At 44.7% G+C, this 142306-nt stretch overlaps 7 protein-coding genes across 11 annotated transcripts in view; 1 reads left to right on the plus strand and 6 right to left on the minus strand.

Moving 5' to 3' along the window:
* Positions 1–3742: 3742 nt before the first annotated feature.
* brpf3b (bromodomain and PHD finger containing, 3b) lies at positions 3743–24042 on the minus strand. Of its 2 annotated transcripts, none has more exons than XM_088921765.1 (13): positions 23772–24042; positions 17812–19387; positions 16702–16858; positions 15812–15943; positions 15400–15528; positions 14826–15138; positions 13248–13532; positions 11726–12262; positions 10111–10204; positions 8584–8681; positions 8151–8248; positions 7886–8040; positions 3743–5006 (listed from the first exon to the last, which is right to left on the minus strand). In XM_088921765.1, the coding sequence occupies exons 2-13, from the start codon at positions 19365–19367 to the stop codon at positions 4823–4825; spliced, it is 3738 nt and encodes a 1245-aa protein (XP_088777891.1). In that variant the 5' UTR covers positions 19368–19387; positions 23772–24042; the 3' UTR covers positions 3743–4822. The 2 variants fall into 2 exon arrangements, with proteins under 2 accessions (XP_088777891.1, XP_088777890.1); XM_088921764.1 differs by having other exon boundaries at positions 8584–8684.
* Positions 24043–28200: 4158 nt separating this feature from the next.
* mapk13 (mitogen-activated protein kinase 13) lies at positions 28201–46602 on the minus strand. Its single transcript, XM_088921127.1, has 12 exons — positions 46372–46602; positions 42211–42340; positions 41088–41146; positions 40666–40771; positions 40042–40071; positions 36933–36980; positions 35966–36080; positions 34146–34217; positions 33878–33957; positions 32432–32510; positions 30508–30681; positions 28201–30214 (listed from the first exon to the last, which is right to left on the minus strand). The coding sequence occupies exons 1-12, from the start codon at positions 46485–46487 to the stop codon at positions 30129–30131; spliced, it is 1095 nt and encodes a 364-aa protein (XP_088777253.1). The 5' UTR covers positions 46488–46602; the 3' UTR covers positions 28201–30128.
* Positions 46603–47550: 948 nt separating this feature from the next.
* LOC148830908 (zona pellucida sperm-binding protein 3-like) lies at positions 47551–50040 on the minus strand. The gene is made up of 9 exons (XM_088919994.1): positions 49510–50040; positions 49245–49360; positions 49052–49158; positions 48797–48971; positions 48594–48708; positions 48410–48513; positions 48267–48340; positions 47661–47958; positions 47551–47617 (listed from the first exon to the last, which is right to left on the minus strand). Exons 1-9 carry the CDS (start codon positions 50038–50040, stop codon positions 47551–47553), a joined length of 1587 nt encoding a protein of 528 aa, XP_088776120.1.
* A 3858-nt stretch (positions 50041–53898) lies between these two features.
* On the minus strand, positions 53899–91373 carry mapk14b (mitogen-activated protein kinase 14b). 2 transcript variants are annotated; one of them, XM_088920115.1, is made up of 12 exons: positions 90904–91373; positions 77358–77487; positions 74504–74562; positions 68621–68732; positions 67844–67873; positions 67203–67250; positions 66739–66853; positions 66050–66121; positions 61892–61971; positions 60105–60183; positions 58666–58839; positions 53899–57511 (listed from the first exon to the last, which is right to left on the minus strand). In XM_088920115.1, the coding sequence occupies exons 1-12, from the start codon at positions 91020–91022 to the stop codon at positions 57444–57446; spliced, it is 1086 nt and encodes a 361-aa protein (XP_088776241.1). In that variant the 5' UTR covers positions 91023–91373; the 3' UTR covers positions 53899–57443. The 2 variants fall into 2 exon arrangements, with proteins under 2 accessions (XP_088776241.1, XP_088776242.1); XM_088920116.1 differs by lacking the exon at positions 61892–61971 and adding an exon at positions 62586–62665.
* Positions 91374–97003: 5630 nt separating this feature from the next.
* LOC148830910 (colipase-like) lies at positions 97004–99273 on the minus strand. The gene is made up of 3 exons (XM_088921635.1): positions 99155–99273; positions 98791–98913; positions 97004–97327 (listed from the first exon to the last, which is right to left on the minus strand). Exons 1-3 carry the CDS (start codon positions 99239–99241, stop codon positions 97172–97174), a joined length of 366 nt encoding a protein of 121 aa, XP_088777761.1. The 5' UTR covers positions 99242–99273; the 3' UTR covers positions 97004–97171.
* Positions 99274–101401: 2128 nt separating this feature from the next.
* On the plus strand, positions 101402–118460 carry lhfpl5a (LHFPL tetraspan subfamily member 5a). The gene is made up of 4 exons (XM_088919995.1): positions 101402–101813; positions 110945–111181; positions 112511–112561; positions 118387–118460. The coding sequence occupies exons 1-4, from the start codon at positions 101402–101404 to the stop codon at positions 118458–118460; spliced, it is 774 nt and encodes a 257-aa protein (XP_088776121.1).
* The window catches only part of LOC148830912 (SRSF protein kinase 1-like), a 39571-nt gene continuing 14084 nt past the window's right edge, over positions 116820–142306 (minus strand). For all 3 annotated transcript variants that reach the window (XM_088920323.1, XM_088920322.1, XM_088920325.1), the window contains 14 exons: positions 136502–136620; positions 134594–134702; positions 133577–133664; positions 132749–132836; positions 130330–130436; positions 129820–129985; positions 128774–128799; positions 128196–128424; positions 126512–126931; positions 125623–125723; positions 125115–125222; positions 123291–123360; positions 119439–119531; positions 116820–118710 (listed from right to left, as the gene is read on the minus strand). In XM_088920323.1, the coding sequence (XP_088776449.1) occupies positions 118526–118710; positions 119439–119531; positions 123291–123360; positions 125115–125222; positions 125623–125723; positions 126512–126931; positions 128196–128424; positions 128774–128799; positions 129820–129985; positions 130330–130436; positions 132749–132836; positions 133577–133664; positions 134594–134702; positions 136502–136620 (1909 nt within the window). In that variant the 3' untranslated portion in view covers positions 116820–118525. The remainder of the gene's footprint in view (positions 118711–119438; positions 119532–123290; positions 123361–125114; positions 125223–125622; positions 125724–126511; positions 126932–128195; positions 128425–128773; positions 128800–129819; positions 129986–130329; positions 130437–132748; positions 132837–133576; positions 133665–134593; positions 134703–136501; positions 136621–142306) is intronic.

The following is a 142306-nucleotide window of genomic DNA, read 5'->3' on the forward strand; positions in this document are numbered from 1 at the left end:
GTTGCATGGCATCCCTCTGCAGTATGACCTAGGATGCACCACAAATACAGGAGTTCCTTAATCTTCAGTCAGAAAAAAAACAGGCCTAGAGCGCCCCCTGGAGGCTCATTCTCAATGAGAGAGCTAACAGCTCTAACAGAATACCTTCCTTCCCACAGTAATGCGGCAGTGTCATGTCACATTGACGTACCTGGACATTCTTCAGGTCATTTGAGAAACTGGAGAGGTTTACACAAGGACAAGTGTAACGCCGTGTAATTGTTATAGTTATTTTTTTTTTGCACTATGCACTTCTGAGAAAAATGACAAAATTCTATTTTTATATTGCTCCCCTTTTCTGATATGAAAATAAAAGCACATCATCTTTTTAATACCACCCCCATTAGACACTGTCAATTTTTAAATCAACTTGCCTCACCTCCATGACCTTCAGCCCAATGTAACAGGTCTCACAGAAATTGTGACATAACCAAACGTATCTGATCTCTGCTGAGTAAAGCACATCCAGTACAACACTGTGTAAAGAACAGAGTGGATTTCTCTTGTTTGTAAAGCTAATGTTTGCCAATATGTTTCGTGAACTAAAACACTATACTGTACTGCACTGCAATTGTTATCGGAACTTCATTTGCATAGCCTATTGTAAAAAAACACTCCTCCAGCATCTATTTGATTTTGGAGGTCAGTGTGTTTTGTCTTATTTTGTATACGTTTTTGAAATGTTATCTTATTCTACTTTCCATATACTGTATATTGCTATTCTTTAGTATTAAACCTTCATTTAAAAGGCACAGGTAATGGAAGACTCTCCATTCTCATACAGCTGTAGAGAGAAGTATGACACCAAATCTGAGTACTACGTGTGAATTTAATGAACATGCTGGAACACCATAACTACATCGAAAATGCAAAGAGTAAATTCAGTATTCTGTATATTTTAGTATTTGTATCTTCAAATGAAGAAAAGTAGTTCAAACTCAAAAACTGTCAAGCACTGGCAACAGGAGAAATTAAACAATTTGCAGATAATTACATATAACTCCCTGCTGCCATGTTGCAGAAATTTGCAAAGAATTACACGGGCAAAACATTTGACACATTTTTGTCTAATTGCTTTTTGTGCCTTGCTCATACAGCTGGAATAAATGTTTCTGGAACAGCATGTGTTGAGAAATGAGTTCTGCTGTGACCTGTGGGCTTAAGCAGCCCTTTGCCTTTGCCACCAGGCCAATCGAGTAGATCTGTGCATTACTGTGCTGTACTGAACTTTGCTGTGCATTTAACCTTGTAAATCGAAGAGCTCTGTAACTCAAAACATACAGGTTCCCTCAGGCCTCAGCTGTATAGGAGCACAAGATAGGTTATAAACAAGACAGGTTATAAATGAGGAAACAATTTGACCCAACCAGCCCAAGGGCTATGTTAAGAGAAACACTGTATTAACAATGTAAAATGACACAAAAGCTGATTAAATATCATGTACATTGGTTGTGAAAAAAATTCAAACCACTAACTACCAAGAGGGATGGATGGGCAAAATGTTTGCCTTTGTTTCTAACCTTTCTTACATTTCTCGAGTAGTGACATGAAGAGGTTTAAAAAATCTTTAAGGCTCAAAGCTGTGACTTGGTCTCTGCAGTGTACAGCATACTGTAAGTCTGGTTGCTAGGCTAGAGCACGTCTGCGGGTCTCCGGATAGCCGCACAAACGCAAAGTCATCTCTCCTGGCGACGTTCTGCTTTTTGATCGTCCGCGGCAGTACTGCTTGCACTTGAAAGAACTGCCGGTATGTTGCTTTGGACAGACGTGTGAGACAGGCCAGCACACAGCTGGCTGGCAGGATAATTGGTAGCCGAGGGGTTTTATCAATGGTGGCACATCTGGTCTGCCGAGACGGCCTGCGGTCGCCCGCTGACTCGCTCCCCCGCTGAGCACGTCCTCCTGCCACAGTAAATCGGAGCTTAATTTATGGAGAGTCCCTGCCTTTCCTGAGCTGTCATCTCACGGCCCCGACCAGACTGCATCCCTCTGGCATGCCTTCGTCAGGGCCTGTCAGAGGAGCCTGGGAAAACTGGAGGACACAGTATGGGCCAAACTCATAAAACATTAACCACCATGCCAAGATCCACCTGCTTTTCTTTTCTTTGGTGGAGGACAGCTCTCACTGCATCTTCCCTGCTACACTCGCCACCCTGGCTGTTGCCACTCGCAGAGAAAGAAGGGTTACAATTACCAAGCAGTTTTAAAGCACTGTTGCTTTAAAAAGTTTAGTCAACCGCTCAATTTCCTTTTACACTAGTAGAACTGGGTTTGTGAAGGTAAGGCACATAACATAAAGGAGTCCGCTTTTTAAGTAACAAAATGAATCTCGTTGATTGTTCATTGTGTAGATCTGCAACAGGACTCAACAGCTTATACAGATCTAGCATTTCTTGCCTTAAGTGTTGTCAAGCTGACATTCCTTAGGTGTCAGGTGCATAGCACACTCACAAGATTTTCTTAGTCAAATGTAGTGCTACCCAAGCTATAGATTTGAAGTTTTTCTTTCTTAACTCTGTAAGAAGTGATTGATAATAGCAGATGTATAAATATATTGCAGTAACTATCTTCAATTTTTTCTTTCACTCACTTTGTGGTTTTTCTCTATCAAATGGTAAAATATATTGTTCAAGTTGCATGTCCTTACATAAACATTATACACATAAAAATGTACAATTGGCACACTTACTGTATCTATTTTTAACCAGTCGGATATTATGTTCTGCTGTTGCTGCTCAGCAAAAAACTGAAAGTCTTTTAGACGGCTCCAGGGAGATGTGTGAGAAATGCCAGGAACACCTGGGGGCTAAATTTCTGAAAGAAGCAAATTTCACTGCATGCTCCCCCTCCGTGCTCCTTTGGCAGGAAGCTAAATCTTCTGCAAGATCATCTTCCTGCTGCTTTTTTTAATACTACACACAGGCTTATCTTCCAGTCTAGTGTTCATACTGGACAGAAAATCAAATCAAGCAATAACTAAATATTAAACAGCATGTACCTAGTTTGAAGTAATTCAAGAAGGTAGCTGCGTCAGCATGCGTAGGCTGCCAAGGAACAAGTAAAGGTTTATTCCATGCTGAAAAGAGAAGAAAAGAAACATTTCGGCTGTGGGGCCTGCTTCAGGTGTGAAGGTGGGGTTGATTTCTCACCCGAAGAAGGCTCCAAAACATTGGTTCTTTTCTTCTCTGTTCTTATGTACATAGCCGGTACACTGGTTCATTCAGCAGTTGCTGGTTTAATGAAGTGAAAGCCAAAAGAATGTGCAAGGACCTATTACCTTAGGTTAGGGTCTGCACTCTTTGAGATTTTTGTTTATATTATTGTGTTTTTCTTTCAATTGCAAATTTCCACACTGGGGAAGCTTTGGAGTAGTGGTGAGGGGTCTGGGCTTCTAATGGTTTGGGGTTGAGGGTTCAAATCCCAGGTCTATACAGTGGTACCCCTGAATCCTCAAACTGCCCTGTTAAATTACCCAGATGCATAAAGGGCTACAAACAGAATGCTTTGGATTAAATGAATCAGTAATAGCACTGTATTCTGCAGTTGACTGTCGCCCTTCAAGACAGTGTACCGCCTGGAAATACCCAAGCCATTAACCTTTAGCTAGAGTGCCTTGCAAACCGAAAGACCAAAAAAAAAAAACCACAAGAACAACTGAAACCAATCCATCAACCAAGAAATACAGAACAGCAATAAAAATCTATTTAGATTAGAACATTTATTTCTCAAGAGAGAAAATATAGCTTCAGACAATCAGATTATAGTAGGTAAAATCTGCATTATGTACAAGCGTAGAATCTCTCTCATAGCCATCTTATAAACAGATCTAGAAAGCGAATAAAGACTTTCTACAATAAATACAACATTCTGTGCTTAACAGCGGACTTACAGCAACATTTCAGCCCGTTGGCCACAGCTTGAGGAAATTACAAATCATAAAATGTAATAAAAGTGTTTTAAAACTTTGATATTATTACAACGTTATACATAGGTCACAAAGTCCACTGCTTCTTTTAAATTATTTTTCCCCATTTTAAATAACTGAACTATTTACTTTCAATTGTCAACTTTTTTCCTTAAATAAATTATTTTGTGTATTAAAACACAAAGAAAATATATATATATTTATATATAACCATTAACACCACAGAGAAGCTAAATGAACTTTGAAGCCAGCCAATAATTTATAACAGTATCTTACAATTATTTACATCATTTTTCTTCCCCGTAGTGCCCTCGGTTAACTCAATACAAATGCAAAAAATAAAATATAAGGGTATGATATACATTTATATATGTAAGGTGTGCGTATTTAATGTACAAGAAGTGGTTTCATAAAATATTAAAAAGTAAAAAGCTATCGTAAGAAAATGGCAGTGATCCTTTTATTTTTGTAACTTTTTGCCTTTTTTTATAAATATGAAAAAAAAATGAATTTGCCAAAAAAAAACATAGTGAATTTTGTCATCCTCATTAAACAGTTTTCCGTTTTTCTGAAGTTTTGGTTGTCCTTGTTTTAGGACCAGGCTCTTCTGTGCTTTTCCAACAGCACCAAGACTCTGCTGTCTTTCTCCTCTCTCCTCAGCGTACCCTCCTGGCCTTCGTGAGAGTCAAACTATTCCGGCTGATGAGAAAGACAAGGCTGAGCGTCTAACCCCTCTACCCAAACACTCACCCCTTTACTCCCTGTCCAAGCAGCTGGACAAAGCCACGCCCCTCTTCCCTCACCCCCCCTCCCCTTGTCCAGCAGTAGCTGGGTGGATGGCCGCTCTCTCCCCCCATTCTACAGGTAGCTGGAGGTGACAAAGCCGTGGTCGCCCCTGACTCGGCTCAGGTGGATCATGGCCCGGTCGTAGGCCACCTGGACAGACTTGCGGATGCTCGTCTTGCGCCCCTCCATCATGCGCAGCTTGTCCACCGTGTCGTCCACCCCCAGGGGCTGCACCTTGTCCCGCGGAAGCCACTGCCTGCAGCCAACGACAAAACAAAGAGGCTGAGTCAATAGAAGAGCCCGAGCTCGTCCTCGCCCGAGCCCGGCCTACAAGAGTCCAAGCCCGCCCGAGCCTTTGCACACAGGAGCCCGAGCCCACGCTCGCCCAGCACGCACAGGAGCCCGAGCCCGTCCTCGCCCGGCACGCACAGGAGCCCGAGCCCGTCCTCCCCCTGCACACTGGAGCCCGAGCCCAAGCCCAAGCCCGTCCTCCCCCCGCACACTGAAGCCCAAGCCCGTCCTCGCCCGGCACACACAGGAGCCCGAGCCCGTCCTCGCCCGGCACACACAGGAGCCCGAGCCCGTCCTCGCCCGGCACACACAGGAGCCCGAGCCTGTCCTCCCCCGGCACACACAGGAGCCCGAGCCCGTCCTCCCCCCGCACACAGGAGCCCGAGCCCACTGGCTGAAGTAATCAAGTAGTCCAGTGGTTCTCAAATATGGAGTGCCGCCAGGTGGTACGCCATATGACCCTGGAACTTTGTTGTGTGCACTGAAAAACTGGGACAGGTTTTCATATTTTCTATTTTAATAAAATAGAAATTCAAAGCCTACAATACAATACAATACAATACTACAATACAGCGCGTGCTAATACTTGAGTGGACACAAGAGCTACTATGTAATTCTATACCATTGTATAGGAATGCATGCTACGGACGTAAGTGACCAATTGTATTTAAAAAAAACTTATCTCCAGCAAATAGAGAGGTAGGAGAATGTGCGTGATTTTGGAACAATGGCAATGTTGCGAGCACAGGAAACCATAGAAATGTGTACTACGAACACTGGCAATCTTGTGAGCACAGGAAAGCGTGATAGGTAACAGAAAAATATTTAAGAACTGTTCTAGGTTATTTTGAGAAAAATACGCCAAGCATCTGTTTCGCTCCCATGCGCATGAAATAACTTATTTTAACTTCTGAGACGGACTCCTGAAACGGAAACAGAGAAAAATGCAAGCTTGCGGATTGCTAAAGCAGGTAAGCCCCACACTATTTTTGAAGAACTTTGTTTACCGTTGGCAAAAGAGCTGACACGTATTATGTGTGGAGAAAAAGCTGCTAAACAGCTCGACCTGCTGCCCCCTCTGAAAAACACAGTCACTCATAGAATTATTAAAATGGCGGATGATATCAAAAATACGCTGATAGAGCGCGTTAAGATGAGGAGCTGCTTTTCACTGCAATTAGATGAGTCTGTAGATGTTGTTGATTTGGCCCATTTGCTCGTTTACATTAGATACGAGTTTGAGGGTACGTCCCATGAGGACTTTCTGTTCTGTAAGCCTCTACCAACAGGAACTACAGGAGAGCACATATTTCAGCTTTATCGAAGAGCATGGCATCGACTGGATAAAATGCGTCGGCGTTTGTACAGACGGTGCTAGAACGATGACAAGCCGACACAGCAGTGTAGTTGCACAAATTAGAGGTTGCTCCAGATATGAAGTGGACGCACTGCAGCATCCACCGTGAGGCCGTCAAGAAAATGCCTGAGGATTTAGAATCTGTTAGACTCTGTTGTGAATTGTATCAAGGCACGACCAATGAATTCACATCTGCTTTGCTCGACTAAACAGGCTCACCCCTCTCACTGAAATGGTGCTTTTCCTGTTGTCATTCTGTAAAGCACTTTGAGAAGCCACCTTTAAAGGCGTTATATCAAATAAAGTTTATTCTTATAATATTTATTATATGTGTATGTGAGTGTGTGCGGGCAAGCGCACTCATGTTGGTCATTGAGATTTTCTGGGGTTCCTATGAGAAGATGACTTGTAGGTGGTACTTGGATGCTTTGGTTTGATCAGGGGTGGTACTTGGTCCAAAAAGTTTGAGAACCACTGAAGTTGTCTAAATAAGGTTTCATGCAGCCCTGATAGTAGAAAAAGACTTTGCATGTTGCATACTTTTTCATATGATTCTATTGTATATTCTATGCATTCTATTGTACTTCCAAGCGCCTCGTAAATGTATTTTTGTAATTCTGCAGTTCTTTTAAAGAACTGTGATAAACTATTTCAGTATACGATACTGAAAAGCTTGGAAACTGCTGATATATTTTGCAAAAGAGAAAACACTGTCTGTCAAAGCCAGCTGTGAATCTAACAGCCAGCTAGTTCTTTCAACATCTGTCGAGAAAACAGGCTTCAAAGTGGCTTCATTAGCACAAATGCCTTGCATCGTTAAGAAACGCAAAGACAATTATATTCAAACAGTGTTGGTTTTTCTTGTCGTTCTCCCCCCTCGCTCAGACACACACACAAACACCTCCTCCATATCACAGCTGTTCTAGTGGCGAGAAGGGAGGGTGAGGGTTAGAAACGGCCCTGAGGATGGCTGAAGACCAGAATCCTGGCTCCTCCTGCAAGCTCTTTACAGGGCTCCAGCACAGAACCACATTCTCCTATGCAGAAATCCTCTTAAAAGAATGCTGGATGCTGGAGGTTTGGTGGCTCTGTGGCCTAAGGATCTGCGCCTGCTGCTGGAAGGTTGCCGGTTCGTATCCCGCAGCCGGCAGAGGAATCCTCTGTGCATCTCATAGAGTGCAAGCTGGGGTATGCGAAAAAGCACACGAAAACAGCACACAGGAATACAGAGTCTCACGTCTACCCATTAGTAATGACATTTAAAAAAAACAATTGCCAACTTTTTTGAAATAACAGATTCTCATTACAAATTTGATGCTTTTATCCAAAGTAACTCTTGTTTTCACTGGGTTTCGAACCCTCAACCTTCCAGTGCCCGAGCGCTGTGCCACACTGCTGCCGGATTACAGTCTCATGAGGTCAACCCCTCTCTAGGCAGTGCAGGCTGAACTAACACGCACCCTCGGCCAGCCCCCGCGCACACTCACCAGGTCCTCTTGTTGTCGAAGAAGAGGACGAGGAAGAGCTTCTCCCCGGCCTCCTCCTGCCGCTGTGCTCCCAGCCTCAGCACGTCCAGTGGCGGCACAGGGATGGGCACGCCGTTGTGCAGCAGGCCCTCGCGCGGCATGTCGGGGTCGATGATCTGTGCCAACACACGGACACAGTGGGCAAGAGCACGCGCACACGGACAGGCACGGGGACCCAGACGCACAGATGGCAGCACGTGCACGGCGGGCACTGACGCACACTCACCAGGGCAGGGTAGGAGGGGTATCCCCGGCACTTGGCCCACACCAGGTCCAGGGGTTCCAGCTCCACGCTGCTCTCGAACGGCATCAGCAGACTCCTGCCTGTGGCCGAGACACATGTCATCACTGCCCTGCCTGTTCCATCGGTACAGCACAGCCCCGTTCCTGTGCATCGTGGGAAGCCCTCTCCCACATCACTAACCGACTCCAACACACGAGCCGAGCCTTCCTGGCTACCTTTTCAGGGACCAGCAGCAAGCTTTCAATCTACCAGCTGCTGCATTACAGTTGGCCATCACCCTGACCGTGAATCTTGGGATGTCACGGACATGTCACTGCGTGAAACACAGGAGGGTCCCGGACAGCACGAACGCTGGGATGAGGGGCAGCTCTCATGCTCTTTACGCCCCTCTTGCTGCCCTGCCCCTCGCTCTCACCTGCGCCAGTGTAGTCCGAGTCTCCGTTCACGCCTTCCAGGAAGGGGACCCGGGAGAGAGCAGGTTTCCCTCGGCTGCGTTTGGGCTGGGACACGGCGCTGCTGGGTGGACACAGAGAGGAGAAACACGGGTGGAGACAGTTAGACCAAATTCTCATCCAAACATCTGGGGAGCGGTAACTTCTGTAACTATGTAATTAAAACCGTAGAATTCCAACTTTAAAAGGATACAGTGCGTAACTTAATTTACAGAACACTTTTGGTCATGTTACCAAAAGAAACATATTACTCTGGAATTTGTCTAAAGAACTTTTGAACCTTTTTTAACAGGCAACACAACCAGGGGCCCCCATTCAGTATTGACAATATAGCCCCAGTGGAGTACAGGTCCAACAGTAAAACACAAACCAGAAGGCACAAGGGGGAACCAGGAGGAAGTACATTTAAGCCTTATTTGTGGGAAGGGGGTCGCCCAGGTACCACACTGTCCTCGTTTATACAGGAAAAACTCCAATTTAAAAAACGCCAACTGTAGGCAAGCACCTACAATAAAACACTTAATTTATTCTTTCACATCTGGTACAAAGAAACTCTTCTATTTCTCCAAAACCCTAAGAATATTTTCTGGCCATCATGCACAGGATTAGCATATTTTAAAGATTAAGATGACATTGTGTTGACAAGAGAAGAACTTGCTGCAGTATGAAGTACTTTATTTTACTGTCAGGCATTAATTATGCAAGAAACGATATAGGTTCCAATACTTGTTTGTTGAATTTTTAAATCCCCTCAGTACAGCTATTAGATCGGCTGTGAATTTGTACCTTTTCCTCCTCTGGTCAACTTGTGGTCCCTTCTCTAGATCTACAGTACTCACTAATGAGTTTTGATCTTTTATTTGAAACGTACTTACGAATGTTTATTCAAGGTAAACTTGCCTTTACAGTGCTTCACGCCATTTTTGTCACACGTGCCTTTGGTTTCTCAATGCTTTCCCGTGTCTCAGCCAAGATCACCTAAGCCGAGACAGTGCCTCACTGTTCTGTCATACACTACGCCTTGGACACTAAACAATTCACTGCAGTACATTTCAAAAGGTGGCACGGTGATGCAGGTACTGTTGCCTCACAACACTGGGGCCCCGAATTCAATTCCAGACTGGGGTGCTATCCGCATTCAGTTTGTATGCTCTCCTTGCGTTCATCCGAATTTTCTCCAGGTGCTCTGGTTTCCTCCCACAGTTCTAAAACATACTGGGAGGTTGGGAAAACTGGCCCGCGTGTCAATGTGTGCATGTCTACGTTTGTGTCAGTGTGTCTGTCCTGCAATGGACTGGCGTCCTGTCCAGGGTGTACCCTGCCTTGTGCCGTTGCTTGCTGGGATAGGCTCCGGCTCCCCCACCTCCCTGAATCGGACGAAACAGTTAGAAAATGGATGGATGGATGGCTGGGTGGTTGTTTTAAAGGACGAGACAGCGCTGTCAGGACGGATCCCTCTGTGCTCTGTGCCACCCCAGACGGTCACACACCTCTCTCTGTTGAAGGGCGCGGTGCCAGCCGTCAGGGATCCACACTCCGAGTCGGAGCCGCTCTCACCGTGCTTTCCGAAGCCGTTCGTCAGCCCTGGGGGACACAGTCGGGACAGAAGAATGTCAGAAACACACACACGGGCACAATGCATCGCCCTCTTTGAAAACACAGCTGTGTAACAAGCACCGGTCATGGGCAGCGTCTCTGCTTCTGGACATGTACCCTCCCCTCCGGCACGCCAGGCTGGCTCACGGTATCAAAAGTACACGGTTTTGACACATTTCACTTCTCCCCCTTTTTCAAAAGGGATTGTCTGCCTACTTCTGGAAATATCCAAGATTTTTGAGCACCCTTGGTTTATTTTGGGAGAAAGCGGTTACAGTGAGCTGTAGAGCAGATGAAAGTTGTTGGATCCTGTACTGAAACACAAGACACTCAAGACATCTCTGTTCTCAAATGCTGCCAGTAAACAGACATGCATACAGTGACCTCTAGTGGAGACCTCTAGGATTGCAGACCCAGCAGATCTGTAAATCTATCCACAGGTGTGCAGTGAAAATGCATATTTTGCATATAATGCATACAACATAAAATTCTACATTCAGAGTTGAGCAGAATTTATTAAACTGAGCAGGGCAGTAATTCCACAGTCAAAATCATTTTTGCCGTCTTGCTGAAAATCAGAAGGCTGGCAGCAGTGACATGCAAGTCTGCTGTTCTTCCATTCAGCTAGAGAAATATTAGGACTCCCAACACCATCACAAATACCTGATCTGATGAAGCCTGCACAGTAAGTGGAAATCATTCTAATTACTTAGAAACTATAAGAGCTTTAAGATGTGACAAGGGGGGGATTAAAATGTTCGTTCACATTCCGGAGCTGCAAATTTATTAATATTGCACACAAGCAGTGAGGCTTTTTAATTGCTTTTATCCATTTCGTTTTCCGGATGTGCCAATGAAAATAAATGCTGTTAAAACACTGAAAGCTAATTTTAGACTTATGGTATCAGCTGTAGTTCTTAAACTTATCATTTTATATCCACCATAATATGGATTTACAATTGCATCACACAAGGAGTAAGACCATACGCATTCTAACCCACCCACCCATCAGAGCCATTAATCTTAACCCTCTGTGAGCTCCATAGCACCCAAGCAGAAGTGTGACTGGAAGAGGGGCCCAATATCAGGTAACCCGTCATCCAGGCGGCAGGAGGACATAGTCTGCAGTGAAAAGCACACCGTCTAAGTGACAGTATTTTCTCACACACAGCAAGACAGAGTGCATCAAGTGGAGCACAGACAGCTGTCAATGCTTCGCACCCAGCAGGACACAGCAAGCTAAGATTCCCCTGTCTGGCCAAAGCCTGCAGCACCTGTGCACATGTACGCTGCTAACCAGGGAATCCCTGCAGGTCAGCCAGATCCACAGCCAAGACTGAAACCAAGCAATGTGCCGAGTCCTTAACAGAGAACAATGTTACTGAGGGGCCCACCAAGTGGAATGATCCAGGAAATTAGGACACAGCCCGCACTATACCCTCACGTCTACCAGAGAAGATGTTACAAACACGGTTGTATCCATTAGCAACGTCGAGCTGGGGTCCTTACCTCCCTCGGGGGCGGGCCGCGGCGATTTCTCCCCCTCGCTGTCGGAGCTCCCGCTGAGGCTGCAGGGCCGCCGGCGAGGGGTGCGCTCGGAGGGGCTGAGGGAGGGCGACGGGGCGTCGGAGGCAGGAGTGGGAGTGAGGGGCGTGCTGTGCATCTCCTCCCCACCGTTCTGCAGGGGGCTGTCGGCCCCTTTGGGAATCTTGGCGCCGTTCTTGGCTTTTTTGAAGAGGACGGAGGTGCGGCGGCCGACGCCGGGCGCGGAGGGGCTGGGCAGGTCCGGGGAGACCCCGAGGCTGAGCCCGTTCAGCCCGCTGTCGCTGAGCAGCCGCTGGATGCCCCCGGCGGGGCCGCCCCCCGTCCGCTTGCTGGTTGGCACGTCGCTGTCCGACTTCAGGCGCTTGTGTGGACGGCCCGGGGTCCTGATCTCGCTGCCCACGGGTCGCAGTGTGGGGGGGTCCTGGGGGGCGTCGCTGTCAGTCGGGGAGGGGGCAGGGCCAGTGGGCTCTAGCGTTGGAGGAGGGGTGGATTTCGAGGATTCTATGGGCAGAAATAAAACAGGCTCACCATGGCTGCTAAGTTTCTTTTTCATTCATTTTTAAAATCACTTTGTTTAGGATGTTTATTTTAGATACATTTGGCAGTGCCAACTGAGGCTTTACAGCCCACAGCGGCCGACCCTGCACCCACATGGAAGGAGTGAGGAAGTTCAGGCAGGTCTCTCTGAGCCGCCCACACATCGAGCTATTCCTCTGAACGTGCTGCACACAGGGGGACAGGAGGACCCACGCCGAACGGAGGAGTGGGAACATCACAGGAGGTTGCCATTTCGCTGGGCAAGGAAGACCTGACCAATCGCAAGCCTACATTTACAGACGCCCCCCGGAGTCACAGAGCTCAACCAACAATCAGAGCCAGCAGCTTGCCCTTGTGAGCCACGCAGAAGGCAACTACCTTTTTCCTGAAGATATCACAGCATACTTGACCAGAACACTGGGGAATTAGGAATGCAAGACTCAGGAATTCAAGACATGAGACACCATAAAATTGTAACCACAAGAGTAAAAGGAAATCATAAGCCATCAAAACATCCGAAGAGGACATAACAGGAAATGCTCCACTGTCTACTGCTGCCAGAAAGGAAAAATATCACACTGTACCAATAAACCAGAAAGCATCTGGTCAGGCCAGGCAGTACCTAAACGGCATGTTAATAAACACAAAGGTCTTCAGTTTTTATGATGGTTGATTTTATCTAGCAACTCCTAGTTATGGAAAGTCATGAACAGATGAAGAGTTACCACAGGTACCTGTGGGAAGTATTCCTCCTTTATTATTATTAAACGAATTAATTAATGAATACATTCATTAAAAAAACAAATTTCAATTAAAAAAATGTCCTCTTGCCCCACGTACAGAGTTTTGTCAGGCATGGGATAGTCACAAGATTTAGTTCTCTTTTTTAAAAGCTGACAAGCAATTCCACCAGAACTGGCGCTCCACAGTGGAGCTGGACGGACTGTACCTTTCTCCGGGGTCGGGGGGGGGCTGCCCACGCGCTCGCCCGGCACCGTGCTGTCCTCCCCTTCCTCGGGGGCGGGCTTGGCGTGGTCCCCGTTCAGCAGGAGCCGCTGCTGCTGGCCCAGCTTGTAGCGGATGCTGTTGATCTCGCGGCGCAGCAGGCGGATCCGGCGCGTGCGGGCCCCGCTGGAGCGCATGCTGGTCACCATGTCCAGCTTGTCCAGCAGCTCCTTCAGCTGGTCCTCGGCCGACATGTGCAGGCGGTTCTCTGGAAGCAGGATGTTGTCCACTACAGTGCGGACAGGGAGGTGGAGAAGAGGAAAGTGTGAGAACACTGCAGTCGTGGCAACAAGATACTATTAGTGTGTGGATAACTTTCCTAATACAATTACAGGAAACCCTCGCTTTAATAGACTTCAGATTTAACAGACAAAATCTGGTCAACTGTTCCTTTCAAAAAGGACGTACATGACGAATCGCCATGCACGTGAAACCGTTTCAAATGCACTGGTTTTGGCGATTATGCAAACGTCACAGTATAGTGAATAAAAAGCACATATGGTGAATCTTCAAGTGCTCCCACTGAAGAAATTTATAACATTCCAAGATAAAGGCTCAGATTATCCCAAAGGTACAATGCTGATGAGGCTGGTCTCTTCCGGCATTTTCTCCCAGAAATGGACACAAGCATCCGTGTCTATGCCAGGACGGTAAACCAGCGAGGAAAGGATCTCGGCAGTAATTTGTGCAAATGCTACCGGCTTACACAGATTGACACCCATTGTCAAGTTAATTACAGGGACTGAGGGTCCTCAAGGAAACAACGGACGAGCTTCCAGTATTCCATTACCATTCCAAACAAGCTTGGTTTGACAGGATTTGTTTCTAATATACAAGTGCGATTTGAGCTCGAAATTTCTCATTGCTTATTTAATGGACATACTAGCCACCCCTTTCCCCCCATTAGTCTGGTAAAGTGAGGGTATACTGTATATAACATCCAGCTGAGGAAGGTAAGACGCACTGTGGAATATTACAATTCAACAATGTAAGAACAGTGCAAGACGGAGCAGTTACAGCAAATCTTGCAGAGGCGTCAGAAGGCGTCAGAGAAGGTGCAGTCCTGAGCTCCCAGGCAGCTAATTCTGCCCAGGGTACAACACAAATGGCAGGAGAGCAAAGAGAGGAAACAAACAAGCACGTGGCAAAAGAGGAGAAATGTGGGGGACTGGAGGCAGGAGGGGCAGGTAAAAATCAGGTATGAATATAGATGGACAGCCAGCGAAGAGCATGAAGAAGAGATGCACTGGTTAGGCGAGCCAGATTACAGGTCAGGGGGCTCCAGAAGAGCTGGAGGGGGTGGTTACAGATGCGAGGATCACGCAGTGGGTTAAAACACATAATGTTTGCACGGTTCTCTCCCAGCCCAGCACGGCAAGAGGATTTCGAATTTAAAATATGATTTTTTCAGGAATCACACGCTCCTTATGTACTACAAGATTGTGGACACGATTCAAACACTTCAATAAAAACATCACAGGTGTTAGTGCTCTAAGGTCTATTGTACGGGGACAGAGCTCACCATCCTCCCAGGAGCAGCGGTAGAAGTCCTGCGTCTTGGGTGAGTCGGGCAGGTGCATGCCAGTCTCGGAGTCGAAGCCGATGCTCTGGGCCTGGCGCTGCGTGTGCCGCAGGATGGCGCCCCCCAGGTCGCGCAGGCGCACCGCGGCCCGGTGGAACACGGTGTCTTTGGCGTTATACTTCAGGCAGTTGCTCACCATGAGGTTGAAGTCGCCCTCGAAGTCGGCCAGGCTGCAGTAGCTGTGAGCCTCCACTTTGGAGCGCATGGTGGAGAAGTCCATGGGCTGGGAAATGAACTCCAGATAGTCCGGAACCTGCAGCGCAACGCAGGAAGAGAGGGATGCCGATGAGAGAAGGACAGAAGAAGCACGTGACAGAGGAAGCCTGCCAGAAGGAAAGGCAGGAGACAGGGCAGGCCAGAGGAGAAGGCGAGAGAGAGAGGGAAAGTAAAAAAAGGGGATTAAGGAGAGAAAGACAAGAAAATGGGGAGGTAGAAAGATGGAAATAAATAAAACTTGGGAAGAAAATAAGACCCAGCAGGAGGGGAAGACAGGTGCGGTGTCCACACCTCTTACCTCTTTGAGGTTGACGGGTTCAGCAAAAATCTGTGCGGCGTCCTTCTCCTGCAGCTGGTCCAGTGTGGAGCGCAGGAGAACCAGGAACGGAGTCAGTTGGAGCTCCATTGCAGCCTGGTGCACCTTCACCTGGACAAGCAGGGGGAGGGAGAGGGGTGGGTGAGGGGAGTGGAAATGCCAACACTTTCAGAGCAGAGGACCCAACACCTCACCAACGTCAGAAAATGATAAAATAGTGCCACTTATTGTAACCCACAGAATACCCGTTTGTCTAATGACCCATTTGCTCATTCTTCTTCTACCTCTTTCACCTCATTCGCCGAGCCCCCGGCCCTCTTTCTCCTTCACCAAATTGTCCTCTCACTCCTTTCCCTCTCCGTGCCCCCCGTGCCCTGTGCCCGCCCCCGAGTACCTGCTCCCTCTTCAGCTTCTCCCTCTTGCGGATCAGCTCCACCAGCAGCCTGGCCCTCTCCAGGTCATGTCTCAGTTTCTGCCAGTACTTCAGCTCCTCCTTCACTGCGCTCACCTTCTCGTCCGTCTCCGTCTGAGCAGTGCCGCGACACACACAACACAAGAACACCACCAAATTACTGCGCCTGTCGCATCGAGCTGAGGCCAAAGCTTTGGTTTAGGAGTTGCATGTCACAATTTGCAAACATACAACAAGAAGCTATTAACACTACTTTACAAATGTGCAGGTTTACTGACAAAACACAATATGTTGTTAACTGTTAGTAGAGGTTGCTTACTAATGACAAAGATTCTGAAAATAAGTGTTTTTTGCTAAAATTATATTCTTGTCTTAAGGCTGCTACCACTGCAGGGAAAAAAAAACACCTCAACTGAATTTCAAGGACTTGTCCTGCTGCTTAGTTAGGCTGAAGACGATGCCCCTGTGTGTGTACACATTTCCCTTGAGCCTACACTGGGCCCCCAAACACTCCCCCAAGTCCTGTGACCTCCTGACACCCTGGGCCCTCAACCTCTCAACCCATGAGCCCACACTGGCCCAAAGACCCCCTTAACCCTAGCCTCACTGAAGCCCCAAAGAACCACTTACCCCTCCCCTAACCTTGCTGAAGTCCCTGCCTCAGAGACCCCCTTGCCCCTGCCCTAACCTCACTGAAGCACTTGTCCTAGAAACCCCCTTACCCCTTTAAACTTACTGAAGCCCCAGAGGCCTCTATACCCCTCCCCTAACCTTACCGAAGCCCCACAAGACCCCCCTACAGGACGTGGGCAAGCAGGCAGAGGGAGTGTGACGCCCTTTCCACCCCTCTCAGAGAAGCCACAGAGCCTGACCTGCTCGGCACCCCTCTGGGCTTGCAGGTGCGAGTGCAGTCGGCGGATCAGGGGCACCCCGTTCCTGGACTGGCGCTTCAGCAGCCAGTAATTGTGGAGCCGCTGCATGAACTGGTTCTTCCTCTGGACTGGGACCCCCGTGCAGATCTTATTCAACCTTTGGAGAGAGACAAGAGGCCAGGGTGAACAGAGCAACACCGATAGGCGCCTCAACACGCCATTCTGACCCAACCCCGCCTTAACCCTCAAAATAAAACTGGAGAGAATCTGCGCCGAATTTCAACACAACACAGAACAGGAATCTCACAAGAAAGTTCTGAAAAGTGCTTATTTTAATAAAGGGGTCCAAAGCCAATCACAGAGATCGAAGTATAAAAAAAATTTCCAGCTGGTTTATATCCTTCAGGCAACCTGTAATCACCCCCACCCTCCACACACCCACTGACGCAAAATTCAAAACTGTCAGTACTCAAATCAATTATGGAAGCAATATAAAAATTTGAATATATAATGCAAATTTCAGAGTGGTAGCCAGTGTGTCAAAATGAATTGACGTAAAAAATCATATAAAAAAAACCCCAACTATATTAACATCCTACAGCTGTCAACCACCAAAAAATACCACCGTAAGACCTGCAGATATACAGACATTGACCCCATTAAAGTTTTTAAATATGGCTCCTGGGCAGCATTTCTTACATGACACGGGTATAGAAATGAAAGGTTTCCTAATGAAGGCCAAGAACAGCAGACAGCCCCATTTCATGTTTCTCCAGTCCTGGAAATACTTAGAAATTTGGCTCAGATATTTCAGATTAAAATATTTATATGTGCAAGTGTATGAATAAAGGAAGGTTTAACTCATATTCCGCTGATCATAAAGTCCCTCATCCTGTCTGGTCTGGATCCTTTCTCTGCACTGCGCTTGCTGCTGCTGCTGGTCTGTGAAGACTCAGAGCCAGCATTTTGTTGTGACAAGGGTAGACTGAGCACAACTGGGTCTCCTCATCACTAGTGGTTTGAATGTAGTTCCTGGTGCCTTGGGGACAGGGAGACAGAGCAGTAACAAATTCAAACCAGAGGAAGTGAAAGCGAAGCCGGGGAGCTCACCTGTGGGAGGGGATCTGCGGTACCATCACCATGGGCACGGTGGAGCGCCGAGACACCACCTCCAGACTCTTCCTCACCTTCCTCTTCAGCTTCGAGCCCTTCTTCGCCCCGCGCTTGTGCTGCTGCCCCGGGGTCAAAGAGGAAGCGCGCCCCCGTCCCGCCCCTCGGTCCCGAGCCCTCTCCTCGTCCACCTCCTCCCCCTCCCCGATCTCGCCCAGGTGGGAGTTACAGCCCCCCACCAGCCGGCTGCTCTTCCGGGTGGCGCCCGGCGGCGAGTGGGCCTCGCAGAAGGCCGTCTTCTTCACCGAGAAGGTGGTGCCGTTCACGTTGGTCTCCCGCACGGGGTCAATCTTCATGAAGAGCCCCGCGCGCTGGGCGCAGGTGACGTGGAAGGCCGTGTAGCAGTTGGCCTTGTGGCACTGGATGGAAGCGCCCTGCCCCTTCTGCTTGCAGATGTAGCAGGTCAGCTTCCAGCGGGCCGGGGGGATGTTTTCCACCCCTTCCACGGGCTCCAGGAACACCGTGTTGGCGAAGCAGACCTCTGGGATCCAGATGGCACACACCACATGGGCCCAGCGCCCATCGCTGGTTTGTTTGAAGGCGCCTCCCTTGTTGGGGCACAGAACGCAGTCCACAGGGCGGGAGGGCGACTGCAGGCAGCAGCGGCACAGCCACTGGCCTTCGGGGATGTAGGGCACGCCGTAGCACTCCTGGTGCACGGCCAGGTTGCAGATGTCGCAGAAGAGGATGACGTTGCTGTTGAGGCACTCGTCGTCCAGGCAGACGCAGCAGAAGGCGTCCTCGTCGATGGCCGACTGCGAGGGGCCCTGGCTTCGGCTCTCCAGGAAGGACTCCTTCTCCAGCCGGTCCATCAGCAGCTCGAAGGCGTCGGGCGAGACCGAGGCCTGCCCGTCCGACACCCGCTTCTCGTTGACCATCTCCAGCCAGGCGAAGTCCTCCTCGTCCATGTCGTACTCGGCCTCCGCGTCCAGCTCCTCGGCGGACTTCTCCATGTAGCGGTAGTAGGCGGCCGGGAGGGGCGGGGCCTCGGAGGGTGTGTAGGAGTCCAGGATGCGGAAGGTGGGCTTGGGCAGAGCGTGATGCGGCGTGTGGGAGTTGGGGTGATGGTGGTATGGAGGGTGCTGGTTGTGCTGCCCTCCTCCTACATGTGAGGAGGAGGAGGAGGAGGAATGCTTGGCGGTGTCCTTCTTCTTCCCTTTGGTGGCAGGGGGCTTCCTGCCAGGCTTGGAGCTGGGGAACAGGGGCTGCTCGCTGTTCTCCTTGTTGCTGTTGCACTCGGCGATGTCCTGCGCCGTCATCTCATCCTCGGTGATGACTGTGAGCGGGTCGAAGATGCTGATGCGGTGCAGCCGGCCATCCAGGTCCACCTCCACCATCTTCTGCGCCTGGGCGTAGGTCAGCGTCTCCCGCGCCGGCGACACCTTGAGGCTGTAGGGGGAGGGTGAGCGCGGGCCCAGGCCACCGCCGCCCCCGCCCACTGCTGCTGCCGCCGCCACCCCCCCAGCCTGGCGCCCCCGCCTCCGCGGCTTCCTCATCTGCCCCCCGCACTACCTCCCTGGCGCCGGGGGAGAGATCGAGAGAAAAAGACAGAGAAAACTGGGGGTCAGCTTATATGGCAACAGACTTTCTTTTGAACGATTTGGAAGTGGTGGCTAATTTCCTATCCCAATGTGGCAACTGATCACAATGACTCAACGGGCTCCACAATCACCTGCTGATGAACAAAACTACATCAAAACTCATTACTCTTTACTGCTGGCAGGACACTGCAGAGCTTCCGGGACATGGAGACATGCCATATTAAAACAAGCACTCCCAAATACTCTTGCCAGTGGTTCGTCTTCTGGCTTTTGTGCCAGTCAGATCTTTACAACAGGCTAACTTGTTTTCAGTTTTCTATGTGGGGCATATTTTTTAAATTTGCTCTCACGTCTTCAAATGTCGAATGGAATCTGCATTAGTCCTGTGCCTGCTTCTAAAAATGAAGACCCCCCTCTAGTTTTCCAAGGAAAACGCCTTGAGGGAGTACTTGGCAACTGTCATTCCCACCTTAGTCTGTTCATCATAAATTGATCACCTATTCACAGCTTTATAATCATCAATTAAAGTAACAAGTAATAGGTTCATTCCATGCTGAAAAGAGAAGAGAGAAAACACAATGTTTCGCCTGTGAAGCCTTCTTCGGGTATCAATTAAAGTAAGCAATTAACACTGATTATTTAAAGCTTTTGGAAATCAAGTCAGGTGGGCAAACCTGCAAATTCCCACTTCTCCCAGAACAGTTCACTGGGAAATCTTGAGACTTCTTATCTCAAGGCAAAGCCTCTTCAGCCACCTATAAAAACATTAGCAATGGACACGTTTGTCTGTAGTAGTACGGTGCCTCTGTTCCTGCAACTAGAACTTCACCACAGCTTCAGAAAACTTCTTTAAACATAAAGACAGGCTTTTGATTTAATAAATTCACCTTCGTGTTAGTTGAGCTCTAGTACAGTTTACAGAGGCTGCTCTCGCCTGGTCTTGCTGATGTGCCATATAAGACCTGCTGGTCTGTGGCTCTCCAGTTTGTGGCTCCAGTCATAGGCCACCCCTGTGCTTGGCTTTTTAAAGGCAGAACATCAATTCTGATAAGATGTTATTTCACAAGAAAGGAGTGTTACGTTTGCTGGGTCCTTGCTCCATACTCTTCAGCTGGCCTAGTTTTCTGCTGGAGGGCAGAGGGAAGGCTATGGGATTAATTACCTTTCCAGTGTTAGATGCTTCAGTGCACAAAAACAGTTACAAACGAGAGGAGACACTTTGGCACATTCAGTACTCAATATCAAACCAATCCAAGGAACCTAGAAGCCAAGTTGTTTCTAGGAGGAAGCCAGGGTATCAGCTTCTACAACATAGCCAGGTAGCTTGTTCCACACTGCCAGACTCTTTGCATAAAGAAACAACTTCGAGACTACCTTCAATATATATATATTCAATATAGAAGTATGTATATCACTGTCATTCCCCATATAGTGTTTTCTGGGTCATATCCATGCAAAGAGGATATTCATTATAGATCACTTCTCCTTTGCACTGAAATGCTGCATTTAAGAGGTAAACTGGACCTCTGTAGTTGACGCGCTTGTAGTAAGTTACAGGGAAATATATGCAGCACTGAAGAAGTTTCAAATCACATTGGTCATGTTAAGAGAATACAGCTAACTCCATGCCAAAATCAAATGTGAAAATCAAGTGTGAAAAATTCACCAGTAAAAATCTTTTCACCATTGTTTTTTTATGATGATTATAAATGTGTGAAAAATTGACCCTTAGGGGGCCACAGAGACTTCCAAACAACTCCAACCCAGCAATCAATTCCTTAGGGCAGTCAGAACCACCTTTTTCTCAACAGGTCACACACAGCTGCTGGCTAGAAGAAACCTGTAGAACCTGTGGCACCAGCTCTGCCATCCGTGGCTCTGCTGACCCATCCTCTCCATCAGTCCAGCACTCTCTCAGGAGATATGACAGCTGGCTCCATAACTCACTGCCATTTTACCTACTGCCGTTCACAGCAAAGAGGACCATCTTCAATATAAAAGCACAATTCACAAGGGGAACTTACAACATACTGACACTAGGCAAATCATGTCACAGGCATGTTTGCACAGATACATTCAGCAACTAACACGAACACAGACGTAACATGCTAACTTGCAACATAGAAATATCGCTACACCACGCCCTATGTTATCACTACCTGTGGCTGAAAAAAGCTCTGTAATGCTCTACTAACTGGGGTATCTAAATCTACATTGAACAAACTTCAGTATGTCCAAAATTCAGCAGCCAGAATCCTGACCAGGTCTAGTGCAAGTGTTCACATTACTCCTATCCTGGAGTCCTTGCACTGGTTTCCTGTCAAATTCCGTGTGGAATTTAAAATCCACATGCTCACCTATAATGCTCTGCATGGCTTGGCACCTCAGTACCTGTCTGAACTATTATCGCCCTACTCCCCACCTCACAACCTTAGCTCTTCTAATTCTGGTTTACTAACTGTCCCCCAAGCCCGTCTACATTCTATGGGTGACAGGGCCTTCTCCTGTTATGCCCCTTAGCTCTGGAACTCTCTCCCCAAGGATATCCGAGAGTCACCTTCGCTAAACTCCTACAAATCCAGACTCAAAACCTTCTTCTTTAGAAGAGCCTTTACTTGACTGGTTCCATTCTTTACCCCTTTGCTCCTACTATACTTAGTACCACCATCGACAGTCTCCTCTGTGTATTGTAATTGTGTTTTATCTTGTGTATTATTTTTATTTATTGTTGTTGTCATTCTGTAAGCGCTTTGAGAAGCCACTTTTTAAAGGCTCTATATAAAATAAAGTTTATTATTATTACTTTAGATCAACGGCACATACCAAACTGTAACTGCCTGAAAAATAGGGTCAGGGTCAGCCTATGAAGGTAATAATCAGGAATGTGACTTCATCTATATTTTTATGAGAAATATCAGACTGTTTTGCAGTTATCGGTCGGAACACCTCTGAGTCACAGTGATAGCCGAATCCACTAACGTTTCCTCACGCTTTGCACTCACAACTTTGTCTTTGTTCAGAAAATAATTAAAGCTCTGCGGTGGTACATTATCCTTTCAGGGTCTTGCTTTAAAAAGCACTCCCTGCATTGTCGGCCATTATGTTTCGTAAAAACGTAAACAGACCACAAATACAGCGATTCTGTGTAACCAACCAGACCCAACCCAAAAGACAACCATTCCTCCTTCGATTTAAATGCTCCCGCCTCGCTGCGCAGGCGTCGTGACGTGTGGAGGCGGAAGTGATCTTGCATCGAGCACACACACAGCTGGCTCACACGTGACTTGACGGCGCGGTGTTAGAGCTCCTGTGCTCTTTGCGCATCGGGGGATAAATTCAATACTCCCCCTCCAAATAATCCCGGTCACCTGTTCAGCGAGCTTCTCAATGAGAGCATCACTCCCCTCCTGTGTCCTTATCTAGAAAACCACTCATTTTACTTTATCAAACTATCCCCCACCACCGAGAAGAAAACAAGTCGAGGCTCCCTTTTTCTTGCCTATGGCATTGGAGCGGCGAGTTTAATCATATACGGACAAGAAAGTGAAAAATTCAATTTAAAAGATCAAAACCGGATCAACGGGTAGAGTTTACTGGTCTTAAATTCAGCCTAAACATGCAAACGCCCCTTCAGCTGTGATCGCGGCAAAACTTTTACAAAAATGACATGTTTTTATTTTCGCTTGGTGGGGGCGGGTCTATGCAAATCAAGCTCCTCATCTCTCCACACACCCGCACAGCTCGCAAACTACTGCCACAACACGCGATCTCTCTCTGACAACGCTGCTGAGAGCTGACATAACGGTTTAGGCGCCCATCGCGATATACCCTGCTTTCTTTGCTTGTGTTTTTCGGGGAGATTTTTCTGGAAGGAATCCCCTACACTTAACCACCAAGAACACCCCAGACCCACTTTTCATAAGTGAGCTTCCGCTCGGCCAATCAGAGTCTCCTGCCGCCCTCACAGGGTCTTCAAGAAGCCAATCAGCCATTAGCAGAGGCGGTCCTAACCGCCATAGTTTGGTTGGCTGCGTTTTATTTCCAGAAGGAGAGAAGATGGCAGCCATCTTCCCCGCTAAACTGTAGTGCTGACCGAAATATTTCTCTTTACAACACGACGCTACAACAAGCAGGCCCAAACACAATGTCGGTTAATAAGCGCCTTTCCTCTCCTGACATATCCCCTCAAGATCACATTAAAACTCTCCTTCAGTATTATGTTACTGCCCGTTTTCTTTGACCGGGGGGGCAGTTAAGAATCTCCATTAATTTTCTGAGTAAAAAACCGTCTACACCCCTGCTTAAAAACAACCTCGCCGCAGCGCAAAAAATAAGAAAAATTCGACTTTAAACATTTACCTTGTTTTTCAAAAGGCAACTCGACAGCAAGAGCAGCTAAAAAACAGCCAAGGAGAGCGGAGCCGTCGCTCTGGGTGCTTCGGCCGAAAAAGCCGGCAAATTTCGGTGTGCAAACGTCCTTTTCCCAGCTTTAACCCTCCATCATGGCCACGACTGAACGTTTTCCAGTAGAATTAAGGGAGAACAGGCAAGTGTAGTGCCAAGGTTTATTTGAGAGAAACACGAGAAGGTAGATACCCTGGTCTGGCTACGAAAGGATTTTTTCCCCAGCGATAGCTAAGGGAAAGCGGCGCTTTCAATCAAGATAGCGAGAACACGCCCCTTTAAAAGAAGCGAGCTGCCGAAGCTGGTTGTTTGACAAACATGGAAACCCCGTGGTAGTGTACGATATTACTGTGTCTCCCTCCGACACAAACATCGCCACACACACTCCAGTCCAGTGTGTTGGAGCACAACGCCAACACACACCACCAGTACGTAGACCTTCCCCTTCATACGCGCCATGCCAGTTACTCCGGGCTCATCCCGGGTACAGCGCTGCACAGTGCGTGCGGCGGACTTGTTGGAGCTGCACAGGAAAAGCAGACAAGCCGGGCGCTCTCATTACTATGCGGCAGTAGAAAAATACATGTGCATGGCGTGGTTTCTGTGCAAGCCCACTTCTAGCACCGCGTTCGGCTGAATTCCTTCACCCTGCCTCTCTTTATTGACAAAGTGAGATTGAATGTGCGTATCGCAGTGATGGTCATAATAAAGTACTATTGATTTGATAACCATTAAGCTTTTAGTCCATCTGTAGAAGCTAATGGTAGCCTACTGTATGTCCTTAGGAGTAGGAGCCAGTGTTCACTGGAATGCTACTTCAGTCTCAAGACATTACGGATTCATTGACTGTATTTAAATAAGTACAAGAGGTGTCTTTTCCACTCACTCTAATGAATCCCGGGTCTTTCCCAGTGTCAGTAACGAAAAAAAAGTTTTCCGAGTGAAAAACAAAGACGAGCTAAAATGCAAGAAAAACAGGGTAATGCTATCGTTTTCCATAACCTTGCTCTTGTGGCATTCCCCCCAGAAGCGAAGCACACGTGTACATCGCGTGTTTAAAGTTGCACAGCATTTTTTTTAAGTGAAGACTTCAGCCTTCTTTAAAATTTAAGCAGAGGTTTATACCAATGATTCTAACTCTTGTCGAATGTTTTTTTTACGATCCAGACGATTTCTTAATCATAGAAATGGTCATTGGTTTTCGTTTTCTAAACGGACTTTAAAAAGTTGCTGTCAGCTGTCAAAGTTTATGGAGGGCTTGTAATTTATATCGACTCTGTGCCAGTTCCTGAGTTTCAGAACTGCCCTCATTCAAGTGCGTAAACTACAATAACAAACTGGTTCAATAAAAAAAGGAGCGGCTGCTTGTAAATCTGTATGCAGAAGTTGCTGGAAGCGGTATCTTGAGGTGAGGGTATATTCCCCTCTCAAGAACGAGGTCTTGGGCTTTAGCACTGGGATTTGTATAGCTCAGCTGGAACAAAAACAAATCAGCCGACACAGGGCCCTCCAGTACCATTGTAGGGAACCACTGGTATGATTGATCTTGTGATGGTCTCTTGCTTGTTACAATGTGGTGCTCAGCTCTGCATGTTGTGCTACAGTTCAGTCTCTCAGGGGTGGGTGGAGTTGAAACTACACACCAAACACCCCTTCCCCCATGCGCATATCTAGGTCCCACTTTACCTCCCCCAAGACACACACAGTTACATTAAAAGCTTTCCAAAACATTTTAGAGTGCCATTTAAAATAATACAAAATGAATGAAAAAGGGATACAAAATGAATGTGTGGTAAACTGCCTAGGACTGCGAAATTAACCCTCTGAAAGTTTCTTTCATTTCTTCACAGGGAACAGAAATCCAGGTGTAAGCAGTGTAGTGGCAAATGTTTTTAGGAACGACCCCTCCTCCCCCCCACGAGTGTCCCCAAGTGTTTCAACACCTACACAGCTGCCCACTTCTGTCACCAGCTAGGATGATCCTCCGTTAACCCTCACATCCCTGAGCTACCTTGTAAATTGGCCCTTAGTCTTGCAAATATTTTACGACACTGATTCAATCCATCTATTTTCCAACTACTTTATTATCCAATTCAGGGTCGCAGGGGAGCTGGAGCCCATCGCGGCAAGCATAAGGCACAAGGTAGACCCTAGACAGTGCACCAGTCTGTATCGCAGAGCACACAAACACATTCACACTCACACTACAGCCCAACGTTTATTCACATGAGCCAGGTATCCTACCAGGATGTCTCGGACGAGAACAGTGCTCAGCTACCAGTGCATCCCGCTGGGGCCAGAAGCGACCAGATTGGACCAAGGGACACAGTACTTAAGATCAGATAAGATCACTTTATTGGCTCTATACAATTTCTTGCATTAGGAATTTGTCTTGTCACATACCCCAGCTTGCTCTCCATGAGACACACAGATGGGGGGGGGGGGAGAAAGAGAAGCTTGGGGTCAGCCAATTACAGTATACAGTGCCCCTGGAGCAGTTGGGGTTAAGGGCCTTACTCAGGGGCCCAACGGAGTAGGATTCCTTTGCTGGCCATGGGATTTGAACCGGCAACCTTCCAGCCACAGACACAGATCCTTAGTCACAGTGCCACTGCTCCTTGCTTTAACTACTGGTGTCCCTAATAAAACAAGGACTGTGGAACACGAGGAACACTCTCATCCAGCACAACACAGAGTGGGGAGCGAGGGAGCTGGAGGAGAGGATCCCTGCGAAGGATTTGCAGGAGGATGAAGCAACAAAGTGTTAGGGCCCTGGAGGAACTCTTTTTATTGTGCAAATCCAGCCCCATGAACCACTTGCACAGACTGAAAAAAGGACAATCACCCTTCTTAGAACGTGAGTAGAGTCTTTGTGGTTTGTTAGAATGTACAAATTGCAGGATTGATGTGTATCATGCAATTAAAGTTTATTTTGTTAAAAAAAAGTCTTTGGACTGTGGGAGGAAACCGAAGTACCCAGAGAAAACACATGCCAACAAGTGGAGAACATACAAACATCACCCCAGGAATTGAACCCAGGGCCCCAGTGCTTCAAGGCAGCATTGCTAACCCCTGTACTACTGTTTCCCCCAGCCAAAAAAAATAAATAAAAGCAGCATTACACATTTTCTCTCCAAATCCTTTTGCTTCAGTTCTGCATAATGGGCACTTTCAAGCAGAAAAGTTATCAGCATGTGGGCTTGTGTTGCCCTTCCCTTCCCATTCTGCAACAGCAACAACCCTCATTTATCCTGACAAGGCTTCACTTCGCACTGTGGGCAAGCTGTGTGCCAGCTACTGCAGCCAGAGCCGTTGCAATCGAAGGACAGGCAAATCCCAGTCAGCCCAGGAGGGAAAATCGGGCTCCACATCTCTCATCAGCTGACGCCGTGAGAGATGACCTTTCACAAAACAAAAAGGCGTTGTGAACTCGCAACTCAGAAGACCGACACAGTATTTAAAAAAAAAATATTTCAACATTTTTCCTCCAATGACTGAAGCAGACCTTGCTGTTAATGTCTTAGTGAGTTGTGCTCGACACAGAATTGTTCTGACAAGACAATGCGAAAGTAAATATCAAGGACATTATGAGCAGAAACCGCTCATAGAAGCAGTTCTTTTTATTAATTTACTTTTACTGTGAATCATTTTATTGTTGTTTCCGAGTTTCTGAGCACATTGTACGATTACCACTTTGTGAAGGAAACAAGGGTGCATCCTGAAAACTCCTTAATGGCAAGGGGTATTAAAAATGAAAAAGACTGGCCGATAACAATGATGAGATCTCAGGATACTGGCGAGTTTCATGGATCTTGAAGTAAAGCTCAGGAATTTGAATATTACATTAAGAGTGCATTTATTAAAAATGCTACTGTTCACGAGGAATGACAGCAGCCGAAAGCTTGGGAGAAATTAGAATCGTTTATTGGGATGTGGAGATTTGGCATAACCCGCTTGGCTGAGGGGCAACCACCCGGCCGTTGGACGGGGAGAATAGGACCCCCATGCGACCAATTGGGCAGCTGCAAAGGTGGAGGAGGGATGCAGAAAACGAACGAGGAAGAGGAGAGGGTGACGTTTGATATACATGGAGACCGGTTGCTTACGTCAGAATTAGTGAGAATTGCAGCAGCTGTGTCGAATGAGCTCGGCTGCCTTCATTCCTCCCAAACTTTCATTAAAAAATCCATTAAAAATGTTTTGCTTCTTTTTCCCCAGTCATTGGTGGGAGGATTTTCAAAAGAGGCATTTTATTCAACACATCCTTCCATTATTGTTTCTGTGTGAACTAGGGACCTGTGTAAATCTCGACCTAATCAACAGAATAACTTCGTTTAGGATAATTTATAATAGGACACTGTTGACACAATATATCATCACAGTCTTTTAGTTAAAAATGTTAAATTCAGCTTTTACATTTTAATTAAACGCTTCCACAAACTTGAACCGATTTTGTGTTGGCAAAGATAAGTCACAGGTTGTTACATAAAATATAAACACAGCAAAGTAATAAAACAAAGACAGTAAAGACCAGAGTGTGGCAACATTTCACTTTAAGGACCTTAGTTTGCAAATATTCAATATCTCTTTATTTTACAAGGAGAAGAATAAAAAAAATAACACTTTAAAAAATGTACACAAACACGGGAGACAGTTAATTCAGACACCATTTGAGTCGATGCTGAATAAGCTTTACATAAGGCAATCTCAGCCCTCCATGAGATACAGAAACGCTGTGCTCTACAAAGGATGCTTTTGAGAGTCTGAGGGATGATCTTGGTATTTTTCAACATGCACAGGTTAAAAAGTACTTCTTTTTTACTGTTCAGTGTTGAATTAACCCCTGCTTGTTACTTTGCAGCCTCCACACTGATGCTTCTTCCGACTCTAACCTCCTCAGTACTGTAGGCTCTGGACTGGACTGGTCAACCACTGGTCCTCACACCATTCCTATCAGAGGAGCATGCGGAAGAATAATTCTTATCTCAAGAATAATTCTAAGATCGCCCTTTCTTCTTGTGAGCTGCTCTCTGACTGCACTACTGCGAATGCGTTTAGCTCTGCGGATTAAAATCGGCCAGCCTGGTGAACTGCTCCTGTAAGACTGAGCTTCTGAGTTGACTCAGCATGCCATAACTGTAACGTCTCATGAAACCCTCTAACGTTCTCATCCTTTTTTTTATTGGCTGTTCACCCAGTGTAACACATTCATTTAGATAACTTATCCTGCCCAGCCGGGACTCAACCCATGAAACTCCTGTCCTGGCAATAGATATGCTTTCCATTAGCACAGAGACATTTCTCATAAACATGGGTTTTATTTAGCACCTTTATATGTCTGCTTCGATCTGCCTGAGCACAGTCAGCACTTCCAAAGACACCTTAAGTTTCCCATTGTCTCATAAAATGAGCTAGCTTCAACCACCCTCAAGAGCATCTGCATCAGGCCTCACACTACGTACTATGTGCTTGAAAGGATAAGGGTTTATCCATTATAGTTATACTATATATAAAGTTAATTACAGCTTTATGTTTTTTTTGTTATCCCTTAGACGTTTTCTGGTTGACATTTTTTAACCAAAATAACGAACAATGCTGTACATAAAGGATGTGTTCTCAGATAGTTGAAATAGAAAAGAAGTACATTGCTCACTCAAAAATACAAGCACCTTGTTAAAGTTAAATTAAGATAAAAAACATTTGACTACATATTCAAATGTCCTGTACATTTAAGGATTTTCCAATGTGTTCAAAGGTTTTTGAAAAGTAATTAATAAAAATCCCCTAAAGTAAAAAAGACACTGAAGTACAGTTACAAGATGATCAAAATAAAAGATGTTTTAAGGCTCTCCCCTGAGCTTTCCCCATTGACTGGACTACATCAATAAATGAAGCCTCAAACACGATCACCCGTGCGACTCTGTGTGGCTGGAGTGACAGTAAACAATCCTTTCAGCTAATCTCCACAGAGAACTCTCAGATGTCCCAGAATCTTTCCCTGGGAACATTCAATGAAGACTCAATGAAAACACCCTCAGATCAATATGCTACAAGTAATCAAAATGGAAAAACAGCCTCATCTAGCATCTAACCATCCATCTGTTCTTATGCTGGCTCTACGGCACACTGAGTGTATTCTGCATGACTGTGGTAGGGTGATCATCTCTAAGACCTTCAGTGAAATAAGGCTTAAGAGGCTCTTCTCTCCCCTAGAGCCCCAGCAGGCATGTCTGTGTGTGTTTTTGAGTAGGTGTGTCTGCATAAATGCGTGAGTCCGCATTTCAGTGCAGTGCTCATGTTCTCCCTCCCATGTCAATGTGACATCGTCAGTGTGCTCCGCCTCTTGGAGTCTCGCCGTGGAAACGGGACAAAGCTCTTTACTTCCTTGAAGGACAGCCCTGGGGGAGGAAGGAAGGAGAAGATAAATAATTAGGCAAATCCAGGGTAAAACATCCAGCAGTGTCAGAGCAAACACTAGATTTATCCACCGGGTGGCACTGTACATGAGCAAAATAGCTTAGCAAACTCATATTGGCGACTTCTCAGCAAACATGAAAGATGTAATAGCACTGAATTTATTAACCATAATACTCTGAGTTACTGTAGCCATGACCCTCACCAGGACAAGAGGACTAGACAGACTGATTATTAGAGTAATAATAGAAGGTGGTGAGTCAATGTATTGGCTCACGTTTCCACTCATTGACCGGTAAGGTGGCGTTGTCATGCGTGTCATCGTAAGGCTTGGCCTCAATGTCATCCTCTGGGTCCCGTAAGCTGTCAAAATACGGGTGAGCCAGGGCCTGGGCTGCAGTCAGTCGCCGGTCGCAGTCCAGAACCAGCATCTTTTCCAGCAGGTCCACCGCTGGCAAGAAAGAAAGCCTCAGTCTCAGCACACACACACAGAAACACAAACCTCCAGCTCTGTGTAAGTTGTTAAAAGGGCTGTTTGACTGGTAACACAGGAAGAAATGTAACTGCCCTGTGACCCCTCCCCCCTCTTACCCCCCCATTCCAGTTAGCCACAGTTTCACTTTTTAATTAGCAGCTCAAAGCTGCTGAACACAGCGCACAGAACCTGTTACCATGGAGACCAGCTGCACAAGGACACTGCCTGTAACTGCAGAGACCAGATTCTCACTGCGCTACCCAAGTGGGGAGAGGTGGCGCGTGTGTTGGGGGTGGGGGGGGGGTCTGACCGCTCACTAATAAAAGCACATGAACATACTCACACACACCTATGCACATAACTCACCTACACATGTACAGGGCCATTTTACAGTAGCAAAATGCTTTAATATTACAGAATACTGCTCAGAACCTGTACTGGCAATGTGTATGTTACCTATTGAAATTATTTTGGTATAATGATACTAGCAATGGGTAGTATTATTTCACAGGGAGTATTAACAGCTGTATTAGCTACACCAGTAAGAGCTATTGCAGTACTATCTATACCATTACCACTGGTATCCACTATGGCAGTATAACCTGATGCACTATTAGTTATAGCAATTCTTGCTATGGCTGTATGAATAAAGGTTGCACAGGTGTAGAAAGTAACAGCAGTATCATGACGGGTTTATAAGGTAACAGCAGTATCATGATGGGTGTATAAGGTAACAGCAGTATCAGTGACGGGTGTATAAGGTAACAGCAGTATCATGACGGATGTATAAGGTAACAGCAGTATCATGACGGGTGTATAAGGTAACAGCAGTATCAGTGACGGGTGTATAAGGTAACAGCAGTATCATGACGGGTGTATAAGGTAACAGCAGTATCAGTGACGGGTGTATAAGGTAATGGCAGTATCATGACGGGTGTATAAGGTAACGGCAGTATCGGTGACGGGTGTATAACGTAACAGCAGTATCAGTGACGGGTGTATAAGGTAGCAGCAGTATCATGACGGGTGTATAAGGTAACAGCAGTATCAGTGACGGGTGTATAAGGTAACGGCAGTATCAGTGACGGGTGTATAAGGTAACGGCAGTATCAGTGACGGGTGTATAAGGTAATGGCAGTATCATGACGGGTGTATAAGGTAACAGCAGTATCATGACGGGTGTATAAGGTAACGGCAGTATCAGTGACGGGTGTATAAGGTAACGGCAGTATCGGTGACGGGTGTATAAGGTAACGGCAGTATCGGTGACGGGTGTATAACGTAACAGCAGTATCAGTGACGGGTGTATAAGGTAACAGCAGTATCATGACGGGTGTATAAGGTAACAGCAGTATCAGTGACGGGTGTATAAGGTAATGGCAGTATCGGTGACGGGTGTATAAGGTAACGGCAGTATCGGTGACGGGTGTATAACGTAACAGCAGTATCGGTGACGGGTGTATAAGGTAGCGGCAGTATCGGTGACGGGTGTATAAGGTAACGGCAGTATCATGACGGGTGTCTAAGGTAACGGCAGTATCATGACGGGTGTATAAGGTAACAGCAGTATCGGTGACGGGTGTATAAGGTAACAGCAGTATCGGTGACGGGTGTCTAAGGTAACAGCAGTATCATGACGGGTGTATAAGGTAGCGGCAGTAAATGGAGTTCCAACTGTGGCAAGACTGGAAGTGGATGTATGAGCCCTGGGAGCTCACAGACTCACCAGCTGGACTGGCTCGAGGGAACAGCAGGGAGAAGTCCTTCCTGGGGAAATGTGGGAGAGACCGCACATAGTTCTTCGCCTGGATGTCACCACACAGAGTGAAGAAAGAAAGGAGAAGCAATTGAATGATCTCAGCACACATAACAAGCATAAGAAGCAAGCTATTAACAACAACTTGTCAAATAATAACAAATTTCCAAATTAGAACTATCTTGGATGTTGCTAATGAATATACTGAGGTATTAGTAGGGATTGGTTACTACCACGTTATTATGACACAGTTAACCTATTATGAGCTTTAAAGATTTTACAACCTTTACTTTTAAAGTATTTACTTTAAAGTATTACATTAAAACAGTTAACTACCTTAAAAAACACTATACGAAGCTACTCAAGCTTCATTTAGAAAAGGGTGCATCATCTAAAAATTATAATCTGATTATTTTATTCCCAACCCAATCCCCATTGCTTTAAGACCAGCAGAACCCCCACTGACTCCAAACCAGAGAAACCCCACTGACTCTAGACCAGCAGAACCTCCACTGAGTCCAGACCAGAGAACCCCCACTGACTCCAAACCAGAGAAACCCCACTGACTCCAGACCAGCAGAACCCCCACTGACTCCAGACCAGCAGAACCCCCACTGACTCCAAACCAGAGAAACCCCACTGACTCTAGACCAGCAGAACCCCCACTGAGTCCAGAGCAGAGAACCCCCACCGACTCCAGACCAGCAGAACCCCCACTGAGTCCAGACCAGCAGAACCCCCACTGAGTCCAGACCAGAGAACCCCCACTGACTCCAGACCAGCAGAACCCCCACTGACTCCAGACCAGCAGAACCCCCACTGGGTCCAGACCAGAGAACCCCCACTTCCTCACAATTAGACCAACTGCCTATCAATTAGGCAGCCAATCCACCGGTCAATCATCTAATCGAGCGGGCTATTTAAGGCTGAACTCTCCACTAGATCGGTGCTCTGACACTGAGCTCTTACTGCTGTAAGGCTACTGCTTACGCGCTCCTAATAACACAACTTTCTTCACTATCACTATCGAGCAAGCATCGATCCAGCAGAAACATGCCTCTACCTGGAAAACCTCTCGCCAGCACTCTCTCCATCAACCCTGCTGCCTCCTTTCAGGCAGCTCCTCTCTCGCTGGTCTCCCTGCCCTCTTCTCAATAGACAAGTCCTCATCCTGCTAAACTGCTGGCTTCACTCAATACTTAACCTCAGAATGTCTGCTCATCCCTCTGCTCCCTACTCACTGCCTCACTACCATCTCACCTCTCTGGGATCTCCTGGAAAATCCCCAGAATCTCATGCTTTGTCATCTTGCTGCAGGCCTACGCCAATCTTAGTCATATTATACTAGGTACAGAGATGGAGAATAAATAGAGATCAAAAGGGTGCAGACAGACTGCATATGACAGAGATCTTTACCTCCTGACTTTCCAGTTTCTGAATGAACTCAGGACCTGGCACACCTGTGACCTTCATAATCTGGGTGAGCTGGTCCATGTCTGAAGAATTAGAGGTCAAGGGTGAAAGCGCATAGAGTAGGACAGGGACATGAGAGTAATTCTTAAAGGTTAAATGGACAAAAATAGAAAAATCAAGTAAAATTTACATAAGAAAAGGGGAAAACCAGGTAGTGGGTCTCTTACCACAGCCCCCCCCCGGATCGAACCAACGAAAATAAAAAGGATACAGTCTTTCCCCTTAAAGAGCGTCCTGCCGTTTATCATCTCAGCCATGATGCAGCCCACAGACCAGATATCCACTGCGGGACAGGCGAACAAAGAAAGAACAGTCAGTGGGAAAAAGGATGGCAAATCACTGTGGGGCAAAACTCAAGACCTGCTCCTGGGTCTATACCATCAAGAACACAGAACTCATTCCCCAGCACATTTTTGTCAAGATAGAATTCCTTTCACATGTGTCAAACTTTACACTGAAACATTCCTTCCTTAAAAATGCTATTTTAATCATTTTAATCATTTTTGCTAGTTATAATAATGTTCAGTATGCATGACACCATTATCCTCAGATTGTGACATACAGATGCACAGATGAATGGACACGAGGTACTGTAAACGACCTCAGTTTCGGTGCACACTTGGGCAGTGCTAAACTAAAGCTGAGACATGCAACAGTCTACTACTGGACAACACCTCAGACAGTGGAGGGAGACATCCTTATGGGGCTACAACCTACTGAATATCTTATTGATCCAAAATCAGCAGGTGGATTAGATGGATTTTGGTGATTGACTAAGGGTCTGGCTTAAAGCGAGACTGCAACTCTATTTTTATACAGTATTTCAAGGTTAGAAAGAAACAGCGTTGATGCATGGATTTCAAAACACCATAAAAGTGAATTGGACACAGTAACTTGTAAAAGCACTTAAAAGACAAAATTTCTAGATATGCTCAGCACCATATTGTGCGATTCAGACTTCCAGTGACGTGTTGCAGCCTTATTACAGTTAACATGCAGGCTTGTGAATACATCTCTTTTAATCCAACAGAAATATTTCTTTTGATTTCAAGACAGTTACGCCAACAAATACTACTTACTTGCAGATCACTTTGGAACATTTCTGCGGTCAAATGCCTGCTGCAGAGCCTGTACATCGCATTTCCCGACATTATGGTGACTAGTGAGCAGGAAGGGCTGCATCATGTCACAGTTCCTGGGAACTTGAATGCAAGTTTGCGACAACATGGCGACTGTCACAAACATCACGATTTTGTGCTCAATTCAAAATTTGTAAACTTTTTCTATGACGTCAATTAATTTATTTTGTTGCTGAGATTTAATAACTGCCAGAGAAACTATGTCTGCAGTTCCCCTTCTAACCCATTCTCCTCCTGGGGAAAAACAGCAGAACCCTTTGCCTGAATCTGCCTGCAAGACTGGGCTCAAGGGTTACTCCCCACTTTTCAGTGAGAATTACGGTGCTATAACTGCAGATTGAAAAGACTGCCTCAGTGTTATGGTATTGGGAAGCTGTACTTTTGCACAGTCAGGCTATTCAAAACCAGAAAATGTCTCAATCCAAGTATCATAAGTGTCTGCTTTAAAAGATCACTGCAGTTGTGCATAGGAAACAGATGAAGCCTAAATCAAATGCAAATCCGATTCCTAAAAACACACATCAGGTTTTGTACTGGAACATAACTGAGATCTTATTTCTTACAGGCTGTCCAGTCCTGGGTTTGGGCTGCCCCACTCTAGACATGCTTTAAGGATTCTGATTTTGCAGCCTCTAAACATTGCAGATTCTGACTGGTTAACAGGCTGCATTTTTGTAATCCTTCATTTAAAAGATGTAGTCACTTCAGAACAAAATCTCATTCACAATGAAGACTTGGGTTGTACTTATTTATACAGCAATCGGAACGAAATACCCCACTCAATAATACAACGGTAAAAGAAAGGATTTGAACCCTCAACCCTCAGGGGGGAAGCTCAAAGTCTGAGGCTCTGCTGCTTTGCTGGACTAAGTGAAATAATGTAGTTCCTTGCCAGTCTGAGTGTAGTGCATCCAGTTGAGAATAACCTCGGGTGCCCGGTACCACCGTGTCACCACATAGCCAGTCATCTCAGGCTCCGCATGCCGGGCCAGCCCAAAGTCCAGGATCTTCAGGACAGGAAGATAGAAAGGAGGTGAGGCAAGGGGATCAAACCAATGAAACACACAGAACATGGTGCAATGACACAGAGCAGGACACAGAGAGGGCGACGGTGGGGGAGAATGGAAGAAAGGGATGGGCAAACGAGAGTGGAGAAAAGAGGACACTTCAAAAGAAAAGATAAGGAGAGGGAATAACAAAAGAGAATACTGGGAGAACTGGAAAAGGACTTAATCACAACAAACAGCTTTGAGCAAAGCTGACAGAAATCACAAGGAGACTCAAAGTCAAGGCCTACCCACTTAAGGTATCATGTCAAAAGTTCAATAAACTCACTGAAAGTAGGTTTTTATTACTGGCACGACATAACCCAACAGCAGTCTCAGCATTCTGAGATTTAGCATCAGTTCATCTCTGTGATGGACACTCGCAGCTAATTCCAAAAACCTGAGCCACGATAATAAAAACCAGGAGAGAATGTAACAGCCAGGAGTTGTGTCTCCTCTTCTCTCCCATCTATGTGACATTTTGGCAACTAAAATTACAGTGAACTAGTTTCTTTTGAATTTTATAACTAATGATCATGAATTAAGAGCACACAAAATGAAAACCAGAGCAAAATGATTTTCCAGCCACAGATGTTATTGTAAACCTCACTAAACATACCAGAGCTGTGTGGAGAGTTTTTCAGTGGACTTGATCTCTGCGTTGGTTTGAACAGCAGCATTAGCTAACGGGCCCGCTGTTCTCTAGCTCTTTAATCAAGACCCTACAGGCTGGACCTACTGGACAGTGAACTGTAACCAGGAATCCTTTATGTGATTTACACTATGCACTGCAGCAGCAGAAACACAAACTACCTTCAGTTCACAATCTTGATTAACAGCCAAGTTGCCTGGTTTCAGGTCCTAGGAGAAAAAAAAGAGAGTAAGAGGTTAGGGGATTAGGGTTTAATATTTGGTGCCCATTTCACTGGTCTCGTTCTGGAAAAGCTTCGTCAAAACTGGTACAGCCTCGGCATATCAATAAAGGTATTTCTGAATCTGAGTTTCAAGGACACACAAAGGGAGGGAGAGACCTGTGAAGCAACCTTCACTTGTTGTCCACGAAGGTTTTGTTAAGGAAAACCATCCACAGCCCATGTCCTCGGGTGTCAGCCGATACATAAGTTCTCCAGAATCACTTCCTACTGAGGGTTACAACCCTGAAGACCTAACCACCTCATTGTAACGTACTTCACTAGAACCAGTTCTGGGCTATAGGCTATTTCTATCTGAAAGTACTGCACTGTAACTAGCTGGTAATGTACTGCTCTGTGTGTGGTCTGATTAATGACCGTGCTCCAGAATTTTTTTATTTAGGCAGGCTGGAGAAACTAAGAGTACAGTGACCCAGCTAACCTGTAAACAAAACAAGAAAAAAAAACTGCATGAGTGCGACACCCTGTCGGACTCTGGCATTGAGCAGCGATTATGCAGGGAAGACACGATGGCCTTGCAATGTGCTGCTGGCAAACAAGGACAGAGCCTCCACCCCTACACCCCCCCTCCTCCTCTCCCGGCAGGATTCGAGGTCACTCTGCAACAGCCAGCTCACCAGTGGCTTCTCGCACACTGGGACACCCCCTTCAGCCTTGAAGCCTCCACCCCTACACTTCACACACAGAGCCCTTCCAGACTAGCTTTCATCCTCCCACCCCAGAATCCTCACCACTGGAAGTGAGAGCCACCCCACGTTAGAAACAGGAAATAAGAGCATAAGAAGAAGAGATACTGTTGGGAACAAAGGAACGAGACAGTATCATGGAGAAGATGCAAATGGAATTTGTATTATACAGAGAGAATTCCTGAAGACCACAAAGGTTAATATGCAGTTGGAAAACAAGAAGAACAGCACGTATTTTTTCTGTTTGTATAGATTGAACCATCTAGGGAATTGGATTGTTATTCTTGAATCTCTGTTTAATGTTGTGATTCAGGGTAAGGAGCATGATTTCAGTTGGAATGTAATTTAATTAAGGGGGTGCAGCTCATAACTAAACTGGCTCAGATCCCTCTTCAGTATAACACATTAACAAAAATGTTATGGATAGTTTGCTGTTTATCATGTCTGAGATCTCCTTACACGTAATCTTACTGAACTACAAGTAATCTTACTGAATTGCTTTCATATTTAACTGAACCAACCCAACACTGTCCCGGGACAGCAGTGGTTAAAGATCAAAAGGAAGCAACAAACCGTCCTGGTCTGAAGCCCTCAGTAGCAGGAGAATACATTCTTGGCCTAAAGGAACATGGTCTAAGTAGGGAGACATTCACTCACACCTGTTCTGGGCACACTTTATAGAACGGTCCTCTCCCATCCCCCCCGTCTGCAATTAGGTTTTATTGGGGGGTTGACCCCAAGATACAACCATAAACCCAGTCCCTCCCAACTGAAGGAGACTTAATTTTATATCTAACATCACTTAAGTCATTTTAACATACAGTACAAACCAGAAACTACATCTAACAAGGTGAAATGAACTGAAATCCGAAGGCCTATTACAGGAAAGAATCAGGTGGGACACCTACCTGTCTGTGTTCACAATATATGTCCTGATCTGACTCAACACCACTATTTTAGGGAGATTGACTGGGCTGACTTTTACAACAGTGAAATGAGCGCTGGGACTGACGCAGTCACCTCCCTATAGGCATTCTCATCAGGCAGTTGAGTGCACTGCCTCAGAACAGGAGGCACTTCTGTATATAACGTGTGGAGGTTGTAGCACAAGCAGCATGAAAACTCAGGGTGTGGCTGAATCACTGGGGGTAATTAAACAAGAGTGTTAATGGATTTCTTAACACTAAAACCACCAGAGAAGTGAGATGTGCTGAAAGAGCTTTGTCTCCTTTGTTATCTTTTCTTTTGGATGATCTCACTCTGAGTACACCGCTCACAGCCAGAAACACAGCCAGTAGCGGTAACTGCAAACAGGTTCCAGCAAGTCCTGCCTGAAGCGATGTCTGTCGTACAGGAACATAATAGTCAGGAGTTCACCAAAGCGCTTTTCTTCCACAGCAGAGAGAACCTGTCACCGAAAACCAGACTCTTCTTTAATCCTTCATGCCTGGACACAACCTAGTTATGGAGGAGGGCACAGTGCGATTTCCTCACAGTGTGAGGAAAGTACAGAATGATCTGAATACAGAATAGAAAGCCAAATCTATTCTCACTCAGGAAAATAAAAGGCCAGTTTACAAAATGGCAGACAACCAAAGATTCTATAGGACAGTTCTAGGAGAAATAGCGCAAGACTGTGACAGTCACTGATCTGCCAGCTGATTTATAGCTGCCCTGTAACTTTTAGCAGTCATCTCTGCAGCAAGAATGTCACTTCTCCAACTGTAAAACATCCTTTCTTACACCCCCCAGCCCTAGGGGGCACGTGTAGCAGAGTCAAACACAGGCATCTAGGATTATTATTTAAACACACAAAAAAAGTACGTGGAAATGAAGAATACAATAAGGTTTGCTCCTTTTCAATCTTTCAGTTCTGCATGTGTAGAAATCAGCTTAACAAAATCAGTTCCTCGTGTTGCTCATTTAAACATGCTTATCCAACCATACTTAATTCATATTTTGTTTCCCACTGAACGATAGGAGCACCACCACAGGTAGATTAAGAATTTATTTTTGTTTACCAATGTTATTGTCTTAAAAAGACTACAGAAAACCACCTTTCTCCTGATTTGAATAATGTGAACATACACAGGAGCCGTAGGATTCTGCACATTTAAAATAGAAAAAAACACACAGTAATTTTGTCTCTTCTGACATATTCAACAAATGTAGCCTAATTTCCTTGATTCAATTTCCTACTAGTGATTAGGTTGTCTCTTTCTACCATACTGCAAGTTCTATAACCATTTCAGTGCCTGGATGGTCAGCCTGTTCAGATTATAGAATAAAAAATAATTCACCTACCCTGTGAATAATCCCAGCTGAATGAATGTACTGTGGAAAAAAAGGTAAGAAATAGGATGATTCATTTACAGGAACAAGGTGTAATAAAAAGACGAGAACAATTTCTACATAAGTTGTTTTTACCCAGAATGGTTTTACACAGAAATGTAAGTTATGTCTCATTACTTTTTTTAACAACACAGGGCATGTTTTTTCTTTTTCTTTATTCAAGATGTAAAAACGTTCTAAAAAACATATATTTAACACTGCGGCTCTTTACGCAAAGAGAAAAGAGCTTTTGGCAAAGTGTTGCCAGTGCCTAGAACAGGCTATGAAGCCAAATAGCTCAAGCTGATACCCTTGTTTCCTTAAAAAAACAGCTGGGTGAAATGTCTTAGCTTAACCAACAAATAGAAACATCTCAGACCAGTGTGTGTTGTATTTCATGACCTTAAGTTCTTACAACACAATCAGATTACCTAAAAAAAAAGAACTTTGATTAATACCAGTATCTAGACTATTGGGGGTGAGAGCTTTAATGCCAAGAATGATGTGACTTGGGGCGATCAGTTAAACTTGGCTTCAGGCTGAAATAAAATTGCAGGCTCCTCTTAGAAACCATCTGTTTGAAACTGACTCACCTACCTTTAACCCACTGAGCATCTGGTAGACCAGAAACTGGATCCTGTCCTCAGACAGCAGGCCTTTCACCTTGGACAGGTCAGTGTACATGTATGGCATCACCAAGTAGCTTCAAAGCAAACAAAAACAGCGACAAGAAAAATCAACAAGATTCACATACATCTCCAGCCATCACTGGCAACAAGGTCTTGTGATTCTCTTTCCATACAAACTTTCAAAATGCGTAGTCAATTCATCTCTTTCCCCAGGTCTGAATTGGGCAATGATCTAAACAGACAAGTCCTGATTTGCAACACAAATTTCATATTTCCAACAGACTGTTTTTTTCTAGATAATTTTCATTCACCCAACCACTCGCAGTACTGCAATATTCCTTATACCCCATTCTTATAAGCTTCCAAGAGACAGCGAACAGTAAAACATACAAGTCATGGAAATCTTCCAAAGAGGCGGCAGGAGTGAACACATCTAGGAGTCCGATCACCTGAAACACAGAGGAAAAGGAGGGGCTGTTTAACAAAGAGGCATAGCCTTCATTTTAAACCTTTAAACAGATTTTAAGCAGGATTTGTTCCGTGGGTCTAGGTCAGTCCCCCAGATTGAATCTGACTGACTCTGGCAGTGGACTGCGTTTGAATACAGCACGTTCATCACAAAGGCTTCAGAAAGAAAAAAAGAATCTAAGTCCTAAAGACCAAACAGAGCAATGCCTAGTGTGCGAGACAGAGAAAATGCACATAAGAGAGACTTCGGAGGTGTAGATTTCTGATGCAGTTAATGTGCACGTTTAAAAAATATACAGAGAAATTCCCCCAGCTTGAAACTATCAGCTGGCATTTTATTTTTGTGGTTTCTTTGGCATGTAAACAGGACCCCACCAGCACTACAGCAGGGAAAGGAGGATTCTCCAGGTTTTTCCCCACAGTAGTTCCATGCCTGACATTATACATTTACCGTTCATTTTTTACTTGACATCCTTCCTGAGGACAAAATACAGCATTTTAATATAAAGGGTGCATGTTGCCTTGCTTATCTTAGCATTTTAAACTTCAAGAGCCTAAAAGAAGTGTCTCTCCCACAACAACTAAACTATTCATCCAACACCCAGCAAACACCTATACAGGCATTATCAGTGAAAGCAACCCAGCGCCTATCACAGAAACACATAACAGAGAGCATAATTGGAACCACACCCCAGACTGGACACCAGTCCATCACAGGGTGGACAGGAACAATTTACAGATGCTAATTAACTAAGCAGGTGGGAGGAACCAGGAGCATCCAAAAACATCCATCTGAACACAGGCAAAATACCCGTTCAGGACCAGCGGGGTAATAGCTCCAATCACCATGCCTAAAAAAAGCAATTAGCAATTATCTTTAAAACACTACAGCAGAGGAAGTCTAATTATCATCATTTTGGAAGTCAGTACTAGGCCATTCTACACAATGCTGCAGCTTATGTGTCTGCTCCATTTTGTGCTTGGCATTATGCTCCAGCTTGTAAAGGCAGCTCATGGGTTGGAAATGACAGACAGCCTGACTCACGTTCTCGTGTTTCATGTGTTTGAGCAATCGCAGCTCCCTGTAGGCTCTCTTGGCAAAGATCTCGGACTGGAAGGGCCGATGGAGCTTCTTAATGGCCACCTTCTCCTTGGTTTTCTCATTGATGGCTGAGCTGAGGGCGAGAGGGAAGAGTGTGTCACGGGGCAGCAGGGCAGAACAAATCACGCTGGGCCCTGATGAGGGTCTAAGAGCAAGCAGGAACAAGACAAACCGGACTGCTGGAAGGTACTGCCAGCACAAGCAAGTTCAGACCACAAGCTTATCTTTTTCAAATTGCTCAGAGTGTGGCTGTGAAAGCTATGGACTGTAACAATACAGTGTGGTTTAACACTGCACTATATGGTACAGCGATTCCTCAGCTTTTGTTTAGCTGTTCCAATTGCATATAGGCTATTTCAGAGAACAAAAAAAAAACCCCATCTAATTTAGCTGATGTTGCTTTTCTTTGCAGGCTCACAGGTTTTCAGGAGTAGGGTGTTCAAGCATGCCCTGTAGGAGAATTTTGACCCAAGTAGTTTAACCTCATGTTAAAGACAAGCTCTTGTCAGCTGATACTGACAGTAATGATTCCTCCCAGTGGCTGGTGCAACAGAGACATGTTTTGTAAGCTGTGTGTTTTAAAGAGAAGGAAGATACTACGTTCTACTTTTTAGGTGATTTTTCATCTGTCATCTGGTGCCTGTCTCCGTCTCTGTATGTCCAGGCTTTTGAATTCTTAAGTCATTTATAGGGGTTCTGAAGACGTCCGATCTGGGAAAGTGCTTGTTCAGAGTCCAGGCTGAGTCTTACAGCTCAGCCATCACCGGTGTGACTCTGGGTTCTGCAGTTAGCCAGACGTAGCTGGAAATTCCCCGGATGACTTATGCACAACTTGATGAGCGCAACCAGAGTTGGATGAGCCAGAGATTGCCTTGTCCTGCTGTGCAGAGAGCACCTCTGTGATGTGCTGAGTACCTGTGAGTCTGCAATGCTGTCAGTGAGAGCAGTGTCCCTCCTCTAGCTTGATGCTGACTCTGCTCTGTAAGGCACCCTGGGACTCACAACCGTGAAATGGGGAGATTGCTCTACTGGACTCAAGTTTGGAAGGAAAACACTTGAGATCCCATAGCAGAGAATAGTGGAATTAAAAAAGTAAGGGTGAGAAAGTTTAACAATGTTATTTCTGAAACACTGAATGCCAAAAATTATGTATCTGATACATTTTTCTAATGAGATAAAAACTAGCTGTAGTATGTCTGAAAGGCTGGTTAATAAGAGTGACCTGCACATGCTCCCAGCCTCTGAAACACCACACTGTTACTCCATATCAAAGGATGTTCTTTAAACTTCGGGCACAGCTGGACTCCCAAAAACATTCAGGAATCTCTACCACATGTGGCTCTGAGCTGTTTTTTCTCTCTCGCTGTTTTAGACCGATTTCCTGTGATTCATACTAAACTCAATCAACCCATCGCTTTCAGCTAATGTGGCTGATTTTCCAGTTTTCCAGGACATGGCCTCATAGCAGTTGGATTTCATCTATGCAACAAAATCAAAACAGCACAAGCGCCAAAGAGCTCCAATGTGTTTGCACAATCCTGTTTAGCCAGGGGAAGGATTTAAAGCTAAACACACTAGGCTCCGGTGTTTATGTCTTCTGACAAACAAGAACAGAGAACAGCCTAACTTAAACAGGAGTGCGGTATTTCACACTGAATTCCGAGAGCAGCCGGCACAGTGTTATGTAGTTTATTTTACCTGTTTCAGGCACTACATCAGTTAACTGCACACCCATGCTGGAAGATCCTTAAATATGTTTGTATTAGATCATAAGAAAGGTTGTAAATTAAAGGTGTCCATTCAGTCCATCTAGCTTTTTTGCTAATTAGTAAGTTAATTGATCCAAGGAGCTCATCCAGCTGATTCTTGAAAGAAGGCAGGTACAGTAACATACAGTAGCTGGGTATATTGTTCCAATCTCACACAACACAACACACTCTGGTATTATTTATTCTCATTAGAAAAACAACAAAGACCCTTTTAGGCAATTTCTCATTATGGGCAATGGCCTATAAAATACTGGCAAAACTGAGCACTTTTGTACAGAACTAAACTTCTCTCCTTCACTCACTTGCATCATGCCCTTATGGTCCCAAGTAGAACAGGTCATGAAGGATTCTTACAACATGTCAAAATAAAACAGTGCCTGTGCGAGAGCTCGGAAAGAGCACCAATTCATTCCACCAAATTATACTCATGTCATTTCTTATTCTGCGATACAAACCAGGGGCAGAAAACATTACACACATCAGCATACACTGACATGACATTGGTAGCCCACACCACCAACTGTTCCGTTCACTAAATCAGGCGGCAGTGTAGTTAAACTAAGTTCATTTGAGAGATCATAAGACTTGAGAGTTTACTGCACCCTCACTCATCTGAACAAGAGGACGTGGAGATTGATGATACTCTGTGAACACGTTCTTTTGCAGCTCTACAGAACACACTGTCCAAATCCATTCGAGACTCTCCCACTGTCGCCGTTTTCAAAACCCTTGAACGCTTGATGCTCTTTCTGCCGGCTCTTTTCACGTGCAGTTAAGTCTTCATCTTGACTTTGCCACTTCAGTGTGCTATATATTTTTTTCTTTCAGTTTGTTTTTCCTTTGGTGGTGTCTGGTTTGTGCGGGCCATTCTACAGCACTCTGAGTCTCTCGAAAAGTGGTCACAGATCAAACTGGAAGATTGCTAATAATGAGGTGCTGGAGAGCACTGCTGGAGATGGAGGGGGTCAACACTTCTATACCATAAGACAAACAATGAAGCACCAGACTGCACCACTGTGTTCCTCTCAACACACCATAACAACACTATGGCGTCATATCTGCACAAACATCTAATTAAATATTCCAAAATGAAAGCCTCTCTCATTCAAAAACAAACTCATTTTACAGAACCAGATCATGCCTTGTGTTCTCGAACAGATTTTCCCCCTGGAAAGACTGTTCCTCGTAATATCTTCATTCTTGTCTGGGTTACTTACTTTAAGCAACTGGGTTTCGTTTTGGTTATCATCCCTACCTTAACTACCACGAGCGGCATTAAACTTCTTCGTGTATTCACTCGTGTTTTTAATGCGTGCATTAAATGCAATCTTTTAATTTACCTCGGTGGAGAAGAACGTCTCATTTAAAGCGATGACCCGGAGAGTAACCCTTTCGTACACACTCACCGGAGCAATCCGAGTGAAGACCTCAAAGAAACGTCGAAGCTTTTAATAAAACTCTTCTGAATGCATCTAAAGTATCTTTGAAGTAGATACGTGTATCTGAGGGAATCTTTGGTAATAATACTTTTTTTCTAGGTGCATCTTCTGTGTGAAATTGGACTGTACTGCACTACGTGGTGAGAGGGGCTTCAATGTACAATGCACACAGCTACAAAATGCTAACTACCCGAGTGAAGTACATTTAAAATTGTGTCTGCTAACCGTTAAAAGCAAACAAAGGGGGCGATGGTTTCAGTTCGTGTAATCATACAAAAAATGAATCATACAGTAATTTTACGATACCATTTACATTTACTCAACGAGATTTGTTAAAACAGGGGACTTGGTTTTCATGCAGCTTTTGCAAGCTAACAGACGTAGATTTCTGCATGTTTATGTGCACGTTTCAGCTTGATACGAAGTGCGTGGGATGAATAGTTTGAATTTGACTGAGAAGCAAAGGCACGATCAGAAACTAGGCCCACTATGAGGAGTTGAAAGCTGCCAAGAGCGACTGTGCATCGCTGTACTGTACCACTAACTTCAAACACTGCGACCTTGTAGTCAATTTTAATTAAACAGCTCAGTTCGTGCTTAAATAATAAATGGATTTTTACACAGGAAATGTAAATCGGAGTAAATATTTGTCCAGATCGCAGATCCCTGCCGACTGTGTGGCTACAGCAATAAGATTCGCACACTTCAAGGCAAATCCAAGTTACAGTTCGCTGCACTCTTCACTGCCTTAGAAGTTCCCGATATTGTAATGCTATTTTCTGTTTATGTGGGAAAGTTTAAGGGTACATAACGATAGTATCAATAACGCTAAAATGAGACTATTTAAGCAACTGAAACTTGTACATGAGCTGTAATTAATTTTAAGAGCAACTCACCACACCGTGCCGTACGCGCCCGTCCCAATCTGCTTGAGCGAGACGTATTTCTCAGACACTTCCCAGACCGTTTTGTTTATCTCTTCCCTGCGGAACGCTTCCTTCTTGGAGTTCATAGTCTCCCCCCTAGTTGAATTTGCAAGAGCACAGTTTCCCCCGACACTCGGAGAGAGCCGTGGAGAAGACAGAACCGCTGCAAACACCTCCCCCTCACCAGCCCACAGCTACTCCACCTTCGCTCAAGCACAGCACTACCCCAGCAGAAGCGAAACGGCTGACGTCACCCCCTCCCACTCGCTCCGAATCGCACCTGAGCTGGGATTAAAAAAAACAAACAACAAACCCAACAGCGCCCAGACAAGCTAGCAAGTCGCTCGTTTCCCCCGACGCCTCGCTTAACTTTAAATGAAAGTGGGGATGTATACGATTGACTGCAAGGTGCAAGAGAAGGTTAATAAAAACTGAACACAAGGCTGGTAGGAAATATAAATTCTAAAAAAAAAGCTCCAATTGATAATTCGATGCCTTCCTCTAGTGTTGCCAGAGCATTCAACTTTCCACTAGCAGGCTGCTAGAAGAAAGCGGGGAAGTAAATCCTATTTGCATTATGAAGATGTATTGTCCTACTAGAATGTCAAATACCTATTGCATGGATGTTGAGCAGAGAATTTAGGGAGTGTTTGTGCTGAAGCACTGCATACATTTTACTCCATTTGGTGGTCCCCAGTGCCTGTGTGCCACTTTCCCCTCCCCCCCCCCATTCAATTAAAAGGTGGTTCCCCCATCACAGAGCAGCTCCATCCTGTCTAGATGCAGGGGTGCCTTGGAGTGTTCTCATTAGGCAGGAGTGGAGAAGTGATGCGGAAAGCAAGAATGTGCCATAAAGACTTCTGCTCCAGTTTGTGGTGGTCTACACTAAATGAGGTACTGCTGTGGGGCAGTGTCTTAAAAAGCAAGAGGTCCTTCCACCTAAGCAAGAGGTGAGTGCATGGTCCTATTTAGCCTGCAAGACCATGGCAGTTTGGACAGAAGGATGAAGTAGTAAGTGAGGGTCTGTAGAGAAGAGGCAGAATGCACCTCCACTCATGTCCATTGTTTTAATCCAGGAAGATATCAAGTCTCCATATGCAAGAAGTGTGATCAAACCAGACATCAAGTTATTTTTATTTGCATATCGATTTACAGAATGTTGGCCAACAGGAACCCTTCGGAAGGGTCAGGCTGTAGTAGACTGCTCCTCAAGAAGCTAGAAGGGGGGAGAAGAAAAAAAATCAGATTTAGAGATTTACCTCTTCCTCCCAACCCCCATCCCAAAAAACAAGAACTTGCCCATGTTGTCATCCTTGATTTGATTAAACCCTTCTTCTACGATCAGGCCAGGCCTCTCTTCATCCATGCTCCATGGGTTCTCTCTGGCATCATTCTGTAGTCCCCCATCTTCCCAGACACCAGACTCCTGCTTTGACTCCAGGTGGCCCCACTCCTCTCCCCCAGGCATGGTTAAAGGTGCTGTTGTGGTCAGCCGACCACCTTCATCTCCCCGCAGGTCAAGGGTGAGCACATCACTGGTTACCAGGCTCCTGGGGCCTGAAAGGGAGATGGAGGACTTTAAGAGCAAAGTTGGACTTCAAGAGGCCCCGAGTCCTGCTACCTCACAGGGATCTAGGGAGCTCCACAAGGTGCAGTTTGAATTAAACCAGGCTATGCAGACATGTTGAAGCCAATACCCAGCTGACAAGCCTGTAACACCCATCCCAAGAAGGAAATTCTTGCCAGTACCCAAATCAACAGACCTGAAGCAAGACCAAGTAAGTAGGTTAGATCTGGGTTACCTTAAGTCTGTAGATTGCCTATTACTTTGACAAGCTGAGGTATCCTGATCCTAGGACACTCACCTGCATCCGGGCCCCCAACACACACCGAGTCACAGCACTTGCAAACTTCATGGTTCCCATAAAGTTCTTCCCACCTGAAGCAGGACAACAGGAGTTAATATGGGGCCTCAGAACCCACCCACACTAGGCAGAACAGAGGTTACCTTCCCGCCTCCCTGTTGTAGGTACAAGCCTTGGTGCCAGGTGTGACTTCAGCTTTTGCCACAACCATGGTGCAGTGCATGTACAGCTCTGTCTCCATATACTCCTGAAAGACATGGTTACCAGGTAGTCTGAATCCATCCATGGACATAAAAAAAAGCCTTGTTCAGATGGAGCAGGTTCTACCTTAGACAGCTTTTTCTGGAACACGAAGGCATCAATGGTGAACCTGAGGACATCTTTCCTCTCCTGTGGAATAAACCTGGACTGACAGCCATCAGACTTGCTATCAACCATACACCTGATGTCAAGAGGAGCAGCCAGTGTTAGCAACCAGTGATCCCACACCTACTTGCAAAAGTCAATTGCACCTCTACACACACACTTACCCAAAGTTATCAATCACAGTAAATTGAGGGTGCGAATGGTGGTTTGGGGTTACAGTTGCATAGCAGGATTGAATGAAGAGCCTCTGTCCACTAGTGGCAAAATAAGCAGTAGCCTGGAAGTTCATGGGCTGGCCCAGGTAGTACTTATCCTTTGGAGTGATTCTGTTCCAGTCAACTATTAAGAGATGAAACAAAAGACTGTTAGGGATCACAGTTACAAGGAAACTTGTGAACATGGGGAGGAGTTTACAGTACCATTGGTGGTAGCAAGAACAAAATTATGCTTGTTCTTAAGGTCCTTGAAGAATGTTCGTCTCTGGGCTTGTACAGGAACATAGCCAATCTTGTAGGAGTAGTAGAATCTGCAAGAAGCCATATGGGAAAACCAGAGGTCAGAAGAACCCTACACTAGCATGAGAGCAGCTGAATAAAGGCTGAAAGATGGCACCTGTTATAGCGGCACTGGATGGGTACAGTGAAGGGAATGGCTCGGATAACCGGACCCTGGGGCACAGATGGGGCATACCGCAGTGTGTTCGAGTACACCAGCTGGCCACGAATGATCTGGCGAGAGAATTTCCCCACACAGAGGTCCCGCTTAGACTTGCGTTCGCCACCAGGAAAGCGACGAGTAAATCTGCTAGTTGTTCAGAGGCCATTACACATTTGCCACAGCGAATACCGGACCCGCTCCGAGCGCGGAGCAGACTTACCGACCACTTGCTTCCGCATTCGTGGAGGCTGTATTTGAAATAGAAGTACCCGCGTGTAGTTTTGCTGACTTTGCAGTCCCCCAGGGTCAGCTCCGACGGCTTGCAGGCGAAGCCGTGTACACTTCGAGGGATTCTCACATAGATCTCGCTGTAGCCACACAGCACCATCACCCCCGAGCGCCTGTCGGGTCTTGCGGGTTTCGGTTTTCGCCAGTATACGTGAGGAAGGAGGATTTTCCTGACGTGCTTCGGCAGTGGCCGTCTATCAGTGGAAGGCTTGAATATCTCCTTGACCACCGCGGGAAACTGAACGTCTCTGGACATTGGAAGGCTATAGTACTTTCGAAGCAAGAGCCTGCTTGCATTTACCGCGTCGGGTCGGACAGTGCGGTCTTTCTCCGGTTCGTCGCGCGGCCATTGCAAGTCAGACCGGTTCTGCTCTTCCAGGGTGTCCCAGCCGCCTGTCTCGGCAGGGATCAATACGGGTAATAACCCGGCGTAAAAGCAGAAAACAAGGAAACACCGCCCCATTTCAAAGGAAACCCAAACGAAAATATACCTATAAATTCCTAATCAAACTCCACTAAACCTGAAAGATGTGATGTGTAGGACCGGCTGGTTGTTTTTTATAGTGCCACTAGCAATTAGCACCAGCTACGTGGTAACGATTCAATTTAAATTCGCACAAGCGTTCAAATCAATTAACCACCGATTGACAGATTGATCTCTTTAGTTGTTAGCTGCCTTTGTGTGCTGGGGGGGAGTGTGGACGCCAAGCAGATGTAATGGACTTGGCCCATTTCACCATCTAAGACATTTGACTGAATTCCGAGTGATAATAGAATCAGCCATACAGCGCCAAGGCAAATTAAACCTTAAAATATTGTTTAATTGTTGTTTTCATCACATTCATTTTGATAAAGTGAAAAGCATTTTTTTCTGTGTGGCTAGCTTTGGGTAATCGTCTATTGTTAAATCTGAATTAAGGGTATACCGTTAAAAGTTTCCCGATGAAAGGAAAGCACAATATTTATTAGGGTACATAACCCAGGCGCCTATGTTTGAGGCCATTCCAGAACCGAACCTTCTGATCAATTTAAGTGCCAAATTGAGGTTTAATTGCTTAATTAACCCAGGTGATGTAGTTATTTAAGATGTCCCTGGACAGAGACAAAACAGAATTTGAACAGTACCCTGAAACTGAGAGCTAAGCTTTCACCGAATTGCTGCTTAATTTTTGCCCGGCAACGCAAAGGTCTTCTACGAGTGTGAAAAAATAAAATGTACTTGGAGTCATTTTTTACTTTCCGTTTAACTCGATAATTTGCAGCTAGTTATTCTTTAATGTTGTAAACGGCAGTTTTTAAATAAGAATGGCTGCCAACGACGGATGTATTCAAAGAAAAATTGGAAACACGTTGTAAATGCTTTTTATTTATTTATTTATTTTAATTCATATAAGCCTATGGCCAGGCCTCGCCCGGTAATTAGCAGCAATATCAATTAATTTAAATTTTAGAGTAACTTAATAAACCTGTTCTGTTGCTATGCGCCTGCATTTGGGCCTAGGTGACAACACTGGGCACGTCCTGCTCTATTGTTCTCCGTCCTATGGTTTCTAAAGTAAGATCGCTTTCATCCATTTGAGGATAGATAATAAAGACAAGAAAATATTTGAAAACAACAAGTGTTAAATAATTATGCTTTGTTTACAAAACTGTTACAAAAATGAAATTTCTGACGCGAATACCTTAGTAGTTCTATAAAATGTATGTGTTAATATGTAGATTGAAAAGCACCTAAGAGATCAGGCTAAAATCAGATTTTGGTTGCCAGAGCTTTATGAATAAATTTATGGTATTCTTGGGTAAATACCTTCTTTCAAAAGTTATGTGTTTCATGAATCTCAGCAGGTGTGATCCTGGCCAGTACCTGGATGGGAGACTTCTTGGGAAAGCTAAGGTTGCTGCTGGAAGAGGTGTTAGTGGGGCCAGTAGGGTCCAACTGGAGTCCTAATGCCTCAGTATAGTGATGGGGACACAATCCTGTAAAAAGACGCCGTCCTTCGGATGAGATGTAAAACCGAGGTCCTGAGTCTCCATGGTCATTAAAAATCCCAGGGAATTTCTTGAAAACTGTAGGGGTGTAACCCCAGTGCCCTGGCCAAATTTCTCCCTGGCCTTTACCAATAATGGCTTCCTAATAATCCTTGTCTTTGGCCTCACTGATAGCTGATGTGTACTGGCTACATATTCAAGGTGGGGCTACATATTGGTGGTGGTGGAGGCGAGCCCCTATTACTTAAATTAAATTACTATTACTTAAATTAAATATAAATTTGTAGAGTATCAAAAGAGCAATATAAAGTGTAAGGATAATTATTATGTGTTTTAACCTTCTCGAAGTGAGGCGTTATAAATCGCTTCTGTGCTGGCTAGCTCTTAAGACTGTTGTGTTACTGAGAAGTATCCACCAGGTGGCGCACAATAGTCACGGGAGCTTGGCAGGGAAGCGCATGGACTAACATATTTACAATAGGGAAATGGACATCCCGCACTGCAGTTTCCACCAATTGAAGTATTACTGTAATACAGTCGGTAGGATTTTTTTATTGCTAACGTCTCCAAACAAGGCTAAAATAACAAATGATTTCAGATAGCATTGCAGCACCCAACATCACAAACACCGGCAATACAGTATATTAGTGAATGATTGACCCTTCCTTTCTGGAACTGCACTTTGATGAAAAAAACTTTCCCCCACGTACGATTCAAGAATGAAGGCTATTTTATAAATCTCACGACTCGTCAAATTATCAAATATTAGACTTAATCACACGCACCACCTATAAAACAGACCACACAAACACGTAACTGCTATTATTTTATTTCCTTTGTGTTTTTATTAATTTCAGAAAATCTTTGGGTCAACCACATTAATGTTAAAAACTTTTTAGAGTCCATTTTCTTTGAAAATTAATTAATTTGTCACAAATGTAAAATAAAAGCCGTCGTGACTTTTTATTATTCACAATCAAGGCCCTTGGCGTCTCCTTGAAGCGTAAGCTTGTAAACTGTCCGCAACTGCAGCGTTTCTTTACCGAGTCCGGTGGTGCTCTCATGTCTACTAGATGTTGATGTTGAAAGCGGCGCTATTATGCAGGTTCCTTTGGTCAGTTATATTACAGCTTCCCCAGGCAGCTCAATGAAGAGACTGCCGACATCTTGGCTCCAGGGGTGTGTCATAATGACTGTCTACCTCTCCACCTCGGTCCAGGCCACTGTCCCATTCTTTCAGTTCACCTTAATCTTGCTAATTTATAAGACAATCTAAAACGTACTTCTAGTTTTCAACGAAGACCAGTCTCCCAAAAAACAGAAGACATAGAACATAATATACCAGCTAACATCAAGTGAAAGCCATTCAATTCATCTTAATTGAATGTTAGAAACTTGTTTCCTGAGGGATCTCAGGCATTCAGCTTAAAAATGTATCTAATTGACAAATATATTACAATTAATTTGAACTTTTTGACCGTTCCCAGCTCTTAATCTGACTGACTGCAACTATCACATTGAGTTCTGCTAAATGTTTTAAGTGGAAAAACAACTCACAACTACTACAATCAAGTTGTTAGTACATGCCTGGTTTCAAATGGGTAATTCGGCTCAGATGGAGTGAAACCCGGGAGGTGTGTGGTCTCCAGGAGCCAAATTGGGAATCTCTTCATGGGATCAAGCCCCCTCATTATCTTTTCTGTCAATGACTGACGGGATCAATTTCCCTCAAGCCAGTGGTTCCCAGTCCCGGTGAACTGCTCACCTGCCAGTTTTCATTCCAGCCCACCTTAATTAGATAAATCAAGCCTTACAAGATCAAAGAAATTGTTTCAATTTGATATCTGCATTGTTTCTAGTCACAAATTTGGTATTTTATTTCATTTTCAAAATACAATAGTTAAAAGCTCCAACACCTTTAAGAGTTGGTACAGTACAGATTAATCCTATTATTGAAGTCAATGAAGTAAATGTAGGGTTAGATTGCATCAGTGAGGGCTTGGTTGAAACAAAAAGCAACAGGTGTGTGCATCACCAAGCCGAGGACTGGGAACCACTGGCTCAAGTAGTGCATGGAAAGCATGCTTTCTAGACCTGGAATGATTACAACTGCTCTTCTCTTGAGCTCTCCAAAATTAAAAAAAAACAATTGCAGTAATGTATGTATTGTAGCAATGCGGACCAGAACCGCCTAACATCACAAATGAAGTCATCCCTAGTGCACTGCATAACCTTACTGCTTTTTTATTTTTATTCAACACTTATTGCTTCAAGAGCAGGGCAATTTTCATGTTGGAAAGCATAAAAGTTATAAAAAATGAGAAAGAACAGATTGAAAAATAATAGCCTTTATTTTTAAACAGTGGTACGTTATGGTTACTCTACCGTGCTTTCACAGTTCAATATGGTGAATTGTTTAAGTACACAAAATAATGCGAGTCTTTACTTCTGTACAGTGGAGGTCTATCCCTTCCTCAGAACAAACAAAAACTACATATTGAACTCCAGAGCTTGTTGGCGCACCAGGATATAAATATCTGAATCTAACGTTCTCACCTTTTTAATTATGAATTTACAATTTGTGGTTTCAACATTCCCCTTCAAATTCCTGAAAACACACACACATACACGCACACACAAACGGGCACACACTGAAAGACATGCCTGTTACAGATATTGCTTTTATGAGATCAAGTAATACTATATCATGAAAACACAGTAATAAGTTTTTTTTAAAAGAAACAAAAATGCTATTATTGATATATTTATGTACATCCTGAATTATTTTATATTTATAAAACATGTTCTGGGCTGAGTTTTGCTGGTTTGGGCATGTTTTGTGGTGGTGAAGGAGAAGCACCTTAATCCTCACTAAGCTCGGGCCCCAGTCCAAACAAGAGTGGGTCACATGAGCATTACACCAGGAACAAAGGTTATCCCACTATTTTTAACATGACTGCTAAAAATCTGAAGTCCCAGAATTCAGTACCAAGTTAATGCAATCAACAGGTCTTCAGTACTGTATGGCCACAGCATCTGCAAGATTGATAGGTCTCTTTAAAACAGAAGCACCGAAAGTTTTGGAAGATGTTGTTGAGCTGATCCAATAAGGAGCTCATTAAGAACTCAGGTGGACTGACAACGTCCAGACAAATCAGCCTTCTAGGCCCAGAGTTGGATCATTCTGCTTTACATCAAGCATCTCCACAATCTCTCTTTAAGGGACAGAGGTCTGCACCCATAATCTCCTCCTGTCTTCATTCCAACTGAGACCTGAATAGCTTAACTGAACCAAGCCTTTGCTTAATTAGGAGGAGCCGACATAAACTTAACTAAAGCGCAGCTGTGCAATTAACTGGAGTGAAGTATCATGCATATAAGAAGGTAACCCAGTCCCCCAGCCAGGATTCACACCCTTAACCTTCTATTTTCAACACTATAGTCCTAAGAGTGTACTCCACCTTGTGAGATCTGGATGCCTTCTTGATCTCTGCTTGTCATCCACTGAAGGCAAGGGGAACGACTCCACTTTTCTCCGCAGCTCTCGCATTGCTAATGATTCAGAACGAGCTAGAGAGCCCGCTGGACTGCACGGCCCGGTCCCCAGAGGGGGAGAGCACCTCTGAGCGGGACGGTGCTGTAGTGCAGTGGGTACTGGCCCTCTGGAGCCCTTGCACCGGGGGGAAGCGGGGAGCTGAAAGAGAGCTTCTGGATGACCAGGGCACGCACCTTTCCTCCCACGGCAGCTCACTGCCCGTGCGAACGGAAAGACATGACTGACAGCAACAAGAGGCCTTCAAGCTGAGAGTTCTGGAAACAATAACCTCCTCCCCAAGCGCTTAAAATAACCGCCCCGAGCGAACGTCTAGCACGGGCTAGGACAACAGCTCTTCAGACTGGCGGGCTTTAACGTTAACGCAGATTTCTCAACTTCAATCCCGGCAAAAGAGAAGGGATTGAAGGGAAACAATCAGGAGAGACTGCTTCCAACCAGGGGAGATTCCTCACCACTAAAGCCAGGCTGTTGTTCAGTAAGCCAAAACCAAATCCTGAAAAAACTACTTGTTTCAGCATAATTGTAGTTTTTCAAACTGCCAATCATACCAGGTGTAAAATGGAAAAAAAAGATGAAAGCTAAGATGCTTCTCCTCAGGCCTTGTGCACAGGTCAGTATGCGATGCAATGTACATTAAGACAAACTAACATAGTGCTTGCAGAAGCCTGAAGTGGGCGGGGGGATTACATGCCTAAAACTCATAGTGGAAAGCTACAATAAATAAGGTACTGTGACAAACTGAATTGGTAAGTCATCAAAGGCTTCTCTTTAACACAAGGTCACACCAAAAACAGAAGGTAAAACAAAAATAATAACGAAGAAACATGACCACCCTGCCACCTACACTAGAGCTGGTACCAAGTCTTGGCCATGACAGTCCCAGCTGCCGCTGACCAGGCTGTCCAAAGCAATCGCCACCCCAGCTGCTGTTCAATGGGCTTCAGGTGAACTAGAAATGACCCAGCAGCTTAAAGAGGAGAACCTGTGCCTAATGGCTCAGCTGGGTAACTCGTTAGTTCACTCAAGCAATTAAGAGTAGGGATGGGAGACCAAAGCAGGCAGGGCTCTGGGGCACAACTACTGAGATTCAACCAAGAGAAGTTGCCTCTCGGCCTTCCCTACTCACCTGCGCCGCTCTCAGGCAGTGCAGGCACGCCTTCCCCCCTCCTCTCTCGGGAGTCCTCCGCTCCGTTTACTGGAGGAAGGGGAAACCCCAGGCTATAACAACGCCGTCTTTTAACAACCCTCCTTATTCACCGATGCAATGTAAAAACAAAGGCAGGGGGCACACTTTATAACAAGGGACAAGTTAAACACAGGCAAAAGCCTTTGCACCTAGCCTTGGTTGAGAGGTGGAAAATTGGCACGATGAACTAATAACCATTCATGCTATGTATCGCATTGTATTCAATAAAACAAGACAAAGCATCCTGGGAGCCCCTTACAATGACAGAAATAAGCACGCACCAAAAAAAAAACGAGGTTCTTCTCCACAAAGAAGAGCTGACAGGCGAGCTCTGGTAACAGCAGAATCGGTCAGGAGAAGCCCGTTTCTGTCAAGGCACCGCTGTGTCACTGAAGGTCACAGTCTGGAATCAGCGCTATGGCTTGAAACAGGAAAACTTCGCTGAATTCCACCAGTGACTTGTCATTGCAGAGCGACTGCCGACAGCACAGTGCTCACCCGTGTTGCATAAGGATCTCCTAGCGTACAAAATGAGCCTTTCCTTTCATTTAAAACAAGGAACACCAGCTCCGGGCAGTAAGCTGACCAATGCACGCTGTCAACTTGCACAGCCTCATGGGAAACCACTGCTGACTACTGCACTGGCTCACAGGCCTGTGCCAGTTTATTTAACAATTCTCAGCAGCAGAAATGGACAAGGCATGCAACAGATACAAACTGTCGGGAGCTTTTTTTTTCCCTCCCGTTTTCTTCAGAAATACTAAATTTCTCCCAACTCTAAAAAAAAAAAGACTACCTTATTATTAAGTCTGCATTATAAATGGCATGTCTGCTTTTAAACTATAGCTTTAAAAACAGGCAATCCGGCAACTGCTTTTCCTTTTCCTTTAACTGATTATATAAAGGGAAGTCTTGGACTCAGTTCTGAGACCTATCCAGAGTGTTTCCACACAACACAATACTGCAAGCAGGAGAGAAAATAAAACAGTTAAAAGTACAAAAAGAATCGCCTTTGCCCCTTTGCAACCCCCAAGGGGAACCCAGCACTGAGCTACAACAGGCACTTGAATGACGGTGGTTTCGGAAAGTCCGGAGAGCAGCCAGGCGCTAACGGACTGGATGTCCCCCTAAAGCCTCATGACTCCATTTCGTCTCCATCGAAGACCGGCGGCTCGAAGCTGATCACCTCTTCATAGGTCAGGCCTGGGGGAGACAGAAGACAGGACCCCAGTGAGCCCATCTCTACTACAGGGGCACAGTCGCTCTTCTGGCGACAGCACTCTCTAGACAGCCATTTCGCCTTCAGACTGCGCAGCAAACAGAACAGGAAATTGGATCACTGGTTAACCTCCTGGAGGCTGTTTTTCTCTGCAGGAAGGTTGGCAATATTTTAAGACGTCTTTGATTTCGCAGCTTGAACACGACTGCCACCAGTGACTCTGCAGTACATCAGTAGAAGTGTGAGCCTCACCACCCCTGCTTAAGCTGTGCACTCAGTTTTCACTCACTTTTCCCAATGAGCTAGTTACTACTCCTCTGTTCTGGAAGGACTTCTAGATGCACTATACTGTCAGTCTCATTCTGCAATTAGACACGTTTGAAAGATTTTACAATGCACTTAGTTTTCTGTTGTTTTCCATTCTTTGTAACATGTGTTTCTCAAAGTCTGTGTGATATTACCATGCTTTATCACCTTGATCAAATTTTACAGCAGTATGCCACAGTAAATCATTATAAGAAAACCTTTAGTTAAGTATTTAAATACCATGTTCACACCAATACCCGAAACTACTGCAGAAAACATGAAGAGAAAGTGATCTATTCCGAGATAAAGCTGATAGCCTACCGAGTGGCTCAACCACCGGAATGCAGGCTGAACTCTGTAGTTACTGAGATTCGAGCCTGGATCATGTGACCAGCATACCCCAGACAGCAGTGCTCAGCCAGCTGTGTGTAGGAACAGGACTGGAGTAAGGATGACAACGTGGAAATTAGTCGGCCAGGGCAACACAGCAACCCCCTGTGGCCTTCCAGGCACTTGCAGGCATGTGGTGATGTCAGCAAGCACGTGCCTCTCCTCCAGTCAGTGCTGAACCTCCTGTATGAGGCTGTGATTTCTGCAATGTGTTAAGATGAGAGGCTCGAAGGTGGGTGGATCCAGGGAGTCTGCCTACACTTCCTCAGTCTCTAGGGTGCAAGGTCTTGGGATTCATAGCTGCAAACAGCAAATTGGGTTTGCAAATAATTGGCGAGTCTAAATTAGAAGAACAAGCAGTCTGAGCACAGGCGGAAAAATTTTGTGTTAATGCCCCAACAGGAGAACAGTGGAGAGGGACAGATGAGTGCGAGTTACTCACGTTTCCACTCCTCGATCTCCAGCTCCCGGCTCTCAAAGCTCTGGTCGTAGGGCTCGGCTTCAGGCTCGTCATCTGGGTCGTGGTACTGAGCAAAGTAAGGGTGGGCCAGCGCCTCTGCTGCGGTGATCCGCTTGTCTGTGTCCAGAACCAGCATCTTCTCTAGCAGGTCCACCGCTGAGAGAGAAGAAAACAGTGCAGCCTTTAGAAACACATGCTCCCGCTGAACAGCACACACATTTGAGCTCAATTCGGGCATTTCTGCACAGAGCAAGCAACACTCACACATGCTTCAAAAAAAGTGGCGTGCAACCTGTTGATCCACATGAAACTGTAACAGGAAAGCAGTTCATCCTCTAGGCCAGCAGAGTGTAGTGGAGGAACCTCTAGCTCCAATTGAAAAATTAATAGGAAATATTTCTATTACAAATTTGTTTTGTGTTTAAACTGGGGGTCCTTAAATACTTGGACAAAGGAACAGGTGATAGCTTCTCTCAAGGGTGCAGGACAGACTGGTATACATTGTGCTTAGCAATGATTCTACATTCAAGCACACCATTGGTGCTGTGCAGCTACAGCCTGCTGGCAGTTAGGTTTGGAGCAGCTGTCTCCTGCCGACAGCACAGGCAAGTTGGTTACACACATTCGACAGGACTCAGATTAGGACAACCGCCCGGGCCAGAGTCACGCTACTGTTACAAGAAGAACCAGTGTAACTCAGCACTGAGTGATCTTGTACCGTGCTGCTGGAAACTTAGCATTTTTGGATTTTCCACTTGCAGGAGTGGAAAAACTGTTGCCAATACCTGTGAAGCATTCATGACTCAAGAAGGTTGGCTGTGTCTTTCCATGTTCTTGTCATTAATATGAAGATCAAAATAAATACATGCATTTGGGCAGGGCTGTCCCCCCCAAAGAATCTAAAGATTTAAATTGAGAGGGAAAGAAGACAATCATAAGTAATTAAAACTTCAAAAATTGCATCCATCAAAACACGACCACTGTAGAATTCTACAACTATGTAACAAAAATGTGAGAAAGTTCCAGTAACATCTGCCACCAATTCAGTGGGAACCATATGGAAGTTTGTAGTTTTTTTTAACTTTCAATGCCTGTTTTTTGGGATTCGTAGCAATTCATGTTGACACTTTTAACATGGCAAACACCGGGCTTTGTTTTTATGAAATGACATGCGTTTAGTATTTTGTTATCCTGAAAAATATCACTATTCAACTGGAAAACCCATCTCTCTACTACCAAAAACATGGCCCACTGCCCAAGAAGCAAACAATGTGTTGTCTTTGCATATCAGAATACCTCAGCAGTGCCTTGGACAATCACACCCAGGCTGCAGTCACACAGGCTGGTTGGTATCGGCAAAGCTTTCACCCAAGTCACTCGATTCCTTACAGAAACCAGTCCCTCTCCGCCCCTGTCCTTACCCAGAGGGTTGGCTCCGATGAAAACGTCAGCAAAGTTCCTCTTTGGCATATGTGGCAAGGAGTTGATGTAGTTCCTTGCCTGTCAGAAAAGTTAAACAAAACTCAGACATGGGGCAAAAACCTTTAAAGAAAAAGCACTTTCTCCAGAATCACACAGTATCAGTAAATGTCACCCAAACCCTGCTCACAGTGTTCAAGTCAGGAAAACGTGTGATTTTAAGCATCATCTCTGCACTTAAAGCAAGGTGCGTTCACATTTGAAAAATTTCAGCGTGCAATTCTGCAGTCACAATCCTATCAGACACAGCACGGTCACTAATTACCACAAATTGTAATGCTGAGGCATTCGTAAATTAAAGCCCTCCCACTGACAGAAAGTCATTCAAATACTGGCAAAGAGACTAGTTTTAAACAGGGGTGCAGTGCCCGTTGTTCTGCTGTGCAATTTCAGCATGACGTGTGACCACAGTGTCCTGGGTAGAGACTGACCCAGATAGAAGAGAGAGAGGGGGAGAAAGTGTGCAGCTAGAGAGGAGAAAGGCAGAGCATGTTGCCAGAATGGAGATCGCTGATGCGAAAGGCAGGTCGTCAGGAGAAATCATTTTTCTTCACTTCAGTTTTTCCAGAGGGAAAGCCAGTTCAATGAAACTAGACAATCTCTCCGCCTATAACTGGGAGTTGCCTCAGGACAAGTTCTTCGCCTGCTTATTTAGCATTAGTAATGAGCTATTTCTTCACCCTTGGGGAAATGTGCCTTTGACATCTGCCCTAGCTATTGTTCAGCTGTGCTGTTGCATGTTGGAACCAATGTAAACTTGTATTGCTCAAGTTCCAAATGTATTTTGAAAACAAACCTACTTTCCTCAATTCCTCCTAAACTGAAATGCATCTTAAAACTAACATGTTAAAAATGTCTTTTCCTAAAACATCTTTGCGCAGTGGTTGTTCTATTAATAACTTTTTCCTCATTTATGCGACCTTAAATTTGAAATTAAGTGTAAAGGCACTTGCATTTAATGGCAACTTTAAAGTTAGAGTAGATTAAATCAGCAAATTAGAATTCTGGGTAACCGTGCTATGCAAATCAATGCACTGCAAGATCCAATCAAAATGTGGGTGCATCTCCTGCAGTGCTATAATTTGCCTGTATTGTGCAACAATACTTTCATCCGTTAAATACTCACACAAACAATGGAGCATCTCATGTTTAACCACTGCCAGCACATCAACGAGGTGAGATGGTGAAGATTAAGTGCTGCTCACTGCTCCTTGTAAACATGCCAGTGCAAGTTTGCAAACATGCCGTCGAGGTTTTCTGTGTTGCCTGGCTAGTCAAAAATCACGAACACCAGCAGTCCCAAAATGCCCTGGAACCCGTCCAGCCACAGAAACAGCTCTGTTCTGTTCTTATTTCTCTGAATGGCACAGGAACCCTCAGTGTACGCCAAAGTCTCCAGCACAGAAGATTTAGAATGTGCATTCACACGTCTGAAGGACAGCCCGGCCCACGTTCAGCAAACGAAACCAGAACCGCTCCCTTTTTACCAAGCCCATCTAGTCGCTGGGGTTTAAAAAATAAAGGCAGGCTCTGGGCTTATCCGTACAACAAACGCATGAAGTGTGAAGTGTGAACTCAGCCGCTGTTTTGCTCCCCTAGACTAGTTCTACAGCAGCAGTACAAGAGTCTTTTGTGTCCCTTCCCAGCAAGGCCGCAGTGCCAGCCTGCCCCGTGTGCCTGGTGTGTGGTAACGTGGTGCATCTCTTTCGGGGAGGAGGGACCGGCTCACCTCATGACTTGGCATCCTGCTTATTAGAGAGGCAGGAGGGGTTCCTGTCAGCCGCATTATCTGTTGAAGCTGGTTTATATCTTTAAAACCCAGGTCAAGGGGGTTGTCGGCAAACACACAAGTTAAAACAAAAGGCAGAACGATTTCTCTTTCACTCCCCCACCCCTCCACGGTCACGATGGGGTGAGGTCCTATATAAATGGGGGTATCAACCACTCTCAAGACAATGGGGGTGGGGAAAGAGAGGGGGGCAGAAAGGAGGAGGAAAAAGCTCAGACCATGCAGGGTTAGAACAGCAAGTGTTAGGAGGAGACATGCGTTAACGGAAAGCAAGATGCAGAAGAGAAAAAACAAACGTGAATGAATTTATTCTTCGGGGAAAAAAGTCTGAAGAGATCACTGCCGAATACGTTTAAGTAGTAATGGCAAGAAACACCAATGCGATTTTTAGTTTTATTCCCACTCCCCTGCTGGCTTTGCATATCAGGGGTCTTCTCGATTCTGTTACTTCTTTGCAAACAAAGTGCCTATCTATACAACCAATAAAAACGCACAGACGCCGCTAGACATGCTACATAGGCACACAGACTGATAAGATGATCAATGAATCAAATAAGTAGTATTAAATCACCAGGCCTTTCACTACATGAGAAAAACAATGCAGGCAAAAGTGACAACAAAAAAAAAAACTCACAGACTCTGAAGATATTTTCATCAAGAGCTCTGGCCCTGGTGTCCCGACGAGCATCATAATTAGCTTCAACTGATCAATATCTATCACACCAACATAAAGGAAAACGCAGGGGGAGTGGCTCCGGGGGTGTGGCAGAACCAATACTGGGATGAAGACAGGTGTGAGGCGCACACGGTGAAGCAGACTGGACTGGTGCATTCACATTATTCTTACTGATCCGGTCGCCCTTTAATCAAATCGTATCTTTATGCAACTGTGCCAGGCTTTAAAACAAAAACACTCATGCTGTCCCACTACCACAAACGCCAAGCTGTCACTGGCGAGTGCTGCAGAGAAAGTCTGTGGAGAAGAACACAAAGAAGGCTTAGCTGAAGCTTGTTTCTCACCCCCTCCCCCCCCAAAAAAAATCACTTTGCAGACTAAAAAGAAAATCTACAGTTGGGTTAAACGTCAAAGGTGGCAGTTAAGGAAGCAGTAAACAAAGCCAAAAAAGCTAAAATGCTGACAAGAAAGCACTGCAATGAATCCCTGCCCACCATCACCTGCAGAGATACTAGAATATGGTTTGGCTTCCTTTAGCTCTCCTTTCCCTTGGCCTCAGCTTCCCTTAGCTCTCCTTTCCCTTGGCCTCAGCTTCCCTTAGCTCTCCTTTCCCTTGGCCTCAGCTTCCCTTAGCTCTCCTTTCCCTTTGCTTTCCTTACTCTCGCTCTGGGAGTCTGATATCGGCACGTGCTTGCTGCATAAAGAATAAACTACGAGCTCCGAGGTGTCTTCCTTCGACACAGGACAAGGTGCAGGAGAAAGGCGTTTGGAATCCCTGAATGCATGAAGCGGGAGAGATACTGGGAGCCTTTGGGAAACACTAGACAAGACTGCCGAAAGAACTGGCGACAGTATTCTGATGACGGGGAGAGCTTGGGCAAACAACTTCCCTGCAAAGGGAAGACGGACGAGTCGAATGTACAGAAGACCCAACAGCCGCTCTCTTTAAAAAAATGCATCTGTCATGAAGAAGCCACATTGTGTCATGTGCTCTAAATTAAACTCTTAAAAGCAGACATGTACTACTGTGGAAATGCAAAGCTGACATCAGCACACAGTGTGGGGGGGGGGGAATCACAAAAAACATTCAAAATAAAAATTCTTCTACACAGTGATTTTATTTAAACTGTGCACAGCTGCTGCTACCATCAGAAATTCGCTTGAGAATCAAGAATTCTAGCATCTAAACACATTTAAATTTCTCAAAAAAGTTGCTCAATACATGCCTTTCCACACACACTAAAAGCAATCTAACATTAAAAACAGCTCGAACGAACATCTTGGCATGCTGAACACTCAGTTCAGTTTTTCATTCATATTTCAAGCCTTTGAGAAAGAAAAAATAATTACGGGAGATGAGAAAGCGGTTAGGCACAGTGGGTGTTAGAGGCGGGTCAGGAAGCAGGATTAGTGCCACACAGAGGTGAAAGGTGAGAGGTGAGAGGTGAGAGTGCAGGCAGGCCCATGTGATTGTACTGGCATCTTCACTCCTGGCTGCAGGCAGCGCAAGCTGTGCCTCCGGTGTGCCCAGGCACAACCTTCTGCTAAGGCGTGCACAGCAACAGCACAGAACACAGGGGCACAGCGATCCAGGAGTTCACACAACCATGCATGGCACCACCAAACAAAATCAACAAAACACCACACAGAGGTGTGCACCCAGATCACAGCTGAGGAGGTGAAAGCACTACCTGGCCTGGGAAGTTCGCTGACTAACCTTGTTCCTGTGCATTTCCTGTGTGGTTGATTTTTTAACTTTTAGAATAGCCAATGGCTGTTATATATGGAATCTATTCAGATTTTATGATGGTGTGTTCAAATCGGGGATCTTAGGAGTGACTCCTGTGCCAGCAATGGCAGGAAGAGAAATTGCAGAAAGAAAGGCTCAGAGCTACCCACTGGATGAGCTATCTTCTGACACTACGAGCTCTGTAGGGACCTACAGGAGGTTTAGCACCATCCAGAGAAGGGGCAAACACCTTACATCTCAAGGCCCCAGTGTTGTTTTTGATAGAACAGCTCATTTGCCAAAAAGACTTGATTTATTTCCCCGTTACAGGACCACTCCTGACAAACGCAGCAGCTTCTTGCTGGACTGCACTTTACCATTGAACATAGATTGAATCTGCCTCGTGATCTCAGCTGGGGAACGCAACATGTGGGGTCCCGAAGCAGGCAGGTGTCACTATCAGCAGGGCATAAATCTGGATCCTCGAGAAGTGAGTGGCGCAGCCACTGCAGGCCAATTGCAAGTGTTGTCCTCACTCCCAGGCTGTGATCCGAGCTACTCAACCCAAAATCATAAGACTGGGAGAAACATCCCATCATTTCACCCCAAAAGAACACTTAACAGGATTCTTTCTGGTTGTATTTGCACAATTCCAGATTCCCCAAATCACAACACTGACATTTTGCTCATCAACACATTAAATTAAGCTGCTTCTTTTAATCTTAAAAACACCAAAGCAATCGCTGATGTAGAGGGAACTCTTTACCTGAAGTATGAACCCCTGACACCACATCCCAGCAGAAAAGATTCCATTTGAACAGTTTAAACCTGCTGTTTTTAAATTAACAACTATAATATGTACACAAATTGCTTACATACACTAGAAAAAAAAACTAGTAACACCTCTTTCAGGTACAGCCTGTGGGGAAAACACACATTAAAAGTCATATAAATGTAAATTTTCCATAGCTCTGTCAGTTCAAAAAACCAATAAACCATCTATTTCAGGTTTACATTGACAACTTGCAGAGAATTTACTATATTTTACATTACAGGCTGTAAGCCAAGAGGGGCTGCTCCCTCCCCAGATCATCCTGGCATGTTCGGTTCAGCCTGAATTCACAAGGGCACATAGGCAGGTCAGAGCTTCTTCAACGCCCTCCTTCAGAGCTCTTCAGTAAGGTAAAGAAACACACGGCACAAGGCATCAGCCTCTGAAAGCAGGTCTGGAGGACAGTTTGCAGACTCAACATGCAGTGTTGTCCGCACAGTGGCACACCACACGCCTAACAGGCTACAGGGAGCAGTCAGAACAGCGCTTAGGTTTGGTTTTCAATGGAGGTGACGCACCTGCCAAACAGAAGGCAATGAATTAAGCACCTTTACCTGCACAATTCATATTAACCAGCAGGCAATACTGTAAAACTGCTCCTCTTGTTTGCGCACTGAACTAGCTGTGCCACAGACCGTTCCTACAAAAGATGGTCAGGGTGGGTGGCGAGAGAACAATTTGGGTTCAGCTTGCGTGGCGGTTTTCATGCTGGGAGGTGGCATACTGTCCCAGAAACAGAAGCCCAGGACAAGCCCAGGAAGAGCTGCTTTTCATCAGGAGCACATTCGAGAGACCCCGTCTGTAAGGCCCAAGGCACTGACCTGGGCCAATACAGGTACTGATATATGACTGAAAGGATACGATCTGTGCCAGGAAACAATGTCCGTCCAGTCAGCAACTCGGCCATTATGCATCCCACAGACCAAATGTCCACTGCAAGAAAAGAACACACACAGTGGACACAAATCTTAAGTCACGGCTGAGCCAATCCAATCCCATGGTGATGCCACCTGGAGCCCACCTGATTTCGAGGTGGAAAGTTTGCAGTGACACACAGCGCCAGCTCTAAACCAGAAGTGTGAACCGTGACAACCACACAGAAGAAACTCCCTGTGTTGACTAGCTGATTTAGATTAGATTTTCAAATTGCACTTGTCAGTCATAGTCTGTGAAGGACATTATACTGTCCTGGCTCCACAACCCGGATGTACTTACTGGACTTTGAGGTGAGCCTGTATGGGGAAGCAGAATAGAGCACTGCTCTGCAAAATCTGAGGGCCCAATTCAACATCAACTTTTTAAATTAGAACCAATGACATTCAGCTTAATCAGTCAATGAGGTGTTGCCAGCCTTTAATAACAAGGTAATGTTTGGAAGGAGACTCGGGAAGGGATAACTAGATGTGTAGTGTATTATTTTGAAAAGGCTTATTTTGTAAGCCACTCTAATTAAGAGTGGGCAGATCTCTTTCCCTTGCCACAGTGCCGCAGGCTCCTGCTCGACTCCTCGGATGGCTGCCCCCCTGTGGATGCGTCTGTGTGAGCCCCACCTGTCATGTTGTAGTGCATCCAGTTGAGCATGATCTCGGGAGCCCTGTACCAGCGCGTCGCCACGTAGCCCGTCATCTCGTCGTCTGTGTGGCGTGCCAGCCCAAAGTCCAGGATCTGGGGGGGGGGGGGACAGACAGAAAACCCAGTTGTTCAGGCTGTGCGATTCCACAAAGAAAAAGCTATTTCCTGTTCTTTTCTGCAGAATTCCGCCGCGGAGAGAGCCACGGATGGCTCACAGCTTGCTGATCGCGCAGCAGCAAGTTCTCGCTCCAAAGGCCCGGTCTGGAAACAGACAGTGCCACAGCGCCGATGCCTGGGCTCCAGATCCTACACCCACACCTTCCCCATCTACCTTCACGGCGTCTCCCTGCCTTAGCCAGATTGGGAAAAGGCAGGACTACGAGCGTCCCTCTGGTTGCCGGCAGAAAGGAAGTGACTTCAAACACAGCCACTGCTCTCTCACCTTCAGCTCACAGTCCTCGTTGACCGCTAGGTTGCTGGGTTTCAGATCCTGCGGAGGAAAGCAAAGCGCACGTCATGTCTGTGCAAAGCAGCACTGATTTTTCCGCCCCACCTCCCCCCACCCAAAATAAACAGTATCTTTCGGCCTCTCACACACGGGGAGGAAATGAGCTCCACTTTGTGTGTTTGTAAATGGGGTTAAAGCTCCTTCCATGGCCAGAGCGCAGTACCAGTGCAGGTTACAGGGCGGCATGCAAGAGTCAGGGCCGTGCCTGTTGGCTTAATTACCTGGGACAATATTGACAGAGGGAGGACTGGCAGAGGTACTGAGCTGACAGCCAGGGCCAGCCGGTCCAAGCCACTCTGTCCCTTCCACAGGAATCGAATGCCAATTAAGTCACATCATGCAGATGGCAAAAAAAAAAACAACACCAGCTTGGCTAGCCAAGACAACAGCCAGCCCTGATGGGGGAGAGGGGGAGGAAGGCCTAAAATAAAAAAAACTGTTTGCTTTTAGATAAGAACTTGGTTTTGAAATTGCCTCTCATCTCCACTGGAGTAATTATCAGATTAAAAAAAAAGATGTAAGTGCTTTCATAATGTGCACATGGCTATTGTAAAACTGAAAAGTAAGACACTTACTCTGTGAATGATATCCGCTGAATGGATGTACTAAAAGAGAAAAAATAAAATGGGCAAGTTGTACATCAAAAAGACAGGAGTGTCTTTCAACTGCAGAGGCCAGTGAGCATTAATCGTGGTGACTCAAAGGGCAGACTTTTTCCTGCATTACACATTTAAATATATTACTGCAGTGAGCCTGTTCTTAAAATTCTTTCTCTTGTGATGCCGAGCACAGTACAGCACTGACATACCACACTGCTGCTCCAGGCAGATAGCCCCCAGAGAGCTGCCAGGGCAGAAACAGTGCTGCTTCTGCAGAGCTCCCTCTGTGGTTAAAGATCACATCATTAAAATATAATTTGTGTTTGCTACCATATGATTATAATAATGGACTGCATGATCCCATTCTCATGCATGGATCCCACTCACCAGAGTGAAATGATAAAACCTAGTTAAATTTTTGCACAAACTGTGGACAGTTTTGGACTGGCCCTACAACAACTTCAACTAAGGTCCAGCAAGGTGCTGTAACTGCTTGAAGTATGAACCCCATCATATCTGAAATCTGCTTATTGACTGGGTGGTCAGTCTCCATGGTTTGCAGATTCAACTATTCAAAATCAAACTGGAAAGTATGTGGAAGTGCATTCCTTCAAGACACAACTGGATGAGTAACTAATAACTCTAATAGTAGCAATATTAGATCTAATAATAACTATCAAACTATATGGGCTGAAAGGCCTCAGGTCATTGGCAACTGCTTATGTCCTTCCTTTACGTATCAGGAGTCTGTACCTTCAGGCCACGCAGAATCTGGTAGATGAGGAATTGCACATGGTCGTCCGTGAGCTTCTGACACTTGACGATGTTGTTGAGGTCGGCACCCATCAGGTGAGTCACCAGGTACCTTCGAATGACAAACAGAGTTCAAGAACCAGCACAAAATCTCTATGCTCATTTACTTTCGATGTTTTCTGAAAAAACAGATGTCTGACAAACACAACAATACAATGAAGTGGACTGTAAACACAAGAGGATAATTAACGCCTTGCACTTATGGTGCACGTTTCCCAGAGTGCTTTGCGTATGGAAGAGGACCCACTTCATCGACCTCCATTATTTCAAGGGAAGGATTAACCTTCTTGGTCTGGGTGAATTCCACATACAGGACTTCAATAGATCAAGCAGTGCAGCCAGACACAAATTTCATAGACAAAAAAGGAGAAAAGTACACCATGTCAGCCCCAGTGTACTACAGTATATTCCAATACATTAGGCACAACAAATTGGTACTCTCTGTACTGAGCCGCTGGCCTCCTGCTTTATTTCCTGTCCTCTCCAACTGCCCTTCAAAGCTTTGATGAGCATTCTTGATTTAAGAGATAAGATCACTTTAATGGCCAGATACAATTTCTTGTATTAGGAATTTGTCTTTTCGCATACCCCAGCTTGCTCTCCATGAGACACACAGACAGGGAGAGAAGCTTGGGGTCAGAGCGCAGGATCAGCCAGTTATACGGCTGCTCAGGGGCCCAATGGAATGGGATTCCTCCGCCGGCTGCAGGATACAAACTGGCACCCTTCCAGCCACAGTCGCAGATCCTCAGCCACAGAGCCACCCACCGCCATCCAGTAATTGACTATTAGATGAATTACTTCACCAAACACTCATTAGTGAAAAACTAGCTCAGAGCGGTTAGCAATAGTCTGCACTTTTCTGAAAATGGAAGATTTCTGTTTCCTTCCTTTAAGCCCTTCCTTCTTCAACAATCTGAAGCCCCAGTTTTCAATGAACAGCCCCTTTTCTGTATTTTAAGCTGCACCTTTTCAGAAGGTTTTTCCCCAAGACAAAACAATTCCTGCCTTCCTTCTTCTCTCTGGTCTTAATTCTCCGACACACGTTTGAGTTTAGTACAAGTATATCCGTAGGTGATGTATACATTGAGAGTCTTGTAATCAAGAGTGGCATGCAGGAGTGCTTTACTGTATTTGTGCATCAGTTCTGTAGACAAGAATATCTTCCCAACTGCATCTGGGTTGTTGCTTTTCCTCGCTTGTGTACTTCAATTTGAAAACAAAATGCTAAAAGGTCAAATATTTTCCCAGCTAAGTATCCACCAAAGTCAACAATTTTATTACAACTGCAGTTACCAATCAGCACTTATTTTATAGAACAGCTGTTCCTGTCTGACGCTACATTTATTGCTAAACATCCCGAACAACAACATCAACAAAACAGAAATGGAAATGAAAAAAATCATGTGCTTGCTTTAAAAAAATGAATTTGGTTTAAACTGAGAATCGACATTAATTGTCGAAGCTCTTTGGTCAGCTCTGCACCTTTCTTATATTCAGAAATCATATAGAGAACAGAGGCTCTCTGAAGTCACTGTTAATTTCTTTTGGTCGTATCAGCAAAAGCGTCGCTTCAAAGCAAGCAAAGTTTTGCAAAGGTAAAGACTGTTTATGCCTACAGAAACTGGAAGAGAAACACTTCCGTTTACCCATTTCCATCTGGGAGTAAAGACTTCCAGGAACAGAGTGGTTTCTCAACTCAGCCCAACCTTTGTCTATCTCTCGTGCCTGTTCCCACTCCATTAACAGCACCTATCAGTGTCCCCATCGCAGAAGGAATGCCATTAGGTACACAATGTACACCTACACACTGAACAGCTGTGACTGCTCGTAACTGAAGCCTTGTGAAACAACTCTGTACTTGGTCATTTGTTTTCCCCAGAAAAAAAAACTTTGCAAAAGTAGAAAAACTGTGGTCTGCATACAACAACAAAAACTTGCCTAGCTGTTGCACTGAAAGAGGCCAGGAAGTAATATCACCTCGCACACGCAATATTAGATTTGTGGTTCTATCTTAAAGGGCACAAGCTAGCAAGGTTTACTGTAACAAATAACCTGACTGCTGCATAGTGTGCTTGAAGCAGTTGTACTTTCCTGTTCCTAAATAGTATAGCTCTAAATACCCTCTGTCCCAGCATCCCCTGGGTGGGGTCCAGAGGTCTCCGAGAGATTTAGATAGATTATTCTTAGCTGTCGTTTCCGGGCAGTTCCCACACCGGCACAGACTCCCCGACAGGCCTGGCTTCTCCTCCACCTTCACAATTCTCCCTTCACTCCAGTTAGCTGAGCTGCAGCCGAGTAGTCAGCACACAGAAACCACACCACTAACACCTCCTGTAAATTACATCCTGCTGATCAATAGCTCCCTAGGCCTGAACACTATGGTTTCAGATTCCTTCTGTGCACACCGCTGTCTTCCTGCTTTGACCTCAGATGCCCTAATATTGTGTTGCATTAGCCTGAGACAGCAGGACACTCAGTTTCTATTCTCCCCCTTAGGGCCCAGGGCAACAGTTCAAGAGGAGAGCAAGCAGAGGGCAAATCAATGCAGTCTGAAAACAAGTGCCGCTTTTCTTCACGTTTTCTTAACCCATTAATGTCTGACCTCCCGCCGGTAGAAGGAGAAGAAGTCTCTCCCCCCCCCCCACTACAAGTTCACTAATGGGAGTCCATGAGTGAATGTAGGCTGACCACAGCAGACTTGGCCAAGTCCGAATCTTTGATAAACCGCCTCACCTGGAAAACATAAAGTGATATCCTGATTTCAGAAACAAGCTAAGAACAATCACACATCACTTCCCACCGCCCGTACGTGTAACTCTGGCTCACAGCATGAGCTCTTCAGCACACGAGTGTTACGGGATCAAGCCCAGGCTGCATCATTAATCACACGCGACAGGGATTCCCAAATGGCCCAGGGATGGGCAGTGCCTGACACTCGCTGGCCACCGCCTCCTCCAGTTGGAGAAAGCTCTCCTTTAAGGCACTGCCGAGAATGCTACCCGTCACGTGACGAATGGCTTGCACGTTGAGTAAGCCAAGGCGATTATTAAACGATCATACCATACTGTGAAGGTACAAAAACAGCTGTGAGATTTTGTAACAAGCTATGCAGCCATGTTGCTTTATCAAAGACCCTGGCTTCCTTCAACAAACTAGATCCTTGGACAGATTAACTACCGAACAGACTAAAAACAAATGGCCTCCTCTCGTTTGTGGATGTGCTCTAAAACCCGATTAATAATTTCATTGTGCTACTCTTTGTCCAAGTAAACGTATTTTGGCACCAAACTGAAGGTCAGCATCACTTGTTGCAGGTTCAGAATGCTGCCAACTGGATGAGTTTGTTTCCATGGAGACCGTAGAAGAATGGATGCAGTTTTCCTGTGTAGGTGCAGCTCCTCGTCCACACTGCGGACACCCACACGTGCTTTACACTGCTAGCATCCCGAGACTGAAGCGGCACAGAAACAAAATCAACCAGCCTGCCGCAGGGAATAACGCTGAGCATCTCCTTAACAGCAGCATCATTCTTGCACTACTCCTGCAAACAAGATACAAACAAGGCCCCAAGAAAAGAATATTAAAAAGTCATCTGCAGAAGTCACTTAACTGAAAGCCTTACAATGTACAGGTGAGGTGCGAGACCTGAGGAGTTTCCTGAGGAGTTTAGGGTGGAGATGAAATTTCTAGGCTTACCTTGCACCTATAAATATACACAATATACAGAGCCCCAGCCAAGACACACGCAAGAAACCTGTGGGACTGTTCGGCTTTATCGCAAAAGTCCCCGCTGCAGTGTTATCACAAGTGTTCTGCGTGAGTATCTAGCTCAGGCCCTGCAGGAAGCACAAAGCTGGGTTGCCAAAAACTGCAGTGATGGAGCCTTCTCCATTTTCTGCTTGGTGCTGCATGCCAGATTCATGACCTGTGCCTGTTCTATAATAACAGAAGGGTTCTATCCAACAGTTTTAAGCAGGGGCTAACGAAAGTCCTGGCGCTTACGTCCACAGTCCCACAGTCCTGCCGAAAGGCGTCCGTGGCGAAGGTCCCAAGTGTGCGAGCATCGTGCATTCTGCCTCAGAGTGGGCGGCACTGAAACCTGAGTCATCTCTACTGCTGCATGACCGCGATTAGAGCTTCCTGTTAACACTAACGCAGAACGCGGCACGCTCGGCCACAAGCAAGGAGACCAGAAGAAAAACAACAACCACACAACCTTCTTGTCTCCACCCCAGTGCCCAACGCGCACACATGCTCAACAGGCAAAGTCTCGGATCCATCCTGGATATAACTTTCAAACACGAAACCTGCACTGCACAGCCTGGCATGATGCGCAAACCACTCGCAGCTGGAGACTTCCAAGTGAATGAAGAGACTTCTAGAGTTTCACATGGAAATCAGGACCAGAATATAAAATAAATGACTATCGGTCCAGGTTCACAAACTGGGCCCATCAGGCTCAACAGTGACTGGAGTCCAGATACCCAGAGCTCAGGAAAAGCAGGCAATTAGGAATAAGGTCATTGCTGAAGCTAGTCCCTGGGACAATATCTGCAATCACAAGAAATCTGACCTCAAAACTCCTAACCTCTTAAATTTCCTTAAGTTCAACACTCTCCTCAAAGTTCACAGAGTGCACCTGACCCCTCGCAGAGGGAAGTACTTGAAGCTGGTTCTGAGTCCCCTGTGGGCATCACTGATAGTGGTCATGTTCTAGGAAGAAGTCTCCTCTCGTTTGTGCGTTAACCTCAAGAGGGATCATCCCTGTCCACCTGTACTGTTACTAGGGGACGGTTCCTGGGCCTGGGCCTCTGACAGCAGCAGGAACAGATCTGGCTGGGTGGTCTGACTGCTCCACATCCCCTCTCCTGGCGTCATGGCCTCCTGGCCTGTCTTGAGATCACCGATGTGAGGATTGCGACTGTGGGAATCGATGGAGCCAGTGGGGGCTGGCAGAGGCTTGGAGTGCTGCTGCTGGCACAACCAAACCTTGCTGCAAGGGGGCTCTGCTGTAGCTGTTCGACCACAATTAGTTTAGAGTCTTGCTGTTGCTCCTCAAAGTCAGGCTGAATCTACTCCTGTCGTCACTACAGGTAGCCCAGTTTACAAAAGGTGCATCACGCTATTTAAAATGGAGCTAGAAAACTGAAACCCTCAACATTTAATTTAAAAACACATCTATATTTTCTTATAAAAACACTCAAATCAAGATAAAGAATGAAGGGGCGTTGGTGGACTAGGAAGGGGCCCTGCTTGTAAGTAAAGGGATGTTAACCTCAGTCTCCTGGCTCAATTCCACTCTGGGCTTGTACCGTCTTGTCTCATGAAATTTCTCCCTTCATTTTATCTTCTGGTACATAAATACAGCCACGCCTCTGCCAGGCAGGTGCTGCACTTCAGGGGTGGATGAAGTGGATCCCCTCCTGTAAGTAAAGCTATTATTTACCTATTATTTCTTACCGTTATCGTACATGGAACTGGAAGGCAAAGGACAAAACAGGGCCCAGGAAAAGGTAAGAACTGTGAAGGCGGCTGTTACAGGAGTGCACTTCTAAAGATAACTGGGCTGAGGCAAACCAACTACGTGTCAAGACCACGAGAAACATAGGGCCACAGCAGAGGCGACCAAGCTCGCGCCTGTGCTAGCCATTGTGAACACAGACAGCAACCACACTGAACCAATACAGCATCTCCTGAAGAGCCCACATCACTTTTCAAGCACCTTGTGCCGGAAATGGCATACCTGCTACCAAATCCAAATTTTCTAAAAGAAGAATGAGTAGAAAAGCAACTCTCGCAGTGTGGCACGTTCGGACTTACACATCATTGAACTCCTCCAGGCTCGTTGCAGGAGTGAAAACATCCAGGAGCCCAATCACCTGAAAGACAGAGAGACACAGTAAGATCTCGAGTACAGCACGTAGTGCACCAAGATCTAAAGTGTAGAAGGTCGAGCAATTTCGGATTAATAGAAAACTTGCAGCCAGGGACGTTGTTTCTGCACATGGACTATAACAACGAACACTATACTACACTTTTTCCTTCTGTACAGGAGAGACGTGCAGTAAAGAAACAAAAGTTACGCAAGTTTAAATGCAAGCACTGAAATGTTAGCTGAAGCAGAAGGCAAACTTTAATTTCACTCCATTTCTCCAGGGTACTGCTTTCCTGACAGATGAATTAATGCTTTTTCGTGCAATGGCTCTACTACATTTTAAATTGCACTGCTGGTCAAAAGAAAATGTGTGAGTAGTCTTATCAGTCCTGACGCTGGTGTTTCTGCATGGAATTAAAAGGAAACAGGGTGCCAGAAGTCTGACATTTTTCAGGAGTTCCCTGAAAAACAGCCAGAGACACTTAAGAGAAACAAAGAATCTGACAGAAATGTAAGTGGGGTAAATTTTAGAAACCACCACTTAATGCGGTTATTCTTTGTCCGGTGTGAATCAGGCTTCATGAGACCACATGTTATCTTTATAGTGGTTTGCAGGCTCGACATGACTACAAGACCTCAGTGTGTGGTCTTGGTCCAGTGCTGTTCTAAGTAGGTTCTTCCTCCAACTGTATTTCACTAAGCAGGACAGAAAATCTGGGTTAAGCCCTCTAAAACACTATGCCAACAAACTTTTAAACCCAATGTGGACAAGCACTTAAGTAACTTAATTTTAGGAAACATTGCAGCTCTGTTTAAAGGCACCTTCTATCTAAAACAAAAGTTACAAACAAGAGTTGGTTATATGAGCCTTCTTGCTTATCTGCTTACTGTTTGCTTATGGATTTGTAGATTCCACACTGCCATTTAAAAGGTCCGTGGCTATCAGCATCAACATGCAACTGAACAGTTTACTCAAGACCCCCACAACCCTTTGTGTAAAGAAATTCCCCATTACTTGTTTTCCTTCAAACAAAAGTAGAAAACAAAAGTTGAACAATGAGCACTTGCTAAATTTTAAACTATTCTTTACTGTGCAGAATGCTTCAAAGCAAGACACTTCATGAGACAGACAATTTGGAGACTGTAACTGCCTTGCAACAATTACTCTAATTACTAGAAAAGTTTATAAGCTGATGACTTGCATTTATCGATAACCGAAACTCTCAGTATTTATTAAATCTCCTCACGTAAACTGTTCCAAAACAAGCAAAAGATCACGATACACACTCTTAAACCTCTGAAGAATCTCTGTAGCACTTCTAAACGCTTGGTGAACATGACCTTTTGTGTTCGCATGTTTCTTACTGTTCAGAAGAAATTGAAATTAGCACAACTTGTGGCTTCTGAACATCCTTTAATTTCAGATGCGTAGGTGGGCATTCTTGAAGGTAATTTTTAATTACTTGACAGAGGGCACAACTGAATGATATACAATTTGAAACTTTAGCAACTGGGCATGGATCTTCAGAAGGCATTTTCTTTGTTTTCAGGTTGCAGTGTCCTGTTTCAAGACGGCTCTTCTCAGAGGCAGTAAAACTATGATGGAATATAAAATTGTAAAAAGCATGAGAGCTTTTTAGGCAAAAAAAAATGTACACAGCCTGGCAAAGGGATTAAACAAACTAAAATAAATTCAATGCACAGGCCCCCTATTTTGAGAGTTTTTTAAATAAATGATGTTTGGGATAAAGACTGCCTTCAATTTGTACTTATTCGCTAGTGTTTAAACATCTTCATTGCTATTGAATCTCTGGCTCCATCTCAACGTAGGGTGTTTGACAACAAGAAATGCAATGCTGAGAGTGGCTGACACAGCACTCTATAAAGCCTTCCTCTTCTGCTCCAGACAGCTCAGTCTTCCATCAGTGCGATAAACATCTATCAGTCGTGCTGCTTGTACGTCAAGTAGCCGTCAAGCCTGCTCGTGACTCAACAACAACATTCGGTTTCACAGCGCTGTCACTGTTCAGAGACAAGCTTTCAGGTGTGCAGGAGGCACCTTGTTTTCGACACTACCTTAACAAAAAACAAAAGATTTTTCTAGACCATGAGTGTAATATAAAAGCATGAAATAAAATAATGTTTTTATGTATTTTTAACAAGTATTTTGCAGACTAAACTGAACAGCCTTCAAGGTTTCTCAAGTTATCCATTTTTTTTTACAAGTTGATACAGCAAAAAAGCATATATACTGGTAGACGAATAAAAAAGATTTATAAGATGCTTGTTATTCAAAGTGGCTTAGACACTAGTCAATGGCTGCGGCTGTAGATACAATCACAATAAGGAGGCCGCAGGAAGCTTGTTGCTCTTTACAAGTTAACATTTTCAGTCAGTGGCAGAGTCAAAGCTTCAATCAGGATTACAGCCTTTGACCCCTGTATCCCATCAGCCTCAGGCAGCACAGCTTTCTAGTTTTCAAGACCTGATGAGTACGCAAAATCCTCTAAGGCACTGGCAAAATCCAATTCAGAATCAAAAGTGAAACACAAACCAGAGGACACAAGAGTGAACGATGTGAAAAGTGCACTTAAAACTAAGAAGAGGAGGTGCGTGTTTACACAAAGGGCTGTGGGAGTCTGGAACAAGCGACGCATGCAATGTTGACGGGGATATTCTAGCCACTGGACTGGCCGAATGGCCTCCTCTAGTATGTAACCTGTCTGGTGTTCGGGAGAGGGGTGTTGGCAGGTGACCGGCACCAAGCTGCCTGGCGGGGTTTCCTCGAGCAGGACTCACGTTCTCGTGCTTCATGTGCTTGAGCAGCCGCAGCTCCCGGTACGTCCTCTTGGCGTGAATGATGGACTGGAAAGGCCTGGACAGCTTCTTCACGGCGACCCGCAGGCCCGACTTCACATCGACGGCTGAGCTGCAGGGAAAAGGAAGGCACACCGGCAACGTTATGTCATGATCAGAGAGAGGACCTTGCAGCTCTGCGTGCCGCGTTCTGAATCACTTTCATTTCCCCAAGGGGTTCTTCTTCCTGTACTCACTACAGAGCAGCAGTACGGTCTTCAATTATAACGGACGCACTGGGTGGACTTTCCACAACGGGTCAATTCTTGTTGTCAGGAGCCATCAGAAATTTCTCCTGACATGAGACCGAGAAGCAGAAACATTTATTCCACTTCAATTGCCAAATTCCAGTAAACCGCTTTCCTAAAAATAGGCATCTCCCTCAAGACAAAGAATCTTTCTTGTAAGAATCCCTGCGTGCGCTTTTTTGGCCTTTCAAATACATTCAGTTGCACAACTTCAGCACAAACTGTTCCTGTCCTGACAAAAATAACATATTAAAAAAAAGGCGAAAGGCAAAGCTGTTCTGAAGTTTCCATAGCAGCCTGGCTGGTTTGTCATGGTAGGGTTTGAGCTCCGGCGACGGACAGGCTGGGGGAGTCTGGGAGAAACCCGCAGACCCCACAGCACCAAATCTGGGGCACAGTCTCCCGCAAGAAACACAGACCCAAACGCGTGCTCCTCACCAACTTTCACACAGGGCTGTACAACTGGAAAACAAAATCCCAGTACACTTCAATAAAAATCTGCTGCAGCATGCAAGTGTCACGGGCCTTTTGTTTACACAAAGACGTTTCTTACTCAGACCTGGGTGCAGCAACAGACCACTGCAGGAGAATATTAGACCGAGACACATTGGGAACAATCTGCTCAGCACAGGTTTTACAAAGGACAAAGTGGTGTGACAGCCCACAGCCCATTTTTCACTTGGCCTTGAAAGGTCATGATAAAATCTTGAATGCTGTGACCCACGCAATGACATCTGCCAAGATACTGAAAGCAGAGAGAAAGCTGCAAGGCAGGTAATGACAAAAGGTTAAAACACATGACCATATACTTTCAACAACATACATTACTGACTGAAATTTAAGGTGGCCTTGTATTTTAGGGGCATTTCCAAAAAGGAAAAGTTCATAAAATAAAAAATATACATACAGTAAACAAAAGCACTTTTGTTACTGTAATAGTTTCAGCCTGGAATGTGGGAGACTCTCTTGGCAGCGACACCTCAGGTGAGCTTGACCACCTGATACTGCAACAGGGTCAAAGGTCGCAGTGGGTGAACCCAGGAAGATTGACGATGCGACCTTTGGCTGTCTCACGGATGAGCATTTTGTAAATACACAGAAGGCACGTTTGCCAACAAGCAGTCTCGTCCCAGGCTGGAAGCCTCCTCATTGTGAAAAACGACTAAGTCTTATAAGAAGTCAGCTGTCATGACTAGCAAAGAGTTGTTGAGCCAAATACACCCATCTCTCGATTCACATACGCAATTCGCTCCTCGAAAACAGTTGCTAACATGAAATATTGGAAACCGTCTATTTCCACGACTTTTCATGTCGAAACGTATGATTTGTTCCTGACGTCTAGAACATAATCCATAGCCGTTAACTGCCAAGGCAAGAACACTATTGCTTGTGATGATCCCTGTATTTCCCCTAGTACAGACAGATAAAGTGTGCAAGCACTGCAGGAACACAGAGACAGCGAGGAAGCGTTTTGCTGGATGTCCTGCTGGGAGAATGGCATCCTGGTTCGGCTATAAAGGACGTGTCTTTGCTGTAACAAAAATTGCTCCGAGTGTGAAAAACAGATATAGAAATGTGTACAGTTGTCACTGTAGCAAAACAGGTGAACCGGGTGTTAGTAAATCAAGGGCTGGCTGAGGAAATGGGACAAGTGGTATGCGTCAGATCTTACCCCAAACACCAAAGAAAGAGGGAGACACAGACTTCAGCTAATCCTTTAAATGTTCCGCTGTTGCTCGCCATTTCAAAATGAGAGAGAGAGAGGCTGGACTCTGGTTGTAACTGCCATATTTGTTTGGGGCACGAGAACTTTATTTTCGCAGTTTCTGAGTGGAGAACCTGGAGGTGCTGCTCTCACTGATACAACACGATTCTCCACACCCTGGAAGGCAGTGCACTGTGCCCTGTTGCACCAACGATATGGAATGATCTGCCAGCCCTTATCAGATATTACACGTCAGTCAGCACTTTCAAATCCTGTCTTAACAGACATTAACATTCATTTATGTACAGCCTCTGTAAGATTTCTTGTTTCCCGTGCATTGAGATGTCACGAAAAGTGCGATATACAAAATTATCTTACATAAAATTTATACTTTCAAAGCTCTTCTGTTTACAAGCGCATTCTGTGATGTTTCTGACAGGCACACATTACAACGACGTGCAAATAACTTCTGGGCTGTGTACCTACCGATTCTCTGTTTAATCTATTCCCATCGCTTCATGATCATTTAATTGAACAGGAAATTAAAACTCTAAAGAAATAAACCTTGTGTCCCTGCTGATCCTGGCTCCAATGGGTTATTGACAGTGTTGCTTTGCTGCGGTGCCATAATCCAAGTAGGTAAACAGATCCAGGCAGGTAAACAGATGCGCTCACACCACACAGACCTGTCACATCAGAGTGAGAGATCCTGACACAGACAATACACGCACCGGGCAAAGTATCAGGAACCAAAGTATCAGGAATCAAACACGGTGAAGATTTGAGAGGAGTTTATCTGTGACTAAAACAGCCATTTCCTAAGAAAGTCAGACACAAGAAGACGCACAGAAGATGGATTTCCCACAGAGCCCTGAATTACAACAGTGTTACAGAGGGTATTATAGTCCAGGTACAGCCATGGTCATCCTATGCTATTAATAACATACACCTATATACTGTATAAACACGTGTTCACAAGTGACCATCACCAATTGTACTAAACTCATAGAAAATGCTTCTACTTATGACACAGTGGCTATTCCTGATGTTATTCCCACCTTTCATTACTCCTGAGGTGCCATGTACAATAGCAGGTGCCTATTTAAAATGCACTCAAGCCTGAAGCCTCAAGAGTAATGACCCCAGGCCAGAGTCAGATTTCTACAGCCTGCCAACAAGACATGCTATTCATTATTGCCAGCAGCCATATCACCCTGGAACTTACAACTAGCAACCTCCTGTGAGCCTGTCCAGTAACAGGATGGGAGACCTCCAGGGAAAAACTAAGTTCGCTGCTGGAATTGGTGTTAGTGAGACCAGTAGGGGGCGCTCAACATGTGGTCTGTGAGGGTCCTTATGCACCAGTAAAGTGATGGGGACACTATATTGTAAAAAGGCGCTGTCCTTCGGATGAGATGTAAAAGCAAGGTCCTGGGGTTATTAAAAATCCCAGGACGTTTCTCGAAAAGAATAGGGGTGTAACCCCAGTGTTCTGGACAAATTTCCCATTGGCCTTCACCAATCATGGCCTCCTAATAATCCCCATCTATGAACTGGCTTCATTACCCTGTTCTCCCCACTGATAGCTGATGTGTGGCGAGTGTACTGGTGCACTATGGCTGCCATCAAATCATGCACGTGGATGTAGTGGTGGAGGGGAGTCCCCATTACCTGTAAAGCGCTTTGAGTGGAGTGTCCAGAAAAGCGCTATATAAGTGTAGGCCGGGGGGTCCTAACAGTCTGGCCTGTCAGTCAGTATATGCAACACAAACACCAAGCACATGAGAGGAGATACAAACCCTGCAGCACCTGGCAGTTTGCCAAGCCTGACACTCCCGCAAGGGGTTCAAGCTGTAATGAGCTCAGCCAGTGTCACTTAACTCCTTCAGACCCAGCACTCCGGTCATGATGACTGCATGCAACTCTGCAACTGATCCCTGAACCCAGCTCCCAGCCAGACAAAAGAACAAGTGAAATGAGTTCATATCCTAGTGCACCAGCTCTCATTAACTTCTCTGGCTCTCCCGATGAACAGCCAGATCTCATCTCGGCAACAATAATAACGGTTGCCACATGGAAAGTCAAAAGGCCAGCTGGCGTTCTTTTTTAGGGAACGTTCTTTTTAAGCCGCTATTTGTTTCCATGAATGAGTGCAAAGCGATGCTCCCAAATCATAAGGCTGCCAATTCCAAGCTACGAAAGGTGACAGAAAGTGTATTCTAAAAACTGCCTGTGGGGGATAAGGAGCAACCGAAGGAGGGTTACTTGTCCTGCTAGGTGTCGTCATTTTTTAGAGCTCCACGCATTCTGATTTGTCACCTACACACAGCTCTCTGGCACAAGCAAGAAAGTGTAAACTGATACAGAAGGAGCTGTACACAGACAGCTACCACAATCAGGACTTAAGTTCCAGTTATCCTGGCTGAACAAATTCTGCTGATTCCATTATTCTAAAGACAATAACATCATGAATTGTGTGTTCTAACTTTGAAATTTGCTTGTAAAATCCTAACGGTTGGAAAGACAAGTATAATTTTACTCATTTTCTTTTAGATGTGAACCTAACTTCAGTTACTAGAAATCAGAAGCTGGCTTTTTCCTTTGCTGTGGCTGTCGTCTTTTGCACTTAACAGCCAATGAACGCCAAGCTTGGAAGGCTGAATTCAAATGATATACAAGCAGTATTCAGGAAGATCCCTACCAGCTAAATGGTGTTAAAAAAAATCAGCAGAAAAATATTTCCTCAGCAAAAAAAAAAAGATCATATTCAGCACACTTACACAATGGAACTTTTTTAGAGGCTTTTTAACTGCAGGGACTGAAGTTCTGCTTTCTCTTTATTTCGTTCCACCTCGCCAACCTCATAAACAAGTACCATAAATCTCTGCCTCAATCCCAGTTTTCATTTTCATCGGCTTCCTCTTCAGTTAGAAACGCTAAGCAGCGAGGAAACCGAAACGTCCATACCTCAGGGCCAACAGGCAAAAAACCTCCCAAAGTTACAAAACCCCAAAATACCAACTGAAGGCTTAAAACTGACATTGAAATGAGCAGTGCGTGATCTGCAGAATATTTGCCACACCCAAATACAGCAGCCTAAGACTCTGAAATCCCGAAAACAATTCCAATATTAGTCACCTACAGCAGGAACTACATGAGGAATTAACCTTTGGACTCTACTATCTGTGCTCAGCGACTCTCTGGCTCTGAAGAGTACAGAGTACTTTGCCCAATATATTGTTATAGAGGGAAGAGATGGATACAAACATCTGGAAAACAAAACACGCCGTTCTTTTAACGTTGTTTTTGTTTTCTGGAGACTTTCTTAGAGACGGGACATTGCTCTTCAAAGCATATTAGGGTGAGGTTTTCTACATCAAGCTAGCTCAGAGCTCAGATTTCTGTAGAACAAAGATGAACACAAGATTATTCAGAGACGCACACTGAAACAGAAAAAGACTTAAAAGAGAGCTATTGGCTAAAGAATGTTCCTGGAAGGAGCTTGTGTCTGCACATGCACGTGCACAGTGGATCAGCTTCACCTGGAATTTGTTGGAGAATTTCTGCAGCCAATCACCTGGAACTGGTGTCGAGTCATAAGAGGCCTCCAGTTTAGCTCACTGTCATCGCTGTGCAAAAGCAATCAATCTTTGTCTCAATTCCCCTTCCCAGGAAACAAGGAATGTTTCGAGAAACTCTACTTGCTTGCTCCAGAGGCACCAACAAGTTTGTCGGCTTTTGACAAAAGCACTGAAGGCGTTTCAGGGAAAAGTTTGTCCGAATGCAAAGGGAGTGGATGTTACAGTCAAATGACTGCAATTACCAGGTTCCATTTCCTGTCACCACAAACCAGTTGGGCATCACCAAGCCCGATCTACTTCCGTGTGGCACAGCACAATATGGCTTTCAAACAACAACAACATCACTTTTTTAACCCTATACAATTTCTTGCATTAGGAATTTGTCTTTTCGCATACCCCAGCTGGCTCTCCATGAGACACACAGACAGGGAGAGAGCCTGGGGTCAGAGCGCAGGGTCAGCTATTGTACAGCGCCCCTGGAGCAGTTGGGGTTAAGGGCTGTTCTTGAAACAGTGAAAGCTGTGCGTTAATTAGCAGTTAACATCCCTGCATGGCTAGAATTTTAACATCCCTTGCTACACTGTCTACCGAACACAACAGTATTGGAATCCTGCCCTGATCCAATGTTCCACACTTAGTTTGTATTTGCAGTGAATCACTGTTTGGCGAGCTGCACCTGCTTCACGCTGATCTGGTCAAGTGAACAAGACGAGGCAAATACGATGCTGATCAAGTGAACCAATCCAATGCAGGGTGCCAGGGTCTGCTACTGTAGATATCTAAGTGTTCCGGCAAAACCCTTGAAATTGAGAACATTCATGGTTACGGGGCAACAGGAAGAGCCTGCTAAAAAAAGGGCAGAGCACTCACTCACTCACTGTTGGCTCCCATTATTACGAACAAGTAACAAAACACAAAAAATTCTTGATGGCATGCCAAACATGCAGCTTGATTCCAGACTGCCGGGAGATCATAAATCTCTCGCTATGGAATTGTTTCAAAAGGCCCAGGTTTTGCAGAGTGGGGCAAAAACTCTTAGTGGCCAAAGCAAGGCAGGAAGGACAACGCCAGTAGTTCCTTAGCCAGAAAGAGCTGCAGAGATCCCAGCAGTCCGAAACAATCTTCTGAAAACAGGGCAACATTTCCAATGGTCCCTTGCTCTGAACAGTCTGCTCATAAATCCTTGCCTCACATCCTCAATGCCGCCTTCAGCAGCTCAAGCAGAAATTCAAAAGCTTAGGGTCTGAGCGCGCATTAGATTCAAAACACTGACATTTCAAGAGCAGACGATTCGCTGGAAAAACTCCCACCTCTGCACATCCCCAGAGCACTGCGACATCAGAAACATTTCTGGAGAAACAGTTTGGATCACAGGGGCAGATGATCCGAGCCCATCTTTCCAACCACGAGGAGCTCTGCGCCTTCCAGGACAGGCTGCTGTTGAAAGTCCCAAAACGCCTTCCCAGGACACGGCAAGCTGAAATCCTCTCCTGCTCTCAGAACACAAACTGAACTTCCTGTGCAAAAATAAACAGGCCCTTCCTTTCCCCACTCTTCATCTCCAGCCTTGTTTGTGTTTACAAAGAATAACCTAATTTATGGAAAAACCAGGAAGGAAAACTTTGGGGAAAACACATTTTTTTTTCAGATGTTTAACCTTAAACCTGACTGATCTATGCTTCAGATATTATGAGGTCCACAAAATCTGCGACGTGAAAGTACAATAACATTCATGCTCCGTGCTGAGAATGTATAGGTTTGAACATCCAAATTCTCTCACGAGCTCTGAACAGCCCTCCCTCCAGAGGAGGCTCAGAGCTGAACATAGTCCCAGGAGCACTATGATTGAGCTCCCCCGGCAAGACTTCATCAAGCGACATCATGCTTGAGCGACGCTGTGCCAACACAAGCAATAAAAAACACTCCTTCTAGAGAATGGAAGGATTTCATTTACAATCTCTCAGAACTCGGCAGCTAAAGGAAAACTTGATGGTGTTGGGGTGGGAAGGCAATGGGCTAACGCCCAAGGGCGTTAAAAACAAGGTTGCACGTTTTCTTCTGCTCAAAAGTTTATTTATGAAAGGCAACAGTTCAAAGTTGTTCCAACCAGTTAACTACGTTCCAACGTGTTTAAGAGCTCAAAACAATCACACAGCTCTAATTTATCCTACTATTAAGTCAATTAAAGGTTCAATTGTATAACAGCACTCAGCTGGAACACAAACTGGCAGGCATGTGGGCCCTCTAGCACCAAAACTCGAAACCCATGGACTACGCTAATGATGAACAGTATTATATATAATCTGCATCATTCTCCCAAATGGCTTTATATGTCATGTGGGATGTGATCATATTTCTGTTTTATTTTTATTAAGGATTTTTTTTCTCCAAGGTGGCAAAAATGTAAGCTGATAACTTGCTCAAATCTGTTTTTTTGGTACCAGGTAGCACAAACACTAATTCATAAAGAGGTGTTTAACAATTTTTCCATCAGCTATGCATCACCCTTGTAACCTTCAGAGCCTCGCCTGATAACACAGGGCTTTGCTGCAGCATTTTATGATACCGATTAAATGATACACCATTTTCTGTAAATCATGCAGCATGTTCTTATATCCCATGTTTCTGATGACTTAACAGAAGGGCAGAAATAAGCATTCAGACCCTGTGTATACGACATCAGCTGCTTCATTCTAAAATGAATGGGTATTCACTAAACCTAGAAGAGGCATCATTACTGCAAAAGGATCATTTAATGAATTATTAAACTTAATGACAAAGATTAACGTGGCAGATGGGTTTCTATTTCACCTTGCCAAATGCACATGCTAAATCCTATACTAAAAAAATGATGCATGGTTTCAGGAACAGTAAATCATGACTGAGCCAAATACACAGTGCTGCTTTTAATGCACTGACTGCTTATGTGAAATAAAGCATGACTAACCACGTTGCTTAGCAGTGCATTATGAAGGCAATTTTTTCTATGCACAATACAAATGAAGCTTTAATAGAAAGCAATTTAGTGGAAGCTACATGGTCACAAACACTGATATAATCAGGATCAGCCCCAAGGCCTGAGCATACTCAATTTATTAACAGAGATTGATAAAGCTGAATGATTTAAATGTTCTTTCATTTGTCTTCCAACAGAACAGCAGGCAATAGGATATACTATCAGAAAGCACTTTGCCAAAGGCTTTATTTGTCACATAACTGATTGATTGGCAGTAATAATGTATCAACAGGAACTAAATGGAATACCTCCAGATCAAGGAGCCCGTGCTCTGATATTTAGAGATTCTACAAGCATAACCATGCTACTTTACAAGATCAATGGATTCGACAATAATAGGTTTGGTTTTGACATGGGGGTAGGTTTGGTGATGGAAGGATATATCAGCTTTTTGCTGGATTGGATGTTAAAACAGGAATTTGCCAAGAGAAACTAAAACATCCAACCCTAAAAGTAACAAGCCCTCTCCTGCCCTGAACAGTAATGAACGTTGCCAACAAGTGTCTGCAGATCCCCAGATTATGTAAGCTTTCCAGTATGTGAAGATTCTCTTTCTGTTCCTTGTCCAGGAAATGAAGGAAGTGCTCAGAAAGCTGTGATCAGAGAGTGTGCACTTCCCCTTCAAAGGCAGAACACTCTTCTCCTTACAAACCTTCAAGGTATGTTCACAGCTCAGCTTTTGGACCATTCCAAAACAGCCACCCCAGTGCAGTTAATTATTTTCCCATTCAGTTCAATGGTTTTTCTTTCTGTGTTCAGCTGCTTCTATCGACTTCAGCATGACTTGCAAATCTGCAACTGTGTCAGCTGTGAGTCTCCGTCACCGTCACCCCGACTGCCACACCCCTGAGTGGGATCCCACGTTACTGCGAGTTTCGCTGCAGCTCTCCAGCCCACCAGAAGCCTGCGTTTTCATTTCGCTGTTATTTTCAGGTACTGACAGTTCAGGAGCACAGAGGTCTCGCAGCCAGTTGTCAGCCTCTCTTGCACAATGCTCTGGCCATGGGTCACTCGAGAATGAAGAACTGAGCAGTTTGGCCTTTTTTCGTTAGCGGAAATGAGCAAGGACAGCAGAAATCCAGCAGGAGGAAAACAGACCTAGACATCTGTGGCAGAAATAGCACGTGACTGAAAAAAAACCACCGAACAATTGAATGCCCAGCATCAGTCACATGGAAAGCTTTTATGCTCCCGATTTCCACAAGCAGGTAGATGCCTTTCCCAGCTGGAGTGCTGCAACTTCACAGTTTTAGCAAAAAACTGTCAGGGAAGTATCGCCAGTAACAGCTGCCTTTTGCTAAAGGGCAAAAAAATCCACTTCATTTTTTAACCTTTCCATATCTGATCTTTAAACTTCCTACTGTGGTGTAAACATTGGTGAAAACGGAGCAAAAGTGTGTGTGTGTTGAGGGGACAGATGAAAGATTTTTGCTTTGCAGAGAACGAAGAGCTCAGTACAGGAGTATCTGTAACACAGATGTAGCCTATTACTTCCTTCCTGGGTGTCTTTTAGCATTAATTCAAATCCTTCTTTGAAACAACGCCAGTGGATCCTTGCTGGCCACAATACTCCCGCACCCTGCCGGACTGCCGTGAGTTCTGAGGCCTGCTGGAAACGTGTGCAGCACTGCCCAGGGGTGCCAGCCGCCCTCAGCCACGCTCTCTCTACTCCCAGTCAGGCTGTGCCTGCCGCTCCGCAAATGGTTTCCTGTAAACCTGTTATGCCATCAAAACGGATAAGCTCCAAATAAATGCAATTAGCTTCCGCACACCTCCCGCACATAGCAGCAGAGAATGTCACAAAGCCATGTTTGTCCCACACCCTCATTAGGCACACAAAGCAACAAGTGAATTGTACTATTATTGGTACATGTGTTGACCCTCCTTAGGCCTGTTTAAGAAAAACAGGTGCAGTCGTGCTGCTTGGTACAGAAACTAGTTCTTTAATGTACCATAAGCTATGGTCTTAAGCTACCAACTGCCTGGTTTTGAAACGACAGCAGGATTGGGGGGGATTTCTTGAAAATCACATGAACCAAAGACTGCTCCTAGAGGGGTTCTCCTGACCCCAAGCACAGGTTCTCCCACAGTGCTTTGAGACTTTCCTCGAACAAGCCCAGCTCTGCTTAACCTTGTGTGAAGGGCTGAGGCTAAAAAAACCTCAACGATAGCACCTGCTGTGAGATCTCTGGTGGCACCAGCTGGGGTTCTCCGCTGCGTTGCTTCCACACACAGTGCCTGGCACAGGCTAGAATACTCCCCCGGTTCCACACAATACAGCCCTCGCATCCATCAGCACTGAAGCACGAGCTTCCTTGCTAGGAAAACCTGCAGCAGCTCAAACTACTATGTAACAGGAGTTTTACTGGTTTCCGTGCAGATATTGGCCAAGTCCCTTCTTCAGCACTGCTTAAAACAGGGCAGAGTTCAAGCGACATTTTTAGTCACTCGCTGAGATAAGGTCTTCACTTCAGCAGTTTAGGACTGCGTCTACTTTGACAGAGCCCAGGATCGGAACAAGACTCTCTGCTGACGCAAGACGGCCTTTGAGAAAACAGAGACAAATGAAAGCGAAGACCGCCAACAGAAACGTTGCTGGTTTGATTCTGCTACAGAAAAGGGACAGCTAAGTCGTGTGAACGGCAGAAAGGATACAAGCGAGAAACAGGCCATTCGGATTCTCTGGCCCATATGGTAGTGCTTGGCTAACTGCACTAAGAATCTCATCCAGCAGTTTCTTGAAAGAAGCCAGAGCATCGGCTTCACCCACGTGGCTGGGCTGCTTGTTCCACACCGCCACATTCCCACAAGCTTCACAAACATAAAGCCTGCTTGGTCTCCTCAGGCTGCCACACAGCTGCTAACACTACCCCGAGGAATGCGTGCAGTCCTATTCTCTCACTTGCGTCAAGGCAGACTTTGCATGTCATTGCAGCGGGACCCTGAGCACACCCGCCAAACATGCCCGTTCTCTCAGTGAAGGCTGGGAACAGCAGGAGAGAGAAATAATTCGAGGTGCCCCTTCTCGCACACAAGCAAGGAGGTATGCGTGACTCGGCTGGCAGATCCTTTTCTCGGGGAAACCAAAGATAAAACGATGCTTTCCATCACTCTACGGCAAACTGGCGCGACATCTGCAATTCATTTCGGAAAAGGAGACGAGGTCTTGCGCTGTACGTGACGCGCCGAACAGGCAGCCGGATGGTTCCAACTAATCCTCCAGCCGGTGACTCATACCAGCAGGCAATTCCGAGGCGACTTCATTATGCAGTCTTACCTCAACCGACGACTGCTGCATACAACACGATCAGGCTACAGAAAATAAAAGCACATGGAGTCTCAGGACAGGAAACACTGAAGAATGAAGAGGGGCAAACGCTTGAAAATTCCTCAGGCATCTGCCAGGCTCTGAACTGTACGCGGCACGCCGAGTCATAATATAGAAGTCAAAGGCTATGTAGAGGTTTTGGTCATGTGTACACACACGGTCAATATGTCTTATGCAATGGCCGAGGTAAACCTCACAGTATAATTCAAAACATGGGCAGTGCGGTTCAGGAATTCGCGAACTTGACGTTTCATTCCCGGAGAGCGACGTTAACCCAGACTTAGGAAATGAGTTTCGACGCAGTGAAAAAAAAGAAGTTGATCGTGTTCCTTTGCCAAGAAAGATGATGAAACCGTCACGTCTACTTGAAAGATATTAGAAAACGCACTGAACAGAACCAACGATGCACAGTGTCACGATGTTTTTTTTTATAGCAACACTGCCTTGAAGCCCCCTCTACATTATAAACCGATTACTCCTAATATATTGCGTAAATACATAAAACTACATTTGTGCACTTCAGTGAGAGGCGCATCCTGTTCTTGACAGAATCGCAATGCTAATATTGCTATCTGTAAACAACAGTCATTCTCAAGTGAATGAGAAGAAACCCCGTCGCGTTACTTTTCCAGCTGAGCTGATGCTTTCCGTTGCCCAGCCCTGGGAAAGATATGAAAATATCTGGCAACAGAAAGCGGCCTGTCGCTGGGGGTCATGTGCGAGTCACATTTCAGCCCCCAACACGATACAGCTTATCACTCCCGGGTGGTTGGTTTTGTTTGTCCATGATAAAGCGTCTCTTCGGGTCAGTAGACGGGTGCAAATCGTTCTGTACTGAAAGATTAACTAGGGGCTGCAACTGCAACAACAATAAATGAAGGGGCTTCAACAAAAAGTCTCCAGAAAGCAATCGTGCTCAACTCAACGTTCTCCACTTGCACCACGACATACATACAAGATCTACTTCTGTCCTGCGCAAAAAATAAAAATAAAAACGATCCGACACAGATACAATCTAGTCAAAAAAAAAATACTCCAGACAAGCCCCATTCAACCACTAGGGAGTTACAATTCAGAAACCCTATGCAAAACACTTAAGATTTGGCACAACTGCAAAGGCGCGTCAGTGCTTCCCGGAAACTGCATTTTTTTTAAACAAAGTTTAACGAAAGTGGGGATTTGAAGGAGAGCACAGGAAACTCACAACGGGTTATGAGAAAACTCTGACCAGCCGCAGGTTTAAAAAAAAAAGTGAGACGTGCGATTCACGGATCTCGTCTAAATAACACACGCCATTCAAACGGATAGGGGGCAACACAGTTGCACACCGAGCCCCCACAAACAACGGGCTGCGAAAAAAAAAAGTGCAGAAATCTTTCACTGGGTCAGGGTCCTGAACCTATTTTGCCTAACTCGCGAAACCACGGTCTCTCCATGCAGAGAAGGGCCTGCCTGCCTGCCTGTGATTCGTTGCTCTGATTGAGCAAGAATGTACCATCAGGCCTGCAATAAGCGATGCCAAACATAACGCAATGAGTTGTGCAATTACACTACGCTCGAAACACTTTAAAATGCAATAATAACACGAAGTGATAAAAGTAAGTAATTTACCACACTGATCCGTAAGCCCCAGAGCCGACTGGGCTAAGACTTTGGTACCGTTCCGGGACCTCCCATATCGTCTTGTTCAGCTCCTGTCGGTAGAAAGTGGGTCTTTCTTTCTGCGACATTCCTGCAGAACAGCCAGTCCCGCTGCACCACGCAGTCAATCAAGTTAACTTCTCCTTCCCCCACTTAAATCAAAAGGTGTAAGATGAAGTAAAAATCTAAAAAAAAAAACAACGTCAACCCAGGAATTAAAGGAGCGCACCGGGTTGAGCTCGAATATAAAGGACAAGCAAACAAAACTCTGGTTGCAAATGCAAATTTGAGCCCGCTGCAATGTTGAAACGATTTGCCCTCTACACTTTCTCTTTTTTTTCCCCCCTTCAGTCCTCAAGTTTGAGTGGAGTAAAGACCCGTCCGCCGTGGGCTTTCTCTCACAGTCTCCTCCTGCAGTGGCGCGCTCCCGTCACTACCCACAGCTCGGCCCAGACGCGCAAGTCTCGCGTCTCGCGCGAGGAGGCCGAGCCGGCGCAGGGGTGCTCAAGATGAGGGCTTCACGCTTCGAAACAAACAACAAAAAAAAGCGAAAAACGTACTAAATCCCGGAATTTCCCTGCTACACAGGGAAAAAAAATAACGGTGCTGATGTAATCATTTCGCTTTTGTTTTCGGTGCTTGTTTTAAGCTTCCAATTGTTTTTTTAGGTACAGCCAAGTTTCCGACACGAATACCTTCCAGAAAGATCGAGAGTTGCCAGCCTCTCTCTACTCGACTACATTTTCTGCGAGGTCAAAGCATGTAGTTTTGTCCTGTTGTCATTACTATAAGAAAACAGAACGCGAGTACAAAAACTAAAATACCTTCAGATTTCCCCGTGCTTGTGGTAAATTAATCCATACGAATTTACTTTTAACTCATCGTATTGCTCAGCATTGATTTAAAGTAGTGGAGTAACCGAAGTCGGGAGTCCACATTTGCTTGTTTTCCAGGACTATAAAAATTGTGGTCTAGAACGATTACTAAGAAAAGAAAATTGCAATATTACCCCTTTGTTTTCCGTTAGTCTGTCTAGAGCAGAATCATTCTTAACATTTTTTAGGAAAAAACACAGAGAACGATTTCAATTACATGTTTACAACCACCATGGATTGAAGCTGGGGCTCATTCCTTGACGTCAGTTTTAAACTGTGAAGGGGGTTGCAAGTTCAGAAAGCCTCAAGAAACACCAAAGCTCACAGTTAAGCTTGACTTGGATGGAGGACAGACTGCAACACTTTGTGTCTTTTCAGTGGGTTGCTTAAATACTCATTGGAGATCTTGGTTCACTTTTTGCCAGCAGCCACATCACCCTGCAAGTCCCAACTGGTAAACCAGTGAAGCTAAGCAGGTGTGAGCATGGTCAGTACCTGGATGGGGGATCTCCTAGGAAAACTAAGGTTGCTGCTGGAACAGGTGCTAATGGGACCAGTAGGGGGCGCCCACCCTGTGGTCTCAGTGGGTTCTAATGCCCCAGTATAGTGATATATTATACTGTAATATAGGTGCTGTCCTTCACCGTCCTATATGAGACATAAAACCAGGGTCCCGACTCTTCATGGTAAGTAAAAATCCCAGGGTGTTTCTTGAAAAGAGTAGGGGTGTTACCCTAGTGTCCTGGCCAAAGTCCCCCCTGGCCTTTACCAATCATGGACTCCTAATAATCCCTATCTATGAATTGCCTTCTTGCTGATAGCTGGTGTGTGGTGAGTGTACTGGTGCACTTTGACTGGATCATGGTGCATCATCCAGGTGGGGCTACATATTGGTGGTGGCGAAGGGGAGTCCCCATTACATCAAAGAGCTTTCAGTTGAGTTTCCAGAAGAGTGCTATATAAGTGTAAGGAATTATTATTACCTTCTTCATCAGTGTCATCCTGCTGGCCATGAATGTAATTTAACTGTCAGTTGTATTTTATTTTAATTCCGAAGTTTCCATTTGTAACTACATTCAATGTAAAACATTTTGAACAGTGTAAATAGCCCTGAAAAAGGGTGTGAACTAATAAGCACTGGCCCATAATAAAATAGTAATAATAATACAGTAATGATTCCAGTTCATATTGGGAGGAGGTCGAAAATTCCTTTCTCATTCTTCAGACTAAACAGATGTTTCCTATGGGATGATCGTTATACGCACAGCCCGTGGGATAAGATCGTGTTAATTTATTTGTTAAAAAAACATTCCTCCCGACTCACAAAGGATGTGTGCGTACCACAACTGAAAGGAAGGAAATGGACAACCTGGGAAATTAAAAAAGACGACGACTTCGGTTCACCTGAAGACTTCAGTGAAGCCGTTCGGGGCGCAACTTCGCCCAGCTGTGCCTGTGAGAGACAGAAGCACGCCCGCCAGTTAAAGATTCACCGGAGGTCCGGGGGACATTCCGAACATGCCTTGAAATGTACTGATGGAAAAAAAAAAATGTTTTGGCTTCGTATTTTGAGCGTGTTATTAAATATTACTCAGAAGTGGTTCAGCACAGCGAAATTGCAAGTCTGCCGCAGTCAATTTGTAAGCTTTTTTCTGTTTGCTCATTTTACTTTAGTTCACCACGTTTCTCCACATTTTTATCATGCTTAATCAAATCTCTGTTTTAACTTGGTTTTTTCAGTATGAGCTCACGGTGTTTACTACCTTTCACTTTTTTACCATACGAGTATTTCCTAAGGAATCTTATAAATGACACGAAAAGGTTTACTCAACTATACGAGTGGTGGTTGGCACTTTTCGTTGCACGTTTATGGGGAAGTTGCAGCTAGACAGCACAGCCCGAAATGCGCCAGTTTGTAAATAATCTTGTTTGCTGAAGAGTTCTTTTACCGCCACTTGAAGAATGACATGATGAAAACGTCAATACCTTTTATATCACACAACAGGAAACAGTAATTCCAGAAATAGCAGGACTCAGAAACATTCGATAAGACATCTGATTCTCCGTCTCATCGTCTGGGATTACACGTCCTGTAAATTCCTGATATGTTGAAGGTGACGTCTTCGAATACTTGGAGAATCAGGAGTACGGTATATTAAAGCTAATACAACAACAATGGAGTCTACTGCCATCTGCTGACGAAGACATTACACTCTTCCCAATTCTGACAATATTTGATTCAATTCACGCTTTATTATCCTCTGGGGAAAATTTGTTTTAGGGCACAGTACAATACAACAAGGAAGACAAACGTTTTACTAACGGAAAAGAATACAATAGTGTTACAGGAGATAAGATAAATCATTTACCTTGTTTCAAAGAGATATTGTATCAGGGATAAAAGATTTCCTGCTATTAATTTTCCTCAGTCCTATTAAGATGGCTTTTGCAGGTAAACTGGCAGTTAAAGTGTCATCTACCATGTGAAATAACTGATTTACTTTGATGTTTTCTTATCCGTTTAAAAGTATAATATACCGGCAAATGTAGCACTGTGGTGAAACGCATCAGCGCTAGTTTAAACTTTGTAAACTTACAGAAACCAAATATGTGTTGTGCCTGAATGGATACTTCATTCTTGAAGTGCAACAGACACATACTCCATAATGCTCTTGGCCTTCTTTACAACCTTTTTTATTTCCCTCAATTATTTTGCTACTTATTTTCACTAATTTTACAAACCTATTACAAGTTACAGATGGTGCCAAACCAACAAGACTGACAGCATATCTTTCATAAAGCAGATTACAGTATGAAAGGCATTCTTGGGGTATCACCACATGGAGAAAAATCTATTGCTTCATCATCTCTAACAGGCAATCGAGTGCAATAAATATCATACTGACAGCATTTGTAAAACCAGACCCGTATTAAAGTCTGGAAATGCAACATGTCATTAGGTCAATACATCCAATGGCTGAGACTATGAATTGGAAGGGTAGACTCCTAATTTGTTTCTACAGGGAAGTGCATTTAAAACTGAGAACTTCTTTACACAGTGCTTAGTGGGAGTGTGGAACAGACTTATTTTAACAAACAGTGGGTAAAAAAGCTTTTAAAAAATGTAATGGACTTAAATTGCTGAGTAGTTCCTGCTCATTTTTTAACATTTTTATGTTATTTAAGGTTAAATTCTGTTTAACTTTTTTATTTACGTACTGTACCAGCACGGAAGGGGTGATTTCAGTAAGACAGAAGAAAAGAGCAGCTCATAGATATTTAAATTTGTCTACGCCCAGCTCACTATCTTTCAGTCCTGTGAACAGCAAGCTAGCGCATTCAAATATGATTCTCATGGAGTAGATACATAAACCAGGCAAATAAAAGACAGTATTGAAGTTTTCGTATCAGGGAGTGATCAGCACCTGGTGGTGTTGCTGGATGGCCAAGACTCAGAGGTCGAGCCCCAGGGTAGCCAGACCCTTAACTGTCTAGCTGGACACAGGCTGAGCTAAGCTGAAATACAGGTAAGAACTGCCCCCAGTCCTCTCCCCATCTGATTCTATGCCTCTTAATCTCGCAGTCCTAGCAGTACTGCCCATCACCATCATGATGCTAGAAAAGAAGAGATCCGGTTTTCCACTGTGGACAAGCCACGCTCTCCATGTTAAATTCATTTGATGTGGGGGATTTTAACCTTTTTACTGTGTTACATATGGACTGTGAGGGCTCCATTGTTCCAGGAGTAATTAACACATCTATTCTAGGAGCCTCACTTGCCTAGAAAGCAAGTCACAGAGGTACTTCAGTTCTTTAATACTTTTCAATGGACACTAAGAGCTACAGACTGGCCAACAAAAAGGAAAAAAATATCACTAAATCACTGAAAAATACCCTGGCACCTGTACCTTTCAGACATTTTAGGGACGTTTTCCTGAAAAACTGGTTCTAAGCCTCTTTCAATTCTAATTTCCTTACTTTCCCTGGTTGTGCAGAGGCGCCTTCCACAGGTTCTCTGAATGCTGTATGCCCAGCGGAGCAGCAGGCTGGACTGCATATACACACAGCAGGGAGTGTGTATAGGGAATGGCAGCACTGCTTTATATAAAAAAAGAAAAGAATCACTGTAGCAGAACTGTGTCTTCTTCTTTTACTGAGGCAGACAAATCTTTCAGTTTTTGAGTAATTTCCTGAATGACGGCTTCAATTTCTAGATACGCTGATGTTTACGTTCAGAAGGGATGAAGGCAAAGAGATCCCCTCACCCAGGTGTTTATCTTTCGTCCTTTAGATGTTACCTGCATACTTTTATCTCCATGTAGGTGGCTGCGTCAGCATGCGAAGGCTGCAAGGAACATTTAAAGGTTTATTCCATGCTGAAAAGAGAAGAAAGGAAGCACAAAAAGAAGGCTCCACGGCCAAAACGTTGTGTTTCCTTTCTTCTCTTTTCAGCATGGAATAAACCTATTACATGTTATTTTTTATCTCCAGTCATGCAGTGCTTTCATCCACAGTTGTGCAGTTTGAGGGGCTCCAACCCTCTTTGAGGTCGTTAAAAGAGGGTGCTTGTTGTTTTTCTGTTGAAGCTGCCCGAGGAGCATTGCACTCCTCCTGCGTGAAAACAGGCGCCTGACGCTCGGTCTGCTGAACTGCCCAGCCGGAGCAACGGCCGGCCGGCAGGGAGCGCGCCTAGCAGCGCTGTCAGTACAGCGAAGAGTCCTGCGTGTCTCCGCTCGCATCGCCTGCAGGTCCGCTCTTTAGCAAATACTAAAGCACTGGCAGAGGGGTAACAGCTTTTACTTATACACATGCCAGGCTAGGCAAACAATTAGGCCTTTAATCAGATCGTCCTTTTCTGGGAATTTTTTTAAAAATTTCCGTGCTGTTCATAACCCCTGCTTTCAGCAACCGTTCCACGGAAAAACCTGCACAAAGTCTCTTTTTCAAAATCTCTTCAATGCTATGTGGTATTTAAAAGCATGGGTAAACAATGTGTAGATCAACAACCCCTCTAAACCTCGAATGGAGCACCTTTGATCAGGTACAGTCATAAATGCACTGGGAGAAGACTAAACACTCAATTCCTTCCTTATAAAATGCTACAAAAAACAGCTGTGATTCCCTTCTCCCCAGCTGCTGTAAAACTACCGACTGGAAAAACTTACATGTTGTTTACGGCTAAAGAAAACATCTGAGTTCTGAAAGCTTTATTTAAACGTAATTACAACATAACATCGACATGCTTTTAAAAACAGTCTAGACAGGAACAAATGTCATTGCGCTAAGAAGGTAAGATGCTGTTTTATTATCGTTGTTTCTCGCACAGGGAACTCATGATTTTGTAAGCGAGTTTTTTTTTTTCTTCAGTTGCTGTCTTCGAGGCTGCCGGAAGTCTTCTTCGCGTTGGGGTCCACGCAGATTCCAAAATTGCTGTTGGTGATTGATCCGCCGATGCTGAAGTTCACGTCACACTTCAGCCCGCTTTCACACGTGCACCGGTAGTAGGTTCCGTACAAGGACTGTGAAAGAAAATCCCGAGTGCCCTTGTTATTAAAACTCCTTTACGTTTTAATTAATACATTTAATATTTAGCTTAAATGTTAAAATAATTCAGGAGTAAAACTCTAAGCCCGGTGATGCATGCTTTCTGGGGTTTAATAGCCCCCCAGTGATATCTGAAACTTCTCCATGCTTTGCCCATCTAAATAGTGTTATTTAAGACCAGCCACTGGGTGGCGCTGTTGTCTGTAACACGTGGTTTTAGTCGCACCTCTGCCGAAGATATTGCTGCTTTGGATAAAATTATTGTGGGGGTGGGAGATTTTTTTAGATCCTTAGTTATTTTAACGATGCAGTTTGATGAAGTTTACATATTTCGCTAACAACAGTAGAAATGCTGCTATAACATCGACCTCATAATGATTATCAGCACAGATTCCATTGCTACCTCTAGTACCTCTGCTGGTGATATTTAAAATACCAACAGCATAAGCCCAAGTAGCAAAGCGATCACGTATTCAAGTGACCCAATTTTCCTAACGCTAATGGCTCCTGATCAAACACTGCGTTTTACAGCCTTTTGATTGCGCAATGTGAGATTTACTTTAGCTGACTCACATCAAGTATTTAACTGCCCTTAACATGAGGCAGAACCAATTACAGAGTAGTGCTGCTCTTATCTCCTGGTAACACCTATCAAACCTGCTCTGTGTGTTTTTCATCGCCTCTAACAGGACTGCAAGTTATCTACTGGGACAGCAGACAGAAGCTCAGCTGCTTGGCTGTCTCTCGTTTCACACGGCTCACTGCGAGAGGGGTGTTGATTAGTGGCACCTCTTCTTAAAGGAGCTGGAGTGGCACACTGCTTTCTCCTCACCTCAGCCCTAATTTGGAGCTCATGAATTGTAGCAAAAAAAAAGGTTTTGCAGCATCCATAGCAAAGTGAGAGACAGAAGGAAAGTTAAAGATGAATACAGACCCTCTGCTTCAGGCAGCTGGTTGGGTATTATTGCTATTATTTTTAATCCATTCATGCATTTCCTAACAAACTTTATCCAATATAGGGCTGCAGGGAAGCCAGACCCTGTCCCAGCAAGCAACGGGCGCATGGCAGGGCACACACAGATGCATGCAAACCAGGTCATTGCAAATTTCCCCAGAAGCTAATTATCCTACCAGGTTGTCTTCGGACTGTGGGGGGAAAACCCACTCGAACACGGAGTGAATATACAAACAGATATCACCCCAGGTCCAGAACTGATCCCTGGCCCCCAGCCATGTGAGGCAACAGTGCTAACTCCTGCTCCACCCTGCTGTCCTGTTTTAACCCCAACCTCTTGAAGATGGTTTGGAATGTGCATTTGAGGATAGACCGTGCTGTTTTTGCTTATGTGTATTTTGTTCTCAACGTTGTGCCACCCGTCTGGCCCCATGGTAATGGTGGTACTGCCTCAGCGAAGGTGGTTCTGTAAGTGGGACCTACCTTGGGGGAGCACTCCTCGTTCTCAGCCGCCCGGGGAGCACAGCGCGCCAGACTCAGCCCGTCACGGCGGTGACAGCAGGAGCTCTTGCACTGCATGCTGATGAAGCACAGCTCGCTATTGTCCTGGGGCAGGAACACAGCCACAGGTATGTAGAGGGGAAGGGAGAGAGAGGACAGAGACACGCTGTTAATGCCAAATCAAAGTCCCCCAAACCCCATCAGCTGTGCCATTAGCCCCGAAGTAATAGCAAACACTGAGAAGAAATGCCAGCTTGTTTTAAAGAGAAGTTGTATGAAAGCTGAAAGCTGCAAGAAAATGAGGAGAAAATCAAATTTTAAAGACAATCTAATCATATTTTTGCACCAGGTTTGTGATCAGCCCCTTTCCCTGTGGGGGTGCTGCCAGTGCCACCGATAGCACGCACACACCAATCAGCAGCAGGGTCCTCATCCTGGCTCTCCGATACACTCTTCTGCGCTGGCACCCAGGGCCCAGCGGCACTGTCTTATATAGCCTCCCCACACCCTATTACACAACATCACTCCCTTATCACTGGAACTCCCCCTTCACAGAGGAAACAGAACAGCACTCCAGACAGTACAGCTCACACCAGCTGCACCTGCCCCAGTCTCACAGCAAGAGAGCACGTGTTTCACTGGCTAGGAAAGTCACAGTGCATGTGTCTCAGTGTGCTCACCAGTTCCTAGATTTTTTGCCTGAACTACCTCCTTTCTCCGTAGTGTCAAAGTCTCAACCTGTACTAATCTTTGTATGTTTTTCAACCCCAACCACAGAGGACACTTGTTTTAGAAAGTGGCCCTTGAAAAATGCTTGTTTTTCTTCACAATTGTATTTGCTATGGGCATATAATATTTAACCGCAGAGATAGGAAAGACTCCTGTTTGGAGAAACACTTCCCATCAAGAACATTTTTTTTGCCTTAAGGAAAACAGATGCATTCCATATCATCTGCATCTCATACTGCATACCAGTACTTTTTGCTAGTAGACGAGTAGAAAGGACTCTTTCCTCTGGAGAAGAATTTCCAAACCAATTTCCAACAAGGTAACAGGGAACATTGTATAGCAGAGAGTGTCATCCTTTGAATGACGTTTTAGAGGTCCTGATTAAAATAATCATCATAGATCCCTCTTTGTGAGAATAGGAGGTTTAACCCCGGTGTTCTGACTAAACCCGTCTATAGGCCCACACACTGAGGCTTCCCTACACCTCCCCCTTCATTCAGACAGCAAAGCTCTTCTCCACCTGATCTACTGTGCTGGTGCACAATGGTTAGCAGCTGTCACCAGTGTGGTTGCTCCATTTCAGTTTTAAAAGTGATATACAGATGTTATTCTTATTATTAATAGTGTGCACTCATTAATTTCAGAATTAGAAGGGAGTGCACAAGCTCATTCTTTCTTCCAAAAATATACTTGTATCAATTAGATGAGACAATATAGAACATGTAATTTATTGCATTGCTTGGGATAATTAGGAATTTTTCTAAATTCATTGGAAATCCTGCAGTGCTGAATGTTTCTTTTATGTGATGGTGAATGAATAGCTGAGCTAAAAGCACTTACTAAGCTAAGCATGCTCACCATCACTTGCAGTGTTTCTTAGAAGAATTAGATCATATTCAGTGGTAATTATAATTCATAGGTATGGTTACCATTGATTATGTATTTTTGTAAAGGAGTCTGTTAACTCTGATAGGATTCTAGTACATTTCTAAAGTCAGATACCACCACCATGGCTGACAGACAGACAGTATTAACTGTGACTGTATCTGTTCATGTCCATTTAATACACTACTTACCTGTTCATACACATGTACGTCTGTGCTTACAGCACACTAGATTGATAGGCTTCCTTTTCACTGAGAATGTACTGTCTACAGTGTGGACACGTGTCTGGAAAGATGCGAAGACAGCCAGTTCCTGGCCTTGCCCAAACGTTCGAGTACAAGCGCCACGTCACGAAGACGTCAGCAGCCCGGGGAAAGAGCTGTCCGCGGTGCTGAATCCCTGGGCAGCTCGTTGACAGGAGCCAAGCGGAGGGGCAGAGCCGCAAGAGTAAGAGCACGCCAGCAACAGATGGGCTCCGGTAGTACCAAAGTGGATAAGGCGGCGTGCATAGCCTGCTTCTGTCAGCTTCCAGTAAAAGGAAGTAGCGTCTTCGGTGTCTATGCATAGGCACTATGCGAACTGTTGTCAGAACGATGAAATAAAGAACGGACAGTCAGGTTGGAATAAAAGGCTATTTTTTTTACTGTGCTTGAAGAGCCGCAAGACTAAGGGGGATAGAGAGAGGGAAACAAAACAGTGACGGATCAAACAAGCAGAGCCAAGATAATTCAGATCTTGCACCGATCTGCCGTAATAAGCTCTGCCTTCAGCTTCTTGGAGTAGTAGCGTACAGACCGGCGGATGGGTAGCTCCGGGACTCGACACCCCAGAAGAAGAAATAGCGAGTGCCTCTCGACCACCTGGGCGCGCTGTGTTCGCTTTTGTTAAGGGGTTGGGGAAGTTAATTGTGCGTACTTGTGTGTATTTCTTTCTGGTCTCTTCAACTGTGTCTGAGCCCCCGCTCCCCCAAGGTGCCGAGATGGAGAAAATGCTACCTGCCCAAGAAGCTGCCAAAATCTACCACACTAACTATGTCAGGAACTCTCGGGCGATCGGCGTGCTGTGGGCGATCTTCACGATATGCTTTGCCATTATCACTGTGGTCTGTTTCATCCAGCCCTACTGGATTGGGGACAGCGTGAACACACCACAAGCAGGGTACTTCGGGCTGTTCCATTACTGCATCGGCAACGCTCTAACGTCCGAGCTCACCTGCAAGGGGAGCGCTCTGGACTTCGGCTCCATCCCGTCGGGGGCTTTCAAGACGGCAATGTTCTTCGTAGGGATCTCGATGCTGCTGATCGTGGGCTGCATCGTCTGCTTCTCCCTCTTCTTCTTCTGCAACGCCGCGACAGTGTATAAGATATGCGCCTGGATGCAGCTCGCATCAGGTAAGTAACTTCGCGTCTTTCAGCTTACGACGAGCCCAACGGCACATGCGGAATTGAAACGATTCTTACTTCGCATTCGAACATCAGCCTGAGGTTTCTCAGAAACGCGTTGGGAGAGTGCTGTCGTAATTTGAGACTATGGCAGAGGTTAAATAAATTATTCGCTCATTTATAATGCATCCTTATCTTGAACTTCGTTTTAAGTTCCAGAAGTTACCCGAGTAAATGTGTTCCAAAACACTGAAAAACGTTCTCACTGTGGCTGATGCGTTTTGTTTTTAGTCACTCATATAATAATGTTCTAAAAGTACACGTTGTAGACAAACACTGCGCACAGAACAGCGTTCTTAATTCTCCTTTATTGCAGTGCGTCGTGCTTCTTCCCAGAACACTTTAATACTCGTGTCATCAATATGCTTGTGCATTTCAACAGCACAGAGATGACTAGCAGGATCCGACAACAGCGAGAACAGCACCCGAGTCTTACATGAGGTCCTGCAGGGCCCAACACGGGAACCAGAAAACTAGGGACGATCAGAGCGCATTCCCAACAACATTGGGAAATACGGTTCGATCAGCAAGAGGCCACTATTATTTTATAAAGGTAATTCACCACTAACAAAATTTGTACACTTTGAAAACTCTCGCCTTGACTAATATTCAACTAACAAAATGCTGAAAACTAACATATGTTACTATGCTCTATCATATTAAAATTATTTGCCTTGATAGAGACCATTTCTATGGGGCACAACACAAAGCACAATATGGAGCACACACACTGGTTATATGCTATTTTTTCCTTTGAACCGTATATAGAACATTAGAACGGGCTGATATTTAGGGCTCACTGAATTATTTGTAAAAAATAAACAGTTGCGCAATGGTATGTGCAATTTTCTCTTTAGGATGTCAAAACATGTAACGTGTCTGCACACTAGTTTCTCCACTTAGAGCACACAACTGTTTGATTTGGCATATTCAAAACCATTATTTTCTTCAGAATGAGATTATCTTGTTTATGGATGACCATGTGTGTACCTTTCAAGCTTGTATTCGCCACACTGTTCAGTTTGGGTTCCCTTCAGTCTGCAATCCACACATCACCAAGCCTAATCTTCACACACCTCGGCCTGCTAAAAGCAGCTTGCTCTCTTAACTGCCAGTGTCGTTCAGCATTACGACACTGAAAATATGCACGAGTGAACGATAAAAATGTAGGTAGTAGGCACAGTATATCGATATGATACAAGCGTAAAACACACGCACACACACTGACTGTTCTATGTCCACTGCCCACAAAAGCAATCCACTGTGTAACAGCATTTTGATAGCAAGACCATAGTCAAATTCTCCTCTATGTGCACTTCATGGCTTTGTATTTTAAATTATTTATCAACTGACTATCCCTTTGTAAATCTTCTTAGCTATATAGGATATGCTGTCTTTATTAATATTCCACTTCAAAGCACAGAAGACATCATCAAAGCTCCCAATTAGCTGTACTATTTTTTTGTCTGCTTTGTTCCAGAACTGAGAATTAATTACACTTCCCCCTCTGTTAGAAAAAGAAAAGAGATACGAAAGAAGCCTAAAAACACAGGCAGCATGAGAACTGTTGTTAGAAAAAATGAGGGGTAGGCACACAAAGACTGTTGTATACTGGAGATCGGGAAGATGGGTGCAGATACAGACACAGATAGATTGGGAAAAAATTGTTTTGGGGAAAAATGATTTAATCTGCAGCTCTGGAATATATGCCGATTAGCTCTGTTGGTAGCACATGAGATTCATAATCTCAGCGTAGTGGGCTCGTGTCCCACATCGGGTGCCAGATCCTCCATGTTGGAGGTTGGGCACCAGGCTAACAACCCTGTCCTGTAAAAAACTAATGGAAAAAACAGGATGTTGCTGCCCCTACATGCTGAAAGGCACAACGGACAAACATCCATCAATCTGGGATATATTACATCTTATAAATATTGAGAACTGTGAGCCTTAGATGTTTCTATCTTAAGAATGGTTACAAGAGACCAAAAGGACTGTTTGATCCATCTAGGTATATTCTATATACCTACAACTCTTTGTGTAAAGATAGTTATACACAGTTTAAATTTACTTGAGTAGTCTCCACTCATGTCCCCTGATTCCTGTTTGAATGATGATTTTGAAGAAATACACTGCCAATAAAGATTCTGAATCAGCTGCCCTCAGAGTCTTCTCAGGTACAAGACAAAAATGTTCAGTTATTCTGGCCTGTCAGAGCAGGCCATTCTTACAAGCACTGTAATGTATCTAGTTACTCTTCTCTGGACTGATTCCAGTGCTGCACTTTGCTTTATTGTTACATGGTGACCAAAATTGTACCCAATATTCTAAAAGACATGTTACTAGTGCATTGTAGAATTTTAACTTAACACCCTTTGATTTAAATTGTGCTTAAAACTTTACATCCTTCCATTCTGTTTGCCTATTTTATTGCTTTTCCACATAATTTAGAAAGTGAATATAATGTTCTCAAATAACCTCTTAAAATTCTAATATGCAAGTACAGTATATACAGTATTAGACTGAGCTACCAAGACTTAAATATTTGATGCCCTTATAGAGTAAGTGTTTACTGTGGTAATTCAGGTTTAACATACATAAATTGTTCTAAAAGCACAGTGGAAGATAGAAGAGAATAAGGAGATAAGAAAGCACCACAGTGGTTAGATGTTTTGACAAGAATAAAGTCATAAAATAAGTATGGAGTGCAGTAATGTACACTCACACACGTACAGAAACAGCACACCAATACACAAGCACCGAACTGCATTGCATTGATCAAAATCTAACCTGTGTGCCTAGCATCGACAGCCAGCTGCAGCAAACAGCTACCTTTGGGAATGTGAAGGTGGCCATAGTGTTAATTAGGTCCTGAAATGTGTCACCTGCCTGTCTGGAAGAGTCTGCTGAGACATCCAGGAACTGGTCTCTGGGCACGTCTGGGTGTAATCGCTGGTTACGAGGTTTTAATTAAAGGCGATGAGCTGCTCCATTAAAGTGCTGTGAGAAATTCATGCTCCATGATGGGAAACAGAAGGGTTTCAGTTCAAAGGTTGTGGGGGTTGAAAGTTCACAATCTGTAAAGATTTTAGAAAGAAATTATTCACTTATGGAGGGATGTGCGAACCCTGTTTAATGATTATCTTGAGGGAGATATACTGTACCTGTAAAAGGAATATCTGCACATATATACATTTTTATATTTTGTGGTTGTTTTAAGTGGTGGTCACACTGTTATCCTAAGAGGCTGATTTTAAACTCCCAGTGTGGTGACTTCAGGGGTTTTATAAAAAATCTTTTTACAGGCTGAAAGGATGTAGTGCAGATGGAGCGCTTGGGACTCTGACCGTGATATTTTTCATTCTTATACCTGACATACCCTGTGTGGCTGTGATTCCAGTACCAGTAAGAACAGTTGTGAACATACAGTACTGTATTTTGTATAGTTCAAACAACACACAAAAATGCTTTAAGTGCAAATGTCCTTATGGGACCAATATGTGAGTGATCATGTATAATCTCATCTGACAACATCCATACTTGAAGGTAGGCTATAATCCTTTCAAAGGAATTATTAATAAAGATGGACTTGTGTCAAGCCCAGGGTGTAGTTCGGCCTTGAAACCTCTTCTTTCTTATGCTATCTTCACCAATTCAGAGAGGTGGAAGTTTTGTTTGGTTTTTAACACTTGTAATAGAAAAGATAATCCATAAAAAGTCTTCCAAGAGTTCTTCACATTCGGACAGTACATGCAACAATAGTCACAGTGGAACATGCAAGATGACATCCTCTAGGGAGCCCTAATTTAATGGACTTCAGAATCCTCCTCATTCCACACGCTGCTCTAACAACACAAAGAGAAACTGTGTCGGAAAGCTAACTCCTCTGAGAGCCTAACTATGCAGAAGGAAGACACCATTTTCTGCTTTGAATTGCTCGATTAATTATTTAACCTCGGAGCTTATCATGGAGATGACAGCCTTCTTACTAGACCATCCCACTGTTACCTAATGCCTTTGGAAGGAATTGTAAGTTCTAACTTCTAAGAATTTCAGAAGCCAATGTTGAGCCTCTGTGACTATTATTCTGCACATCTCAGTTGGTAAAAGCCTGCAGAATGAGTATAGACAAATAATATATAAGAATGTCAGCAGCAGATTTAAAATTAAATGGATTATGTACATCTAGATCGCACAAATTCATTCTTTTAGAACCATGCTTTTCCAATTATTCTGAAATTAAACAATAATTCAAAGCTCTGGTGTGAGCATAATAGCACTGTAATTAAGTTTATAGTAAGTGAAGGGCCTAATTATAATTCCAGGTAAAGAATTAACATTATGCACTGTGCAAAGTAATTCCACAGTAGAAACCTTGCTCAGTTTATGTGATGTCTTGGTCAGAATCATAATAGAAATAGGATGTCTGGCAGTGCAGACAGCTCTGTGTGAATGGGTTTCAGATGGTGAATGAGAATTGTCTCTCTGGGAGGTTTGCCACCTGTTAATTAACACTAAATGCCTTCCCAAGTGGCCAATCGTCCTGTCATTGTGCCTATAAGCAATTTAATACTTTTAAAAGCACATATGGCAAATAATTACATTCTCAGAAGACTTCATCTGAAAATGTAGATGCCTCTATGGAAATCTAATGGAACTTGTAAAATTTACAGATGGTGAATGAAAGAACCTTTTATTTCAAGCTCAGCTACAAGTGGGTGGGGTCTATAGGGAAAAATATATAACAATCAATACAATTATCAATGCCCTGGAGGGTAACTGTGGTGAAAAACTCTGCTTTTAAAACTTTGCTCTGTATTTAACAAGTTTCTGGCACCTGAGGAGTAAGAATGGAGGATTATCCTCTCTCTCTTCATATTTACATACTCACCTAACCTCTCTCTTTCTCTAAAAGCTCCCTGTTTGTATATATAAAGTTAGTTGGCCGATTCAAACAGCTGTCATTAAAACGTCTCACTGAGGGACAGCGATATTTTCTGCAAATTCAAATGAGACCCTGCGGGGATATGGTACTCCTTTACAGCCACAGTACACGCCATTAAGGAAATATTGACTCTAGCTAGTTAGTCTGTGATGGCTAACATGTATTGTCTGGTTTCTGGATTCCAGTAACATTAGAGGCCTCTGGTGTGCCCTGTTGTTGTCACACTGTCATTTATACACACACACCAAATGTGCAGATCACTGGTTACAGATGTGACCCGTTTTGAATAGACAAAATGCCTAACTTTGTAAGATAAGATCACTTTATTGGCCATATACAATTTCTTGTATTAGGAATTTGTCTTTTCGCATACCCCAGCTTGCTCTCCATGAGACACACAGACAGGGAGAGAAGCTTGGGGTCAGAGCGCAGGGTCAGCCATTTATACAGCACCCCTGGAACAGCTGGGGTTAAGGGCCTTGCTCAGGGGCCCAACAGAGTAGGATTCCTCTGCCGGCCGCGGGATATGAACTGGCAACCTTCCAGCCACAGGCACAGATCCTTAGCCACAGAGCCACTGTTTAGAGGAAAAGTGTTTTATTTAAAATAAAATCCTAGTTCCTTTGAAACTAGTTACTTTTGTAAACATTTGGAACAAGTTGGCACTATTAATTCCATGACTGAACACTAGATATTGGTTATCACAGGAGTGTTCCAGGACTATTTTTCTTTTCTATTCATTGCTACCAGTGCTTGTGACCAACCTCTTACAGTGAGAGCAAGGAGTGTATTCACCTTCCCTATAAAACAAGATCATGCACAAATAAAAGCCCCTTGAAGTTGGACATTCTTCAATGAATTCCAATCTCTTCTTGCAGGGGTGTCCAATCCTGAACCTGGTCCAGGTTTTTTTAAGTCTCTTTAAAGTTACTGTCTTACAGAAATCCCACCTGAATGATGCAACAGCAGCCAGAGTACACCAGTATGCTCACCACACATCAGCCATCAGTGGGAAGGAGAACATGGTAATGAAGCCAGTTTATAGATGGGGATTATTAGGCCATTAGGAGAGTTAGGACCTGTTTTACATCTTATCCAAAGGACAACGCCTTTTTACAGCATACTGTCCCCATCACTATACTGGGGCATTAGGACTCACACAGACTGCAGGGTGAGCGTCCCCCTACTGGTACCACTAACCCCTCTTCCAGCAGCAACCTTAGCTTTCCCAGAAGGTCCCCCATCCAGGTATTGACCAGGCTCACACCTGCTTAGCTTCAGTGGGTGCCAGTTGTGAGTTACAGGGTGATATGGCTGCTGGCAAAAGTTAAAGTAGTAACACCTGAACCCAGAGGAGCTGTTAAATTTGTCCAGTTAAGCCATTAACAATATTTAACTTGTTAACAGTTGAGTTAGAATGAAAACCTGCACACACTGGACCTCCAGGACCAAAGCTGGACACAGCTGGCTTGAATATTCATTTTTTTTGACATGGCAATAAACCAGTTGCCACGTTCCTTTTGCGCAGCAGAACAGCCAGCCTTATCGAGTGAAAAGAGACTCGAAATAAAGCGTCTTAATCTGTGGGAAGCCAGTCACCTGTCTGTTGGAGCGGAGATGTTTTCATTAAAAAGCTGTGTCAACAGGAGTGGCGTAGCCGGGAGGGGACTTTTTTTAAAACTTTTTTTTATTGCAACAACACAAATAAGAGTATCTGGGAGGGAACTGTTAGCCAGCTGCGCTCTTCCCACAGTCCCCTGCTCCGCGCGTCCAACTACAATCCGTTAATGACCAGTGAGACTGAGCGGCCAACGGAGCAACAGCTTAGAAACCTAAGTGGGGACTCTGCCCTCTCAGGCCCCTCTAATTACAGAGAAGATCAGCAGCGCCAGAAGCGGTTGCCTGGCAACCACAGCCATACGTGAGACGGGGTTTTGCATAGTTTCGCTGTGCTGGAACGAGAAGAAACCCATCCCTTATGCACCCGGGAGTTTCCTCTGTCGGCCTTTGGAAGCGCAGGGAACAACTCCAGAACAAACCCGAGAAGTCGACTGGTTCCCAATTTGAATTTTAACTAGGAGCCTCAGATTTAAGGTGTTGGTATGCAATTGAATGTGGGTCCACATTCATATAGTTTTTATTTGTAGTTGCCTTGTTTGCTAAAACGCATTTTCACCAGAGTGTATGAACGTAAACATCCTATTCCTGCTTCTATTCGCTCTGATCCTGTTACTGCCCCAGCTAGGTTTTACGTACAACACAGTACAAAGGCTTGCCATATAAAAATAGAAACCTTGGCACAGATCAAGATGCAGCTGACACGTCATCAGACATAAAACGGAACACATTCAAACACTGCTGACTACTTAGCAGCTTTCCTCGTGCACCACAAAGTGCTTAACACAAGATTTATACAAGTGGAAGTGGTTCCGGAAATCCTTTCCAAGTTGACATTTGCTGTACGTTTGGGAACTTCTAATATCATAGGGTGCTGTACAATTTCCTCAAAAACACAGACTCCAAACACCAGCATATATCAACACGTCTACTTAAATCCCCTGAGCGAGGTTAAATGACGTTAAGGAAGCAGCTGACAAAACGAAATCTGGCTGTAATGTTTTTTTTTTAATTACCCATTAAGATCAAAACAGTGCGTCTTTAAGAGTGTTGCCTGGGAAAAGTCGGCTTGAGATTTATCGTCGCAGTGTCTGGGGTTTCCGTGGGCAGCCCTGCCGCGAGGAACTAATGATACCTGTGCTTCTGGAGCAAACCCATCCGCAGAACAGGACGACACGTTTGCTTTCGCTGCTCCGCACTGGCTCGGAGAGGGGATTCGAGCGAGCGCGGTGCGTGTTAAAAAGAAAACGCTTCACCAGTCCGCGTCTCGAATGAAAGCGGTCCCCAGCGAACGCCGTGGTTTCTAGCTGAAATGTAAAACGTTAACCAACTGGATTATCGTGCCGGCTAATTCGGTTAAAAAGATATAAGTGTCCATCAGGATAATTGCTCCCAATTTCCACGCCGGGGGAATCACGCGGTGTGCATAATAAAACAACAAATTGCCATTATGAAAAGCCTGGAGCTTTCTAGTCAAATAAGTAGCTGTTGTTAGTAATGACTTGCCATCGAATGGTAAATCACTGCGGCCCCCAATTTGGTGAATTAGCAGCGCTGCCGCCATTCAAGTAAATAACTGTTCTCCGGGGTAAAACTTGGATATCAGGCAAAGGTGGTGAGGAGTTACGAGTTGTCATGGAAACAAATCGTGCTTCTCCTCGAGGCTTGTTAAAGATGTCCATATTTTTTTTACTTTAGAATTTTGAAAAAAAAGTGAACTCTCATCAAGGATAGTTCTCGTTATGAGGATTGCGCAAGCGCAGAGCAGCAAAACAGGAATAAATTAGTAAATGACGACGCAAAAGCTTTTTTCATTTTCAGCTCTCCTCTTAAAAGAAGTTTCGGCATCTCTTCGAGATGCTTTAATTGTCTTCTGTTCCTGGGGGTACAGGGTTATGTTACAAACCTGTTGGGTTTAGACACCGAAGGAAAGATTTGAAGAAATAAGAATACAGTAACGTCTTCAGAGGAGGTGGGGAAAAGCACAGACAGCAAGAAATTATCATGATGTTTTCTTCAGGTTGGTCTGGGCGTAGGAAGTTAATTACTTTCGTGATCTTGTGGTGCTGAAATTGAGATATATCAGCTAATGGGTCGTCCCTGAACGCATCACCGCGCACCGTGGTATCTCCTTTGTAAACTGACCTTCTGTGTGCAATTCAACTCCGTAAGAACTGAAAGGCAATATAATACTTCCAAACAATTTAGATTCATGTCAATGAATCGCGCTGCGTATTAAAGGTTTTCAACATACGAGGTTCTGAAGAGAAGGGCAGTTTATCAAGGTGTCAAGATAAAGATGGCGAATTTAGTAAGGAGTATTTTTAAGAAAGTAACAGCAGAGTCGTAATAAAAAGGCACTTGCGACTTTAAGGTATTCCACCGCGAATTGTATGCAGCGTCAGTCGCTGTGGATTTGCCCCACAAATTGAGTAAGGGGGACGCCACAGTCATACGGTATGCAAGGAAGACTGTAATGCACACTAACCGAAGGGTTGTGCTTGCCTCCGCATGTCCCCAGCAGCTGGGCTGGTGATGGGCTGCATGATCTACCCGGACGGCTGGGACTCGGCCGAAGTGAAGCGGATGTGCGGCGACAAGACGGACAAGTACACCCTGGGCGCCTGCACCGTGCGCTGGGCCTACATCCTGGCCATCATCGCCATCCTGGATGCCCTCATCCTCTCCTTCCTGGCCTTCGTGCTGGGCAACCGACAGGACAGCCTGCTCCCAGAGGACTTCCAGGTGGAGAGCAAAGGTAAGACGAGTCCCCGGGGAAGGCGTTCTCACAGTGCTGTGGTGTGCCGGGGCTGGGAGCCCGAGTGCTCTCCGCTGGCCGACAGCTACAGCAGGTCCCTATTGTAAAGCCAGGTTTTATGCTCGCTGAGCTGCACCGCTCGTAGTGCACAGACTGTGCTTCCAGGTCCCTCCACACAAGAGTAGTCGAGTTTTGGAAGAGGACAGGTCGGAGCGGAGGGGCCGGCGGGTTGTAAAGCCATTAGACCTTGAACGAGGTTGAAAAATGTGGACATACGGGGAGATTGCGCGGAAGGTGAGAGGCGTAACGCGCTCCTCTCCGTTTCCTTCAAGCTCTGATTTAGATTGAAGATTAAGTCTCGCTACACAACGCAAACATTTTCAACAAAGTAATTACAAAGCCAGGGCACTATGAAAGCAGGAGAAAAACACCCAAGACCAAATTCACATCGCATGGCCAAGCCATCCCCGGTGACACGGCGATCCAGACGGACAAGATGAACGCCACGTTGGCGTCAGTCCGTCATCTTCATTAGCCCAACGCGGCAGTGTCTCGGAGACTACGGGCATGTTCCTAATGAGACTGTATGTTAACTTCAAAAGACTGCCGCTATAAAAAAAATCACAGTAAAAGAAAAAAAAAGAATAAAGAGGATGAAATGAAAGCGACCAGAAGCCTTGAAGTTAATTATTGAACTCGGGCTAGTGTTCCCTCGGCAATGAAAAATGTAAGAGCAGGAAAGGGAATGGGTGGAAAGCACAGACAAGCCGGGTAATAACTCCCTGCCAGGTCATGTGGAAATACGTGGGTTTAGAAATAAAAGCGGTTATTACCGTGCGCTTGTTTCTTCCCGTCAGGTATAGAGGGAGCCGTAAGATTAAGATATAAAGTAAACAATACAGGAGAGTTCCACTCAAGCCCCGCAGACATGCTAGTTGCGGTGAACCAGGCAATAACCCCCAGAGGTGGAAACTATGTGCATTTGTACATAAACCCCAACCGGGTGTTGTCAATATAATTTAAATAAATTCAGCTCATTATATGAAAAAGATCAAACTACGGCGGAATGGACGCTATTCTTAAACCTGTAAACATGTCTACAAAACTGGCAAGTAAGAACATTTAAAAATGTTAAGTATTATTCGAGGTTCCAGTGATTGCTGCCCTTGGTTACCATTTACTTATTCAGTATCAGTAGGAGTACATGGTGTAGCCTGGAAAAGACGCCCTCTAGGGGCCACTACAATCCCTTCACTAAGAACACGAAAGCAGTGAGAGCTCAAGCCGGCTCTTTTGTCCGTCTGTTCATTTACGAACTGCTTCTCCCAGTTCAGGGCTGTGGGGGAGCTGGAGCTTATCTCGGCAAGAAAGGGGTGCAAGGTGGGGTACACCCTGGGATGGGATGCACACACTCACGCCAGAGCCAGTTTTCCCAGTCGACAACTAACCTACCAGTATGTCTTTGGACAGTGGGAGAAAACCCACATGAACACAGGGAGGCAGCAATGCTTACCACTGCATCACCCTGCCTCTCAGCCCATTGATCATTACTGTTTAATCTAGTGTCATTACACTAGGTTAACCCATTTAATGGGCTGCCACCGATTCTTGGAATCCAAATCCCCCGGCTGGTATAAATGTACAATAGCAATCACACAGTGAACTGTGTAACAATGACATCATGGTAAAGAATAGAGATGTATGATGAAGCACAACAAATCGCGTGGAACCATGGCGATGTAAGTATGCTGCATAAACATGGTAACACCACAGGGGAAACTGCAATAATACAGTGCACATTTACTGCAATAACGTTTCCTAAAGGCCTTGCCCAGAGATTAGCTCAGAAAAGCAGTTATGTTACCTGAGGAGTGTTTTTCTAATATACGGTAGAAAAGTAATTTAAAGTATATAATCCTCATAGTGTCCAGCAGTTAAAATTCAGTTCTATGCCCAGTCAATCTCATGACATAGAGCGACAACACTACAGGAACATGGTACCTCTGGTATAGAAATCTCTTTGTTGGTGGAACAGGTGTGATTTCACCAGAAGAACAGCAAAAAGAAATCAGTCAGAACTGACATTAGGTGGTGGATATGAACGGAGGTCACTAGACAACAGTATATGTACTGTACATCAGGTTCTTTACTAACTGCTTATTGTTACAGAGCATTTAAGATTAAATGTCTTTTTCAAATTATTTACAGCTATAAAAATTTATACAAATTCATTTTTTTTTTTACAGAGGGAGGGCATGCTTAAGTTTGGAAAGCTCTGCGACTTTGTAACACCTGTCTCCAGCAATATGACCCTGAATCTTGGGCTCAGCTGCAGGGTGCAAATCTTTGAACTGTTTTTATTCACTGCAGGGTGAAAGGTTGTTTTTCCATTTTAAGGGTAATTTGAGTTACAAGAACAAAGACACCAAAGCCCCCTCAAAAAAGGAGGTCAGTTTAGAAGATAAATACATTTTTCAAGATCACCAAGACAGCGCAGTGACTGGAGGATCCATAATTCCTGGAGACTGCATCAAGGCATCCTGAGAGTATTTCACAAAACTGCTTTTATGGCTAAGAAGGTCCCAGTGGGTGAATCCCAGAATAGGGTGATCTGACAACCAGAATGAACCCTTCAAAAATTCAAAAGACTCCACCTTGATGCACACTTCCACACAGAGACAGAAGGGGGAACAGGGCAGCAGCTCTGAACGTCAACCTCAAAACTTCCAATCTAAAAGCAAGACATGAAAACTGCAGTTGTCACCTTCAGAATTTGCTGTTGTGAAGAAAAAATAATAGAAAAGATCCTGAAAACATTCAATGTGTTTATACCTGGAACCTATTTATTGTACGTGAAGGGGTCAGTGGAAATGATAAAAGGTTTGGTTTTGTGCCTGCCTGGGTGCCCGTGCTACAGGGAGAGTCCACCACCTATACGTAGCAGGAACTTAACCAGACCGTCTAAACCGGTGTTCAGTTGTGTGAGCAGGGATGCTGGAGGAGGGGTCATCCTTCAGATGGAATCTTAAACTGAGGTCCTGACTCCTTGAAAATTCCTAAAACACCTTTATAAGAGTAGTGGTGTTAACTTACTCAATTCCCTTCTGGGTTTGTACTGTCTGGCCTTTGTAAAGCTTCTCCTTAATTTAGCCGGTGAAGTAATTTCTCACTTCTCCCCTTGACCTGCGGTGGAGTGGGGCAACTGCAGCAGAACAAGAGCCACAGGTGCCCCAGGTGGGTACTGCAACTCAGTGGTTCCTCTCCTAACCCAGAGAAAATTCTAGTGTGTAAACACTGTGATTACAAGGCTTATACTGTAGCTCGTGAGTCTTTAGTTCCAGTTCTGGTGTGTGTGTTGGTTTTCTAAGCCTCTTCAAAACACATCTAGAACTGGAAAACATTGTTTAATTAGTTCAATCAAACGAATTACAAGATAATGTAAGCCCTTGAGAATGGATTAGGAATGAAAATCTGCTGACACATTGGTATTCCTGGGCTGAGACTGGAATTCCAACTGAGGAGAATAAATGCTCCTAATTATTTTAGAATATTTATCCACAGTTTTTAAACATTTTAGTAGACTCAGTTTCTGTTAGTCCTTGTGTTATTAAAATGACTGCGTGTTACTCGTTTGACTTTTCCAACTGTGATATTGTTATATTGATCCTCTAGTCCCAACCAATAGTCTATTTTCAATAAAGGCTCAGATGCAATAACACGCTTGTGATCAGGAAATATGTATATTTTCTCCAATCAAGCAAACCAAACTATTTAAACAGGTTGAGCCTTGAGGTTGTGGGTTCAAGGCTGCTGACTGTGGGCAGATCTGCCAAGCAACAGTTATCAACAGGTGGATGTTGAGGTGACCGAGCTATCTTTTTACGACTGGGCCTGCAATGTTATGAGAGTTGCATCACACACCCCCTCATGGGATTAATAAAGTATCTATCTAATGCATACTCCCAGTAAGGATGTACAGTGTAAATAATGACAATGTCCTAACAAGAACATGCTTCTACTGGAACAGAACAGCTGGTCTCACACCTGGCTGGGCGTTTGTATTGTTGAGACAAATTAACTGGAGATTCCACATGAGGAAAGTCTAGATCAACAAATCATCTGTTTTGTGACCCAAGCTACAGAACCAAAAAAAAATAAAGGTAAAGGTTTCAGTGCTAAAAGAGAAGCTTTCTCGTGAGAGTGAATGAGACCTTCTTCAGATATGTAAATGGGAGTAAACCTGACCATTTCAGGCTCACTCTGAACACCCCTGCTTGAGGAAAGCAAAGCTGTCTGCCTGCACCTGTCAAGATGCACAAAACTGGCTCCATAGTGAAGAGGCCTTTGGGTCCTTAGAATGCCAATGTCCTGCAAATGTGCTAACCACTCCCTCTACTGGCCATCCTTGGCATGAAATAGTACAGACTATTGTGATTTGATCCACAGAAAATTGAGTATATTACATTTGTGCTTAATTTACTGGAAATTGTGTAAAAGAAAATGTCCCACATTGTACAACTTAAGGTTAGCACTGCCAGATGTTACAAACAAGTAGTAGACACTTGTACTTGTATTGTAGACTCATAACATTGATCATATTTGCTTACCTTTGTAAATTAATCATTAACATTAGATTTAATAAACACTTTTCAAAATTGCAGCCTTTGATGCCGAAGCCCACTCAACACTTGACCTAGTTCAGGCTGCTCACTATTCCTACACAGCATCATAAAAAAAGGATCAAACCCTTGTTATACTTAAATGTTCACGCTGGTTTGATTAAACTGTATAAACACAAAGCTACAATCTCATGTGTTACATTATTAAAATTCAGTTGCTCTCCAAGTTTTAACTTACCGGTAATCCTGCCAATGAAAGAACCCCTGGCATTTGGCTGTTACTCACCAGGTCTGCCACAGGACTGACTGAACTTCATCCGGAGCGCTTAACGTCTGGACTGGGACATGGAAACCAGGTGCTCTCCATGTGGAAAAAATAAACCAATGCCATTTCAGGTAACATGACAAAAACCATAACTGTATACACACTCACTGCAGAAACATGCTGCACTCTGGACTGTGCTTATTTGGAGGAAATGCAAACCCTTCATATCTGAAAAATAAAGTCGCACAGACCTTTGAAACAAAAATGAAATTGAGGCAAGTATGTTTGTAGTCTTCACTCCCTTCTTCAGTGTCAAAACCGTTCCTTACTTGCTTTCCCAAAAGTCAAACATTTTTAAGTAGCAGCCTTTTTTTGTAATGATCAAACAAGAGCTCCAAAAATGACAGCAGCACTCTGGTTTCCAGGATCCAGATACCATGAGCTCTACAGTGGAAACTGCTCACTGGGGTCAGTGCCGTCAGTGGTAGGGCTCCGTCTCACACCTGGCCCCCCGTCACTCCTTGAGTGGGCTCTCGAGCAGGAAGCAGAGATCGCAGTGCATTACAAAGCGAATGGCTCGATGGGATGTCCCCTCTGGGAAGAGGATTCGTTGCCGTGGGACAACTCATACAGCCACACCTGGCAGTTTCAAACTGGCTGTGTACAAACAAAACTGCAGATTACGCAAAAGTACATTTCTAAAGACAAACTGAGGCAAAGTAAACAGAACACTAAAGCTCCAGACTCAGCCAGCTTTTCATTTCAAAATCCTCTTTATTATTTGGGAATAAAGGAAAAGTAATTTCTATCATTTAGATTAGCAGTGAACAATCAAACGCATGAAGAGAGACCGAGCGCGCTGCTGCAGACGAAAAGATGTGCACATTGAAAAGGCTGTCAAGTGCAGACGTCTTCGCCAGAGGAACAAGAGAGAGCTCCATCGAGATTCACAGCATGATCACAACCTGCTCCTTGTTTCTTTTTCTCAGTTTTCCTTTCATTCTGACACCTACCGAACTGTAAGCAACTGCATCGGTGTGAAGAAATCTTCAAAAGCAACTAGACAGGTAGCTGACAGATCCACAAGGCATTTTCAGATTAAAACAAACCACTATCCAGCTAAATATTTTAGCTAATACATACCAAATGTGGAATTTCTTACTGTACATGGCTGTAATATACAGAACAAGGCCAACTCTTTGGTACGAGTATATATATGTATACATCTCTATACATTTTCACTTTTTTTTTTACTTTGTCTCATTGATTCTGACAGGCGCCCGCTAAAATACGATCACTTTAATTTTTCCCCACAGCAAAACAGAACATATTCAGTCAACAATGTTTTATACTCGCACCCAGGCAATACAATGAAACACAGAAATGTCACTGGAATAAAAGATCTTGACAGATTTAAATGTGGTTCTTTATCAGGAGCCTATGTACTGCAGGACAGAGGACAGTCAATGAACGGGCTGTCGATATCACCCAAGATATTTCCGAAGACGAACAGTGTGGAACCTGTGCTGAGGGGCACTTGATGTTTGTGAAGGATCTGAAGCTGCTTCCAGATGGAGACACTTTCCAGAACAACTAGCTTTCAGAGAGGCACTGAGAAGCAGTAGCCACACGCAAGAGTCCTTGGCTACTGTCTAGATCTGGCTCCCGATCTGAACTTAAATAACGACAACGACGGTAACAAAAAATCTGGTCATCCCTCTTTTCCAGAGGTGGGAGATAACATGCCACCCAACCCAAATCTGACCCAAAAGTAACTGCTAATTTTCTTCAGCACAGCTGCAAAAGTATTTAAGACAAAACAAACAAACAGAACAAAATTATTTGGGGTAAATCACATCACCCCACAGCCCTCCTCCAAGATAAAACAATGGTTTTAAAAATCTTGCAATAGTGTTCTTAAATACTTTTCACTTGTGCAGCAGCAACAACGACCCCACACACCCCAGAAGTCCGGTGAACCAACCAGACAATATACAAAACGTATGGAATTCATATTACAAAGATATTAAGAGAGATCCTTTCAACGTGGAACTGGAAGGTTTTGAGTAAACTGGATGTGTCCTCCTTTCCCCTCTCCCCATTCGTTTGGGCTCACAAGATCAGAAAACGAGCACGGATGCCTTCAAGCAGGAGACCTGACCAAATCCACAAACCCTTCTGACACTATGCTATTTCAGCGGAAAGGAAATCTAATGGAAAAAAAAGTCAAGTAACATCCAGTAAGTAAAATAAAAAAAGAAATAAATAGGTGGTAAATCAGCTAGATTGGACCGCGGTTCCTCCTCCTGTGCCGTCTCCAGCATGCTCCGGGCCTGGACAGCGGCGCCAGGTGCTGCGCGGGGTCGAGTCCTGTCGCTCGGGGCGCCTGGTCTGAAGGGGCCTGTGGTGAGGTGCGGATGGTGGTGGTGGCAGAGGGGGGGCGTGGGACGCTGCACCCCGTCAGGGGCTGAGCCAGGCATGGCGCAGGCACTCGGCCGCTGTGGCCCTCTTCTCCGGGATGAGGTCCAGCATGGGCAGCAGGAAGTCCGCGAAGCTCTGCGCCTCCTCGCGGGGCCACTCGTACTTCTCCACCAGCACCTCCAGCAGGCCCCAGGGCTTCAGTTTGGTGATGTGTCGCAGGTCCCCTGCAGGGCCACAGCACAGGTGGGCAGTCAGGAGGGGGCAGTGGAGAGCAGGGGGGCTCAGCCAGAGAGGCAGAACTACAGAAACGCAGCCTCGCCTGTCAGCACTAGGCTACCGAAAGCCACAGGAACAATATGTAGTGCTGGAAGCTGTGCACATTAACAGCCAGCAGAATAGCAGTTCATCTGAACTACAAAACAACCTGCTATGAGACTGGTGCTCTAAACACCGATATGCTTTTGACCAAAATATTTCGTTTATGAACTCGCTGCACAGAGAATGAAAAATGTCAGATTTTTATTGTGCTTCCCCCAGTAAAAAAATCTATTTGCCTCAGATATAAAGTAAGAGGGATTATGATCTACACAGTAACAATTTCACAATAAAAAGACGGCAACTTTGAGCTTCTAAGGTTTCCCGAGTGGCAGGAAATCTTCCATTCAATCTTCAGAGCTACTGCAACAGTTTTAAGCACAGAGACATCTGACTCATCAAAGCTCTGTTTAGAGCTACATCTTCAGCTGTAAAACTGCAGGGATCAAATTAATCCTGGGTTGCACCACACACTAATTATGATTTCCACGTTTTTTTAGTCCTAGCAATAATAAACTATACTGCATGAATGTCTACCAAGTCTACCAAGATTTAAATTGGTTTTTAATCTAAAGTTTAGAAGTCAAATTATATTTTCATCATGGCAAAACTACCAAAAAAACCTTAAACTCTTTACCTTTCTTGGTGAAAAACTCCTTGGAGTATTTGCCAGCAGCAATGAGCTTGCGTGGTACTTTCCCGAGCAATTCAATGATCAACGCAATGTGATCTGTACATTAAAGACACCCAGAGAAAGGGGAGGGCAGGGGAGGTGGGTGACAGGGGAGGAGAAAAGACAAGACAGACAACAATTTCATCAACACAACAAAGCCAGGAGAAACAGCACCGCCCTGCAGGCCAGGCCAGCAGCAGAGAGACACGAAGAGCTGGCTGAGAGAGCAGGACATGGCAGCTGCCTGCTGGAGGCAGGATCTGACCCCAGATGGGTATAAATAATGCTTTTTCCCCTCCCTAACTAAGGCCAAATTGTAAAGCACGTTCAATTCAGGGGTGTCACTTCATGAAACTTCGTGAAGTTATAGGATTGGGTGACTTGCTCTCTCCTCCATAATGTTTGTTCTACTTTCAGGAATGCACAGGGGGAGGATGTGAAATTTGTCACCACATTCGGTTTGTGGATTCATCTGGGCTGACAAAATGCAATAATGTTCAGTGTCAAGCCAGGTGCTGCTGCATTGAGCTCTATGAAATCTGCATGAGGTCAGATTCCGGGGGCGGCAGCCCAGCACACCAGAGAACAAACCTCCAGCACTCCTCCTCGTTTCCAATTCCCAAATGAGACAGACCTGGTGGACAACATTTATCAATTCATCGTATGATGTGGGAGGAACCCCACCATGAGAGTATAATCCCAGCACCTTTTCTATTCATAGGCTGGAGAGGTTTGATCTACTTTCTATTTTCTCTTTCTTTACTTCTCTTCTCCTTTCTACAGTCTGTTTCTGTCTCCTTTCCATCCTACATGTAATGCAAAATCAGATAATCTGCTGAAAAAAGGCATGTATTATTTCCTTGCACCAGATGTACAGAACAGCACCACACTTCTATAAACAGTCCCTACGTTCTGTGGGCCTGAGATTGGACAGATTACAGATTTTGCCTCCAGGGAAGAGGTATTTCAGAACTGCTGTGTGTGTGTGTGTGTGGGGGGGGGTGGGGGGGGGGGTGGAGGGGTGGCCCCTTTACTGCAGCTCTTCAAGCACTCCCATGTGCTTCTGGGAGCAAACCATCAGCTCCAGTGTGTGCGGCTCTTCTTAAGGCCCAGCTTGTGTCAATCTCTGCTGCCTGCTGTCTCAATGCCAGGTCGGGGCTTGGCAATAGGCACCAGTACTGTACCTCTACGTGTGAAGTATTCCTGTGAGTATTTCCCACACAGAGCAAGGTGTCTGGGGATTTTGCCCATGAGTTCTATAATGAGAGCGAGGTGGTCTGGAGAATGGAGGGGGCAGAGACATGGAGAGAGAGAAATATAGGCAAAGCACTGAAGTGAGCGAAAGAGATTGATGTACCAGCAGTATCTGAAATCCTAAATCAATCAAAATAATCCTTCATCTGAAGACTGAATACAAGCCCCTAGCTGACTACAGTCTAGTTCTGAAGTCTTACTACTTGCATCCATGCTGAGCTGACTAAAAAGCAAACCATGTTTCCAGAAAGGACACATTCAAAGCAAGTTAAGCTACAACAAAGCTTTGCAGCTAAGGAAATGGAAACCTGTCCATCTGATTTGGGTGTTTTCTGAAAACCTTTCGCTTTTTAAAAAATAAAATCCCCCATCTTTCAATAATGTTTTCTTAACCTACAATCCTGGAAGTCATAAGGCCCTGTATAGCACAAAACTAATAATAAAAGCTGCAGGATCCAAACCTCAAAAGAAAAATGAATACTGAAAGGTTAGCAGCAAACTTTAGGGAAAATAATTAGAAAAGCACACCAAAGTTGCTTGGGCTCATGCACTTTTAAATGGCACCTTCCCTGGTTAGTAACCCAGGTGAATAAATTAGACTGTATCAAACTGTTACTGGAGCAAAACTAGTCAATCCACACAAGCACAGCTCATACTGGATGGTGTGCATTGGCTGTGTTGTGCAGCCCAGAGCTTTTGCTCTTTCATGCCACGACCTCTGAAGCTTCTCTATGATTGAGACAATCGGACGTGGGGCTCAGGTGGCAGGGAGTCGAAAGCACCATGGCATTCTGGAAGCTATAATTTCATCTCCATTCGCAGCACAACCCTAACCTTTACAAATGCAACTGCTGCAGTCACAGCAATCTGCAATCTGAAATATCACTGGGTACATTTACGGAACTTTCTCTTTATTCTATGGCCAGTTTGCACAATCCTATTAGTGGAGACTTACAGAATTTGTTTAAAACTATCTAGAGAAGCTTAGAGAAATGTGACTGTTTTCCTTGGTCAAGGTGCTATTAATCACACTTCTAGTCCCTGAATAAGAAAAGTGTCAAAACCAACAAGCTCAGGTACTAGCAGTTATCATTCTGAAATAACAAAGTTGCTTTGCACACCTCGACACAAACTCCAACATTAATGTATCTGGTACTGTAATAATTCCAAGAGTGTGCAATTGGATTACAGTCCTCTGGCATGCACTTTGAAAAGGGTCTAATTAGCAAAAATGGACAGCTTGGGTCAGGTCCAGAGTCATAAGCTTATCAAGCCAGGCTTCCAGTGGCGATGGGCTGAGATAAGACAGAGGGAGGGATAAAATGTCTGTTTAGTCTATCCTGAATTAAAGAAGTAGCAGGTCAGCTGAGAAGCAGCCATGATGGAGAAATAGAACGGGTACAGTAGCTTTAGAGCACTAGCACGAAGTAAAGAGGGGGTTGATGTTTTAGTTCTACTCAAATACAAAAATATGCATAACCTGTGCACTCCTGTACTTACAAGAGACCTATGAGAGATACCCTAGATTTCCCCGCTAGACAACAGACCCCACAGGGAGGAGGGAACTCTGTGAGCTTCAGGTCGATTCAACCCCTATAAAAACAGCCAGCTCTGAGAAAGGCCACACAGCAGGTCAAGCAGGAAAGCAGCTGGGGAGCAGTGGAACACGGCTGGAAAAGTGAAGGAAGGCTGGGGGAGGTGTGTGAAGACAGTGTAGTTTCAGTGGAGCTGTAGAGAGATTTGTTTGCTTTTTAAGAAAACGAATTATCCAAGGTTGGGGAAATACACACAGGAACAGAAAGTGTGAAATACTGGGTAAATGTTACTGTACATGACATTCGAATGGAGCAGTACACCACAGAAACACAGGCCTCAGTGTTGTTATCAAATATTAACAGCTCAGAGAGGTAATGAAGTAGGGCCAATAGATTAATATTTAACAAGTTCAAATATTCATATGGAATAGTGAAGGGAAGCATTTACATGCTAGGGTGGAAAGACAGTTTTCCCACAGAGTCAGAATCCAGGTCTCTGTCTGATGCACTGTTTGTAAAGCCTGTGTATCGGTGATCTAGTACAACAAGCTCCACGTTTTAAAAACATACTAAAGAACACAGACTGCTCCAAAACATACACTTTTGAGTCTATATTTTTCAATTTCAAATCTGAATAAGGGCTCTGTATTTTACTTTATTTTCTACCCCACCAGCTTAAGCCTTCTGTCCACTGAAGCAAGAGTAAAATATCACATTCTTTAAAACTGCTCATGACCTACACTCAAAGACCTTGGAAACTTCCACAGTCTTGGTTGTCTCTGCAATACTTTAAATTCAGCTGAAGCAAACCAAGTGGACTGCCCAATATGAGACTTGCAGAAGGCATTTTTGACATTTGGCACAATATCGATACCTCCCAGGCTAACTGTAGTCCTCTTTTGAGTTGATAAGATTACAAAGACCTCCAAGACAGCCTTTTAAAGCAATACTGCTTTAAGCAAAACAGAACTTAAGTTCAGCTTCCATACACGGGAGAAGGTGCGTAACAGGCAGAGGCCCTCCCTACCTTCATCTCTTGAGTAATCTTCTCCAGAATGTGGCTCAAACAAGTAATCACCCGTCGCCAGTTCAAATGCCTGAAACGATACAAGACCCACACACCCCCCAATCAGTGTACCACAGCCACAACCCTTGACCATCAATCAATTTGACCAGCCATCAATTTCCCTTCGGGATCAATAAAGTCTTATCTATCTTGACCCCAACATTTTACATTTTACAGTGTGCCAATATGACAAGTGTCATGATTTCAGGGGGTGGGGTCAGAGGATGCTTGGGTCAATCTCAAACCCACCCACATGCCTGCCTACTGTGTGCAGCCCCAGCTGGACCACTGCTCACAGGTGGATAATGATGGATCCAAACCTGCAACAAATTCTCTCCGTGGCAGAGGAAAGTTTTTTCCAGGAAGGGCAACTCTGGAGTCTCTTGTTTTAGCTGAGGCTTTCATTGGATCTTGAACTTTCATTTTAAGTTCAAGTTCCAGTTTATTGTCATTATACTCATATAGAGGTATATGGTATAACAAAATGCTATTTAGCTAGCTCTCAGACGATAAGTAGTACAAAAAAAACAACAATACAACTGTATAATAAAAGAAAGACAGAGACAACGGGCAGTGTGCAAAACAACAACAGATGTGCAAAAACATGCATCAACAGAATGAAATAATGGATAGAAAATTATGGGGAGTGAGCTTTTTGACATGTAAGGTAGAGGTAGATTTCAATGTGTGTTTGAGTTTTTTGGTAAGAAAGAAGGCACGGTGTTAAGTGAAAGGACTCAAAGTTTATCAAGTCAGGCAGAAATTCTACACCTTTCTTCTGGTCCTCTTATCAATCATTTAAAAAAAATTTTAGATACTTGATGTCTTTATAAAGATTTGGAGACACGCATTGAATCGAGAAACAGCACATTGAATCTTCACCTTTTCATGCTTACTGTTAATCAGTGTTTGGGGAGGAGGGAGTTACTTTTTGATCTGCTGGACAGGTTAGGCTTGGTAAAGATTGTCCATATGGGTTATGTATTAGGAAAAGATCACAGTTACTAAACCCAAACAAAGAAACCAATCTGATTAGGGTAATTCCTGAGTGATGGTCTGCTGGAAGTACTGCAGTCTACTGCCTTGTCCACACTCCATGACTGATCCTGAAAACCACACTTGGAAACACATGTCCACAGTGGAGTACTAGATCCATCTAGTGGCTTACTTTGTGCAAAGTAGGATCATGCGAAGGCTGCAGTTCACATTGGTGCAAAGATGTTGAGATTGAGTACAATGGTGTATGCACATTCATCATTACAGCCCTGCAAATATCGAGTCAATTTCAAAGGAAGATGTAGGACTAATAGGCCTATTTCAGGAAAAAACACTTGAGAAACTAGGAATAAAATTGCAAAATCCCACATCAGCAATTTCACTGATCCATTTACTGCTGATGGGCATGACCATCTGACCACCCTGCGTCTCAAAGCCCCACCACTTAGGCCTAAAAATTGTGAACAGAAATAGAAGCTGAATTCAAAAGAGATGACCTTTATTATTTTCACATATTGGTAACAAACCAAGTGTACAATACGATATAAGCAGCACTTGGAAATGTAAGAGTATACACTCAAGGATCCCAGCTGGACTCAGTCTGCCTCTCCAGGCCATCTAATGCCTGGTTCTTAACCTTAATACAGTTTTAAATCTGGTCATGAACCACAATTGACGCCTTCAGGCCAGTTTAAAGACCATTTTGAGACTGAAAAGTGTAAAGGCCTAGCATGGACAGGACCTACAACACACAGTGCAAGGCACCAGCTTTTTAGCTCTGGCTCTTACCATGCATGCTGTACTCCAAATGTCCGCAGGCGTGCTGTACCCAGCCCCGATCAGCACCTCCAGAGATCGATACTGTCTCGTCTGGATGTCTTCTGTGAAATGCTTGTGCTAGTATAAGGAAAAAAGACAGATTAAAAAGCCTTTAAGCAACTCCAGCTGTGATTCACTGACTCAGGGGTATTTTAGGATCAGAAAGTGAAAGTTGACTAAAAGCAAGACAGCACTTCCTATTCTCTGTTAGACTGTCTGCAACAGAAACAGGGGGAGTCCCACTAAGTCAGAGAAGACCTACAATCACAGGGTGGGGGAATGAACAAGTAGAACACATCAAAATCTGAGCTTAAAACCCATTCCGTAAGAGAACACAAAAAGGACAGCATGCAGTGCAATCTAAGGTACTCAAAGACAATAATTCACTTACAAGAAAAAAACATTAAGGAAGTGCTTTAAGCCATGTTGTGTGACCATGGCACAGTCCTAACTGGGGGGCACACCAGTTCATACTCACCACCCAGCAGGCATTCCCCAAGTCAGCGATCTTCACTTTCATCTTGTCGGCGTTCAGGGGCTCTAGGGGATTCACCAGGAGATTGCCTGCTGCGATCTTGGCTGTGACATTTCAGTAAAAGGGGAAAAAAAAACTACTCAGCTCGGTTTTTAAAATAAAACATACAGAGCAGCAGGAGTAGAAAACCACTCAACTCTAAACATGGTTTGATTCGCTCCTTCTGGTTTGATTGAGGACGGCTGCTCAAAAGCAGGAAGACCATCTCCATTTCTCTTCCAGAAAGGATTGCTGCACTGTGGTGGTCTGACAGCCAGTTTACAGGAGGTACGTTTCACACAGAATGGCAGTCCTTTTATTACCACTATTATGACTGTTAAAGGTAAATTTGAATAAAAATTGAATGCACTTATTTTAGAGAAACTGCGCACAAATTTATGACTCAATTACACTTTGAAAACCAATGTACCTGAACTCTAACACCCCAATACAAGAAAGGCCCGATATGAGAGGTCGTTTACAACAACAGCCCAGAGACTTATTTATAAAGCAGGGCATTTAATGACACAATTAGAGTAGGGCATCTTGCTCAGCAGCAGAGACGTTTATCCTGCATGACACAGGGAGTGTGGGAGGAAACTGAAGAACCAACAAAACCTACATAAATGTGGGGAGAACATGCAAGCTCCACACAGACTGGATTTCTGGAGTTGGAATGCAGTTGTGCTAGGCAGCGTGCCACTTTGTTAACCCCGTTGTGCTTCCCCACATTTAGCAAAAAGCAAACACGTGCTTAAGTAAGGCTAGTTAAGTACGCAGACAGGGGAAACGATGAAAAACTAAACATATCCAACCCGATTTCTCTTGGGAACGAAAAGGTTGTGGAACTGACCGTTCCTCAGGTTGTTCTCTATCCTGATCTGGCTGTCGGGGCTGTCTTGCGCTCGGCCCATGTCCTCCTGCGGCCCCCTGCCGGCTCGCCCATCAGGCTGCAAGCTACAGGCCTCGGCCTGAGGCTCGCCTCTAACGCAAGGTCCATTGCCATCGGGGCCCGCAGCCTCCTCGCCCTGCGCCGTGCCGTTGCATGACTGGTAGGCGGAATTCAGGAGCAGCATCTGGTTCTGAGGGTACAGGTCCCTGGGCACACAGTCGTTGGCGTTGTGGTGGTCTTCCTCCTTCCTCATGGCTCTCCTCTCTTCGTCTTCCTCCTCTGGGGTGAGGCCCTCGCGAATGTGTCCGTTACAGTTTAGCTCCATCCCGTCTCTCTGCCCCAGAATGACCTCCTGGTGTCTGTCCTGTCTGCCGTCGCCCTCTGCACGGCACATAATCAGATGTGGGTGACCATCAGGTGCAAAACAAGTTTTTTTATTGTTGAAAATCTATGTACCTTGTCTTCAGTTTTATTCTAACTGGGCTGAACTGGCCCCCTCTTTTTTCTTCCTTCTAATTTCACTCAAAGGTTCAGGCATCGCACAGCTACAATGTACATTCAAACCGTCACATTTGTAAAAAGAATGATCCAGACAGACCAGACCCTTTCTTCCGTCACTTAGCCAAAGGTGAACTTAAACCACATGACAGACAAAATAAAGCTAAGGTCACTCTGCTGCTCAAAGACCTTATCTTAATAAAAAAAAAATCAATAAAGAAAAAGTGTCCTGTGCTGCAAGACACAAACACTCAAGTTATCTTTACAATGGGAAGTCAGCAGCAGATTGTTTTATCTCCTTTAGGTTTTGTGACCTGCAGATTCATATAAAAAAGTTTTTTTGTAACAGTCATAACAGTAGAACAGCATTTAATTAGCTAGCAGCTACATCACCCTGCAACTCACAAACTGGTAGACCACTGAAGGTCAGCAGGTGTGAGCCTGGTCAGTACCGGGATGGGAGACCTCCTGGGAAAGCTAAGGTTGCTGCTGGAAGAGGTGTTAGTGGGGCCAGCAGGGGGCGCTCATCCTGCGGTCTGTGTGGGTCCTAATGCCCCATTATAGAGATGGGGACACTGTACTATTGTCATTTGGATGAGATGTAAAATGGAGGTCCTAACTCCCAGGACATTTCTCTCAAAGAGAAAGGGTGTTACCCTGAGGTCCTGGCCAAATTTCCCCATGGCCGTTAACAATAATGGCCTCCTAATAATCCCCATCTATGAATTGGCTTCATCACTCTGTTCTCCTCCCCACTAATAGCTGATGTGTGGTGAGCGTTCTGGCGCAGTATGGCTGCCGTCGCATCATCCAGGTGGGGGCTACACATTGGTGGTGGTGGAGGGGAGTCCCCATTACCTGTAAAGTTCTTTGAGTGGAGTGTCCAGAAAACCGCTATATAAGTGTAAGAATATTATCTTAACTTGACGTGCCAATTTACTCAAGACAAAGCATAAAGTAGAGTAGTATATCGAATATAATAGAATTTCCACTACAGGCTAAGGGCTACTACTGGAGACCAAGCAGCAAGTTAAAACTGAAACGGATCTAAATGCTGCTCAATTGGAGTCTCATCTATAACCCTGAAGCCATTCTGTGCTGCTCCATGACGCAGACCAGTCCGGCCACTCCAGTCACATGACCTCACCGGCTTCCTGCTCGTCTGCCATGTCCTGCAATGTGGCTTCTTTCAGCGGGGCGCAAACGGGAGCCTCGGGGGTGTCCGGCTCCTGGCCTTCCTCCTCCTCGTCCTCCTCACCCCCCTCGGGGCCACGCTCCAGCTCCTCCAGCTCCATGATGCGGCGCTCCAGCAGCTCCGCCTGGCGCTTCTGCTTCTTCTTCAGCTTCTTCTTCTTGTTCTTGGACATTTTCACCATCTTAAAGGAGACAGGCAGGTGGGGTCAGACCAGAGCAGACGCACACCACAGCAGGGGACCCCAGCCCCCATCCTTGTAGGCCCCAGTGTCTGCAGGTTTTCATCGCAACTTAGCTCTTAGCTGTCTAATGTCTCCGATAAAAATCTTTCCCCCCGTTCTTGCAGGTGTATGTAAATCTAGAGGAGCTCTGGGACTGGCTTAGTGCACCCCTGCGCTACGGCCACACCCCTCTCAAGAAACACACACCCCTATACAATATACAAGAGGTTTGCCGAGCACAACAAAGCCCAGTATCCACTGCATGGGCGGCAGGTATTTAAAAACAAAGGGAATGTTAAAAAAATCTTACCGGTTTTGGCTGTGGGGCTGTGCTCACTGTGAAGAGAGATAGCAGAGGTCAGTCTCAATTCCTGTGTAAACTAAAACCCTCAGCAGGAAAATGGCAGAGTGCTGACTAAAAATGGAAGTGAGCGATGGTGGTGATCAGAAGAACCAACATGCAGGTGTGTATAACTGCTTCACGTATGGCCTGTGCCATTTCTGTAGCTTAAGTGCTAAAGCAAGGTTTAAAACTGTGAAGGAGCGCTAATCAAGCAGAGCAACAGCTTTTTTTTTTTAAGGCCATGAGCAGGATGTGCTTCTATTATTAAAATGCTAAAAACAATTAGGTAGAATGCTTACATTTTGCTTAAGAGCTGCTTTGAGGTAGAAACTGTAGATGTTTACAGATGTTCAAAAAGGAGCAAACCCAACAAGCAGCAATGCAGGTCAAACAAAAAAAAACTAATACCCAGTCTCAGTGAAAACAGCAGGGGTTTATATGCAAAAAAGAAAGTGGAACATTTTGGAAACAGGCAAAAACTGTAAAAGAAATCAACTAGGTACAATTTAGAATATGGTAAATAAATAAAATGGTGAAAGACCACAAGGTAAAATTGAATCGGCCTATGACCTGCACTTCCACTGATCAGTAATCACTCATTTCTACCCCAGCTTACACTGATATTCTGATTTTGAGAACAGCTAAACAGATGTTACAATCATGTTAGGATGACAGCTTTCGTGAACCTCTTCCCAATCTGAGAGATCAGATGGAGAAATAAACACTGCAGAAAAAAAAACTACAAGTGAAGAGGTGTGTTGGTTGCAAAGGAATTAGGAAAGTTTCATTCCACACTGAAAAGCAGAAGAAACGCCATGCTTGATTGTTCCTGACGTCCCTGCAGCTGAAACGTTGCTGTTCTTCTTTCACCTTTTCAGTGTGGAATGAACTTTTGCAGAACAGAACGACACACAGCTAAGATGTTCTCAGAACAGATCAAGAAGATCAAGGATCAATCCCAACTCCTCACTTCACAAGGGCCACACTGCCACAGGTCACCAGCCAGGGCTTACCTGCAGAGCCAGAGGGGGGAGGCGCCCCAGCTTTCTGCCACTCCGTGGCCTCAGCGGCCAGGCGCCGCACATAGGGCTCATTCACACACATTAGAATATTCTCCGGTTTGATGTCCGTGTGAATGATCTTACACTTGGTGTGCAGGTAATCCAGGCCTTGAAGAACCTACAAGAGAACACATGGAAATCAAAGACTCTCTGAACAAAACTGAACATAAATTGAGGGGGGAAAAAAACACGTGGTTCAGGGAACCAGAAAATGGGAGGAAAAGCATTAAGGTACTTAGAACACCCAAACCAAGTTTTAAACATAAAAGGTCACTGCTGTTACTTTTAGAAAGCTTTGTAAAATGGAAGAGCAGAGGTGCAATAAGGGTTTTAACATTTGTTTTAATTGCTTTCCATTTTCTGGAAGCAAAACTTTATTACATGGTCACTTCCCTACTGTCTGGCTCACTTGCAAGGCTGTTTGTATAAGGGACCCATGTGATCTCGGCGGTCCCAGGGTACCTGTCTGATGATGCTCTTGACACAGGGCAGGGGCAGGCCCTGGTAGTTGGACTTGATGATCCACTTGAGAAGGTGGTGCCCCAGGACTTCAAACACCATGCACACATCTTAGAAGAAAACGGGTCAAGGACCGAGAACACAGGACAATCTGGGAAGTGCCCCCATCCACACAGACGCCCTCAAAATGAAGTCTTTCAGGAGTTTAAACAATGCTATTACTTATGACAAAACATTAAATAAACAGAAGAACTGGACAATAAGGACTGCAGCAGCAAACCCAATATATAAGGCTGCTGATGTTACACATTACTAGACTCTAGATGAAGTAAGCCCCTGGACATGTTGAGCACCATGCTTGTGTCCAAAGCAGACCCAGAGGAGTGGAGGAACCTGTCTGCCCTTCCTCTTTCTCCTCCCGACCTCATGTGGGTACAGACACTGCTACCATGAGCCCAGGTGTAAAAAATCTAAATTGGGTAGAAAAAAGTAAAAGGCAATACTACACATACTGACATAACAGGTTCAAACATACGGTACCAGTATATTTACTGAGAAACAGCCACAGAGTAATAGGGGCAAGAAAGTTAAAACACACTTAGAAATAAACAAGGGGGTCATCTCTATGGGAATAAGATTCCAAGAGTATTTCAACATTTATTTAGAAAAAGTAGGTCTTGTTTAACTTACTAGAGTTCTTTGGACATGAGAAAACAAAACATGATAACGTATATTTAGATTTTCAGGAGATAAATATAAAGTTCTTTAAAGACTGTAAATTGTGGTTACAGGGTATTCAAGTTAATGGACTAGGAAGAAACAATGCTTAATGGACAGGAAGAGCGGACTGCTGAAATTGGAGTAATTAGTGGTGTACCACAGGGATCTGAATTAGGACCATTTCTCTTCCCAATTTATATCAATGATCTAAATTATTGTATAGCTAGTAAACTAGTCTGGTTCACATATCACACTAAACTGGGAGAATTAACAGAACTGTAGAAGCTACAAAAGAAAATCAAAAACTCTTGGACCAAATTCAAGACTAGCAAGCAAATGACCTGGCAGGTGACATTTAATGTAAAGGAACAAGTAAAGGTTTATTCCATGCTGAAAAGAGGCACAACGTTTTGGCTGTGGAGCTTTCTTCGGGTGTCACACTTCGTTGTCCGTTTTCTTCTCTTTTCAGCATGGAATAAAACCTTTACGTGTTCCCTTGCAGTCTATGCATGCTGACACAGCTACCTACTTGAACTACTTCAGACGTTTAATGTAGAGTTAAATGAAGGTAACAAAAACATAAATTAAAAAAATGATAACACTGAGCTTAAAGAGGCTACTTATGAGAGATCATAGTGCTTCAGAGAACACCTCAGGGCTGTGAAGATTTAAAGAGCTCTCCAAGCCCATTTTTTCTCATTTCACCTCTGACGGCCACGACCACTCTAATCTCTCCGTCTGTGTTCTCAAAGACGGTTTTCTGAACTCATATATCAGAAAGACTACCGAAACCAAACTTATCCTGCAGCTAGGATCACACCTTCCCCCTTTTCTTAACGACAGACTACTCTTCTAAATTTTCTCCATTCATTGGAGGTTTCATTTCACACCTCTCTACACCTATTCTGACTTCACACCTCTTGATTGGCCTCTCTTTCTGTCCCCTGCTCCCGCCTCTCACTCCTCCTCCCTCCCAGCCTTTGTTCTCCCGCTACATTACCTTTACCTACTGCCCTGTCTCTCTCACACCTGAAGAAGGCTCCACAGCCGAAACGTTGTGTTTTCTTTCTTCTTTTTTTCAGCATGGAATAAACCTATTACTTGTTCCTTTGCAGCCTACACATGCTGACGCAGCTCCCCACCTGAACTACTTAAGAGACATGTTTATGTTGATATCATCAGTGGTAAAATAACAAGAAAGGCAAACTGTTCTAGGAATATAAGGTTAGAGTATAATTCAAATCAAGGGATGTTAAAATTGTACAATAAACTATAAAGATCTTGTTTTGAACAATGAGTTCTTTTTTGTTGTAAATTAAAAATTAATCATTTGGAAGACAAAGTCAATCTTATGGACTTTTTTAGCATTAATAACTATGAACCAGAGAGTGCATTAAATAGTATATTTAAAACTGAAATCAGGATGCACTTCTTTACTTAACGGTTTATGGAAATATGGAGCAAACATCGCAACCATGTTGTTGAAACCAATACCCTAGCTTCTTTTAAGAACCAAATCTAATTCAGCAATGGCATTTGATCAAATTGCTACTAAAAAAAATGACACAGATGAGCCGATTGGCCCCCTTTCATTTGGTTGTGCTGAAATGGCTGCTCGCACACTGTGCCCCACAAAGACCACATTCCTGGCTGGTAAACAAGAGCTGCTGCTGCAGAGGGCACCAGGACCCAGAAAGGATACGGGTCCCATTCACACCACAGATTTTAAAGTCATCCAGCAGCTGGACGACCATCTCTCTGTTGGGATCATTGGGGTCAGTGTTTCTAACCTGTCACAAAGACAAAAACAGAAGGCAATCGATTTAATTTAGACCTGGGTCAAAGCACAGCTTCCACCCCAGCCCAACCTAAAAGCTAAAAGCTAGATCTCACCTTGAAGCACTACTGCTAATCTATAAGCCCCTACCAGCTACTCCATCCAGATTTTCCAAATTGTTACGAATGGCTTTGGTGCCTCAAACATTTTTGACATGCTGCATCCTTGCAATTAATAACCATCCTGTTCCCTGTTTAAAGGTACGGCTAGCATAGAATCTTGGCCGAGCCTCTGGACTCACAGTTTCAACAGTTTAAGTCCACACTGCACACACTGCTATTGTACTGTGAGGGAGATTCTTCACCCCAGATTCTTTCACCCACCCAGCTGCATAAGTAAAGACCAGCTTTGCTGGGAGGTAGTCACTGTGATGGACCAGCATGCCATAAGGGCAGAGGGAACCCCATGCTCTCAGTCCACTTAATGCTACTGTAACGGGGATGTAAATGTAACTGTGAAATTACAGTAGTATTAACAATAATAAGTATTACCTTCAAAACCACTTTACCAGGCTTTGGTAGACCTTGGATGACCTGATCATTAAATGCAAGATACGAAAATGTGTATGTATGGCCAAATCTTAACTTCTTCATGAGCAACAGGATTTTTCTTTTTAGGAGCAGGCAGGACATGTCTAGTTAGCTCTGCCCCTTTAAAGACACATGCAGTGACAAAAGAGAGACAACCACTCACAGATCTGAGCAGCTTGATCTCGTCCAGGGCCGTCTCGGTGTAGTGCTCTGCACTCTTGACAACCTTCATGGCGACGAACCGTTTCCCCCTGTGAGCACACAAGCACAGCTGAGGACAGGGCCTGGGTCATCTAGTCTGCACTGTTCCAGCCACCTCCACACCTGAGCTCTCAGGCACTACATGGAAACTCAGCTGCAGGATCCCGATGTTGGATGAGTGGACTTCAACTCCCTCCATTCTCCAAAAACAGCCCCACAACCCACCCAACCAGCCAATGAACACTTCATTTTGTTGCATGTATCCTTATCACCGGTAGCTGCACTACCATTAGCTACTATAAAATATTAGTATCAGTAAACAAAGGCTACTCTTATGTAGTAAGAGTCAGAGTCTAAGGCTGGAACCCTTAATGAACTCAAATCTGCTACTAAGCAGCAGGTACCACTTTGACAGTCAGCACTATAGAAAACAGGTTGGGAAACCTTTACAACTGCTGTGATTAACAGTTCCACCCCTTGGAAAGGCAACTCTCTTTGGACAGAATGTTAGAACATTTGCTTTATTTTCATCCCCCTTTTCCTCTTCATCAAGGTGATTGAAAAGGAAATGTAAGATATGATAAAATAAGATCACTTTATTAGCCATATACAATATCGTGCATTAGGAATTTGTCTTTTTCGCACACCCCAGCTAGCTCTCCATGAGACACACACACACACACAGACAGGGAGAGAAGCCTGGGGTCAGAGCACAGGGTCAGCTATTGTACAGCGCCCCTGGAGCAGTTGGGACTAAGGGCCTTGCTCAGGGGCCCAACGGAGTAGGATTCCTCTGCCGGCCACAGGATTTGAACCAGCAACCTTCCAGCCACAGCCACAGATCCTTAGCCACAGTGCCATGAATACAAAGACAAGCGGCTACATCTGGGAAAGTCAGATGGCACCTTTCTTTCCAAATAAGAACAACAGCCCCCATTGTGATACATGCCAGAGAAGATGCTCAGAGGATAGTGCTTACTGGATATCCCAAGCCAACCAGACAGTGGAGAAGTGCCCCCAGCCCAGCTTCCGAATGACATGATACCGCCCATTGAACAGGTCTCCAATCTTCACATGATGGTAGCCACCTGCGAATTGGAGAACAGGGAAGAGTTAAACTAAAATCATTTCATTACTCACCATTCCTCATTTCACCAAGGGCCAATACAATGTTATTTGCATAAACAACAGAAGGAGGAAGGGAATTCTTAAAACGTCCTCGTAAACTAAGACTTTGAAAAAACGCAGTGGAGTCTATTCTGTTCTGAACATAAAATTAAAATGAGTCTAACCTTTTTAAACCTAGCTCATGTCATAAAATTGACAAAATGACAAAGCTATCTGAATTTCTGTGGAGCAGAGTGTCTGTGTGGAAAATCGTTTACTCTGCATTGTCATGCTATAATCTGAGGGTGACCAATCCCAGCCCTGGAGAGCCAGTGTTAATGCAGTATTCATTTCAAATCTGCTCTTTACGACTTGTTGCCTTAACTGGTACCGTCAATGTCCCGAGGCTGTACAGATGCTATTGAAAGAAACCTGCAGACAGCATCCCTACAAGATCAGGATTACACACCCATACACAAGCAACAAAACATTTTTTCAAATATTCTTGTTTTATTATCAGCTTGCACAATGGCTCACAATACGGAAAACATTTAAATACTCTTATTTTGATGTAACCCAACACCAGGTTTCCAACAATTTTTTTCAGAACTGCTTTTTAAGATTGATTTGAAATTTCACTGTGGTCAGTATTGTTGTTGAGTGTAATAGTAACAAGTATGCTCAGCACACACTAGCTATGTGTGTGGGGAGGAGAACAGAGTAATGAAGCACCAATGAGGATAATTAGGAGGCCATGATTAGTAAAGGCTGGGGAAAATTTGGCTGGACACCAGGTGACACCCCTACCCTTTTTGAGAAATGCCACCACAGAGTCAGGACCTTGGTATAACATCTCATGGGAAAACAGGACATACTTGCTTCTTAAGAATGCGAGAAAGGTTAGAAACAAGATGAGTACATCTGGCTGATCCGTAGCTGGTACAGTAGTGCAAAGGCAGCAACATGAATAAACAAACTGAAGGCTTTTTTTAGTGTCCACATCTGAAAAAATGACAATTTTGACCTCCTACCAGTTTGTAAAATTATATAAGATTTTAACTGTATAGAACATTAACTACAGTAAGCATTAAGAAATAAGAACACACACGCAGTGATCACAAATAAAAAAAATCCGGATGACATGACTTTCTAAGGCTGTGATAATGATATACGGGACAGGATCTGCAAGCCTGTGCTCATAAATAGTTCCCAATATGTAGCCACTGCCCTTCAAAGCAGGCTGCTATACATTTGAGCATGTGTCTTTTATATCAAGATCTAAATAGAGCTCAAGCTCTGCTGGAGCAGGGATTCCTAACCCACACACACCTGCTGGCTTTCACTCCAGCCTCGCTTACTTACCTCATGGACGCCTTAGCTGAACTAACACGTTGCTTGACTCGAACATTTGCACGTTTTTTTTTCTACTCAAACGTTCAGGATTTTACGAAACTTAAGAAATATACAAAGAATCCTTCAAAAAGTCAAGAAATTTCAAATGAATACGACTACTAAAACAACTGGGTTTCAATGGTACAGCCAAGAGCTCGCCTGGAATTAAAACCAACAGCTGTGGGCGCCTCCGGGACCAGGATGGGGAACCCCTCTGTGCAGGACCATGTGATTCAATGCTAGTGGTGGCAATACCACTCGCTGAGGTTGTTTAAAGCACACCCTCTCTATAGACCCTTCCTTAGACACCTTCCTTGACCAGCGTATGATGTAACTTTGCCCAGGTGGAGACCGTGAGGGGAGAGCTGGGGTCTGAGCCCTCACTCACCCTTGCAGTAGTCGTTCGGGTCCTCCTGCTCTTCGTCATCAGATCCCAGGATCTCCTCCTCCTGCTCGGGGTGCTGGGACTCTGACAGCTGGGAGGGACCCCTGGGGTGAGACTCCGGCCTGAGGAAAGATGACGACACGATGGAAAAGCAGAGCCAGGACCCAGAAGAACATGCCAGCGGAGCGACTCCAGATATTAAAAACCACAAGTGGTAACAGCACCCTCTCTTGTGCAGGCGAAACATTCCACCTGCTGGTGCAGCCAGGCTCTCCTCTAATTAACCATCTCTTCTAAGCAAGGCACTAATCTCACTCACACCTGACAACAGCACAGTATCAGAACCACACAGATATGGGACAGAAACAAATCTTCTTCTATAAAGGAGCACGACTGAGAGCAGGGCGATTTCAACGGTCCTCCTCCCATCTCCCTAAACGGTTTTTACTCATTTACTGTCCGAGCACATCTGCCTTGGTGCCTGAATTTCCCAGCCACATGAACCCAAGACGAGAGAACTGATTCCCCACAGCTTGGGACTGAACAGCTGGGAACGGCAGAGCTGCTTACAAAACACACTAAGTCGACACACAGGCACACAGCCAAAAACAGAGCAAGAAAGAGCCGATACTATTTTCCACAAGACTTCCGTGTCTCTTTGTGGTAGCACTTCACAATGGAAGCCATTGGCACCCCCACCAGAGACATCACACACATAAGTCATGTCCTCTCCCACTCAAAGCAGAGGTGCTATATGGGTCGGAGAGGGCTTTAAACTCGGCGACTGAGAGAACACTTTTCACTCTTTACTCCACTTAGATGAGTAAGAAGTGGGTCAGGGTAACGTCCTCATTTTCAAGTTTAAGGAAGCAAGGTGAATTCCTGCTCCTTTTTCCCGTGTTGTTAAATGATTCTTACTCAGGCGTTCCTGACGGACCGGGGAATCCTGCAGCTCGACCAGAAAGCTGGGTGTCCTTTCCGGATCTTACCATGAGGCTAGCCAAAGCCCCAAGACAGAAAGCCTGCTGACCACATTCTCACTGCTGCTTGAGTGCTGCCTTGTAAAAATGAAACCTCCTTACTTCTGCACAGCGACTTTCATCCAGAAGGATGTGAAAAGTCTCATAGGAAGAATAGGAAGAAACTCAAATTTGTCCACCACCAAAGTAGAACAGTGCTAAGTGGCTGCCATTGTGAACCAGTTCACTGTGCTGCCAGTGAAGAAGCCAGGAAGACCTTCACCAGGAGACTGGAGTTAGAACCTCTGCTCATACTGAGCGCTAGGAGACCTTTAATGTTTGCACTCAATCAAGCGATAGTATTATTTGAAGCACAGTGTACATCTTAACTGTAGCTATAATAATATTCTTACATTTAAATAGAGCTTTTCTGGAAACTCCACTCAAAGCGCTTTACAGGTAGTGGGGACACCCCTCCACCACAACCAATGTGTAGCCCCCCACCTGGATCAGGTAATGAAGATCAGCTGGAATGAAAGCCAACAATTATGTGGGCCTCCATTGAATCAGCCATTGTACGAAACCCAAAGGCTTCAGGGCTGTATTCCAAATAGGTTTTGTTTTTTTACCAGGTCAACACAACCCTTATATTACATGCTTTACTCAGTTCTAATGATGAGTTTCTAGAATATATCAACAGAGTTTGTCCGGTGGGTGGGGTAAGAGGGAAGGTGGCTTGGCTGCTTCTCAAGGTCACACACAACAAGCTACTCACAGAGACTGGAACAAGGCAACACCCTCCATATTTTTTCAAATCTACTTTGTGTCCTGTCCTGTCCTTCCGCTAAATTTCCCCCTGTGAATTCTTTTCACAAATGGAATGCTGGAATGTGCTAGTCTTTCCAAACATGGAGCAGCAAAACCACTGACGCACTCAGACATCATTCAGAAGCTTTTAAGGAGAACCCTTTGACAAATTCTAAAAGATCAGCTTTTTTTTTTAATTCACATCATTCTTGGAACACACAGAAGACCATCTGCAAGAATGGAGGACTGGATAGCTCACTAAAACTTCAGCTACTTAAATATTAAAAGCAGAAAATAAATTCTTACTCGACTGCGGACAGCAGCAACAACAACACAAACATCATCCATTCTTCAGGCAGAGCACAGCCCCAGGCAGAAGAACATCTAATTTCCGAGACCGATGACATCCATACTGAAAATCTTCAAACTGATGCATGCACAAACGCACGCACACACATTCAGGTCAGTCAGGGAGAATATCACAACAGGCTGGTTTCACACAAATCCAGTTTCTTCTTTTCCTTCAAAACAACTACAAACACCTACTTGATCACACTTTCCTGAAGCACAAATGGTTAGAAGTATGCTTTGGAACAGAAATTGGAGTTCATTTCGTAAAGTCACTTGTTTTCTCAGGACTTTGCAAAAAAACAAACAAACCGAACATTTACATCATACATCTTGGTATGTTTGAAAGTGGCAGTGCTTGTAATGATTGGTCTGTGTTTTTCTTACATTGCACAGTGCATTATTATTTTGCATTTATTTGAAGATTTAAAAAAAATCACATTTAGTCAGTGGAAAAATATTGTGCCTGTGGGTGATTTCTAAAGTTTCATGAGAATTGCAACAACCTGTGAATAGACAGACGTCGCTGTCTGTAGCGTTCTTGAAAATCCTGTACAACCTCTCTGGGAAATAGAACTTCCTGAGGCTACTCAACTGAACAGTCCACTTCCTGTTTGTAAAATAACCAAGTCCCTCCCTTGTCCATGCTGAAGTTCAGGAGAGGTGAACTCTATCTGTTTACCAACCCAGACCACGGCAGTTTGTTTTATTACCCATTCAAGCTTGGGTAATGCAAGCTGGGCCGTGGACAACACTTTAGCAACCAATCAACGTAGAGTAAGAGTGAAAAAAGAAAAAGACTCTCGGAGCATGGGGTACACTTTATTCTCCGATGGCTTCTTTCCTTGGGAAAAACAGATGGGGGGGAGTTGTGATAGAAAGCTGGGGTGTTGGCTGGAAAACGCTGCAGTACGAGTGTGCCATACAGTGCAAACCCCTGCAAATACTCAGGCTGCGATCTTCAGCATTTACTGGCTACAAGTTGTTTTATTGCTTTGCTGAGTGTAGCACTCAAAACCCCAGCAGAAAACAAATGACCTAAAGCAACCTAAATTGAACACCCATGTCCCAGTGCCTCAGCAAAAATGAAAGTCTTGCAATGGTGTGCTTAGAAGCTCTTGGTTGCACCAGCCTGTGGCATTTATATCCTTCTTCTAAAGAACTACGCTGTGATTCATGAGATCTGAGTAAGCTCTGCCGAACAGTCCCTATTTATGGAAAACACAGATTGCCAATACAATTAACCAGACAAAGTCAAGACTAATTACAGCAATTTGTTTCCAGAGATCAGCTTACTCACTATGGCCACGGTCATGCCAGATCAGGATTCAGCCCCAGCTATACAGTCCAGGGGAACAAGTGCAGAAAATCGACAGGGTGCACTGAAAGTACAGCAATCCCCTGGTCCCCGAGGCCCCTAGCTAGGCTGCAGCAGGGCAGAAGCCAAGTTTGTTACAGAGCTTCTGGCAGGACAGATTAAAAGAGAGTGGGAGTATTTGTTACCTTATGCAGCGCTTAACGTACAACCATATGGTTTACAGTGAAATAACGGCCATATGCGGGTTTCAAATATAAAGAGCTTGTCATCATGCAAGACTATCCAATTATAGAAGCAGTCTGCATGAGCTCACTGTTGATGATCACCTGGTAGCCATTTCATTACACTTTCTCAAATACAGTACATCCCTGAACTTCAGTATTCTGTTTACGTATCTTCTGTCAGATATAATTCTAGTACTGTTGGCTTGCCTGATTGATTAGTATCAGTACTGCCAAGATACCATATTATAATCCAGGGGACCAACTGTACATGGTCTATTCCAGAGGTCACTGGTTCTGGAGGCATGGTATGTCTGCAAGTTTTCAGTCCAGTTAGGACTGCACACAAACTGGATTTGAAGAAATAGGCAGGGCGTTGCTGTGTTCCAGTCTCAGAAATTAGCTTGCCGTGTATGATTCTGAGAAGCTCCCAAGCCACTAATCATCTTATTGTCAGCTGAACTGGACCAGTCCATCAGATTCTGCCAGCTCTTCGGGTGCTTCTGCATTATGGAGGCCCTCTGGGGAATCCCGGTCTATCTAAAAATGTTTGCTGTCAGTCTGTCCTCTAATGATCCTTCCTTGCTCTGGGGAAAGTGGTGCGCATCGAAAAAAGCATAAGCCGCCACACTAAATGCAAAATTAATTGAACGAAACACAAAAGACATCTTGACACCACTGTGAGGGCTTCTAATGAGGTGAGCACAGACCCAATAACTGAAATGTTTTAAAGCTGTCAAACTGCCATCCTACTGCAGATCCCTTCTCAAAGCAACAGGTAGTCTAATTTTTCTTTTCCTATGGTTCCTACAGACTGTTCAGGCCATTGTTGTACTTGCCAAAGGCTGCCCTGAGCGGAGCCGAACAGAACCTTCATTAAAAAACGAGGAGAACAGAGCAGTGCAGCAGCTGACTGAACAGCACAGCCCGCTTCTCAGCTGCAAGAAGGCTTCAGCTTGCAATGGAAGATTCCAAGTCAGCGCTGGGGTGAAGTCTCTTCCTCACCCCAGATTGGCAGAGCAACCCCCCCCACACACACAAAAAAGAGCTGTTCTCCCCAAGAGTGATGCAAATAGCACCTTGCATCTATATCACCACACATGGCTCTATTCAGACTGACTCCCCAAATACTGTCCCTGCCCTCTCCCCTCAACCAACAGGTGGCTCCTGGGCTCAGCTAGTTACGGTGCCATTCCCGGGATGCAAAATCAGCCCCCCTGAACCGACCTGGCATTCAAGACACCCCGCTTCTCGCGTGAATGTGGGGGCGATCTCACTTTCAGACCCTATCACATGCCCTGTGCGGCAGGAGGAGGAGAAAAACAAGTCGCTCCAGCACAGTCATGACTGTCATTCATTCAAAATCGCTTCTGTTAATTAGATGCCGGTGGACATGTGGGGCTGGCGGTCACCACTAACTGAATTTTTTTACATTTTATTTCAAATCAGAAAACCTTCAAACGATACGATCAACATCACCACAATTCCTTCCTGCCCATCATCGATTCGGAGCTAACCAGCTTTTGAATGACAAAACAACACAACCCTCCCCTTCCCCATTTCTGCCAGCAGGCTCTGTGATTGTGAACGTCAGGGAACTGACGACAACCTGCCTTTGCTTCTTCAACACATCTCAGCAGCCTCTACGGCACACCTGACCTGATGAGAAGGGAAAAAAAAAGCCAGCTGTCAAAGGACTCGCAGGCACAGCCACTGAGTGGGCCACCAGCAGGTAGGCGAGAGTTCACAGGAACACGTACAAGAAGATGGGGGGGGGGAGAACTAGGAGAGAGGAAATCAGAATCCGAATTTCCATTTCAATTAAAAGCTGCCCGTGCACCTGCTGTTCCAATCCCCTTTCCCTGCGCCACCCACTCTCTCATTCATCTCTCCGATCGCCCTGTCTGAAGCCCGGCACCCCAGCCGCTCAAAGCACAAGCTCGCCCTTTTGTGCGTTTTGTTTTGCCAGCTATCGCAAACTGCGCAGCATGCATGAATCACTTCATCCAAGTGCACAGAGCACCTCACCTCCCCTCGTACCCTCCCACCACCCTCCTGGCCCAAGATTTCAGTCCCTTTCTCATGCAAGTCTACTGCCAGCCTGCACAACAAAAACCTCCCAGATAAACCGCATCTGCTCCAAAAGGCAGGTGAC

The sequence above is a fragment of the Atractosteus spatula genome, chromosome 7 (genome assembly GCF_055471065.1).
Source record: "Atractosteus spatula isolate fAtrSpa1 chromosome 7, fAtrSpa1.hap1, whole genome shotgun sequence".
Taxonomy (NCBI): Eukaryota; Metazoa; Chordata; class Actinopteri; order Semionotiformes; family Lepisosteidae; genus Atractosteus; species Atractosteus spatula.

Excerpts from the sequence above, each read along its gene's own strand:
- LOC148830910 (XM_088921635.1), bottom strand. The coding sequence starts at position 99,241 with ATGAGGACCCTGCTGCTGATTGGTGTGTGCGTGCTATCGGTGGCACTG. Across the intron at positions 98,914-99,154 it reads AGGGGCTGATCACAAACCTG|GACAATAGCGAGCTGTGCTT; the intron begins GTGCAAAAATAT and ends TTCCTGCCCCAG. Across the intron at positions 97,328-98,790 it reads ACGAGGAGTGCTCCCCCAAG|TCCTTGTACGGAACCTACTA; the intron begins GTAGGTCCCACT and ends TTTCTTTCACAG.
- mapk14b (XM_088920115.1), bottom strand. The coding sequence starts at position 91,022 with ATGTCGCAGAAAGAAAGACCCACTTTCTACCGACAGGAGCTGAACAAG. Across the intron at positions 74,563-77,357 it reads AGCACATGAAGCACGAGAAC|GTGATTGGGCTCCTGGATGT; the intron begins GTGAGTCCTGCT and ends TCTGTCTTTCAG. Across the intron at positions 66,854-67,202 it reads ACGAGGACTGTGAGCTGAAG|ATCCTGGACTTTGGGCTGGC; the intron begins GTGAGAGAGCAG and ends CCCCCCCCCCAG.
- mapk13 (XM_088921127.1), bottom strand. The coding sequence starts at position 46,487 with ATGAACTCCAAGAAGGAAGCGTTCCGCAGGGAAGAGATAAACAAAACG. Across the intron at positions 34,218-35,965 it reads GATGCACTACACTCAGACTG|TGGATATCTGGTCTGTGGGC; the intron begins GCAAGGAACTAC and ends CCTGTCCCGCAG. Across the intron at positions 30,682-32,431 it reads CCCTCGAGCCAGTCCAGCTG|CGGTGGACCTGCTGGAAAAG; the intron begins GTGAGTCTGTGA and ends CTTTCTTGCCAG.
- brpf3b (XM_088921764.1), bottom strand. The coding sequence starts at position 19,367 with ATGAGGAAGCCGCGGAGGCGGGGGCGCCAGGCTGGGGGGGTGGCGGCG. Across the intron at positions 16,859-17,811 it reads CCGCAGATCCCCTCCCACAG|GTTGAATAAGATCTGCACGG; the intron begins GTGAGCTCCCCG and ends CTCTCTCCAAAG. Across the intron at positions 8,041-8,150 it reads ACCCCTCCTACCCTGCCCTG|ATCATCGACCCCGACATGCC; the intron begins GTGAGTGTGCGT and ends GTGTTGGCACAG.
- LOC148830908 (XM_088919994.1), bottom strand. The coding sequence starts at position 50,040 with ATGGGGCGGTGTTTCCTTGTTTTCTGCTTTTACGCCGGGTTATTACCC. Across the intron at positions 49,159-49,244 it reads ATCCAGTGCCGCTATAACAG|ATTCTACTACTCCTACAAGA; the intron begins GTGCCATCTTTC and ends GGCTTCTTGCAG. Across the intron at positions 48,972-49,051 it reads TGTTCTTGCTACCACCAATG|TTGACTGGAACAGAATCACT; the intron begins GTACTGTAAACT and ends ATCTCTTAATAG.
- lhfpl5a (XM_088919995.1), top strand. The coding sequence starts at position 101,402 with ATGGAGAAAATGCTACCTGCCCAAGAAGCTGCCAAAATCTACCACACT. Across the intron at positions 111,182-112,510 it reads CTTCCAGGTGGAGAGCAAAG|TTCAGGGCTGTGGGGGAGCT; the intron begins GTAAGACGAGTC and ends TGCTTCTCCCAG. Across the intron at positions 112,562-118,386 it reads CGGCAAGAAAGGGGTGCAAG|CATGCTCCGGGCCTGGACAG; the intron begins GTGGGGTACACC and ends TGCCGTCTCCAG.